At 49.8% G+C, this 141,891-nt stretch overlaps 2 protein-coding genes and 1 long non-coding RNA gene across 16 annotated transcripts in view; 2 read left to right on the top strand and 1 right to left on the bottom strand.

The window, feature by feature from the left end:
• The window catches only part of LPP (LIM domain containing preferred translocation partner in lipoma), a 229,236-nt gene extending 218,421 nt beyond the window's left edge, over positions 1-10,815 (top strand). For all 12 annotated transcript variants that reach the window (XM_088132298.1, XM_088132292.1, XM_088132293.1 and 9 more), the window contains one exon: positions 1,426-10,815. In XM_088132298.1, coding sequence (XP_087988424.1) covers positions 1,426-1,554 — 129 coding nt within the window. In that variant the 3' untranslated portion in view covers positions 1,555-10,815. The remainder of the gene's footprint in view (positions 1-1,425) is intronic.
• A 32,057-nt stretch (positions 10,816-42,872) lies between these two features.
• On the bottom strand, positions 42,873-64,207 carry LOC148213493 (uncharacterized). Its single transcript, XR_015794406.1, has 4 exons — positions 64,150-64,207; positions 54,624-55,483; positions 47,644-47,845; positions 42,873-43,750 (listed from the first exon to the last, which is right to left on the bottom strand). It is a non-coding gene; the product is annotated as an uncharacterized LOC148213493 (long non-coding RNA).
• Positions 60,768-98,861, top strand: TPRG1 (tumor protein p63 regulated 1). 3 transcript variants are annotated; one of them, XM_088132103.1, is made up of 7 exons: positions 60,768-60,839; positions 61,000-61,078; positions 68,751-68,966; positions 72,521-72,612; positions 73,542-73,718; positions 89,669-89,822; positions 97,422-98,861. In XM_088132103.1, exons 3-7 carry the CDS (start codon positions 68,814-68,816, stop codon positions 97,614-97,616), a joined length of 771 nt encoding a protein of 256 aa, XP_087988229.1. In that variant the 5' UTR covers positions 60,768-60,839; positions 61,000-61,078; positions 68,751-68,813; the 3' UTR covers positions 97,617-98,861. The 3 variants fall into 3 exon arrangements, with proteins under 3 accessions (XP_087988229.1, XP_087988230.1, XP_087988228.1); XM_088132104.1 differs by lacking the exon at positions 60,768-60,839 and adding an exon at positions 66,411-66,639 and having other exon boundaries at positions 60,888-61,078; XM_088132102.1 differs by lacking the exon at positions 60,768-60,839 and having other exon boundaries at positions 60,889-61,078.
• Positions 98,862-141,891: the final 43,030 nt, after the last annotated feature.

The following is a 141,891-nucleotide window of genomic DNA, read 5'->3' as shown; positions in this document are numbered from 1 at the left end:
GGAAGGGAAGGGAAGGGAAGGGAAGGGAAGGGAAGGGAAGGGAAGAAACCAAATATTATGGGAGCAGCCCACCCTGCTTTTATTTCTATGAAGAATCATAGAATTCATTAGTTGGAAGGCAACACTGGGGCCATCTAGTCTGTCCCCCTGCTCAAGGCCGGAGCCCCTGTTCAGGCATCCCTGAGGGACGCCTGTGCAGTGACAAGGAGTCCAGCGCCTCTCTGGCCATTGGGTCCACTGTCCAGCTCTTCTTGCATTGTCCCGTTTCTTACTCCTTATGCTGTCCAACTCTTCTTGGCAAGTTTTTCCCAGCATTGGCTCAGAATCTACTTTCCTGTAACTGAAACCCATTATTCCATGCCCTGAGCTGTGAGAGGGAGAGGACAGCTCTTGACCTTCTTCTGTGAGACATGCATTCAGAAATTTGAAGCATCCTTGTATCCCTCCTCAACTGACTTCTTCAGGCTAAAAATACGTTATTACCTTCTTTACTTAGGCTTTTGGATGCCACTTCAGACCCGCGTGGCATCTTCGACTCTTCAAGCTCTGTAGCCCCCTGATCGCCCTCCTTGCCCTTCTCAGGACCAGCTCCAGGTTCTGGGAATCCTCCCCAAAGGGCAGTGCCCAGAGCTGGGCCTGGGGCAAGTTGGGGTCTTAAAAAGCCTCTGCTGGGAGGGATGCTGGGAGGATGGCTGGGCAGTTATTTTAACCATGATTGTAATTGCATATCGAGAGATCTGTGCATGTGAATGGGCTGTGAGGCGGTCCTGCCACCTCTGAGCCCAGATGCTGGATGGTAGGACCAGGGAAGAGTTCGATGCCCAGACCTTCTATAAGGAGGGGAAATCAAACTTTTTTTTTTTTAAGTGGGGTTGTGAAATTCACTAGAAACTGACCAAAGGGTTGCAACCTGGTTCTCCGGGAAAGCTGCCTGTGTTAGGGATGGCTTGCACCCAGAGCTGGGAGTTCTGGTGAAGCAAGAGCAAAAGAAGGTCCACCTTTGCTCCAGTTTCAAATCCACCAGGCAAACTCTGATTTGCCTCTCCAACAAGCCAGCATTAAGAGCACGGGCAGATCCTTGGCCAATCCAGAAGTGAGACAGAGAAGTGGGTGTGGAGGGGTCTTCAAGACTCCCCCCCCCCGCCCCCGTTGGCTTCCAGAGGCCTTTGGTCCATGCACTCCCTTGCCCTTGCCTCTGGAAGGATCTGCTGAGGGTCGGTGGAAGGGGAGCCTGGCTGAGCAACTTAATCTGAAGGATGGTTCCCAGCATGGCCAAGGGCCAGGAAGTGCAGGGGTTTCAGCCCCGAACATCTGGACAGCTGTCCTTGCAAACACAGCTGGCTTTGGCGGAAAAGCAGAAGGGCCTTCGCAACCTGGTCTTTCCCGTTCCGTAAAGCCGTCTTCCCCTCCGTCTCTCCCGTGCAGGACTGCGGTGGGCTCCTGTCCGAAGGTGACAATCAAGGCTGCTACCCGCTGGACGGCCACATCCTGTGCAAGAGCTGCAACTCGGCCCGGATCCAGGCGCTGACCGCCAAGGCCAGCACAGACCTCTGAGCGGGGCGAGGAGGGAGCACGGCGCTGGTCACCCGAGGTCCGAGGGCTGCTCCCAGGGGCTGTCCTGCACGTCGCTTTGCCCTCCCAGCCACACTACTGACCCAAACCGATTGCGCACTCACTCTGCACCCACGGCTGTCTGGGAAAGGTATTTCTGGGTGGGGCACGAAGACGCTTCCATCGGGGCTTCTCGGCACCCCCTGGAACGACCATTCCCAGGATTCTCGGAGAGATGTCACGTCACATTTACTGCACATCTGGTTAGCTTTTGCAGTGCAGATATCTTCCCAAAGCTAAGATAACTTCAGTCCAGGGGTGTCCGGGTGGGGGGAGTCAAAAGACGGGGGTCACGGCTGCACATTTGAAACCCTGCCCCTTTCTACGTGCATTGCTTTGATTGCTCTGCCATCATGGCTTTTCTGACTCCCCTCCGGGCGTCCTTTTTCAGCCGGTCTAGAGAAAACACCAAGGTTTCTCCCTGGCCTCTCTCCCCTTTCCGCTTCATCATATCTTCCGCCAGAAATCCATTTTTCCTGCCAAATGCCTTTTATTACCCAGCCGTGGAACCCCAGCCACAGATTGCGTGAGGCTTTTATCTTTCCCAGGCCGCCAAGTCCTGAGCGTGTTTTGCACATAAATATATATCAAAATTCACTTTATATCCAACCCAGCACTCCCTTATGGTAACCTGCCCTGATATTTTACAAGTGCCTGAAAGGGGAAGGGAAGCGAGCGAGGACTCCCAGCGAGGACAAAGGGGTGGGGAAACGATGGGAATGGGAGGCGCCCGTCTCGCTCACCCCAGGCTCAAAATAATCTTCCTAAGGGCGGAGACGTGGTTACCAGAATAAATGTTCTGGTTTTAGAGATGGAATAATTTACACAATCTGGCTCTTCCCTTTACTGGAAGGAGCTGAACGAAAGGCACCACGTGCTTAATCCTGCTCCCGTATTAATTTATTTCTGGGTTTTGCTCCCAAGACAAACCAAATGGCTGGGTTGGCACAAAGCACATTGCTTGCATTCCCACAACTCATGGATCGGGTCAGCGAAAAGCCGCATTGCGCTCTGCTGGGTGACTCTTAACCGTGGTTGGAGTCTTTGGGGATTAGTGTGAGGTGTGAACCCAGCTTTTATGGTCGTAGTTCATTGTATTGTGCAAACCCAGAAAGGGATTAATTTAGTAATCAGAGGAGCACGTTGTATGAACGCAGCCGTACACCACAGAAGAAAGCTTCCACAACATTGTCATAGTTTTCTATTAGATTTTAGATTTTATATCCTGTCTTTCATCCAAGCAGCCCGCCTGGAGATCCCCCTCCACTTTATCCCCATGAGAGCAAACCTGCATCTGGATCTCCCTAATCCTAGTCCGAGCCTTAAACCCTCTTACTTAAAATATAGAATGCAACAGCCAAAATTGCACTGATCATTTCTCGGCGGCTGTTTAGACCTGAAATCTCACGATTTTGCAATGGGAGGTTGAGAGACACATTTTTAAAAAGATCTAATTGACTCTTGCTGATAAGCTGGTCCGCAGGACTGTTGGGTGGAGGGTCAAAAAAGTCAAGATGGTGGCCGAGCCGTGCCATCGAAGTCCTGCTACCTTTTCACCTGCGTTGTGACTTTCTGTGCACCGCCACGGGCAGCCCCCATCTTGACGTTTTGGATGTGCACACACAAACATCTGCCTACACATCTGCTTGTAAGAAAACAAGCTTGGAGCTTAGGCAATGTAACTTGATCCCTTTTCTTGAGGTTTCTGCACTCAGATGCATCTTAGAAATCAAACTCTGCTCTTTCATAAGAGAGGGGAGTTTGTGAGGGGCACAGAAGCCCATCCCCGCAGCATCGCTGGGCAGAAATCCTTAATGCCCTTCCCCTCTGGTACATTAGGGCAACGCTGGAAGGGTGAGGCAATAAGAAAACGTCACCGCTTTTTTTTAAAAAAAATGCATTTTATTAAAGAAGTTTTTTACATGGTAAAAACTATACGAATTGAAAGAAAAATGAAAGGAGAGTACCAGAAAAGTGATCAGTAAATAGAAAAGCAAAGGAAAAAGACAACGAAGGAAAGAAAAAGAAAAAAGATAGAAAGAAGCGGCTTCCGGTCTTCTTTACAGCAGTTATAACTGCATTTATATTTTATCCGCTCTCTCTAAGGCAGTGTTGCTCAACCTTGGGAACTTTAAGATGTTGTGGACTTCAACTCCCAGAATTCCCCAGCCAGCATGCTGGCTGGGGAATTCTGGGAGTTGAAGTCCACAACATCTTAAAGTTCCCAAGGTTGAGCAACACTGCTCTAAGGTGACAACATAATTTCCTTCTTTCCATATTCTACCCTTTCTAATCATCCAACTCATCAATCACAAGTTCTTTTTTTTTTCATTTTCAGCAAAAAGTCCATAAGTGGTGAGAAAGTCACCACTTTTGACTGAGGTTTTGTGGCTGTGCGTTTAGCCATTGCCAGACGCACGCGCACACCTTCCCCCCACCCCGAGCTTTCCAGGCTGTGCCACAGGGAACCTGGAGTCCCAGCCCTTGCTCCCCCTTCTGCGTGCAGCCAGAGCGCTGGAGCCCTGCCTGTTCTGGGATCTGCTTCCGAGTTTGGTGCTGGGCCTCCTCATTCCCAGAGATGAAAAGAGATTCCTGGAAGGAGAGATTTTCCAGAGCACGGCCCTGCCCTGCCCTTGGCAGACAGAATTTCCACGCCTTTCTCGGTGCAAACGTGCCCCTTCGGATGTGCTAAGGCACCTTCCATTTCCGGCCAAACCAGAGTGTCATCTCGAGGGTCGCCATGCAAAGAGGAGTGGGGAGAGAGCCCAGTGGGGTGGATGCTCTGGAGTGTTAAGGGTCGAATGGTGCTTTGAACGTCGTCAAGGCTTAAGGGATCCTGTTTGCCCCTGCCAGCACCCAACCCGCTTTAAAAAATGCAAAAGGAGGGTGCCACGCCTGGGCCCAGCCACCCTGGGGAACTCTGGTGCCACAAAAGGCTGCCCCCCCCGCCCCTGATGGGGCTGAAGAACAGCTTAGCAAAAAGAGAGAAACAATGATTGCTGCCAATTTCACACTTCTGCTTTTGCTAAAGTCAGCATCGTGCCAAGGGAGGTTGGATCAGAGTTGCCCTGTTTTGAGATACCTTGCTGCAAAGCTGCTTTGTCGCACCCAAAGTCTCCCTTCACCCAGGCGGCCGAAACGGCTCTTCGGTGCACCTCCGTCGCGGCTGCCACGCGCAGCGCCCTCCGTGCGGGATGGGCATCCGTGGCTGTGGCGGGCACCTTTTCTCCACGGATGAGAAATTTCACAGGCTTTTGCTCTTTTCCTCCTCTGCCAAGTTATCTGCCATCGGCAAGCAGGCTGTGCTCCCTGAATTTATACAGCTAGCATATCAGGGAGAAGGCTCGGTGGAGACCTCTCCTGAGAAGCTACTTCTCTTAGGGCAGGGATCTGGAAGAGTGTCAGACTTCAGCGGCATGGGACAAGGTAGCCTGGTGAGAATGAGGGCACGTGAGCCTCCAAATCCTACGTTTCTACTCTCTGTCGTTGCTATCTATTGGGGGGCGTGAGTTCCAATCCTGTTGAAACTGTCATGTGTTAAGTGGAATGTGATTGGATATTACCTTCCCAAATTTTAGTTACAGTAGTGCAGTATATTTATTGTAAACCTTTATTTACTCCAGTGTTTCTCAAGTTTGGCAACTTGAAGATGGGTGGACTTCAACTCCCAGAATTCCCCAGCCAGCAAGGCTGGCTGGGGAATTCTGGGAGTTGAAGTCCACCCATCTTCAAGTCGCCAAGTTTGAGAAACACTGATTTAATCTATTGCCAAAAGGTCCCTTTTGCCAAAGAGATCTTGGGCACGATACACTAAGATGGGCCATGAATGAGGGTTTACTCCACCAACATTGATGGATTGGCTCTTACGTTTAAAAACGAGGCATTCTTTTTATTCCTGTAATTTTCTACATTAAGATTTCCCTGTTAGGTAATCATCAGCTTCTAATGGAAAATGCGCCACTTTCGTTATGCTTCTAAACTTTCACATCTCCAATTTTCATTTTCTGTATATTGAGCAATAGTGACAATGCCAGCTGAATACGGAGGAGGGTACCCCGGAGTTTCTGCAAGAACTGCAACACCAGCTGAATTCATTCCGCTCGGAGTTTTGCACAGATTTTCCCAGCTGAGTGTTTTCAAGAAATATTCATCATAGTCCCCAAAGAGGAAGATTGGAAGGGATCTGAAGAGATCATCTAGTCTAGCCCCCTGCGGCAGCATCCCCAAGGGATGGCTGTCCAGCCTCTGCTTAAACACCTCCAGCAAAGGAGAGTCTTCTCTCTCTCTTCTTTATTTTTATTTTTTTAATTCATTGGTACACCTTTAGAGGACGGCCAATTCCTAATGGCTCTGGGCAGCTTGCAATTTTAAACAATAAGAAAAATCGCCATAGAAAAGAGAGGCCAATCCAGAAAAAGAAATATAAATAATCATAATGAAAAAAATAATCCGAGGGGCACAGCTGTCATCCTGCCCCAAATCGTGGGAGAATAGCCAGGTCCTCAATAGGTAGGAGCCGTCTGGATCTCTGGGGGGAACCTCAGTCCGGAGGGCAGGGGCTGTGGCCGAGAAGAACAGCTGGCACTGATAGGAAATTATTCCTGATCATAGAAACACAGAAGGGAAGGGTTGGAGGGAACCTAAGAGATCATCTGCCACTGCTGCGGCTTCAGCGTCCATCGTTGGACTGTCAACCCATAACCGCTAGCCAGGAGACAGCCCAGCCAGAAACGGCGAAGGCTGAAATCCACCCCTTTGGAGGCCTTAAGGCGGTTAAGACCACTTCTCCACCATGCAGAAAAATCCCAGAGTCCAGATGGAAAAGGCTTGGAGTCCCCACCTTCAAGATTCAGCGTCCAAGGTCATCTGTGCATCTCTTCTTTTGCCGGGCCAACCAATTTTGAGGAAATCTATTATAGTGCAATCATAACCCTACAGATTTTCCCTCTCAGTCACCGGCGTGATAGATGCAGAATTCGGCACTGTGGTCCAGGGATAACTTACCGATCTGTAAAATGGGCGCATGATAGACAGGCCCATGAATGGAGCCTCCAGGGACAGTGGCAGTGTGCTTTCTAAATGAAAGGGGCCAGAGAAAGGGGCTAATGAGCTGCTCAGGAACATCTACCACTTTTGTGAAAAGCAGAATTTGAGGCTAGTTAGTTAAGCCCTCGAACTGGACTAGCAAGACCAGGCTTACGTTCTCATAAGCCATTTTTTTCTGGGTTTTCAATATAAATTGTGGGGCGTTTCGTTTTCTTTTGCTTTTCCAAACGAGCAACCCAAAGCTTGCACAGCAGCGAGTCCTGTTGAGCCCAACGGGGTTGGCTCCTTGCGCCAACGCAGCATCGATCGAGGTTAAGATTGTTGGAACGGCTACCTTAAAGGGAGGGCAAGCGAGAGGAAGAGGAGGAGGATCAGTCATTTAAGCATCGATTCCCTTGGATCTCTGGCTGTCGCTTCATGGGACCATCCTTGGGGATTAGGGGAGGCAGATGAATGATCGAGAGGAGGACGTGGAAAAGACAAGGTCGGGGCTTCCGCTCAGATGGTCCAGGAATGGGAAGCAGTTTTGCAGAAAAATAAACATGGAAACCAGATTAGTAAGGATCATGAAGACAGATTAAAAAACCAGATACCATGGGAAAGCTTCATATTTAAGCATTTTAGAACAGCGTAATCTAGAGCAGTGTTTTTCCAGCTTGGCCACTTTAAGATGGGTGGACTTCAATTCCCAGAATTCCCCAGCCAGCTATGCTGGCTGGGGAATTCTGGGAGTTGAGGTCCACCCATCTTAAAGTGGCCAAGCTGGAAAAACACTGCTCTAGATGGATTGAATTTAGTTTTTTAATTGAGGACGAGTGAAATCATTGTAGATGCTCTACGGTGGCCGAAATCACTCTGCAGGGATTCCATTGCCACAATGGAATTAAGATGAGGGGGGCCCTTCCACAGATAAAGGACTTGCATGCTGAAAACGAACAATGAAGGTGGTTGGAATAGAGCCTTGCAATGCTAGTTTTCTAAGGGCAAGGCTTGCCAGGTGGGCCTAGGATCTTTTCATCCCAATTCCTGTCCTTGGCGGGGCTTGGATTCCATCGTTTCAGGGAACCCTGAATTCCAACGCTGGGTTGTAACTTCGGCGTTACGCTCTTTGGGCCAAGCCAACCGTCTTGGGGCATAACCGGAGTAGATTTAAAAAATAACGCACACAACACCCGTGTGAAATAGCAAAATGTCAGCAGGGCCAAGACAGGTTCTCACATGCACATTTATTGATGCTCCTGACTCACTTCTCGTACAGCAGTGTTTCTCAACCTTGGCCACTTGAAGAGGGGTGGACTTCAACTCCCAGAATTCCCCAGCCAGCATGGCTGGCTGGGGAATTCTGGGAGTTGAAGTCCATCCCTCTTCAAGTGGCCAAGGTTGAGAAACACTGCCTACAGGATCAATTTGGACTCTTATGCATAACCCATCAACTCAGTCCTGAATCCAGAGAAGCCCCGAGGGTCTAACTTCTTCCCCTTTTCTCTCTTCTTCTAAACTCTTGTGCTCAAGGCAAAAAAACCCAGCCTCTAACCATTGTATTTTGCAAAGCACAAAACTTCCCCCTTATTTTTAGATACGTCTTTCCTTGGGCATAAATCATGTACTTTGACCCCATAAAGGTAGAGTTCACAGAGTTAGGTATTTTGAACGCAAGGGATTAAATATTCGGTGCTTAAGAAAAATGCCTTTAGCGATATACAGTAGAGAGATGCGCGTGATGACTTTACCTATTCATACAAGTATAGATGCAAGCATGCACTGATTTAAATCCTTAGTTGTACCTGTGAATCCCCAAAATTGTAGTGATTAGTCTCTGTATTAAAAGATTACACATGCACACACACACACACAGAGATACACCACTCTTTCTCTTCAACTTGCACGCCTGTGCCCAAGCAGTGATGAGAGACGTTCTCTGGCATTACAGGTTGGAACTGCCAATTGGCATATAACTGAAACTCTGCTTTTTTTCTTCTTTTCTCCGTTCAGTCTGGTAAGCGTGTACTTCTGCTGCATGTTCAAAAAGCTGAGAGAGAAAATACCAAGTTGGTTCTTCCTCTTTTCTCCCCCCCGCCCTCCAGCTTAGTTTCGGAAGCGTCTCAATTTAGAATTTTATACTCGGCCCAGTTTCTGCCCTGAGCTCGTCTGGAATAAGAGAAAGCTCCCTGGATTTAGCATAAAGTGTTCTCCCTCTTAACTCTATGCCCAAATTTGGCGTAGGGCGAAGCAAGGCACGCAAAGCTACTCTTGGCATACGTCTGTCCCTCTTCTGCCCTTCCTTCCTTAAATGCAGAGAGAGGAACCTGACCGCATTCTGCAGGGATAATAAATAAAGTGAAGAAATACGGTGCTGGGACAGGCTCGAACATCCTGGGTCACCCTGACCCGGAGAGTGGCTAGCAACGGGGATAGCTGATGGAACGGCTTCCTGAGCTGCTGGCGGCCAGGCACGTGCTGTGTGGGCTTCCTGGAGACGGGAGGTCCTGCTCCTTCGGGGTCTGGGGCGAGTCAAGGGCAGGGCAGGAGGAAGGGGCTGAAGCGTTCGGGGGCTGCAGCAGCCTGGTGGCACGAGTCATCAGGATCTGCAGCAACTCTTGGGCAACCCTGCGCCAGAGGTCTGCACGATTTACCCGGTTCGGCTTGGAGCAGAAGGAGAGGGGCGAACTTTGCTGCTGGGAACGGCACCGCTGAGACTCACCCTTTCATCTACTTTATTTTTATGCTTAATCTCCGCCGGCATCTTCTCATAAACCCGAGGCATGCGAAAAATGCTTTCATGTGGAGCATTCCGCAAACCGAACGTCTTGTCATGCCCATGCAAATGTGGCCCTGCGTTTGCGGCCGCAGCTGGGCGCAACCTTGATGCTATTCCTGCAGGGAAGTCTGCGTTTTTGCTCTTTCGATGGAAAATCCCCGCAGGGCAGCGCAGCGCAGCAAGCTTCTCGCCCGCCCCGCTCAGCGGCATCGCCTGTTTCCAGGTTTCCTGGACGCCGCGTGTTGTAAATCTGGCCTGAATCTCTCTCTTTGTAGCGGAGTCTTTCGAGGATACCATTGCATTGCTGGGAAAGGAGAAGGGGGGTTTCTTCGGCCGCTGTTTTGGGGATGATGTGCAATTGTTAGTTCTGGTTTGAGGGAAAGGTCCACTTCACTCTTCTTACCTCTCTGGGGTTTGAACATTTCATAGAATCAGAGAACTGTGGAGTTGGAGGACCATCAGTGTTTCTCAACCTGGGCCACTTTAAGATGGGTGGACTTCAACTCCCAGAATTCCCCAGCCAGCCTGGCTGGCTGGGGAATTCTGGGAATTGAAGTCCACCCATCTTAAAGTGGCCCGGGTTGAGAAACACTGATCTGGTCCAACCCTCTGCAACGTGCAGGAAAAGCAGTTAAACCATCCTCAAGAGGTGGTTCTCCAGCCTCTTCTTAAATGCCTCCAGAGATGCTGAATCCACAACCTCTGCAGGATGATGATTCCACCGTTGGACAGATCCTACCATCAGGAGACTTTTTCCCCCCGTGTTTCAGTAAAATCTAGTAGCTGCAACTTACCGCCCTTTATTACTGCTGCTAGTTTCTGTGGCTGTGGAACATAACTTCTTGACCATCTTCCCTGTAACTTCCATTTATGTACCTGAACAGGTCATCAGGTTTGTATTGCAATATAATACCCTTTATTTGCATTACTCTGAGAATATAGCCTGTGAAGTTGTTTGATTTTAACGTTGCAATATACTTAAGTCAACTTAAGCTGTCCAATCCAGGCATTTCACCTGTTCCTTGTTACTTCCCAACCTTTAGCCCAGTGTTCCTCAACTTTGGCCGCTTGAAGATGGGTGGACTTCAACTCCCAGAATTCCCCAGCCAGCATGCTGGCTGGGGAATTCTGGGAGTTGAAGTCCCCCAACTTCAAGTGGCCAAGGTTGAGAAACACTGCTTTAGCCCATAATTCTGGGCCTATTTGCAATGCAAGACTGAACTTCTACCTCAACTGGCCACTGCTAGCAATTTCAGAGAAGACCTGATTGGTTTTGAGTCTTGTTTATCACTTTCATCATTCTTAGAAATGCAGAAATTCTGGGCTGAGGCATCCGACTCAGTCTGATGAGGCAGGAAAACTTTTTCATAGCCATTAACGGTCCATGCCCTGCTTGAGAACTTCCCATGCAGACATCTGGCCAACTTGAGAAAGTAGATGTTAGGGTTAATGGATAGTGGTGGATCTCATTTTGTTGTTCATTCTTAGTTTTAAGATGAACTTCCAGTTCAATATTCCATTCGTCATTCTGTTATAGATTTTTTTAAACGCTCTATGATATTTAGGATTGTAGAGCTCCAATACATCAAATGTTTCAGATTTTAGCAAGCTGTACTTCCGCTCAGAATGATTGCTCTTTCTTTTCTTCTTTTTTTACGGATTTATTCAATAGCTGGAACAATGTTCTTTTTTTTCCAGCAATTCAAAATTGTTTTCCTTTACTGGGAATCTGTGAGAACCTGATGTTTTTAAAAGCTGTATTTCTCTTCCTGGATGACTGGGGAAATGCAGCGTGGTTTCATGCAGATCCAAGGGTAGTTTTAATTAGGGCTGCCTGGTTTTAAAAAATTAAAAGCATGGCATTTTCTTTGACGTAGTGATGACTTGAATAAGAAGGTGAAGCAGGAGCAGTTTTCTCCAACTGGACTGCAATTCCCAGAATTCTTTGCCTCCTGACCTGTCTGGGCTGAGGATTCTGGGAACTGTGGTTCCAACCTCTCCTGAAGGCCTGAGATTTGGAAAAGCTATCACAAAGCAAAGTTATTTGGGCAAAATCCTACTAGCTATAATCCAGAAAATAAACAACTGTTAGCTCCTCCCCCACAAAAAACTGATCTTCAGCAATGTTCTGGATGTACCTCAATGTATAGTTTAGTATTATATTCTGCAAATTCTTCCTTTCTTCAAGAAACGATGAGTTTTTTTAGACATTAGCATTGCTGGATGTTGATTCTGCTCTAAACTCTTCCAGGTTGTCCTCCTGCTTATAAAGTGTGGACAGCTTGTTGGTTGCCAATCTGATTTGGTAAGACGTTGAGTTAGCACGGGTTTTGCACCTCAAACTTTTCATTCTTGACCACTGATTGTTGTGGAACAACCGTGGTAGGCAGGCAGGCATTCCACGCCCCTTGGGTGGAGACTTCCAACCCAACAGGCTCAGAGGCCCCAGTGGTATTTTATAGGGCTTTCTCCACCCAAACACTGAACTGAGCTATCTGTTATATGAAGACAGCTGGCATCAGGGCTTGGTTTCTCTCTTTGCAGCCCACCTGAGCAGATAGTGAACCAAGGCAAGCCAACTGAATTTAAGCTACCTCCTTTCTCATCAAGCCCAATCTTCAGGTTCTCCTTTGGCTAAAGGAGAAACTCTACCTCTGGACGGCAGTGAGGATATTTCCTGATATGTAGGACGATCTCGGGACCAGAGAGGCATCTTAAATGGCAAAGCCCCACCTAGAAATTCAACCCCACGAAATCCTTTGAAATGTAAGGATGCTGGGCAGAAGAACAGTCATGGAGCTTTCACGCAACTTTACATTTCAGCTTGAGTTAGTACTCCTGGTTGTGCTTCTTGTTGGGACTACCTTGAAGGGCTAACATGATTTAACAAGCTGTTTCTTAACCTCTCCTCCCACCCACAGTGTTTCTCCTGGCTTTAAGGATTTTCCCTTGATTTTACTGATTGGTGAAACTATTACAGGGCAGTCTTGAAAGTTTCCAGGTCTTCGAGGTATCAGAGAGTGGTCAGAAGTGAGCAAATGAGTCTTGGTGGGAGAGTTTAGCGGAGGTAAGGCGACTGATTGTAATCGATAGCAAAATGGAGGAGACTGGGGGAGGCAAGGGGAGGAATAATAAAATCCTTCATCAAACTATGCAAAAAAAAAAAAATCCTCTAAATCTTTTCCTCTACCTCCAAGAGGTCTTTCGCCTTATGTGGAGATCCTGGGAAAAAAGATGGAGATCAAAGCCAGGGCAAGCTTGATATCTGCCATTCCAACAGGAGTCATGTTTCGCAGCATCTTAGGGTTGGAAGGGGGTTTTTTGGGAATCCAGCCATAGGGCGACTATAGGGCATTGGGGAGGGATGGCTTTTGGGGTGGGGGGCAGTTTGTCTGCAATTTCACAGGCCCAGTGGCAGATTATGTGACATGAGAAGGGATCCCCCTCCCAACCAGGTGGACCACCTTGTTCTAATGCGAGACAAGCAAATAAGAAGAAAAATAATTACCCTCTTAAAACTAAGAGCCATTCCAGCATGGCCATGAATATATAAAAGTAAAATAAAACCAATATATTACGTTTGTCATTCTTGGCTGTGTACTTTTCCTGAACCACAAAGTCCTGAATCACCAGCATATATTATATAGTCAGTAGGTATAAAGTGCCTTATTACTTTTAAGAAAATGCAAAGTGCCTTGATTCTGTATTTTCTGTACATTTTATTCTATGAAATTATACCCAAGTGTATTTTTGTTCTTCTTTGCTCAGCTCTTTGGATTATTATTCTTTAATTGCATCTGAATTTTTATCAAGTTATATGTTGCTAAATTTTCCACTGTAAGGAGAAAAACATGCACTGTTTCAAAGCCCTTCTCTTTACTCTGGCCAAAGAACCACAGATTTTTGGACAACATTTTAACAAACTAATAAACTCTTGATACACTTCAGTTTGCACAGGACTTCTGTGTGGAATTTTTTCTTCCTCTCCCCTCCCTGCATTTCTATCCAAAATGGGCACCAGCACTGGGGGACTTGAGGGAGGGGGGAAAAGGGGGACTCTTCGTCATTTTCTTCCACTGCTGGGGGAAAGGACCAGCTTGTGGCCTCTTCGTTGCTATGCTCGCATGGAATAGGATTGCCCTTCTCACAAAACACTCTTCACCTGGCTATTGGTTGACTGTTTTGTGCATTGGCCGTACACATTGACCCTAAACTAACGAAACAGCCTGGATTTGCACCCTGTACTACAAATGTTTTAAGTACACTGTCCTTCTAGTTGAATTCAACTCCTGGTGACTTCCGGGTCATGTGCATGGAGCTTTCTTGACCACAGTATGGAAGCGGTTTGCCTTCTGGAGTACCTGTTTACGATTTCCCAGTCTAGCCTGACCCTGACCCTGACCCTGACCCTGACCCTGACCCTGACCCTGACCAGGTCCAAGCCTGCTTAGATTTTTTAAAATCAGCCTAGTTTAGTTAGGCTGATTTAGATTGCTATGACCAACCTCAAGCGGACAGCTCCTTTGAACCGAGCTTCACTCCTGTTAGGCACATCTAATACGGTTGTTGGAAACAACACAAAGGTGTGTTGCTTTTGGCTCCTACTGGTGTGCATTTTCCAGCTTCACAGCCTACCTTCTCAGGGTCCCCTGGTGGTTTCCCACCCAACCATTGACCAAAGCCAAGTAGATCTTCAAGGTGAGCAAGCCGCTGGGCCATCAAAAACCATCCAGGGTTAAAATTAACCATGCTGGACAGGTCTCACTTGAGTCTTCAACTTACCTGCTTGACATTATGTGGAATCTTATGTAAACGTAGATTTCATAAAATTGTAAGGCAGTTTCCTATGAGTACCACTACGACCACTTCTAACAAACCTACAACGTACTGCCAGCCATTCACAAGATGCTTCTGCAGGTTCAGTATGCATAATGCCAGTGAAGAGTGTGAGGCAGAACATAGTAACGTGTGAACCATTGGGTGCTCGGAAAGGCCACTGCAGGCAGGTGGGCAGGGTTAGTACAGGCTCAAGGAGGAAAGAAGTGTCAACCCAGATTTGAACAGCCCCCTCCCCATTTATGCAAAGCTACAAGCCCCAGGTGGTAGACAGGTGGGCCAATCTCAGCATTATCAAGGTGATAGATGGGGGAAGCCGTGGGACAGAGCGAGAGACGTTACCGAATTGGAATCGATGTTCATCCTGAAACATCTGCAGAAGCAGAAGAAGTCCTCTGAAGCCATTGTGGGCACCTGCTCTGGGAGGAGAACCGTGGATCCATAATGCTCTTAAGCCTGAAAGCCCCTAAAACGTTCCTTTCCACTCCCCACGGCCCAAGTGGTAGATCCAGTGCACTGACTGCATTCTGGTGCGATGCTCAGCATCAACGTTGGTTAGGCTTCTTCTGGGCCAGCGTGTCTTGGAAACCAACCTGTCAGTAAGTCTACAGTTGAGGGTTTTCTGCAAACGTGGAACGTGGCTTATGAAGCATGCCATGCAGCCACTGACTTTGGTTGGAAAGCTGTGTGCTGTGGGAAGGGGGGTGCTAAAGTGAGAACATATGCTCTCCCATTAGCTGGGTGTTTTGGCTTCGTAAGGCAACGCGTAGACGTTCTCCCTCACACTGGATAAACGCGTCTGTTTCCAGATCTCGTCCCCTTGTTTCAGAGATCATTTTGCACCACGACGCCATCTGGTCTGCTGCTCTTCTGGGTGAATGCTTAATCCTGGCTGACGGGAATACATGTTCACCCGTGCCCCGGTCAGAAAGGGAGCAGACATCTTTGACAGCTTCCCTTTTTAAAAAAAACTTTTCCAAAACTGAACATGTCACTGGGGTCACTGTCATGGCAGACGACACAGGCGAAGGGCTCCCACCCCACTTTCTGTCCCATTTCACCAGCTTATGGGTACATTGTGACACACATAAAAAAAATGGGAGGGGGCTTTGACTGCCTCATCATGGCTACCATCTTGACTTTTTTGACCTCCCCCACAGACACCTCCAGATCACGGCCGCTGTATTATTTTCCTGATTTATCTTATTGATAACATTCCAAATATTATTTCTCATGGATCTCTTTGGATCAAATCCAGTCTGGTCAGGATGTGGTTTAAAATGTCTTTATTGTGTGAAATAATGCTGCTGCGAAAATCATAATCTAGGTTCAGTCAGGAAATAGGTCCGTGTGACTCAGAATGAGCTGAGTCTTTTCCTTCCAAGATGGGGGAAGTTCTTCGTGGTCCATTAATTCCATCTGGACTTGACATGGCTGACCAGGAGCCAATCCCAGGATTGTTGGGGGCTAGAACTAATCTGCTTATGCCCGTCACTGGCTGGTTTAGCTGTTGGCTGGCTACGGTGAGCCAACCTCCCCTGCCAACTGACCCAGTGAAGGGGGCTTTGCAGTGCAGAACACTTGGCTGCGCTGTGGACGACCAACTCCAAAGTTCTTAGGGATTTGCAAGGGTGGATCACTTTCCCATCACCCTGCTTCATCCAGTTCCCAACTTAGAGTCACTCAATGTGGATCAGGGGTGTCTGTCCGGGGTGGGGTGGGGTGGGGGTCAACAAAATCAAGATGGTGGCCACAACTGCACAGTCAATGCATCTAAAAAAGGGTGGGGCTTTGACTGCACGATTGCGGGTGCCATCTTGATTTTTTGATCCCGATGTGGATTATGTTGGGTTATGTCACACCACGTTGTATCCGCAGCAATGCCTTTCTGGAGATCATGATGCTCTCACGGCTATCTCAGTAGTTGATTAATCCATAGCTTTTGCCCAGCCACTAGATCAGTCTATAAAGTGATTTAGAGCTGTGTTTTACAACCTTGGCAACTTTAAGGTGTGTGGACTTCAGCTCCCAGAACTTCTGGGAGTTGAAATCCATGCATCTTAATGTTGTTGAGGTTGAGAAACACTGAGTTAGAGGGTGATTAAATGTCAATGTGGTGGGCTTTAATTACTGAGAAAAAACTGTCTCCAGGCACTCAACAATGGCAGGGTTTATCTCAACAGGAGGCAACGGAGCCTTCCACACCCCACTGTTGGGACCTTCTGGGTGCTGCCATCTGTACAGACCAGGAAGACACTGGGTTAGGGAAGTTTGGTCTACATTAAGACGTTTGGTTTTAGAAGAAGTTTGGTCTACAAGAAGTCTAAGAAGTGTGGTCTACATTAAGACTATTTTAAGACATGTGGACTTCAACTCCCAGAATTCGCCAGACAGCATGGCTGGCTGGGAATTTCTGGGAGTTGAAGTCCACACTTCTTAAAGTTGCCAAGGTTGAGAAACACTGGGCTACATGTTCAAGATGCCCCTCTGAGACTCAGTGCTGAGTTGGTTTTTCAGGTCTTTGTCCTACAAGGGGCTGGGAACCCCAGCTGCAGAAGAAGCCATGAGCTTCCATCAAGATGCCAGCTTGAAAGGGACTTCAGATGCTAACAACCAAAAGATGCTGTGTATAAATTTAATGTCCTCCAGCTTCTGTAATAGCAACATCCACTTTACACACTTTTTTGAAGATCAAGCAAAGGAAACCTCCAAGGAACAATGTGAAGACTCAGGATGATGGCCACCTGGCACAGCATGAAGTTGTCGTGAAAACGTGTCAGCAGCATAACACTGAGAAAGATGTCATCGCTTCTCCTGGGGCAAAACATCAGGGGAATTCTGCAGGAAGCCAAACATGCGCGATTAACAGCTTTTATGGGTTTTTAAGATGATATCTTTATGCCTCTTTCAGACAAAGGAGAGTCTTCCCACCACACGGCATGGAACAAACAGATTACTTGGGGAGTAAGATCTGGCATAAAACAAGTGAAGCGTTGGCTGGAGTCCTGCTGTTCCAAATCTGGGAAACCAAGTCATGCACCAAAAAATAGAGGTCATCTGTCAAGCCATGGGCCAGAAGCTCCTTCTAATCCCGTCCAAAATAAGGCATCCTTGTGGGAATTGAAGGGGGTGAAGGAGCATCCACACAGGAGACAATTTGGCCAGACTTCAACAGCTGCCATCTTTTTCCAGCAGCTAAGTAAATTTGCAAATTTCCAGCCAGGCAAAATACTGGGGCAATTTCAAAGGAAAGCCAATGGGATCGCTTTCCAGATCAGGTGGCTATTTAACATACAAATAAACCAGGAATCTGTGCCCTTTGGAACAAGCTCTCCCAGGGTAAAGAGGCTCTTGAGATTTCTTCCCAACAGACCATTTCTTCTCCATTTCTTCTCCATTTTGCACTTCCAGGACTGTTCAGATTCTGGCTTCACCTTGCTGCTGGTTCCCGATCTCTTGATAGAACGTTCAAGCCCAGCTTTGTCCCACTGCTTCTCGCACAACCCTCTAATCCAAGAACCCAAGGCCAGATTTCCTGAGTCATGATTAACATAAGCAAAGCAGGTAGGATTATAGGACAGAAGGGTGGTGAGAGATCAGCATGCAAATGTTTGGCAAACATTCGCCTTTCCCCAAATGCTGCGATGCCCCCCTCCCCTTCATGTTTCCTTGAGAAATCCGCTTGGCAAGGAAGGGAATGCAGGCAGCCTTGGCGAACTCCCCCATCTCACGCTGGCAGGACTGAGCATCATACGGAAACGCGGATCGGTCTTTGGCTGCCAATTAGCAATGGGAAACACAGACTGTGTGTTCAACCAGGGCTGGAGTTGGCTTCTCAGCTGTCAAACTGTTGGTTCAACTTTCTGCCCACCTTCTTCCTCTAAGGGAGTGGGGGTACCCAGATCACCCATCTGGCTTCTTGGTTGCCACGCCTGGAAAGTCACCGTAGGGGATTGCAAAGGGACCATGTTCAGCTTTGGGGGAGGAAGTTCCTGTACAGCAAGAGGTGCAGGCAATTTGGGAGCAGACCCAGTCTAGCCCCCCCAAGGGAAATTTTCCCCTCCCTGCACATTTCCATTCTCCTAATCCAGTATTTCTCAATGTTGGCAACTTTAAGACGTGTGGGCTTCAACTCCCAGAATGCCCCAGCCAGCAAGGCTGGCTGGGGGATTCTGGGAGTTGAAGTCCACACGTCTTAAAGTTGCCAACGTTGAGAAATACTGGCTAAGCTTTCCAAGAGAGATGACCGCAGGGAATTCCAAGGGAATTGCAAGAAGCCACAACACCAGGGGTGCGTGCAGGATGTGGTCCCCAAAATCAAGATGGTAGCTGCAATGGGGCGATCGAAGCTCCTCCTGGCTTTGATGTGCATCGCAGCACGTACCCTGCGGACAGCAACAATAGATTATTCAGAATCGAGAAGAATTAGTAACTGGTTATGGACTGATCATTTCAACGTAGCCAACTTTTTTACCTTAGCTAAAAATATAGCTGGTTTCCGATTAAGTATTGCCTTCAGTTTGAAACTCGCCTTAGACCTCCAACATGTACCCAGAATTTTCTAACAGCCCCTCCAGGAAGAGGTACCCTCCTACAGATGTCTCTTGGTGACATGATGATGGTCTCCCCCAAGGCCACTGACTCCTTGCCACCAATTGCAATACGTCTGCAATGGTTAAGAATGGTGGGCCTTAGGGTGAGGCTTTGATTGCATTGCTGACATCACCATCTTGACTTTTTTGACCTTCCCAGATTTCAGTGAATACTAATGAGAAACCAGGTCCAGGCAGGGCAGCGTAGGCTTCACATCTGTATAAGTTCTCATAATATTCTCATTTAGGGCTCCTTGGTGAAGACGAAGAGGACTTTTCCCCCACACCATGTGCTTCTGGCCTCCACTTTGGACAGTTAGTAGAAAGAGAAAGGCTTCAGTCATGCTTTCCCCAATGGGTGAGTTTGGACTACAGTGCCCAGGGATTCCACGTGGCACAGCCAGCTGGACAGCGGTGACAGAAACAAGAGTGCCAGAAGCAGTTGGAAAGCACTAGGCTGGGAAAACTTTTGCTCAAGAATTCGAAGGAAAATTGCTAAATCAACGTCTCAGTTGGTTAGGGTAGGCGCTAGTGAATAAATGAATGCATTACATACCTAAAATAGTTGATCAGTCACCAGCTGTTAGCCAGACCGGTTAGATGGGAGTTCAAAATTACGAGGTGTTGGAATCCAGGAGGGTCTGCAGAAACTTCCAGCTTGGGCCAAAAGGATGCAAGTAGCACCCTGCTTTTGCATTGTACTATCTCCTTGCAGCATCACAGCCCACAGGCAGTATTTGGGCGATGGTACTGAAGATGCTGACTTGAAACCAGATTTAGTAGGTAGGAGAACAGCCACACGAAAATGTTCTGGCTGTGACTGGCCACATTCCATCACATGGAGAAGATCCTGGCTTTACCTTCCTGCAGGTCCAGGTGGGCCCCGGGAAAAAATGCCCTCTCTCTTCAGGCAGGTGGGATGACAAATGCCATCATCCCCAACCAGCCTGAGCTAGAGGTCTGACCCATGCCATCTTCCCAGGTTTGCAGGATCCACCCACACCCAACTCTCCAGAGGCTACTCTCATCCACCTGTGACAGCTGTGAACACCGAAGGGGGTTCTGGTCCAAGTGTGATTCTTGGACAGGCCTCCTAAGCAAGACGGTGTGAGCGGACAGCAGTGGGGTTACAGGCACCCCGGCCCCATAGTTATTTCCGCCCAGCCGCCAGAGTCACCCTCTGGGGGAGGTGGGCGGCATATACATTTAATAATAGATAGATAGATAGATAGATAGATAGATAGATAGATAGATAGATAGATAGATAGATATAGATAAAGATTTCCCAGAGGACGGGAACTCCAGCCCCTGTGCCTGGCCTCCCAGTCCAAGGCTAAAGCTTGTAGCACCCCCTGGGCCTCCCCTTTCCTTCCCGAAGGCCCAGCCGTCTGAGCTCCTCTCCATCCGAAGTCACCCCGGGTGTGTGGGAATCTGGGTGTAAGACGGGGCCGCCAGTGGAACGGTTCTTCCCGAAGGAGGCCTTCAAGCAGAGGCGGCAGCCGGCGCTGCCTGAGCGGGGCTGGACCAGATGACCTCCGCGCCCCTCCCACGCTGCGATCCTGACTCGGCCCCTGGAGGGCCCTGCCACGGGGCTGCCTCGGCGCCCCTCCGGCGCCTTCAAGGAGCCCCTCGGCAGCTTTGGGAACGTCGGAGGGCGAGGCCCAGTCGGTCTCCCCAAGGGAGAGGGAGATGGAGGGGCAGCAGGTCGCGGAGCCCAGGTGCCCGCGGGGCACGGGCGGGGGGTGAACCGGGCCATCAGCAGAAGCTACCACAGGGGGCGAGGGAGGGGTCTCCCCTGCTGCTGGCGGCTCTCGGGGCACCCACGGGGAGACTCGGGCTGCGCGGGGCGCAGGGCCCTCCCGACGGGTGCGCTCAAGCCCAGGAGGCGCCCGGTGTCCCTGAGTCCCCGGGAGGAGGGCCGGGCTGAGCCGGAGCCCGTTGCCGCTGCGCGCCTCCGTCCCCGGGCGGCCCGTGCCGCAGGTGTGCGAGGGGCTGCAGGGGGTCGGCCCCCGTTCCCCAGCTGTCGCAGCCCCGCCCCGCCCCTCCCCGCCCGCCGATCGACCGCCTTTCTCCCCCGCCCCTCCCCGGAGCCGCCTGCAGACCCCGGAGCAGCGGGGCGGGGCCCCTCGTCTCCCTCCTCCGCTGCTGCCGCTGCTGCCGGCGGGCGGCGGGCCCGAAGCCGCCCTTCGCCGCGCGCGCGCCCGCCGCGGCTTCCAGGACGGAGCGGTCGTGCCTGCGAGGGGAGCCAAGCGGCCCGCCTGGCCCCGCTCCCGTCCAATCCCGGGGCGCCCCCAAGCGCCGCCTCCTCCTCCTCCTCCTCCTCCTCCCCCCCTCGGGGGCCTGGCACCCCCCCCCCCAGCAGCCTTTGCCAGCCGAGGCACAAGCGCGGCCGGGTTGGCAGCTGAGCGGAGCGGCGGGGCTGCCGGTCCGGCCGAGGCGCGCTCCGGTTCTCGCTCACCTTCCCCGCAGCGCAGCGCAGCGCAGCGCAGCGCCGCCCGTGCAGAAGCCCTCGGAGACGCGTTTCCAGCTCGGAGGTTTAAATTTAGCCCTGGGGCTCCCCCCAACCCCCCCTGCCCCGCCCGCCCTGCGAGCCCGCTCCCCCTTCCCGTCTCGCAGCCATCCGAGCGGGCTTGGCCGCCCTCCAAGGAACAGAATGTACTTGGCAGCGGAGCCGCGCTTAATGTCTGCGAAATGTCGGAACCGCGGCCAAGAGCTGCTAACTGGGTCATTAACCTCTCAAGGAAGCGCGGGCCGGGGCGGGCTCTGCCTCCCTTCAGCCGCCCGAGAGAAACGCCTCCGGCCGCGGCAGAGGCAGGGGACCGGGCCCGGCGGCGGCGGCGGCGGCAGGGGGGCCGCCACCCGTCCGCGGCCGCTCGGGAGACCCTCCCCGCTCGCCAGAGGGCACCGAGCCGGGCACGGCCGGGAAGGGGCCGCGGGGAGGGCGGCGACGCAGCCGGACGCCCGGCTCGCCCAACGACGCCTCTTCTCCGTCGGGCCCCGGACCGAGCTTTCTCCCGGCACAGCCCAGCCGCGCGCGCGCTTCCGCGGCAGCCTCCGCTGCGCTGCTTCGTTCTGGGTGCGCTTGTGCCGAGTTCGCATCCGTTCCCCAGGGTTAGCACCGGCTAAGCCGGGCCAAGACGGCGGCTGTGTGGAGGCATCCGTGCCTCCGTTGACTGCCCTGCGGGGAACTCGCTCCGTCTTCGCGGCCTGTTCCTGGTCTGCACGGATGCTGCTGCGGCCCGCCAGGAAAGCGACGGCACCGGGGGCACAACTGGGACTGCGGGCCTGAACAGATTGAGTCCCCGATTGTGCAACTGCGTGCCACGTGCATGGAAGTTTACAGCGACCCAGCCGTCTTTGCACTGCTCTTGGAAACATCCCTTGTTTTCCAGGGTTTTTTTAAAGAAAACGTTCCAAATAACTCCACCCTGTCAGGGAGGCAAAGGCAACCTAAGGGCAGCTCGTGCTTTACTTAGTAGCCAGGAGCCCCCCCCCTCAAAACACCGTTCCTGCGGAGCAGCCCTCTTCACACAACATGCTTCACGGGATCAGTTGAAGAGCTGGGGGTCACCTGCAGGCCGCCTGCCAGCCTTGATGAGCTTTAACCTTGGTTAGATGTTTTCCCCCCTGTGGTTCAGCATCCTAGGCACTTGGTACAAGCCTGAAAGATATCACACGTGTCATGGCACTGTTTGTGCAAATAATGCAAATGATGTAAGTTGTACCCGTCTTCTGACATAAACGACATCATCTGTATCGCTTGCACAACGGATCATATGCATGATATTCCTCCCTCCCCCCCAAAGCTTGTTAGTCTGTGGTGCAAACCCTTGGCTTCATTTGTGAGTCAGAGTCTTCTAAGAATTCAGACTAATCGGCTAATTGGGTCACCAGGGTTATCCCGCTGCACAAGGGCATCTGTTCCAACTGTCAATTTGTAGGTTAAAGCCAATGATTTTAGTGAGATGGAAATCTCTTTCAGACCAAAAAAGGTTGGAAGATACGCGGGCGTGTGCTCCTTCTAAAAGATTGTGCCAACGTCCTGGAGGGGTTATAAGAAGATGGCAGCATCTTGATCCGTGTGAGCCTCTTCAGGAAAGGCAAGCGATAGCAAGCGATGTCAGAAGCTTCATGACGTCATCGCAGAATGATGCAAATTATCGGCATTGAAGCACCCATGACATCATCGCGGCATCTTACAGGTGCCCATGTTGCCAATCTGGTGCCCATGGGTGTCCTGCCCAGTGCATGGTGAAAGCTGTTTTCAACAACAAGATCCAAAGCAGCAGACCGGTAAAAATGGAGCAAAATAAAGCCGTGCAGTTGTTTGAAACATCTGGGAGGATAAAGGAAATTTGCCCAAAATCACCACCTAAAAGACCTTTTGGCTATTTTTGCGCAGCACACTTATTCTTGATACTGAATTAACCCATTTTATGGACTCACACAGTCTCCTCAGTCTTAAATTCCAGAAAACTGAGGACGATGAACTCAAGAAGTGAACTTTTTCAGTGGAAAAGGGAGATTCTTCCCCCTCCTCTTTTTCCTCCACCTCTTCCCCAAAAGGACTTGTTTGACTTCTGCCCCCTTTTAGGGAGCCCACCCCAGGGAGCAGGTTCCCTTCTCAATCGCATTTGGATAGGATTCAGCTGGCAGTGGCTTCCTTCCCATCCGTGCATTTTACAGCATCTAAAATCAGTGTTTCTCAACCTCGGCAACTTGAAGAGGGGTGGACTTCAACTCCCAGAATTCCCCAGCCAGAATTCTGGGAGTTGAAGTCCACCCCTCTTCAAGTTGCCGAGGTTGAGAAACACTGCTCTAAATTGTCAGCATAGAAATCCTCTTCTTTTCTTTCTGTCCGGACATTTAAGCCTGTCCCAATCCGCCACCTCTCACCACTCCACAACGGTCCAGCTAATTGGAAATGACGGGCACTGCAGGATGATGGGAACTGTAGTCTGGCACACACATATTTATATAGATGGAGTACTGTGGTCTATCTCCCGACAAGCTTGCTTTGCTCCTTCACTTTGGCTGACTCAGGGCTTGGCACAGAACTAATGCCCAGGATGTTTTTGAATTCCTTCCCACTGTTTTGCAGCCATGAAGCTAGCCACGATGGTAGTCCACAGCAGGGTGGAGGGTGGAGGAAAGGGGACCACCACGCTTCCTTTTTCAGGAGGATACTTGGAAGTTCCACATGACAAGGGGGACAAGCAGAGATTCAGGGTTGCCAAGATCAAACCTGGCCTGTGGAGACTCCCTGGCATTTGGTGCCCTGTTGTTCCCTCAGTAAACAGGAATGTCTTTTTCCCCCAGTGGGAAAGACACCCTCAAGTCAAGCTCATAGGATGGTAGAATTGGAGAGCTGGAAGCCACCCCAAAGATCAACCAGTCCATGTGCAGTCCATGCGCGATGTGCAGGAAAATGAATGACTGCATCCACTCGGTTTTCTTGACGTTGACCGCAAAGCTGCTTGCTGCTGTTTTCTGGGAAGTCTTTCCAACTTCCCAGTTTAGCTTACATTTTGAGGATTTCCCAGTGGTCCCCCATCCAAGTACTAATCAAGTCCAACCTTACTTACCTTTTTGGCAATCAGCCAAGGCCATTTAGGGATAAAGATAAGATGGAGCTGGCCCAATCTTGGGCAACAGTATGGAAGCAACTTGCCATGTCTTCTTCTTTTCAACCTCCCATTCCTGCATTTCCGGGTGGCCTCCCGTCCAAATCCTGAACAGAAAAAAAGGCAGTTTTTCAGGATCAACCAAAATTGTCCAGATTTGACCACTAGCTGGAGTAAAGAGTAAAGTTTCCCCAAACCAAGCTCCATTCCCAATGACTTGAGAACCCAGGCATGGTCCTTCGCTCCGCGACACTGCAGGAGCGGGTCGGCTCCGCCCTCTTCCAGGATGTTTCCAGTCTAGCCTCCAAGCTCAGGATTTGCTAGGCCTTCTTGAGCTGGGTGCTGAAGCTCTTTCCTTTAGTCGGCAAGAAAGCGTTGGTTTTGAAAGTTAATATTTGGGAGAAAAATAAACCTACAGTATTTTGGAGAAGATCCAGTGCCAGTCTTCCCAGCCTGCCCCCTGCTGGCCATGGCCTGACATTGCACTTGCCTTAAGAACATCAGAAATGCCCCACTGCAGTGTTTCTCAACCTCAGCAACTTTCAGATGTGTGGGCTCCCACTCCCAGAATTCCCCAGCCAGCCATGCTGGCTGGGGAATTCTGGGAATGGGAGCCCACACATCTGAAAGTTGTTGAGGTTGAGAAACACTGCTCTGCTGGATGGGACCCCTGGCCCGTCTAGCTCAGCAACCCGTGGTCCACCATCTACCCCAGGAAGCCCACTGGTCTCCCAGCAGATGGCCTTCAGAGGCAGACCCAGGCCATCAACACTAAGAGCCACTGATCCCCAGGACTTCCATGAATTTCTCCAACCCTTTTTGGGAACCAGCCAAGCTGGTAGCCAGCACCACATCTCACGGAAGCGAATTCCAAAGTTTGATTGCATGTTAAAAAAAGGAAAAAATCCCTTTGCCTGTCCTGATTCTTGCAGGATTCCACGTCGTTGGGTGATCTCTGGTTCTAGTATGTTGGGAAACCAGCTTCTCCTTGTCCCCTGGCTCTACACCATGTGGAATAGCTAATGGCTTCTCCTTGACCATCTTCATGAGTCCTCCCCTTCCAAGGCCAAGAAGCCAGGTCGATCTGCCCAAGACAAGGAAAAGGACCACCGAAGAGTCAATTCTGAGCTTCCACAGCATAAAGGGAGATGCCACGCAAGCTGCTAGTCCTTAGTGAGTCAAGAATTGAGGAAAAGCCTGCTCTGGAGCAGCGTTACCCTTAAACCCCCAAGGCCAGAAACAGTCATGCAGGCCACGTGCAAAACTTAACAATTCCCCTCAGCGCATTTTCCTCATGGCTTCGCACCTCATCCAAACTGACCCCCCCTTCATAACCTTGTTTAAGCTTCAACGTACTACTATGTAAATCCCACCGTGGGTTAATTCGGGAACTGGGTCAAGCGTGTTGTGTGAACACAGCCCAAAGTGTTCAAGATGGGGTTGCTGGACGGCAACTCACCCAGCCTGCTTAGGGAAGGACCATTCCCCAAATCGTGCGTCCTCCAGGCTTGGGGCTCTGGAGAAACCCTTCAGCCCTGATTCGACAGAGGGGGATGTGGAAGATGGGCATCCCTGCATTTTAGGCTAGAGACCAGAAATGCATTTGTGGAACTCTGTTTCGGGTTGCAACGGGGACGGCAAACAGACCTCTTGCCAACCCAGCCAGAATAAGTGCCGTTCCTGCCCTGTGGAGACTTGCTTGCGCTCTGCTCCTTTGAGCTCCCTGCTCGCCGGAGCAACAGATCCATCATCCCCTGCCCCTCGATTCGCTTGTCAAGTGGGTAATTAAGTCCCCCAGAAACCCATGATGGCCTCAGCGTATAAAGAGGAACGTAATTAAGGGCTGTTTGCTGGGGCGGACAGCAGTTCATTACCTGTGCGCAGATTCATCTCGGAGGCCATTTATTACGGGCTGGCGGCCGCTTCGTTCGGATCAATGCCAGTCAATAAGGCACCTTATTAGAGTCAAGTGAGACCCTTAATTGGGAGGAAAAACAGATGTTTCTCTCTCCACCTCTGGTGCAAATGCCTGTCCGGCTGGCCCGTCTTACGGCCTCGCAGCCGGGCTGAAAAAAGTGATGTCTGACAAAGGGGGACCTGTAGTCTGTCCTGGAACAGCGGATGCAGGGGGAGGAGGGTCAAGAATTCCAGAGGGGCCCTCCCAGCAGACATTTTGACTTTTCTGACCTCTCCTGCAGATGGCTCAGATTACTGAGGGTGATTTGTTCCACCTGGTACCGGCCAGATGATCACAGCTTCCAGAAGTCCAAGATAGCATAGCATTCTGATTGGGAATGCTGGGAGTGGTAGTCCAAACACATCTGGAGCTTGGAAGAAGCTGATTGAGGCCTTTTGAAATCTGATGGTTGAGTTGATCCTGCAGCAAGCCCACACCTGAGTTGTCTAGAGCAGTGTTTCTCAACCTCAGCGACTTTAAGATGTGTGGACTTCAATTCCCAGAATCCCCCAGCCAGCCATGCTGGGTGGGGAATTCTGGGAGTTGAAGTCCACTCATCTTAAAGTCGCTGAGGTTGAGAAACACTACTCTAGGGGAAGAATGATGTGGTACATCTGGAAATTTTGGAGAGGTTGGGATTCCCCTTGTAAGGAAGGGAATGACATGAGAAAAAGCCGGGACGAAGCCAAATCCCAAACAGAAAATGATTGACAGCCAGGCTGAAGTTTGCTCCCATCAACGGGGACTTATTCCCACGACGTGCTCAGTGAGCTCAGCTCAAGAACCAGCCCCTGCATTCATTCCCCAAGTGCACCAAACGTGATTTTTCTTTTGTTCTGTCTGAACGTAGTGTTTTATTGAAAGTTTTATTTATTCTTTTATGCTTTATGTCAGTGTTGTCCAAACTTGGCCACTTTAAGATGAGTGGACTTCAACTCGCAGAATTCCCCAGCCAGCTTAAAGTGGCCAAGTTTGGACAACACTGCTTTATGTTTACGCTTTATTATTATTGCATGCCTTTTTTTAAAGGAATTTCATTTCATTTCATTTCATTCAGCACTCTGGACGAACCCAACCCATCTGGTCCGTTCAGGATGCAGAGGAATCGGTCCATAAGAGCGAATTCCAGGATCAGGCCAAGTGTGAGATGCTGGTAGCCGCTGGGAGAGATTCAGCGACATTTTTCTTTCTCCTCCACAAAGGCTGGAAACGCTTGAAAGGAAGACTTAGAAGACCGCACCGAATCCATTTTCAAGAAACGTTTCAACGATTCTGCTTTAAATCCTTGCTAAGCTAAGAAACCTCTCCCAGGGAACAGTCCCCCCGCCTTCCCTTGACAAACACGAACAGTAATAAAAATCATTCCTTGGAAATGGCTACGGGTGAATCATTTGGCCTGGGCATCGTGGCCTGTTTTTGGGAGAAAAGCGAGCCACCCAAAACGTTGCAGAAGCCTGGGAAAGTTGCACGCGGTCCCGGCTGCCATCAACGTTCACGCCGACCTCCTCCTCTGCTCGCCCGCCCCAGGCTGTGGATCCGAGCCTGGGCCTGCTTCAGAGCAAGGAGAGCAGCGACGTCGCCCCATCGTGACGGCATTGCACGAAGGACGCCAACGATGCCGTTGGCTTGATGACATCATGGCCCAGGTGACGTCCCTGGTCTCTTGCGCTGGGAAGCCCTTTGGGGAGGCTGCAGAAACGCAAACCTGCCGAGCGATGCGCAAAGAAGACAGAGAAAAGGAGAAGAGCGACGCTGCCTGGACTGCCAGGCCGGGCTGTGACGGTCTCAGGGAACTGGCTGACGGTTTTCCTGGTGAATCCGAGCAAATACGAATCTGCAAACTGCAGGAGTGGGATGACTTCGGAACGGGGGTGTGGTGGGGAAGAGTTAGGAGAACGGCCCATCCTCTCGCTCTCTGAGGGCCATTAACATTTTTGGAAAGAACATCAACAGTGTGCAAATCAAATATATATTTTTACGGCTTAAAAAAAAAGCTGTATTTTTCCAAAACATCTCCCCAAATGTTTGCAGCCAGTTGCCAAGGGAACTATTAAGATGCTGCCAGCTCCAGGCTGGCCATGGACAAACTCAGAGAAAGGCAGTCGCCCAGCCGGCTCCCCAGCCCGCAGGTTGGCTGGATGGCGGCAACGCCAGGTGCCCCGAGCAGCCGGGAAGGCCTCCTCCGCCTCCTCCTCCTCCGGGTGGACTCTTTCCCCTGGAGAATCCCCCCCCCCCCGTTTTGTCCTCTCTCCAGCCAGTGGCAACATCCTGCTGGAGGGGAGGGGAGGGGAGGGGAGGGGAGAGGAGGGAGGGAGGGAGGGAGGGAGGGAGGAAGGAAGGAAGGAAGGAAGGAAGGAAGGAAGGAAGGAAGGAAGGAAGGAAGGAAGGAAGGAAGGAAGGAAGGAAGGAAGGAAGGAAGGAAGGAAGGAAGGAAATTGGGTGAGGGAGGGAAATCTTAAATGCATAAAAAATAACATGTCAGGGAGCAGGGGTGTCGGTGTGTGGGGGGTGGAAAAGTCAAGATTGTATGTGCAATTCTGCAATCGAAGCCCCACCCTCAATTGCATGGTGGTCTCAAACCCTTCCCTGCCTGGCTCCCCCTATGTACAAAGGCTATGTCATTCATATGAAAATGGGCCCATCCAGTTCTTGTGCTAAAAAATACCTTTGAGTTTTCAGTTCTTATATCCTTGCTAAAGAATACTCCATGTTTCATTCTTGGGGCTGTGAAGTTAGTGCTGGTTTAGAGTGGTTTTCAACATTTGCCACCATTCTGTACATCACGAGTCAAAAAGATCCTGGAGAAAAGGTGACCGAGAAAAGCCCATCTTGATCCCAGGCTGTGCAGAACGGTCAGGGCTGGGACCAGCACAAAATACTTTGCCACAAATAAATTACCCCCTATTGAAATTTCCAAAGCTTAGCATGCGGACTCACAGTTCTTATGTTTTTAACTGATCTGGTTAAACCTGTTGATCCCAAGCCAGCATCTTTGGAAATAGGATTGATTGACCAGAAGGACAAAAAAGTACCACCTGGTTGAAGAGACTTTCTATATTTTACCAGGAATTGGAAGCTGGCTTCATGCAACCGTTTATCCAGGTTAATTGGTTAGTTTAGGGTTCAAGGGCTTGTGCAGACCTAGAAAGTGGCTTAATTCAGTACTTAGGTTAAGCATGTTGTATGAAGGTAGCTAACAGTTCATGGAGGGATTACGTTTTGCATCTCTACAAAACTTGGCATGGCCAAGAGGAAGGGTCCCACCAGAAAGAGTTTTGCACTTTTCCAGATCCACCTGCCTGGTCAATACATCACAGAGGATTCTGGGGAAAAGAGCATCTTCTAGGAGATCCATGAGAGGTCCTGATGCAACAGCACTTGTGCGTTGCAAAGAAAAGTCAGCAATGATAGGTAAGTGGTCTTCAGGGAAAATTCTCTAGAAGAACCGGGCTTCTTCTCACCATCTGTGGAAATCCAAAATCAACTTCTGAGAAATTTCCAGTGTTCCTCAGAGATTTGTTTGCTCTGTTATGCTCTGGAGAAAGGGTAGGCAGCTCCACTTCTGGAGAAGGTAAGAGACTGGCCAAGTAGCCTCCTTCTTCTTCTCCTCCTCCTCCTTCGTCCTTCTGATTTGGCTTTCGAGAGTTGAATGTTGCAATTGTAACATGTGGCTAGAATAACATCGCCCCTGTGTCCAAGCTGTTCTAAGTTCACAAATCCCATGTGTGGAAAATTTTCAGCTGTGCTGTGTCTCCTGCCAGTCACTTGAGGCCCATTTATCTTCTTGCCCTAGATTTTGCTGTATTCCTCTCTGAAGTCCTGCGATGAGAAGATCCCTCTGCAGGAAGCCAGGCCTTGCAAAACCCACCAATAACACGATTGCTGTGGGTGTCGCCACTCTCCATGCAGTTCCCAGGGAGAATTTCCCACTCAAGTTTTTATCTTCTCAAAACTCACATATCCCAATAAATACAAGAAACTGAACTCTAAAATGCAACACCAAATAAATATTCGTGCCCAGTACTGTAGTATTGCCTATTATGAGGAAATATTGAAGACGGTGGTCCCTAACTGAGCATTTTCCAGATTCATTGGACTTCTGTGCCAGCCATTACAACTTTGAATCAAAGATTGTGAAGACTGAAAGGGACCTGGGAGAGCTGAGCATGGGAATCTCCCGAGAGATGGCCTTCCACTCTTGGTTTAACAGCTCGTACTCTTCAAAAACTTCGCCTGAGGTCCGACAAATATCTACTTCCATGTAATTTAAACCCTTTGTTTCTCGTTCTGTCTTCTGGAATATCTCTGAACAATTCTGTCCCATCTTCTCCATGAAAGTCCTTCAGATATTTGAAGACAACCGTTGCGTTACTCTGCAATCTTCTTTCTCCAAGTTAAACCTACCCAACACCTTCAACTGTTTCTCATGGTTTTTTTTCTTCCCAGCCCCTTACCATCTTGGTTGCTGTCCTCTGAACACATCCCAGTTTGTCAAACCTCTTCCTAAAATACACTGTCCAAAAATGGATGCCATATTAGTGTGGTCTGACCAACACAGACTAGAGAGGAAAGTCTTGATCAACTTGGGAATGCTGATCTAAGATACTGCTCTCTATCTTCATCTAGTAAAGTGTTTCTCAACTTTCACAACTTTAAGATGCGTGGATTTCAACTCCCAGAATTCTCCAGCCAGCAAGACTGGCTGGGGAATGCTGGGAGTTGAAGTCCACATGTCTTAAAGTGGTTGAGGTTGAGCAACACTGATCTAGTCTGAAGACACTTTCTGTTTTTGGTTATGTTGGTAAGAATCCCTGTGAAACAAACCAGTTTGAACGTGTGTCACAGAGAAAGAGGGTCCTGCAGAGAGATAATATCTATTTGCTATCTTCTAATTCTGCAGACATGGAACAATAGCCGTAAGCTACAGGAAGACAGGTTCCAATTGAATCCCACCCAATATGAGCCGTTGGGCAGTGGGGTTGATGACCCAAAGAGGTGGTGGGCTCCCCTTTGCTGTGGGGTCCAGCAGAAACCAGACAGCCATCTCTCTTGAATTTGGATTTCTGCCCTGAGCAGAGGGGGTGGGCTTCATGACCTCAAGGACCCCTTCCAGTTGTAGGATTCATGGACTCCAAGACCTGCTCTGCATTGTCCCAGAGTGCAACACTGGGGATAACGGTCTTAAGTTCCATGAAGAACTTCCTGGCAGAAGAACAGGTTGACAGTGGAATCAATTGCAGAGTGAGGTTGGCTGGTCTGTTGTCCTGCCTGAGAAGGGCTTGGATAAATTCCCATGCTTAAAAAGCAAAGTGGGAAATCATTATTTCATCAGCCTTGGCAAGTTGTTACCTCTTTTATCAATGGCCAAATGAACATCAGGATGTCTGCAAAAGTTAAATTTCAGTGGTCTGGTATAAGCACGTCAAAGCTGTCGTGCCTGATGTAATACAAGATAAAGAAACATTGCCATCATCCTGGAATTATAAAAAATTACCATGGGAGGCAGTTAAGCCTCTTCACTGGCCGACTGTGCATGTGGAGACCCTCTTTCCTTATCAGGTGCCCTCCAGGTGTGGACTACAGCTCCCATCACTCAGCAGCCAACGCTAGATTGTTGAGGGCTGCACGCACCTGGCGGGAAGTCTGCTACCTGGGCCTTCCTCTTACGATGAAGATGTCCAACCTATCTCAGGTAGACCTCCCCATCCAGCTCCATTTCACTAATCAAGCAAATGGAGTCAGGAAACCATCCATTTGTGCTGCGAGGAAATTAGGGACAGAGTAAAGAGGTGCCAAGGTCCATAAATGCAATTCCAGTCAAGATCCAGTCATCCTGCTGGGTGTCCAGACAGCGTTTCAATGGAAAGCTTTTATGAAGCGTGGAAAGCTTCTGAGGGAAATTTTGGAAATCAGCAGAGGGAAATGAAATCCAGCATTGCTGAGTCATCCCACAGTTCCAGGGAACCTGAGTGCGATTCCCCGCAGGGCTTCCAAAATGAGGAAAGGTGGAAGAGATGTGGGGAAAAAACACTGCTCTTTTCACTGCATTTCAGGTCAAAGCAAGTGCTTTCTCCATCCATAGGAAGCTGGGGTTGGAGGTGGCCCTTGGTGGGAGGTAGATCATCCAGCCCCAGGGATGGAATTCAAATCGAAGCAGATGGCTGTCTAGCTTCCAATGAACACACCCGCAAAGGAGATCACGCCCTGTTCTGGTCCCTGTCCCACTGTCCCACTGTCCCACTGCTCTTCCTCTTGGAAGTTTTTCCTAACATTCAATGGAAACTCCTTCCTGGAACCGAAATCCATGATTCCGTGCCCTGGATTCTGAACAGGGTTTGACCTTCCAGATCTTTGGAGAAGGCTATCATCTCTTCATTCAGTCTTCTCATCCCAAGGCTGAACACCCTTCTCCCTTCATACGTCTTAGTATCTTAGTATCTTAGCATCTAATCCATGGATCATTTTTGCACCTTCCAATTCCTCTGAATCTTCCCTTTTGGCCTCCAGAATAAAACTGAATACTCTGGATGGGTCTGACCAAAGCAGGTTAGAGTGGAATGATCATTTTCTTTGGAAATCCAATGTGTATTAATGCAACATAAACCTGCATTTTTGGTAGCCGCTGAAATATATGCTTTTCTTCTGTTTATGCAATGTCTTTATTCTTTATATTCCATCCTCTAGATGTATCCTTGTATGTATACCTCTCCTTCTGTTATAGCCTCTGAGATTGGCAAAGGGAAGGAAAGAAAAAAGGAGCTGAGGAAGGCAGACAAGAACGATCAACCGGCACCACTGGGAGCTGATGAACCAAAGCAAACCAAGGAAGTTATCTATCTATTGGGACTGCATGGCTGCTACTAATAAACAAGGTTTTATTTCCTTGAGAAAGGAATGGAAAACATCAAACAAGGAGGAAACATATGAGGCTGCTACGAAGGGTGAGAACTAACATTCACTGTGACAACCAGTAGCCATGATATAAAGGTATAGAATATGACTGTGTGGAATTGGGGAGATGAGGTTCATCTTCATTTCATCAGGATGAAGAGCTCTTCAGAATCCCAAGTACATAAAGAAGGTCCTCCCGCACTCCCTTGATTGACTGATTGATTATGGGCCATCAAGTCAGTGCTGACTCTTAGTGACCTCATGGATAGATTTTCTCCATGATGACCTGTCATCAGTCTGGTCCTTCAGGTCTTCTGTGGTGCACTCATCGCCACTGTAACTGAGTCCATCCCCCTTGCTGCTGGTCGTCCTCTTCTCTTTCCTTCCACCTTTCCCAGCATTATGGACTTCTGCAAAGAGTCAGATCTTTGCATAACGTGTACAAAATACCATAATTTGAGCCTGGTCAAGTGATAACTCTAAGTCGATTTGTTCTAGGATCCATTTCTTTTCTTGGCTGCCTCCCTCAAAGCAATCCTGGATTTCTCAGTGTTGGCAAGGTCATCCCATTCTGAGGAGACATCTCATCATCAGCTTTGAAAAGCAAGCCAGTTTGCTATCATGTCCTGGAATGCAGGGTTGTTTGCTTTGAAACATAGGGGTGGGCTTGGTCATTAAGAAGTTTCCAAGAAAAAGATCAGAGATTTCAAAGAAAAGATTGGACAGCCATGGGTTTGGGATAGTCTGAGAGGGCCTGAGCAGAACTAGGACTAGGAGACCTCCAAGCCCCCTTTCCACCCTAGGAGTCTATGATTCTATGGTTAATATGCAGCTTTGACAGAGCTGGGAAGAAAGAAGAAAGGTACTGATTACGTACATTCTTGAGAAAGTCATAGCTTTCTAAGAATTACTGAAAGGGAGAAAAGGTTATATGGGAATATTGCAAAGGCTAGAGTCACGTTCTACCGTAAGGGATTAAAAGTTAGGGTCACGTACACTATTTAACCACCATACCTATGTTGATTTTAAAGTCTATGTTGATTTCTTGCCTACAAAGGCAAGAAATCGTCCCATGTTATGGGAGCCCATGGACACCATGTTAGCAATCTCAGGTTTAGGGGAAGGCAGCAGGGTTAGAAAACCAGAAAACCAAAGCCACATATCTTTGAGGGAGCGGGGAATACTGCCCACCCAGTGACAATAAGAGTGTGGAAGATATTTCCATACTTTTTATGTCCAGAGACTCCCACCTGGCGTCCCTGTTCAGACTAAACCAGACCCCTGGAGGAGAAGATGGGTGGTGGAAACCACCGGGAGGCCCTCTGGGTGAGTGGGTGGGTTGGTGGGTGGACCAAGTCATTTGTATCTGGCCTGGTCTGATGCCAGTTGGGTAGAACCCATGGCGGGGAGCAAGCTGATGTCCTGTGTGGAATTCTGGGATTCCTTTGAGACTGGGGAAACCGAGGAAACGGAAAGGGTGCTCTGTAGTTTGAACTCTGCACTGTGGGCTTGGTCCCTCCCCTCCTAGCTCTGTGGGTGGCAGGCAGGAATAGGTGGATTGGAAAGTAATCGACCTATCTTTGAGGGAGGGGGGAATACGACCTGCCTTGAAGGAGGCAGGAAATTGGCTTCTCCTAAAGAGGCTGTCCCTGGGTCCAACACTCTGTATCTGACCCGCCCCACACTCTCTCGGCTTGGCAGAGGCCGATCAGGAGAGTTGCCTTCTTCTAAACCAGTGTTGTCCAAAGTTGGCCACTTTAAGATGAGTGGACTTCAACTCCCAGAACAGTGTTTCTCAACCTTGGCCACTTTAAGATGGGTGGCCAACCTCAACCTTCTTCTAAACCAGTGTCGTCCAGGTCTGTATCTGACCTGGTTGCAACTGTGGGGTGAGTCCAGCTGCCCACTGATTGGAATCTATAAGTCTGCTTTGCACAGGCCAGCGCCTGCTAGAGCTGGCAGAGCTCCCGGGATCTGCAACCAGCAGCAATTCCCTGGGCAAAGGATTCTGGGAGTTGAAGTCCACCCATCTTCAAGTGGCCAAGGATTCTGGGAGTTGAAGTCCACCCATCTTAAAGTGGCCAAGGTTGAGAAATACTGTTCTGGGAGTTGAAGTCCACTCATCTTAAAGTGGCCAAGTTTGGACAACACTGGTTTAGAAGAAGGCAACTCTCCTGATCGGCCTCTGCCAAGCCGAGAGAGTGTGGGGTGGGGAATCTTTCCTCTCTCTGTTGGCATCCCGGGGATCCCAACTCCCTTAATCAAGGGTGCAAACCCTTGCATCTGCATTCACATGACAGGCTCAGCCTGGTTAGAGTTAATGGAGGGAGGGTTGAGTGGGGGTGGCTTAGCTTAAAACTAACGCTACTCAGCACGTGGTGCAAATGTAGGGCTTAGGTCTGTATCTGACCTGGTTGCAACTGTGGGGTGAGTCCAGCTGCTCACTGATTGGAATCTATAGGTCTGCTTTGCACAGGCCAGCGCCTGCTAGAGCTGGCAGAGCTCCCGGGATCTGCAACCAGCAGCAATTCCCTGGGCAAAGGATTCTGGGAGTTGAAGTCCACCCATCTTCAAGTGGCCAAGGTTGAGAAACACTGTCCCAACTGCTCAGAAGCAAAGACGCAAGCTTTCACCACGGAGAAACAGGTTGGTCAAGAGAAGGGGTTGGCTGGTTGGAGGCACGGATCCCACACTGGGGCTGAATGGCGATGGGTGCAGGAAGGCGTGGAATGGTCGAGCGGCAGAAAGGAGGTTGAACGAGGGAGAGGTTTGTGAGCTCCGTGGCAGGTGGGTGCGAAACTCTGCGTTTTGAGAGAGGCCGCCAGATGTTCAGCTGCTGTGGCAGCTCTCCAACTGGAGGTAGAATCTGCAAGCGATGCCTCGGGGATGTTTGCAAGCGGCTTGGATGGTGGTTGCAAAGAGAAAGAAGCTGAACGCCCCGGGGACTTGCAGTCCTGTTAATTGAAGACATGAAGCATATCCCAGGAGTTTCGCTGTGAGGAAGGGGGCTTGGGAACTGGGGACGCTCGCCCTTCCCTGGGCGTTGCACGCTCACCTTCTGGCCTGGCTACGCTTGCTTCCAGTGGGGGCCGTGGCCGTGGCGGAGTGCCACGAGCTGTTGATTTTTTAATTTTTTTTTTAATGAAAATAACATAACATTGAAAAGAAACCACCATCCTTTCAGGGTGTCTCCTCAGAGGACTTATTTGTTTTCTTTCGCTGTGGTTTGGCTGCTCGGGGAAAGTTTGTTTCCAAAGCTCATTCAAGCAGGAAGACGCATGGATTCTTGCCTCAAGTCTGGGTCACAGTGACCTTGTTGGGGAAGGGGATCTAGTCTGTTTACAAGGTGTTTTTTTTTTTTTTTAAATCTCCCTTGTGGCCTTCAGGATGGCGTGAGTAAAGACCAGAAGCTTGGCAATGCCACGGCCCAACCTCTCCAACACATACACACGGACAAGCAGCAAGGCAGGATCCCAAACGCCTCCCGAGCAGATCTCCCAGTGAGCAAGAGCAGCAGGGTGGATCCCTCGGTTTTGCCTCTGGGTTTAGGACAGTGTTGTCCAAACTTGGCCGCTTTAAGATGAGTGGACTTCAACTCCCAGAATTCCCCAGCCAGCCATGCTGGCTGGGGAATTCTGGGAGTTGAAGTCCACTCATCTTAAAGCGGCCAAGTTTGGACAACACTGGTTTACAAGAAGGCAATTCTCCTGATCGGCCTCTGCCAAGCTGAGAGAGCCACTCAGCCCCAGTGTGGGATCTGTGCCTCCAACCAGCCCACCCCTTCTCTTGACCATCCTGTTTCTCCGTGGTGAAAGCTTGCGTCTTTGCTTCTGAGCAGTTGGAACAGTGTTTCTCAACCTTGGCCACTTGAAGATGGGTGGACTTCAACTCCCAGAATTCCCCAGCCAGCATGGCTGGCTGGGGAATTCTGGGAGTTGAAGTCCACCCATCTTAAAGTGGCCAAGATTAAGAAACACTGAGAATATTTTAGAACATTCGGTGACATCACTACTATTCAAGCCACGTTAGGGAGAGGCATACAGGTACTAAGTGGTTGGGTTACGTTAGGGTAGGGTAGGTAATTGTATCTTTGTGTGTCCATTGATCATGCTGTTTAATGGAAACTAAGCCGGCTTCATCTTCCAGTTGTGCCCCACTCTTGATTTGCAAACCGGGATCCTGATCCAGTCTCAACCTGCTTAAGTCTATTGTATTTCAAGACCTGTTCTAAAGTCCTAAGCCCTGGTCCTGGATGTCAGATCAGAATAGCGTGTGTGTGTGTGTGTTTAAATAAACAAGCAGCAATGCAATCTTTGCAGCTTGCCTGCAATCACACGCAAACCACCCTGCCTTTTGCAATCAGGGTGTCTCTCTGATTGCTTTCTAGCAACCCTATTTCCAGTGGCAAACTGTGTTTTTTCCAAGATGCTGACAGTGATCTCCTCCGACTGGGTTGTCTCGCTATAGCTTGGCTGCTTGCCTGTTTGCCTCTCCCTACTGTGGCTTAAATAGTAGTGATGTCACAGAATGTTATAAAACATCCCAACTGCTCAGGAGCAAAGACTGAAGCTTTCAACATGGAGAAACAGGTTGGGGAAGAGAAGGATTGGGGGGGTTGCTTGTGCTGGGAGATACGGAGCTTTGCAAATGCCCTCCATCTGATTTGTTCCTACTTCCACCAAGAGCAGAGCAAGTGACTGCAGGAAGTAACCCTTTGCAAACTTCTCAATCCTACTTTAGAAGTTAGGGCCTGGCTTCAGTATAATACATTCCACCTAGAGAATATACAGGACACACATTTTAAATGCTCAATGTTGCTATCTCGGATTCGTCAACCCAAGCGTAGCCTTTGCTAGGATCCAAACGCATCGATCTCCTGCAAAGGAAAAGTTGCCATTTGTCCAACTGTCCACTTTGGAAGAGGAGCAAATTAGCTTGGGACCCAACCACCGTGGGAGGAAGGTGGGGGGCAGTTTCCCTAGCTGGAAATTCAAATTCAAAGACCAGGATGCAAATGGAAAAGGAAGGAATGATGTAATGAGACCAGCCAAGTAGGGGGCTGGAGCAGAGGAAACTGTCCCTGATCTGAGCAAAGAATAGATGGTTTTGCACCCTTGCAGTCAAGGGGAGAGAAAAAGCTATATCCTGGGGGTGGGGGTGGGGGGGCAGGGGGAATGTCTTTCTCCTCCCCAAGCAACCTGGCGCAATCTGCGGTGAAAAAACCCTGGGACTCAAGCAGCACTAGAATACACGTGGCCGTGACTTCTTGACTTTTTCCAGGACAACCAGAAATTCTTCAGCGAGAAGGCCCCACCTTGAAAGCTAAGGGAAAATGAGGGGAGCCAGGGGGGCTGTGGATGGCTGGAGAAAAATCATGCAGAAACGAAAAGATATTCACCTGCACTTCTCAGCCACCTCGTCACTAAATAGCTGCGTTCACACCACAGGTTTCTCCTAGTTATTATCCCATTCTGTAGGTTTGCGATGAACTGCTTCAGCTATATTTGCACAGGACGTTTAGCCTCCAAAAACAAACCAAGATTAACACTAGCCGAGATAAGCAGGTTGCCCACGGCCAAGGAAGGCAAGGTCCCCACATTTCCACCCAGGAGAATTTATCCAAAATTCTCTTCTCCTTCCAAAGAAATTTTCAAAGCAGATTGTCTTTCCAGCAACTGCTGTCCCAGGAGATGACCAGATTCTAAGCTGGTTGAGGCCTCCTTTGATGTTCCTGCGAAGTGAGTCCTCACCTTGGGAGTTGAGGAATGTACCACTTTTTGGGACTGGCTGGATCCCGACATGGTGCCTGGCAGGTCCTTGAAAGAGCACCTCAGAAGAAGACACCGAACCCTTCTCGAAAAGTCTCTCTCCCCATTGTTCCTTCAAGAATGAAAAGGACTCCAACATGGGCATGGTCCCACCTATTCCAACTCGCGAATTTTATTACGAGGCAGAAGTTTTCAGGATCTGCAACTTACGTCGTCAGATCCGTAGTATGACTAGACGGAGGTAGGATTTAAATTGAGATGTGGCCCCGTCGTCCGAGTCACTCCATGCGTCTGGTGACGTGAGCTGCAGAGCACAAAAACGTATGCCATGCTTTTCATGGCAAAATTGGCAGTGTTTATCCATAATAAACGTCTACCCCAAGTTAAGCGAGAATGGCTCCCGAGCATGCCACACATTACACAGCAGGGCGAATTTAGACGTTTGGAATGTGGGTTTTGGGAAGGAAGTTAGGAGACTAATCAAAAATAATAGATGAAAGGATTCAGATAGATACTAACAATAATCTTCCATGTTTAGTATAATGCATATATACATCTAGGTTGTGGTCAGCAGTTGGGGAAATAAAGGGAAGGGGATGTGACTCGAATATTTCCCCACAATGCTTTTATTTATGTTTTATTTATGCTTAGTACTTGATTCTTTCTGTGTTATTCAATGGTTAGTATCCAACGTGAACCTTTTTTTTCTTGCATTTCATTATTCCAATATAAATATCTTTTAAAAAAAGAAAACACGCCTTTTAAGACAATATATAAGTCAGAAAAGGTGCTGCTGGACTCCAGATTTTTTTGCCACCATAGACCAGCACAGCTCTTCTCCAACAACATCCATAATGGTGTGTGTGTGTGTGTGTGTGTGTGTGTGTTCTTCCTCAATCAACAAATCTGGGGTATGCAACATGGTACCTGGACCACTCAATGCCCCCAAATGTCTCTTTTGCTGCCCGCCAAGTTTCTTGCACCACAGAACTTTTGGTATTTTTCATAGAGTTGCTGGGAGCCGGGTGGCCTAAACATTTAATCAATCGTGATTATTATTATTTCAAAAGATCGATAATTTAAAAAACGCAGTGCAAAGCAAAGCCCTGAACTCTGGCATCTGATTTATTTGTACCAGGTGCCCAAAGGGCCGCTGCAGCCTCCCTTAGAAAAGAGATTGAGGAGCAGATGCACCAGCCCAGAAAAAGGGGATCAGGTGGAGTTGGGGGGGGGGGAGAGGGGAGAAGGGTGGCAAGGAGCGTTTTTGAAACGGGTCCTTTGGACCGTGCTCCGTCCCCAAGGCGACCCTCCCTGGCAGCACGGCGCGAGGGTCTCGCAACTGCCAATGTGCCCATCTGACTCCCAGGGCTGGGGAAATCTCTAAAATACATAGAGTAAATACTGCACGCTGGAGAAACGACAAATAAGCCCCCCCCCCGTTTTTTTTCGCTCCGTCAGTCTGGCTTCCTTGGGTGGAATCCAGCTGCTGGCCTCTTTGAGCCTCACTTTGGATGCTTGGCAAGCAAACTGCTGTTTACACCCTTCGCGAAGGACTTTGCTTTAAAAGCACACACACACACACACACACACACACTTTTTTCCCGTCCCTCGCTGCTTCCCCTCTCTTCCTTCTCTCCTTGCTGGCACAACTTTGCAGCTCATTTCAACTTACCTTAAGTAACCTTCCTGGCAAAGCATTCGGCTGTTCTTCAAAGGACCCCCTTAAGACAGCCAGATCGCTCCACAGCAGCGTTTCTTAAAGGGTGGTCTGCGGACCCCTGGGGGTCCCCCGAGACCCTCTCAGGGGTCCACGAAACCAAAAGGATTTGCCCGCTGTTGAAGGTATTTGCAAAAGTTTTAAGCCATGTCGCTCTTCTCGTTATTATTTTGTATTGGTTAAAAAACAAACAGTTTTTTTCATGAAAAATATTTTATTTATGTTCACGTCGAACGGGTTTCATACTGCTATTTTTGCATGACTCGGTAAATAAATATTCTGTGAATGCGTCGATTTTTATTTTTTAAAATGTATTTTTATATTTAAAGACATATTTTAAAATATATTTAAGAATATATTTTTAAATACAGCCCATATAAACAAAAGCTCTTTTGCGGTCCTCCATAATTTTTAAAAGCGGGAAGAGCTCCTGAGACCAAAAAGCTTAAGAAACACTGCTCTAGAGCAGTATTTCTCAACCTTAGCCCTTTAAGATGAGTGGATTTCAACTCCCAGAATTCCCCAGCCAGCACAGCTGGCTGGGGAATTCTGGGAGTTGAAGTCCACTCATCTTAAAGTTCCTAAGGTTGAGAAATACTGCTCTAAGTAACCAAAAATCAGGAGTCTGGTAGCATCTTTCCAGACTAGCACATTTTATTCAAAAGAAAAAGCTTTCAGGAACTACAGCTGACTTCTTCAGATGGTGCTACCAGAGTCCCTTTATATCTTCCCCGGGGTGTCCAAGGTGGTCAAAAAAGTCAAAATGGCAGCTACGCCCATGCAATCAAAACCCTGCCCTTTTTTATGGCCGTTGTGATGCACATTAAAAAGTGTTGTGGCTTTGATCATACATTACAGCAGTGTTTCTCAACCTGGGCAACTTGTGGACATGTGGACTTCAACTCCCAGAATAGCCCAGCCGGCATGTTGAAGTCCACACGTCTTAAAGTTGCCCAGGTTGAGAAACACTCTTTTATAGCCAGCATCTTGACTTTTCTGAGCCCCCCATAGATGCCCCTGATCTTTCATTGTCATTCTTTTCTAAATAAAACATAATTTTGCCAGAGAATTGCGCCGGGGCCGCACAATTTCCCTGCAGTGTTCTAGGAGAGGGGAAATTAGGTCGTGGTGGCCGTTTGCAAGCGAAGCAAAACCACCCCAGGGTTTAAGGATCGATACCTCCTCTGCAGGATTAACAGGATAGAGGGACATTTGAGGAAGCCACATGAGAAACGGTGTGGCCAAATGCACCACCTCCAGCTGAGCTCTGGCCCCGGAAAACTTTTCATCCTCATCCTCCACCCTGGTATCTTTCCTTTTTACGTATCGCGTTTTTCTAATCCTTGAGCCCTGGGACTTTGGTGCCCTCTGCTGCTCCGTCTTTTCATCATTTGCATCGAAAGCAAAACTTTGGGAAACAAAACTGCGGGGGGGTTACGGAAGGCGAAATCCTCGCCTTTGATGCTCACGTATCTAGGGTTACCCCAGACGGTTGGACTGAAGTCCGATTCGATGGATGTGCTCGCCCAGGATGCTTAAACTGCTTAGAGAATTACCCCGTGTTGAGTTCCTACAAGTCATTGAGAGCTCAAGTAATCTCCCAAACTGGATGTGCCCGACAGCCTAAGCCAGGGCAACGAACAAGCCAGCTATATTAAGGCCAGCCTTGGAGGTTGTGGAAATGCAACTGCTAGACTTTGCAGTAGGAGTCAGACCACATAGATGTTCAGCAGCTGTGCTCCTCTGTCTACAAGGATGGATATTTTCAAGGTCAAGCATGGAGGGTTAGGGTTAGGGTTAGGGTTAGGGTAGGGTTAAGGCAGTCCCCCCTTCACACACTACAAATGGAAGGAGACCCAGTGACCTTTGCCGCAAGAAAAATCCATGCTGGACTGGAGAACAGATGGGAGTCCCCCCATTTAAGTTCTCTAAGGCAGGGTTCCTCAACCTCAGCAACTTGAAGATGGGTGGACTTCAACTCTCAGAATTCCCCAGCTAGCAATGCTGGCTGGGGAATTCTGGGAGTTGAAGTCCACCCATCTTCAAGTTGCTGAGGTTGAGGAACCCTGCTCTAAGGGATAACTAAGACCTATCCACGATTCAAGGGGCTCTGCCACTCAGTTCTCCAGCTGGACTTGCTAACAGGGAGTGCCCTCATCTGGGTTTGGTGGGATTCTGGGCCAAGCATTCCCCAGGATCAGCTTCCGGATCTGTTTGGGGCCCTTTGGTCAAGGGCATCCATCCACACCAATAATGCCCGGGTGGCAGATTCAGAAGAGCCCACGGCGCTCAGATCCTTGAGCTCTTGGCAGATGAAGGTTCTTCATCAGCATTCTGGCAGACCAGAAACCAGAGAGAAGGGAGTTAGTCAAACCAACGGTCTGACTTTCTGTAAAGCAGGTTCACACGTCCAGGGTCATCTTTTGCACAGGTCAGAAGGACTGGCCCCTGCAGTTCCCTTTGTTGCATGCAGGCTTGTTTCCTTCCTGCAACTTGCACATCGTATCCTTAGGCCTGGCTGGTGGGACAGATGTGCCATTTTTTCTACATTTCTACATTGATTGATTTACTAAATAAACGGATGTATTACATAAACTTATATTGTTATGTTAAATAAATAAATAAAATTAAATATTCAATTTCTAAAGAGAAATTCCCATTTCTAAACAACATCAACAAATCATGCTTTTTTGCCATCAAATGTTTACTGCAGACTTTTCAGATTTTTGGCTTGCAGTACTTTGCTGGTAAATTTTATTTAGTTTTATTTTCACTCATAAAAGGGAAGGATCAGACAGAGGCCTGAGCAAACTGTTCCAAACTGAGACGCTGCGTGACGATAACAGGCTAAGTTGAGTCAGTCTTAATCTTGGTGAAGTTTCGGAGGAGTTAGCAGCGTGGGAGAAGCCAATGTGATGGATTCGTTTAGAGTTCAAGGCCTTGTGCAAATCTGAAAAAATAAGTTAATTTGTTCACTGGGTTCATGTTGCAGGAATGCAGCCCGTGGATCCAGCCCCAGCTCTGTTGCCAGATGAGAGAAGATCAATCTAGCCCAGTGGTTCTCAATCTCAGCCCCTTTAAGCTGGGTGGACTACAACTCCCAGAATTCCCCAGCCAGCATGGCTGGCTGGGGAATTCTGGGAGTTGGTCCACCCAGCTTAAAGGGGCTGAGACTGAGAAACATCGCTCTAGCCTAAACACAGCCTCCACCATTGCATTAGTCCTGCAGCTGGTCTGCTGGCCAGCCTGTCCAAAGACCTCCTCCAGAAGCAGTGGATGAAATGTCCACCATCACTTTAGGGATGGGAGGCATAAGATTTTCAACAGGCTACCGGAGAAAGCAGGCAAGGAGGAGGCAGGGGTGGGGGCAAGCTTGCAAGCAAAGGAAAGTGGATCTAATTTCCTGGCAAGGTGTCAAAACCTGTGGGCTGTCAGCCTTCCTCTTCTCAGAACAGCACAGTTTGTCCTTCTCTTCTTAATGAAAACCAGGGTGGGTGCCAACCTTATGCTCATCTGCAAACTGCAGGTGCGTTATGTTTCCTTCATCTGGTGGGGTGGGGGGGCTTGTAAAACATGGGTGGTGTGTTCTTGCAACACGCTTCCACATGTGGGTTAAAGCCCAGGAAGATCCATTCGTTCTACCTACTAAGCTTATGATAACCTTGATTTGTTTCTCTCTGGCTTAGGGTGGCAGGCAGTTCTGGCCCGTTTCATGAGCTGTGTATTGTGGCTAGATCCATTGTCCGAACCCAGAAACTGGGTTAATGCAATAACCAAGGCTAAGGGGGTTGTCTGAAAGCAGCCAGGGCTCAAAATGACGAGATCGATTTCACTTAAGTATCTATTTCTTTTTCTTTCCATTGACAGAACGTGTTTAACCAGGAGACGTCAATGAACTGCGTTTGCACAATACGCTAGGATTAGTTAGCCTTAGTCTTGACTATTTTTTCTGGCTTTAGTGTGATGCACAAAACCAGAACGTGGGATTCAGCCTGTGTGTGAACCCAGAAAAGGGGTTAATATTGTAATTCGGTTAAGCATTGTTGGAAGTTGAAACATTCTCTCTGTGTGGGTGGGTGTGTGAATGTTCCTGAGAGCAGAATCTGACCTGAGAAAGGATTAGTGAAGCAGGCTTGATAACTATAACGAAAAGAAGATTTGTTTACAGGAAATATGGGATAAGGATGGGCGAAGACGAGCACCCAGCTAATTGGATGTTGCTGCAAGGATGGTGAGAGGATCAGCTCTTTGGCCCTGTGAGGTATCTCAGCTACGTTTGGTGTCCTGACCGTGCTACCTTAGAGGGCTTAAGAGGCATCTCGTGACAATGGCTTAGGCCCTTAGGTGGTGTTCTGAGATGGTTATCTTTGGATGGCTGTAGATGGGCCCTGTTTCAACCCTTGACTGTGAAACCTGGCTTCCCTCCAGGATCCATCATGGATGTTGAATCTTTCTGAGTCTCTATGTGTGTTCTGGAAAGGAGATGTAAATACAGCTAGCTAACTCAATCTTATCAAGAGCATGTATTTGATAGGCAAACAGCAAGGTAGAGGGATGGACCAAGAAGGGGCAAAGAGTCAGTTCTTATCTCTCTATCTACACCCTATTACCTCTTTGTGATCAGAAAGCCACGAGGTGCTGAAGAGTCCATGCCATTGAATTCACATCTCCAATGCCCCCCTCCTCCAGTTTTTCTTCAAAGACAGAATTGAGTCCCTTCAACATCCTGATGGCAACCCAACCCTGTCCAAATCTTTAGTTACCTTTTCCCAGTGGCTTTGCAAAGTTAACTAAAGATTTGGGTCAGGTTGCCATCAGAATGTTGATGGGGCTCAACCCTCTCTCTCTTGGACACCTTCAAATCCCAGGAAGGCTATCCCGTGCCTGAATACGTGTCTGTATGTCATTTTGGGACGCATTAGAAGGAGCAGACTGAAACTTAATCCAGGGAAGACAGAGGGTCTTCCTTTCTGCCTGTTTGGTAGAATGCCTTCTTGATGGGACATGCATTGTAGGATTAGGCAAAGCCAAACACCTAGCTAGCTACTTCCTACTGGGAGGAGATCCCAAGAACAGGTGCTCCATGCATGTGCCTGGGAAGGGAGGCAGAAGGAAGTGGCTCAGATTAGTAGTCTCTTAGGTAAAGAGATGGATAGGGATAAATCAAGAGATGACATGGAGACCATTCTTAACTATCTAACTTTATGGTCAGTAGGTCATGAGGTGATGAAGAAGCAGCACCTTGATTCTTCTATGATTCCTTTCATTTTATTTGAAATTCTGGGTGAGGGACTATTTCCTTCCTTCCTTCCTTCCTTCCTTCCTTCCTTCCTTCCTTCCTTCCTTCCTTCCTTCCTTCCTTCCTTCCTTCCTTCCTTCCTTCCTTCCTTCCTTCCTTTTCTCAATGCACTCAATTTCATAACTAGAGATTTGGCTTTAGAAAGACATTTCTCATGAAAACCTCGCACAGCTAATCCTTGTGCTTCAGGATTGGCACTAGGTTTGTTAAGCTGTGATTTCTGGGCTTTGGGTGGGAAAATGCAAAGCTTCTTCCTTTCTCGTTTTCCTGAAGCTGGGCTGAAAGGTTGAAGGGTGCGAACACCCCTGCTGGATCAATGTAACGGTGTAGAGAGATTCATCCTGACTGGTAAAAACCTACCATAACTCTCTTCTCCTGGGGAAACCTTGGAAGAAGGGATCTGCTGGGGAGGTTTTAAAATATCCACCCTCCCAGTCTGTAACATCTGGGTTTGCACAATACATGGAGACTCCATGCAAGTGGAGAGATAAGAATTGAGGGAAGAAGGCAAAAAGAAAGATCTGGTGTCAGGTGGGGAGAAGATGCTTCATCTCTGGATGTGCATCTATTCTAGGACATCTGCAATGCGAATCACGGCCTGTTTAGCTCTTCCCCATAGCAGAAGTGCCCTGCTTCAACCCTCCAAGGACTCTGTGGCTTGCAACAGCCACAGCTGTGTGGCCTCCTGGAAAGAAGCATGAATGGACTCAGATTTTCCAAGCTGAATGAAGGGATCCGCCTCCAGTGAGCCTACTAAATTAGCCACCTGCCCCGAGAGGCCAATTTACGACTTGGCCCCTGAGGCCATTGCTCGGAACACATGCAAAGTAACGGATTCTCCAGAGAAATCTCTCTCTGCTCCTTCTTCCTGTGCAACGGGGCGTCTCCGGTGCTTTGATGACTGAGTAAGGCTGGCATCAGATTTTCAACCTGCGGGGCCAAAGATGTGCAACTTCCCCCATTCTCTCCTTGGCCTGCTGGGGGGAGAAAGCACTCCACAGCTTCTACTCCTTTTGAACAAAGGGGGTCCTTCAACACGTCCCATCTCCTCTTATTTTCCAGGCACGGGAGTCGTCCCCCGAGGTCTCTGTAATATCTATCAAACCACGTTTGCTGGGTAGTGCCATGTGCTCCAGATTCTCTTGTTCCTTTTCCATCCTCTGCGCATGAGGACATCAACCGTGAAGACCATGGACTTTAGGAGCCAATCCAATTGAAGCTTTGACTTTGTTGACCACAGCCTGTAGGCATACCTCTTAACAGTTGAAAGAATTAGTAAATTCAGTGAAAGAGGGCCTATTAGATTAGTCCAGTGTTTCTCAACCTCGGCCACTTGAAGATGTGTGGACTTCAACCCCCAGAATTCCCCAGCCAGCAAGGCTGGCTGGGGAATTCTGGGAGTTGAAGTCCACACATCTTCAAGTGGCCGAGGTTGAGAAACACTGAATTAGTCCAAGACTTCCTTTAAAATCCTGCTCATAAATCTGTGCAGGGAAAATGGGGCAGAAAAACAACAGTGCATATTGCAAAATTGTGATACTTACCACCTCTCTCCAACCTCACAATGGAAGTACGAAAAGCCAGACTTTGCATCGTGAGCTCACCACGCACCTTCCATCCTTTGCACCACCGTGTTGAGCGCTGGCCATCTGAGATCTCGCCGGGTCGTGCCAAGTCTGGCAACGAGGCCAAAACGAATTCCATGGCATCAATAAACCCAAATGTGTGGACGGTATGGGGAGAAACCTAGGAGAAATAAAAGCCTCACAGTCGTTTCAGTATATTTCAAAGGAAGCAAGGACACCACATTTCATTCATATGGTGTAAGGAAGAGAAACGGGCGTGAAGAATAGCAGAAGGCTGCCGTGTATAAATATATCATTAAAGGAATAAATAAGCTGGGCAACAAACACCAGCCAAGGTGCGTGTGTGCGTCCGTGTGCGTGCGTGTGTTTCTGAGTCAAAGAGATGGAGAAAAGAAGTAAAAGCAGAACATGAAAAGAAAACAGGAATGCACGTTGAAAGCAGGGGAGCAGAAAAACAGGGGGTGAAAAATGGGCCAAGGAAACCAAGGGTGTTTCTAAGACAAACGGTAGGAAAAATGGAAAACGGGGGTACAATAAGCAGCACTTACGGTTATACATACGTAGTGAACCCTTTTCTAACTTAAATTTGTAATGCTTATTATCCCCCAAAGACTTGAATAGCAAAGCGCAGATATAATCAAAAGGTTTGGCGTAAGGTGGACCGATAAAATAAGTTGACGGGCGCTACGTAAAATATTTTAAAAGTCCAACTTTTCAGAGGGAAATGAATGTCTCCTTGTTGCTCGTAGAAACTATAACACAAGATCAGAGAGGGCCAAACAGTGTCCAGTTGTGTGCATTTGCATCGCTCACGTGTCGGCAGAGTGAAACTGAAAAACGCACGCTATAAAAGACACCGGACGGAGCACAAACAAAGAGAAGCGGGCTGAAGAGCCTGCAGCCATTCACACAATCCGCTTAGCTTGGGTTGGGTCCTTTGTGGCTCAGTGTGTTTTGTGAACTACCCAGCTCTTGTTTTAGCCTGTGTTATTCCGTTGTTTGAGGACTGCTTGTTGCGTGAACACAGCTACTGGGTTTGTTAACCCAGGTTTAGGGCTCAGTTACTGAATGAACCTAGCCACGCAATAGCAGTGTTCACACAACACGCTTAACCTGGGTACTTTATTATCCCATTTTTCGGGGCTCGTGCACTGTTGCACCACTACTGCTGCTGCTTGATCGGGGTCACTCTGCAGCCCATGCACCGTAAGTGCCTTGCGTGCTATCCTTGCTGTTTCAAAGGCTGAACTACTGAATTTTAGGGGTAAATGGCAGTATTTTTGTGACACTTTGGCTTTTCCCTCAAAATTAAACTTAAAGACACAAACGGAGACGTCTTGCCCTTATTGCTCTCCTTCACCTCCTTGGACTGCCAGTAAGATACAAAATGCAGATTTGGGGGTTTTGGGGAGGGCTTTTTTCTAGGTTTTTGGGTGGGAAGGAGAGCAGGTCCCCACAGCCCAAAACAGCCCCCAAGATTTAGCCACATCTCTTCAGTGGCCTCCAAACCCTCCAACATGTTTAACATATTTGCACGAATGCCAGTTCATGAAGCTTCCTCGTCCACATGCCAGTCTCTTTTTCCAGCCACCCTCCGCCAAGCGGCGGGGAAACAACATCACCATGACACCGTTACATTAAAAAATAAATTCAAAGAAGGGAGCTCGAGAAATAAAAGCGCAGAGTGGCACAAATCTGCGGAAAGCTTTTGCTTCTCAGGCAGAGAGAATTCGCTTGCCTGGCGCTCCACCCAAGAGGAGACGGGTTGGCACTGCCAGAAATAGATCTGTTTTCTGTGGAAGTGAAGGGAGCATCTTGACGCTCAACCCATTTTGGGGGAGAATTCAGAAAAAGAATTCTTCTCCTCCTTCTCCAAACCCTTGGGAGGTTTTCCAGAATCGCAGCCTCTCTGCTCAGGCGCCTTTCTTCTCGGTTGACTTGACGGCGCCCTACGCCGAAGATCCAAATGTCGGTCCAAAGGAAATTTCCATTCTCCCAGGCCGTTGAGACCAGGGGGAGGGGATCTATGGCAGGGTCCCACTTCTCCCTTGAGATGGTCAAAACACTCTCTTTCCAGGGTGTGGAGTGGCCCCTGTCTTGGCCAACAGTCTTTGAGGAAACTTCACTCAATCCAGCAGCAGCAACATTGCGAAGACCATTTTGGAGGAAGAGGAAAGCTATTCTGCCTGGTTTCTTCAGTCCTTCTACTCAGGGCAGGAGTGTCTGCAATAAAATGATGCCGCTGGGCAGGCCCCTCCCTGGTTCTGATACCTTGCAGGGCAGGGCTCGCCTAGTGATGTCAACACATATCTTGTTCCTTGCTTGCAGGCAAAGAACAGACCGGCCGAGCCGGCTCGTTTTCTGCCGGGAAGTGCAAATGACCGACGGACATCAGGCCAGCTGCAGCCAGATGCTGCCTTGTCCTTTGCCATCAGAGAATAAAATGTCATGTTTATGACAGATGCCCTTTGCTTCCATTTTTTAAAAAAATTTTCTGGGAATCAAGTTACATCAATTGACGTCATGGGCTATACGGGTAGATGCTGTGATGGGATATCTGTACAAAGCTTGCCCAGTCTTGCTCAGATCCCTTCCCAGATGGGATTTAAAGATTTTCAGAGCCTGACAGGGTTGCTTTGTTCTGCTCAGGGCAGGGTTTCACACATCTTGACTTTTTTGACCCCCCTACCCTCAGACCTCCCCCCGCCTGGTTCAACTCTTTAAGCAGTGTTTTTCCAACTTGGCCCCTTTAAGATGGGTGGACTTCAACTCCCAGAATTCCCCAGCCAGCATGGCTGGCTGGGGAATTCTGGGAGTTGAAGCCCACCCATCTTAAAGGGGCCGAATTGGAAAAACACTGTCTTAAAGCAAAAGTCTACATCATTCCAGCTTTCACAAGGAAACACAGTGATGCAATTTTGTCCTAGGAAGCATCTGAAATTCAGGAAATTCAGCTTTTCCAAATGATTTTTGGAGCTGGGAGGACACAGGGACCCCTTTCTAAAATAATGGGGGAGACCACTGGGGTTAGGGTCACCTTGCCAGCCTTCTAGGAAGACCCAAGCTGAACAGAAGGAAGCAAAGCCATTGATCTAAACACCCCGATTCACACGTGTGTGCACAGCCACTCCCCAAGGGAACAGAAACAAGGCCCCCAAAAGTTTACACTGAACATTTAAGGGATGGGGGCCTAAAAGGATCATCCGCTGGATTGGAGCCAGCATGGTCATGCAGCTGCTAAAACAGCAGAGGCGATCGGGGGGTCTGCCTGCTAAGCCACACACCCCAAGAGCTTCCTAATTTGTGTAAATCCTAACCAAGTTGGACAGAAGCAGCTGCCAAGTTTTCAGTTGGCTTGGTTAAGGGTATTGTACTCCCAGGAACAGCGTTTCATTAATACTGATGCCAAATCTGCCTTGAAAGTTCGTAGAATCGCAACCTGTGAGCATTAGAAGGACCTTAGAGATCATCTAATCTAACCTCTGCCCAGGGCAGGAATCCGGCACCACGCATCTTCGAGAGATGGTCGTCCGGCCTCTGCTCCAACATCTCCACTGAAAGGGATGCTCCACTGCCCACGGCGTCTGTCTCCTGCCCAAACAGCTCTCAGCATGAGGAATTTTTTTCTGGCGTCCATTCGGATCTCCTCTGCGGGACGCTCATATCCTGGTGACTTCACGGACACATCCATGCCGTTTTCTTGGCAACAGTATAGAGGTGAATCACCGCAGCCTTCTTTCTGGATGTCTTTCCATCTCCCCAGGATTTCCTGGTGGTCTCCCATCCAAGGGATAGTCTGAGGTAAGCCAGAGTTGTCCAGGAAAGGCCATTTCTGTGGGGAAGACTTAGCCTGCCTAAAAACTCAAAGAAAGTCTCCAGCTTGCCTCTCAGCGTTGCCCCACAGTCCTGCCCACTGGCACAACTTCAGGATGTCATTGCCCAATGTATAATGTAGGTTGTTTTGGGACGTGCCATTTAATGCAGTAAATACTTTTATATTGATGATGTAGGAGGCAGGAGCACTGGGTATGCTCACCGCCTTGAGAAATATATAAAAAAGGTGGGATAAAATATAATAACAATAATAACCTAATATCCCGCTTATTACCATTAACCTTGACGTTGTTTGCCCTCTTCCTAAAACAGATGGAAAACGGGCTAAAGTTTTCCATTTGGGGGATAAAAGGAAAATAAGATTGTTTTTCCCACAGTGGCTCTGAGATGCAAAACTTCCAGCTTCTTCGCCTGGTTTCTGGGGGGGTCTGTGGAAGGAAGAGTCACGGTGGCAAGCGACGCCTTGGGCATCACGGTGTCCTGTGCCAATGATGCCAGTCCCATCATTCGTGCCAGGAGGGCGATGATGTCATGATGCGCGTGGCCATTATTGCAGCTTCTGCTGGACTCCCGTCCTGGTTTTCCAGGGGAAAAAGTTGGTTCTCAACTTTCTCGTCATTCTAATTTTTCAGAATTGTTCTGATTCTTCAGGAGTAGAACAAAGAAAAGGGCAGTTATTCTTCTGGAAACGGCCCACGCAGCAGTGAGACGCTTTTTTTCTCAGCTGTCTGGAAACCTGGAAGTCGATCAGGATCAGAGTTTTGGTTCTCGCTTCCCACCAGGGCAGAAACGTGCTCTTAGCGTGACATTGGATCTTTGAGGAAGTCTCTCTTGCCTCCCTCTGCCGCTGCAGCGTGGGCTGCATTCCAGCATCCTAGCTGTGTTTTCACAGTCGCAATCATAAAAGCAGCCGTGCTCCAGAGCGAGGTGCTCAAACAAATAGCTTGCGACCTGGCACACCGGGCTGGACACGGTCCCGTCCTTCTGGGTCCTTGATGTCCGCACCGGCTGCAGCAAAAGGAGGTCCCCTGCGGGAGACCATCGTCCGGATTTTTCTTGCAACCTCCACTGGACCGAAATCCACCCTGCAATTTCCCAGCGCTTCCCTTCTCCTGGAAAAGAGGCTTCTGTTTTTCGACCTCATTCTCCAGGAGCTTGGACACGTCCCCCCAGTTTCTCTGGCTGGGGCTTCTAAGCTGCCTTTCCAACTGGAAGCGACTGAGGGTGCTTCTACCGAGGCTACCGGTTTCTGTGGCCCCCCATCGATCGCTTTGAGGCTGTAGATTTTGCCCAGGATCCCCAATATTGAAAAAGACCCACAGCGGGGATCCCTTAGGATTTCCCGCACCGCATTCCTGCAAGGGGTCAGTCCGCTCCCTCTTTTCATCCAGGAAGGGCTGGGTTCACAATGCATACTTAACCAACTCAGATGCAGGGGTAGACCTTTTGGGATTGATAGACCAGCCCAGCTACAAGGCCAAGGGATCGATCTGAGAACAAGATGGCTCAAAAATGACCCCGTAAGGGCATCAGGTGTTGCCCACAATGCCTACAAGCTTATTAAAACCAAAGTTTTCGGGGTTGTTTGGAAGTCTTGCGGAGGAGCCTCTAGGGTGCAGTCATAAAGTCAAGACGAGGGCTGCAACGTGGCCATTGAAGCTCTGCCTGTTTGTTATGTGGGTCCCATGCGAGAGGGAGGGAGGGGAGAACTCAGTGAGGCTTACAATATTGATGTCAGCTCTGCGAGGTAGGCCAGGCCAGGAAGCAGACTGCACAAATCTGTCTGGAGCTCTCCTTGATTGATGTAGGCTAGGGTAACCAAACATTGAAAAACTCACCCAGTCCTCCCCTCCCTCCCTCTTACACTCTGGAGCAGTGTTTCTCAACTTCAGCGACTTTCAGATGCGTGGACTTCAACTCCCAGAATTCCCCAGCCAGCACGCATGGACATCAACTCCATGGGGAATTCTGGGAGTTGAAGTCCCTACATGCTTGGCTGGGGAATTTCCAACCCTGGCAAGTGGTCCAGGGAGATACTCTGGTCAACAGCATCAACTGCCTCCAAGAGGTCTAAAAGGATCAGAAATGGCACCTCCTACACAATCCAGGTCCTGATGAAGGTCATCTCCCAGAACAACCAATGCTGTTTCTGCCCCTTGACCGGTCCTGAAAAGGGGTGGGATGTTCCACCCACCTTAAAGTTGCTGAGGTTGAGAAACACTGGCTGTGCAAAATAGCATTGTGCTCATTTCCTTGAGATGTTCTATAATTGACTCTCCAACATGGATAGCTGGAGACCAGGCAAATGTTGTCACATATGGCCAGATCAAGAGATGGCTTGTTCAAGAGAAGGTGTCCCACCACAACTTCAAGGTGGTTGGCATAACATCTTCCCTCAACAAAGCATTGTCCATCTCCTGAATGCAGCTGGACACCCAAGGTTGCCCAGAAGGACCTGGACCTGCCCACTTCTGGCAGAGTCTGTCTGATAAAGACCCCTCTCTGTTTGATAAAGACCCCTCTTTGCTTGATAAAGACCCCTCTTTGCTTCCTTGGCTTCCACAAGCTCAAAATAACATTTGCACAACACGCTGAGCAGGGTGACTTTGAACCACAATTCCTTTGTTGTGGCTTACGTTGTTGGGCAAACCAACCCTTTAGAGTTAGTTTATGGCGTTACGGTCTTCTGCCAACCCAGAACATCCGTTCATCCAGCAACGTAAAGGTGAGAACTTTTATCCATCTATGACCACCTCATTTCAGGCTCCTGAGAGCAGCCTGTATTTTTGCAGCCGAGATACGGCGGCCGTAGCTTACGGGAATTTCTCAGAAATGATTCTTCTAAAGAAATTTTAAAAGCTCTTTCTCCTTCGTCAAAAGAAAAATCTGGCTGATACACTTCTTTTTTTTTTCATTTGCACAATGCTACTTTGCACAGCCAGTGTTTCCCAACCTCAGCAACTTGAAGATGGGTGGACTTCAACTCCCAGCAACACTGGCTGGGGAATTCTGGGAGTTGAAGTCCACCCATCTTCAAGTTGCTGAGGTTGAGAAATACTGGCACAGACTGTACCAATGGTGGCTTCAGGCCTCACGTTGCTCACCAAGGGATGCAGCAGGACAAAAACACCGAAAGGGAACATGTTGTCTCTTGTTCAGCAATAAGGCTGACTATCCAGGATATTCCTGGCTCGCTCCTGATGTACATTACGGCCTGGAAGCGGTCCTGCGTGTTCACTTGACGACGATGCTGGGAAGAAGCCTCATATCGTGGCAGATGCGACTTTTCTTTCCGCTGCCCCTCGCCTGGCCTGGCCTTCTCTCCTCCGAAATTCTTTCCAAAGGTGTCACTCGGCTATTTGGGGAAACATCCTTGTTCTTTAAGGGTAGTGTCCTCTGCCAAGCAATCAGCTAAAAAACCCAGGAGCCCCGCCAACAGAAATGCATGAGCAAAGGGGCTGGCTGGGATCCAGAGTCCTCCTGGGTGCCATCTTGCCTAAAGGGTAGAGTCAGGAGGCGCTGAACGTTTTTGCACCGTCGGGCTCAAGACCAGCCTGGGACAAGCTTCTCCCCTTCCATTTTCGGGCTTGGCTGATCCTGCAGAGGTGGGATTCGCCAGATGGACCCCTTTCCTTTGCAATTCCTTAGGTGGCCTGTCTAGCGTTCCATTCAGACAATGGGGCTTCTTTAAACGGAGAGATATTTGGGGGTGCATTTTGCCCCCCACTTAAAACCCCCACTGGAACACCGAGCCCTCTCTTTGATGGATGGATGGATGGATCGATCTAGCAAATTTATACAGCCGCCCATCTCACAAAAAGTGACAGTTTATGAGCAATGAAACCATATCACAGTATAAAAACAGATGTAAATAACAACAAAAATAAATGTCATTTCTTCCTTTCTTGTCTTTCTCGGCCTCTTTAGCCAATCGTGCCAGTTGCACAGGTGCGTGTGCACAACCCTAAAAGGCAACAGAAAAAAAGGAAAAGAGCAAGATTGGTATGCAAATTTTTTTCCCATGCTTGTGAAGCTGCTAGTGCAATACTGTTGTACAAAGAGATGTGTGTTGATCTACGGCAGTGTTTCTCAACCTTGGCCACTTTAAGATGTGTGGACTTCAACTCCCCAGCCACTTCAACATGCTGGCTGGGGAATTCTGGGAGTTGCAGTCCACACATCTTAAAGTGGCCAAGGTTGAGAAACACTGATCTACAGTAACCAAAAATCAGGACTCTGGTAGCATTTTTTCCAGCAAAACGCTTCTGCCTTTGAATAACATTTATCCGTTGATGAAAATGCTACCAGATTCCCCCGATTTTCAGCAGACCTAGGGCAACTCTAAGATTTGCAGATGCACACCACACACACACAGACATGGAGGAAAAACTTTTAAGAGGACGGCCCCGCTGAAAGAGCTCGGTGGAACAAAACGTTGCATGCCTGAGGTCATGGAACAAGACCGAGACGCATAAATCTGAAGAAAGGCAAGAAGAAATCTTTGCATCATCTCAGAAGATCATTTTCTGTTTTCTTCCAAGAAACTATTTTTAAATGTCCCCATCTCGAAGGGCTGCCAATGGATGTCAAGGGGGGTAATAATGAATTTAAAATGGGAGGGCGGCCTGAGCATATCCACCGTAGCCAAGCCCCAAAGTGCAAAATGAATAAATGGCAAATCGCTGGTCAGTGAAGAATCTGCATTTGAAACTTCGCAGGTTAGGCAAACCCGCCTGTTGGGTGAGGATCCTGCATGGTGCGAGCTCAGAAAACTGCTAATTCAGGGTAACTAAGAGCCGTGTGCTCTTGGGAATGAAGTGCTCTGTAAAAAATATCGATAAATATACGTAACCATACAAACAGAAGCTCTTTTGGGGCCCTCCATAATTTTTAAAAGTGGGAAGGGGTCCTGTCTTAAAAGTGAATCAGAGATTAAACCAACAAAGCCTTCAGAGAGAGAGAGAGAGAGAGAGAGAGAAAGTTGCAAGAGCGGGAATATAGACCCCTCGACAGGCTTCATGAGCACGTAGCCCCTAGACCCAGATTAACAAAGGACAACTGCAATGTTTGCGTTCCTTTCCAGCCATTTCCCCATGATGGCTTCCGGGGATGACCTGCTTCACGCTGCAAACCTCGGCTCCGAGTTGGGCTGTTTATGGTTAAGGATGTTGCCACCAACAGCCCAACACCATTTGAGCTGGGTCTTGCATGTTGGAGAATCCAGGTGGGCATTAGCAGGAGAAAGAAGACGTGTAATGAGTAGCTGAGCCCTGAGAGGAAACCACAGAGAAGCAGCAAGATGATGATAAACTGACAACATGGACAACAGCCCTCTCCCCACCTGATGAGTTGGACTACACCTCCCATCTTCCAGCATCAGGCCTCTCTTTGCAGATTCATCAGGCCCTGACAGGATCAAGGTTCCATCAATGGCTTTGAAATCCTCATCTCTGGCCTTCACTCTTGGAGACGGATCTACAGTTATCGCTGCTGAGTGCTGGATATTTCTGGAGGAAATCCTTTTGATCTCATCGGGGGGTTTGCAAACAGCATCCTTTTTTACAATGAGGGGGTGACCTGATGGGAGGGAGGGAAGAAGGGAGGAATATTCCTCACATAATTAAAGAAAACGCCTCTTTAGAGGAATGGGGCAACCCCTCTGCTTTCTATATCCCAGAGCAGCTCAATAAAAATTGAATATGCTGGGAGGGGCAGGCGGGTGGTGGAGAACTGCAGGGGGAATGGAGGAAAGGAGGATGGAATGGAGTGTCCAGATGACCTTGACTTGACTCACAAAACTGAGCAGAATCAGCTCAGCTGGTTAGTCCTTAGCTAGGAGACTACCAGGAAATCTCAGGACAGAAGGTTTGGTTGGAAAGTTGAAAAACATCCCCACCAAAGGCCAACAGCTTCCATATTGTTGCTGGGATGTGTCCATGAAGCCACCAGATGTTCTGCTCATCCTGAAGGCATCTTTACTTGAAGGGAATCTATGATGGAGATGTTTTGTGCCCGATCCCTTGTATTTGTTATCTTCTTTCCTTCTTTCTTAGGCACACACTCACTCCCCCCCTCCACACTCTATAGACCCAGAGATTTCACCCCATTTAACCTACACTTATCTCTCCAACCTTTACATCAATGCTGGCTCCCTGCCTCTGTCCTGGGAACAGGATCTCCTGGCAAACGAAGCAGAATAAGCAAAGAGGATGGAGTGAGATCAGCTTACATCGTTCGCTACTTCATCATAATGAACTGGCTCGGATCCCGCCCTCCTCGTCTCCTTCGTAAGGCTTGGACCGTCTTCTGCTGCATTGTTGGGGTCCTGTGCTCCAAAGTAAGCCCTCCTGGGTTAAGGGCTGGATGCTCCCAGGCCAGTCCGTTGGTTGCAACGGATCAGAGCCTCCAACACTAATTGGGACATGGAAGAGCATCAGTCCAAAGCTCTTCCACCCCAAAGAGACAGCATCTCCAAGAGATCTACCCCGGAGCTCAGGGTAGCTCATGTAGGGCTTCAGGAAGCTCCTCCACTGTCATTTGTGGGAGCAAACAAGACCCAAATATCTGGTCGGATGTCATCCATCAAAGCCAGCTAATGCAGAGGACAGTATTTCTGGGCTCCGACAGGAACAGGCCAGCCTTGGGAAATGCGGTCTGCTGGGTGGAGAAAGAATATCTCAACCGGAGAGATTTGGAGTACAAAGCTGCTGCGCGTCTGCTGTTGTTTTATCTTTCGCTGGGTTCCCCGGCAAGTTAACCTGCTTTTTGAATTAAATTATTTTCAGGGTTCATGCAAACCACCCATTCACTATGTGGGCACCATACACTAAACCAGTGTTTCTCAACCTTGGCAGCTTGAAGATGCGTGGACTTCAACTCCCAGAATTCCCCAGCCAGCAAGGGAGTTGAAGTCCACGCATCTTCAAGCTGCCAAGGTTGAGAACCGTAACACTAAACCATGCAAACGCCCCAAACCTAACCTTGTTTGGCAGGTCTGGGTGAGTGCAGCCGGTGGGTCTTTGGTTAAGCATGTGGGATGGGAGCCCAGAAATGAAATCTGCTGATTTGAGTCATCGTGCAACATTCCTGCCCGGCTTCAAAATCCCTGCTGCAGGTGCCAGGACTCCAGTGAGAAACTTCCTTCATCCACAAATCCCAGAGTGCCAATTCCGACCAAGAAAGTTGCGATGTGCGCCTTTCATGGACCAGCCCAGCCCAGTTTGCAGCTGGACCTCTTCACCGTCCCCACCCCTGTCTTGAACCCCTCTTGACTGACAGCCATCAGGCATCCTTGCGCAAGGCTTCCCTTTTTCCAGCGATGGGTCTCGACTTAGATGCATGGAACAGTTCTCGAAGGCTTTTAGGAGAAAATGGCGTGCAACGTGAAGGAACAAGGGAGTGGGGACAATGGTCACCTGATTTACAGCAGGCAAACAGGAAACAGGTTAAAACAGCTTCCCCAAACTGGCATCTTTCAGAAAGTAGGAATTGTTAAGATCGAGGCATGTTTGGCCTAAAGAAACGAGAACTAAGGGGAGATATGAGAGCAGGTGTCAACTGTCTGAAAGAAGAAAGGGTGGACGTAGACTTGGTTGCCCCAGAAGGCAGGACCAGAACCAAGGGGTTGAAGCTACAAAGAAGGAGGTTTAGGCCGGGCCTCAGAAGGAACCTCCTGGCAGTGCCAGCTGTTGGCCAGTGGAACAAGCTGCCTCATGAAATTGTGATTTCTCCTTTGCTGGAGGCCTTCCAACAGAGGCCTCTGTCCACGAAGGTCTAGGACACTGTTTTTCAACCTTAGCAGCTTTAAGACTTCTGGGAGTTGAAGTCCACGCATCTTAAAGTTGCCAAAGTTGAGGAACACCGGGTTAGTGTATGGTGCCCACTTGGTGAATGGGGGACTTCTGGGAGTGGAAGTCCCCATATCTTAAAGATGCCAAGGTTGAGAAACACTGGTCTAGTGGATCCTGTCCTGAGCAGGGGTTGGACTACAGGACCACTACGGTCCCTTTCAGCTCTAGGCTTCTGCAATGCCTTTCATTCTCAGTCTGTGCAGTGGATGGGTGGACTGGCTGGGGATGATGGGGACTGTAATGCAGCCCATCCAGAGACCACTGGGTTGGGGAAAAGCCCTTTAATGAAGGGCTAAGATAACTTTGCCACATTCCCATTATCTGAAGAATGAGGATTGAACCCCTGCAGTGTTTCTCAACCTTGGCCGCTTTCAGACCGGCGGACTTCAACTCCCAGAATTCCCCAGCCAGCAAGGCTGGCTGGGGAATTCTGGGACTTGAAGTCCACCCGTCTGAAAGCGGCCAAGGTTGGGGAACCGGTCTTTAATGCCTACCAGAAGACTGGCAGCTCTTTCCTGCCATCTAGTGGATGAAGGGAAGCCTGGCACCTCTAGAAGGAGCAGATTTTTGTTTGGCTTGACCACTTCCACTCCAGGGCATGTTGGAGGTCACGTGCGCCATGAAGTCATTGGTCAACATTTGCATCGTTGACGCAATGACATCGTGACACAGGTGTCGTCTCCGTGGCTTTTATCCGACACCCGTGTCTCCTTTCTCCAACCCCTCGATGGAGGCTTCACGCTAAGCCAGGGAGAGACCTAACAGCTGCATTTCACAGCAGCTCTACCTGATTAGAGTATTTCTTTTTCAGTATTTCACCAATATTGTTGCAGAGAAATTCACGCAAGCAGTTCTTCCTGCTCACGGCCCCTCGGCTGCGGTCTAGGTTTGCTGAACATTGATGTTCTCAGCAAGGCCAACATAAATAAGCCATATATATAGCTCACCTGTATTCACTCTATGCTGATCCACAGTGGGGAAAACACAGATTATATCCTTGTTATTTCTTTTATATCTTATAAGAGGTGGGTCTTGGGCTCTGTGCAGGACGAGGCGTTCCTTCATCACCAGCTGCTCCAGGCAAAAGACATATCGAGAAGTGCATTGAAGGCTCTTCAGTCGGGGTCCCTAGGTGACCCCAAATGGAGCATCCCTGATACGATAGTTTGTCCAAACTAAGGACATCTTGGAGGCCTGTTCTCCTGGGAACTTTTGCACACAGAGATGGGCAGGAGGAAAGGGGTTGTACTCTGTGCATGCTCAAAGGCCCTTGCTCATTCTTAAGTTCTTCCTTCCCAGCTGGAGGAGTGGCAGTCAGTTTTAGCCGGCTGCCAGCCTGGAGAAATCAAGCAACGCTGTCTTACCCTGGAGGCCGGTAGATGTGCCTTGTCTGTTCCCACCCACCTCCCTTTTATTTGCAAACAGCCATCTCTCTCTCTCGGCCCAGAGCTCCACCTGGAAGCCAAACAGGTAGACACGGAGGCGGTGGGTCCACCCTCTCCGCGTGCCCATCCCCAGTGTGGACTTTCACATCTGGCGGGGCCAGAAGAATTGCCCGAGCAGAGCAGGGCAAACATTGCTCCCCAGCTGCGAGATAACAGCCAATTTTCTCTCTGCATTTCCTCGTCAGCCTCGTTCAACCGGCCAGAGAAGTTTAGACAGGCGGAGGTAGGAAGCTCGCAAGGAGCTGGGGCTGCACACCTGGGCAGGTGAGTGCTGCTGGACCTTTTCTCTGGGAGTCTGCTCTGCAGGGCTTCTTCTAAAGGGGGGAATTGGGGGAAGAGGGGCTTACAAGGTCCGCCCCGGATCCTTCCTGCTGTTTCTACCGACTGATAATGGGGTTGCCGGAGGGGTGGGACCGGGCTTGGCCTGACCCAGCATGTTTGTCCAAGTCCCAGCACCAGCATGAGCTAACCTGGCCCGTGCCCATGTGGGCGAAGTGGAATTGTTTTGTCTTCAGCTGAGCATGCTGAGTGCAACCAGCTGTTTGGTGGCTCGGTGGCTCAACTGATTATGCAAACACAGGAAGAGGTTAATTCGGGGCCCGAGTGAGGTGAGAAGGCAGTTGTTGACTAACACGCCAGCCACCCTATTTTAGCCCAGCGTCTTGGGAACCCAGGCTGTGTGGCTGGTTTATGGTTTGGCGGCTCTGTACACCGGACATCCTTAACCAGGTCTGTGGTTGCAGAGGGTCCAAGGGGCTGAGCATCTAGCAGAGCAAATCTGTTAGAAGGAAATGTTGGCCGGGGGTCTCCAGCCCCTGCGTGTTCAAAAATAATCCGTTTAGAGAACTGCCGAGGAAGTAAACGAAATAATAACCAAGCCAAACAACTTGAACAGGCAGAGAAAAATTCTCTCCCGGAGCTTCCTGGTCAAGGTGTCGCCATCTTAGTGCCTCTCAGGCACCTGGTCAATAAAGACCCAGCAGATGCATTCACAGTAGGCTAAGTCTGGCTGATACTAACCTTGGTTGTGATCACCACAGACAATAGCAGCCAAGCAGGCAGGAGGCTCATACAACGTGCAACTTTCACACATACATTCGTACAACCTGTTGAGCTAGCTAGCTTCAAATTAGCCTTGGTTAGCTTCTTCGGGGCTTTCAGCGCTGCACGAACGCTGCGGCATGCCCATAAAACGGGTTAATTAAGCCCAGGTCCAGGAGCTCATGTGAAGACAGTCTGTGAAATGCTGGCCACCACCAGGGTCTGAATGTGATAACCCCGAATCCTGGGGCACATGGTCAGGGCTTGGAAGCAAAAATGCCCAGAGGAAGCCCCCGTGATGTCATGCGCAATGGACGTGGTGACCCATGAGGTGTCATTGCCCCTTGCGGACAGCCGCACTGGCATCTGTAATCGCTCTCAAAAGGGCAGCTTCCATCTTGCCACCCCCTAAATGCGTCTCCCCCTTTCCTGTGAAACCCGACATTGCCTCCCACGTTCAGTTCATCTGCTTCCCTGCCTTTGCTCAGAAGCTCAAACCGTTGTACACTTGCCTGCCACCATCAAGGGAATCCTCACAAGAACCCTGCGAGGTAGCCTAGATGGAGCTGATTCCCCCAGCCCCAATTTGCAACCCAGAGCCAGCAACTGGGTTACCTGAGACCGGTGTTTGTGTGTGTGTGCGTGTGAATTGTCCCCAAGAGGGCTCTGGCTGGAAACCAAAGACAGCCCTGGTTCTCCAGCCACAAAGGCTGGGAGATCGGCGAAAGGGCTAGGAAGAGGCTGCAGAGGAGGAGGAAGAGGAGGAGGAGACCTCGTGAGGGCACCAGACTTGCCCAGCACCCTTAGCCTGGACTTCGGACCCATTTTCTGACTTTGCAGAACTCGGCAGCCTCAGAGGCCCCCCATTCGCCCTTAGGCGGGCAGTGTGTGCGCGCCCTGAGTGGTAGGAAGGAACCTACGCTGGGTTCAGAACTCCACACGATGCCCTGCTGGTGATCTTGAGCTGGTTGCCACTTCTCCTAGAGCCAGCCTACCTCACAGGGTTATTGCAAAGATGCCCACTGTCTCCTGTCTGCTTAACCATCCGCCGGGAACACATCTCCACAAGCTCAGCTCTGAGTCATCGTCAGCCCAAAGATGCAAGTGGCATTTTCCACATTACGGTGGTACAGGACACCCTGCATGGACAGTCCACGCTGCCGGGGTCCCGAAGCCCCTTCCACACACCCTTGCTTTGTGGTCTCCTTTTTTCTTTCTGTTTTTGACCAGCTGAGCTACAAATGATCACGGTTTCCACCAAGAGGCCGTGCAACAAAATCACCCGACAGACAGACCCCAAACGCCTTCTCCTCCCGCTCTGGAAAACCACGTGCTTCCGTGCTGGGCAGCGGAGGGGGCGCGTGTCTGGGTGGCTTTCTGTATTTTGGAGGAGGGGGTGGGCAGAGGGTCTCCCTTGCCTTTATCCCGCAGCCCCAGCTTCTGCACCGGCTGTATTCGCTGTCTTTTGAAGGGGGTCCACTGATTCATTGGCAGGCTGACCTATCGGATTATTTCTTTACTAGAGCTATGGCGTGCCTTTCGCCAAGGGTTCAAACTGTTGTTCTAGAGTCTCGCCTCCTATTCCCCCAAAACAACAACCTTGCAAGGTAGAACAGGTCAGAAGAGAGCGACCATCCCAAAGTCAGCCCCTGAGCTTCTGTGGCCGAAGGTGGCTTTGACCCTGGGTCTCCCCAAAGCGACACCCTCAACCCTCCACCACCCTGGTTCGCTGGTTAGATTTATACCCCATCCTTTCATCCAGAGTGACATACATTGGCTTCTCCCCTGATTTTCTCCAGCACAACAACCCTGTGAGGTATCTTGGGCTGACCAGCATAGGTCCAGAGTCCCCAGCAAGCTTCTTGAACTGCCCAGCACCTTCCCCTCTACCTCATCCTGGATCCCTCTCAGCACACATAGGCAGCAATGCTCTAGTCCAGGGTTTCTCAACCGTGGCAACTTGAAGAGGTGTGGACTTCAATTCCCAGAATTCCCCAGCCAGCTGGCTGGCTGGGGAATTCTGGGAGTTGAAGTCCAAGCATGCTGGCTGGGGAATTCTGGGAAAATGTCCACACCTCTTCAGGTTGCTAAGGTTGCGAAACAGTTCTTCTGCAAGGAGACCTATTCAACAGCTGCATCACAGCTGCACCAATCCTCTAACTCCTCGCTGACCCCTTGCGGTTAACAGGCTGATCCTTATTTTGGTAAAATGAGGCGCACGTCCCCAAAGCCTGCCTGGTCTCTCACGCCCCCACAAATCCCAAGCATCCTTTCTAACTTAAGAACTTACTGACCGGGTTTATAGGCCGTGCCATCGCTCCTGTTTCTGAGCGGCGGACATCATGACACTCGTAAATCAGGACACAAACCTACAAGTACAACATAGAAATCCAAGCATATCATTCTGCGGGGTTGCGTCAGAGCCGCGCACATCCAGGCGACCGCAGCATGGCACTCCAGGGAGGGAGTCTGTTCCCTGCCGTTAAGTCAACAGCTTGATAGTTGTTTGTCCTTTGGAAGGAAAAAAACCAGAAAAAAACTATTGTCCGCAGGGCATCCGGGCTGTACGAGCCTTTCCTGGCCGGTGGCCGTTTTTCCCACGATTGAGGACGGCCCAATTTCAGCCAGGGGAAACCACCAACCACTCTCCTTACCGTGTTGCGCAGTCCAGCTCAGCACCGTCCCATTCCAGATGTGCAAGAAGGACCAGTTGTGAGGCAACAAAAGCTGGATTTCTCAGGTTCCACCCTTGGAGCGGGTCCTTGTTTCTCACGGGACGGTTGTGAGGATGAAGCGGACAGAATGCAGGGGAGGCCCTGCAATCACAGAGACGGGAGCTTGTCTAATTGCTGCATTCACCCAGCATGTTTAAACCAGGCCAGAGAGTCCCCCAGCAAACCCATTCATGCCACATGGCAGCTAATCTTCTGCTTTCATTTCGTGTTTCGGTGTCTCGTGGTTGGTTGGCTGGCTAGGACTCCATGGAGTTGTGTGAACCTAGGAAAGGGGTTAATGGAGGAACTAGGTTTAAATGTGCTGCGTGAACCCAACCCGGCTGTCTTCAGCACCCACTCAACTGGGGGACGTGGGGAAAGTATCAGTAAGGAGGACAAGAGTGCCCCTGAGCAGCTGCAGAACACACTGGCCACGTGGTTAAGGGAACAGGGAAGACAGGGAGGGCTTCCAGTTTTCAGGCAAGCAAGAATTCAGCGGCTGTGACTGCATCGCAAGCCGAAAGGCGTGACTTCAGCAAAGAGGTAGCCCAGGATGATTTCCTCCTTTTGCCCAGGATGCGGCCAGATTGAGAGCAGAACTAAAAAAAAGAAAAAAGACCACCAATTATTGACTAAGAGACCCGACCTTGCCACTGCTGTCCTGCATCAACAGGATGCCTCCTTTCCACGGGATAAGCAGCTCGTTTCTTGGTGCACATCTTTGCCTGGTGTTCGGATGCCGCTCCGTCCAAAGGATCTTCACCTCATCAAGGAAGGCCCATCCCAGGAGGAGCGAAGAGGCCACTTGACTCCTGCCAATTCCCCATCTGGAGGCAGCCGGCTCTCAGGGTCGGCGTAATTGGTGTCCTGAACATGGCAGAGGGTTGGGCTAGATGATCCTCGGGGTCCCTTCCCACCCTATAAATCAGCTGGAGCTTCTATTTTCCTCTGGCAGCAGAGGCGAGGCTCTTCCCATCTCCTGCCCCCTGTGATCCTTTCTGAACAGAGGCGTTGCGTTCTCACACTCGCCGTCCCAGCTCTGAGTCTTGGAAGAAGAAGAACGATCCCATTTCTGTAGCGTTTATTATCCCCAGCGAGCTGGCTGCAAGGTTGGCTAAACACTGTGTGCAGCAGAAGGCCTTTTCCACCACTCTCATCACAGGTTTTTGCAAGAAATCCCCTCGTCTTGCCAAGTGGTCCATGAGGACTAGAAGCTGAATGGAGCATAGCGAAACAAAGTAAAATCAATGGGAGACGAATTATCCGTTGATATGAGTCTTTGGTAGCCTCTCAACCCGCCATCCCCAAATGGGCACCTTTCTAAAATTCTCATCAATGGCGGAGAGGTTAACTCTGTCTGGAGGGCACCAGCTTGGAGAAGCCTCTTCTAAGCAAACCGGGCTGCGCAATCAGGGAAGTAGCTGATTACATCAATGCCAAATGAAATAAAACACCAGGCTATTTTGCTGCAGGAACATTGGGGTGGGGGGGAGTTGCAATCTGATCTTGAGGCTCTTAAACAGAGGAATTTAAATTAAGAGAAGGATGCCTTTGCGTAAATAAATTAAAAATAAAAACTGGCTCTGAATCACTGACTTAAGAGGCAGCCGATTAAGTGCACCTATTCATCTGATAAATTATGTTCTTTTTCCCACCAAGGGAAACTGGACCTTTTCCAGGCAAGGGCCACTTTAAAATTGCTGGCCATCAGTTCATTTTTCATGTCTGTGTGTGTGTGCTTTAAAAGTCGCCTTGAAGGGAAGAGGCTGAGGTCGATCTGGAGCAGAAGGAAGGGGATGGTGGAGGACACCTAAGAGCATCCATTCCCTCTGTCCTCTCAGGGGCCAAGCCCAGCTGGACCATGGCCAGAGAGAATTTGCCGGACAAGAGTGTAGCGAGCTGACGGCGATAACGGCTAATTTGCTGCAGAGCTAAGCTTTCCGAGAAATGCACCAGAATTGAACAAATGATCTCATCCAGTGGTAGGAAAAGCCGCCTTACCTCTCCAGCCTTAAGTTAATCCGAGCCACCGTTTGCATCCACAAACCTGCATCTCCCTACTTCTCCAAGGTAAACCCCTTGCCCGAAACCCATTACTGGATGGATCAGGGCAGATGCCACCTCTGAGCTGGAAGAAAAGGGTGCTGCCCTCGTGGTCTCAGTCATGGGGCCAGCAAGCCGGTTTAAGGAAGGTCCGGTTAAGGAACGTGACTGGGGGCTTCGTTTCCCCTCCCACTGAGCGTCACCAAGCACCAGCCCACTTCTTAATGTGCGGTGGGGCGGGGCTGGTTGACCGTAGGCGGGTGCTTGGAATGGTGGCATCAGCCTGACTCGCACGTCGCTGGCATGGGGCACGCTTGTGCTCTGTCGATCCGGCTGTTTCTCAGCACGGGTCTAGCGTCCTTTTGAAAGAGCGCTAAACTGTATCCAGAAAGAGCCAGGTCACAGGCCCCCTGGCAGAGGGCTGCTGGGCGAAGCAGGAGGGAGTCACCCTACGCAGAAGGTGAGCGGGCACTGTTCTCCTGTAACAAAAACAGTAAGAAATATGGGTGCGCAAAGCCCCTGGTTGGGCAAAGCAGCAGGACATCTGTCAGGGGTGCAGCGGGACGAATGGGCAACTCAGATCTGGAAGCATCTGGGTCTCTTTCCCAGTTTAAATAGATTGCGCAGCACAGAGCTACCTCTCAAGCAAACACGTGCCTTGCTGCTTCAGCGCCAGTCTAGCGCTCTTTCAGAAGAACACGGGAGACGCAGCTCTTTCGGAAACGCCAGCCCGGCCCAGGTGTCTGGTCTGCCCTGCGGCCTGAGCCGCCGTGGCCACAGAGGACAGTGTCCAACGTGGGGGACATGCACAGCAGCCTCAAGCCACCCATCCGAGGTCACAGAGCCAAATCCCAGACTGCATCAGCCGCCCCCTCCCCAAGGAAGCCTCACGCACGGTGTTTGTGGCAAAAACGGTGCCAGGAGGAGAGGAAAATGCGGCTTTAAAACTGGAGCCGCTAAAGAGGACCTTGAACCGGCTGAGAGGAGTTGAAGGCGACGTCTTCAGGGGAGGGCAGAAAATGACACCTCCCATGGCCTGATTTAGTTTAAGGCACTTTCCTAAGTTCCGTTAGGACTGCAAAAATGTAGATGACTCCACACCAGTGTTTCTCAGCCTTGCACCTTTCAGAGGTCTGGACTTCAACTCCCAGAATTCCCCAGCCAGCCGGGCTGAGAGGAGTTGAAGTCCAGACCTCTGAAAGGTGCCAAGGTCGAGAAACTCGGCTCTACGCAGGAGCAGAGAACGATGCCCTGCCCTCTATCAGCCTTTTGGAGGGCCTAGATCTGATGTTCTACTTTCCTAAGTCCTGGAAGGAAAAAAACATCCTTTTTTCCCACCCATGTTTGAATTTGGCACCATCTTCCTTGGCATCTGGGATCTTTTCATCCTCCTTCTCCAGTGCTGCTTTTGCTAGAATTATTGCTGTTGACAAAGGGCAGGTACCTGAGGGATCTTCCGCTTTAGATTTCGATCCAGGATGGAGAAAGAGCACGCTATGAAAGGTGTTCTCCACCTTGTAATGGTGTGTGGGAATGACCTTGGGAGACGGAGGACGGGGGCGGGGGGGGGGGGAGATGCTGCCTAGGGAACGGTCAGATAAGAGAGGGCATTGCCCGCAGCTGCATAACGGGCAGAGAAAGACACTCAGAAAGGATCCTCCTTAACTTATCAGGTTGTAAAAGAGACGGGGGGAGAACTGTATTTTCAGGCTGGCAAGATTCAGTTAATGTAGCCTCTCGATAAAGTAGAATTAGCCCATCTGGTCGTGGTTCCTGTCTGGTCTACCTGGGAAGGCTGGCACCTTGACCCACGATGGAGTAGATTAGAATACGGGGCGTGGTGCACTGAGCAAGAAAGATAAGAGACGGCCTTTCAAGCTGGACAAGCTCTCAGGCAGAAAAATTTGGGAGAGGAGGCAACAGGAGCGTAGGAACCGGAGGCGTTGGACCAGGGACATGTCAAAGAAGTCAAGATGGCAGGCACAACCAGGTGACTGAAGCCCCGCCCCTTTAAGAAGGGGGTCTGGCCACCTGGTTGCAGCTGCCATCTCGAAGGCACGCCGGTGCATCGGATCTCGTTCCCGGCACAGTGGATAAAGGGAAGGGCGGCTCTAACCCTGGGTTGATTTGGCTTTAAGGCTATCGCAACGCTGGCCGGAGAAACTGACCAAGAGTTCCAGGCCGTGGACGTACAGAAAGGGATGGAAGAGAAGGACGAAGGACACCCCAGGGCTGAAGTTGCTCCACAACCCAAATCAAGCATCGCCCCACAACCACCCCTGAACCCCAGGAGCCTGCTGTACCCACAACGCTACACTGACCCATATGATTCGAGGAGGTATTTTGTGACAAGGGTGAGTCAACCCAGCCGCCGTGGGGGTCTGCACGAGGGGGCAAGGGTTGCCATGGCACACCTGGCGCCTTCGCGGCTTCTTCCAGGGGCCTGTGCTTGGCGCAGGAAGGGGCGGGGAGCGCGTCCGAAGGCAGGAGGCGTGTGGCTGGGGGCCCTCCTCCTCTGTGCGGGGCCCGTCTTCCCTGTCCCACGGCCCAGATGCAGACCTGGGCTTGCCGTGCGGTTGCGACGGGCACCGCTGGGGGCTAAGGGGCACCCAATCGGCACTCCTGCCCGAGAGGCGATTAGGGGAGGCCGCCTCTCCCGCCAGGTCAAGTGAAGGAGCTGCCTCAGAGAACTGGTCTCAGAGGTCTGAAAAAGTGCTGTTATGTTTCATTTATTATCCTATCGTTCCCGGGGGGGGGGGGCATGGGAAGGAAAGACGCTGACGTGGGGAGGGGCCTTGTGGACTTCTGTCTGAGGCAGTGAAGGGGTGCAAGGTGCCTTCTATGGCTCCATCCCCAGATGCGGAGATGGTGTGGGGACTTCAGGGCGGTGACCCAGATGTGACTTCAGTCCCCTTGGGCTGAACCCTGAAGCGTCTCCTCTCTGGGCCAGGCACGTTCCCAGACTGATTCACCCACCCCGGCAATGGGGAAACGCCTTGGAGAGACCCCGCGGGTTCACACAACTCCCTGAACCTGCTTCCCAGATGGACCCGTTTCCAGGTCCACCACGCAAGACACTCAACCCTAAGCTGGGTTCGCACCACCCACTTAGCTACAGCAGGCTGAACCAAGGGTGATGCAGCACAAGCTTTGGGCACGAAGCCACCAGCTCTTGGCTGTACCTGGTTCGGCGGGTTGTGTGAAGGCAGCCGTCAGAAACGCTTGAAAAAACAGAAGCGTGCTGGTTAATGACCGCTTAACCAGTTATTTCCATTTCGCAAAAGCAGAAGCGCCATATTGTTAGGCACACACGTCTCCTCCTCCGAAGCTTCCTGTGGAGGAAGCCCACTCACATCCAGGGGTGGGGCCACTAGGGCCCACGTCCAACATCTGCGCCCAGAGCTTCATCTTCTGCTGGTAGAGGGAGGGTAACCCTTAGCAATACTAGAATTTCCCAAACAAACAAAATCAACTCTTTATTAAGGTCGGAGACCAGCATAATCTACAGTAAATGTAGCCTAACATTTACTATTCATTTGTACTGATTCGTAAGTATTATTAATTTCTAATTTAGGTTAAGATCAATATTAACGTAAGTTAATATTAAATTATATCAACCTATTACGCCTTGATACTAACAAGGATTAGATATCGTTATTTAATTTTAAGTATTACCAGATACTATAAACTAGTGTTTTATGTCGCATCTGCGGCTGGGCGAGCAACAAGGGAACTCCTCCCCGTCTGCTAGTTCTCTTGTCCCGGGACGGGAAACCTGTTTGTGGGAGATTACGGCCAGTTAGGAGTGCGATGGGCCTCATTGCAAGGACCCGGCAGGTTTCTGACTGCCAGGGAGTGGGCAGCGCCGTCGTTTCTGGTGGCAAGATCTGAAACTTATTTTAGGCATCTCCTTGCTTCCCATTATGATAAACCTCGGGCTGTATCCGAGCCTTTCAGCGGCAAGCCACGGATCCAAGCGGGTTCAAACCCTATCCAAAAGGCATACTGGGTTGTCAAAAGTGGGGAGGAGGAGAAAAACAAACCCAAGTCCATTTGTGCAGATTTGTACAAGAGAAGGCCCGGAAGAGCTTCAAGCGGTCCCTAAAAGTTGTAATTGGAGGCGCTGTCCGGGCAGCCCGGTCCCCGCGGGGAGCCGAAACCCCTTTGACCGTCTGGAGTAGGGCTTCTGAGAAGGGTCTGGGTGTCCTGGAAGGCCGCAGGTTAAGCGGGAGCCAGCCGTGTGCTGCAGCGGCCAAAGGAGCCAATGCAACCTTGGGCTGCAGCAACAGAGGGACAATGTGGAGATCAGGGGAAGCGAAAGTTCCTCTCCGTGCTGAGCATCTCGGTCTCCCGTTCTGGTGGCCACAGCGCAAGGAGCACGTTGGGGAAATGGAGGAGAGCAACAAAGGTGGCGAAGGTCTTGGAGGCCAGGCCCTACAAGGGCAGTTGAAGAAACTTGGTGTGTTTAGCCTGAGCAAGAGAAGCTGGAGGGCAGGCAGGATCGCAGCCCCCGAAGGGTCACTGGACCGCTCCCTTCAAGCCTCTGCGGATAAACCTCTCAGCAGGACGGAGAGCCACTGACCAACTCACCCACCCCTTCCGCCATCCAACTCAGGAGGTCAGATGATCTGAATTAATCCCGTCCCCTTGAGACTTAGAAGGGAGCAGGGCAAGGGTGCCTGCAGGGTGTGGTCAAAAAAGTCAAGATGGTGGCCACAGTTGCCATCGAAGCCCTGTTTTCCATGTGTGTCAGGTGTGTGTCGCACATAAAAAACAGGCAGAGCTTCCATCACACTGTTACGGACACCATCTTGGCTGCAGACCCCGCTGGAGCTGGAGGATCTTGGAGGGCCACCAACGGAGGAGATCCCTTGCCTCTACCTACAGTCTTCCCCCATTGACTATGCCATCCTGCTTTCCTTGTGGTAAGAATACACCTTAGCCTACCTAGCTGAGCTTGGCTGATCTACAAACCTGAACAAAGTTGGATGGGAGACCACCAGAAAGTCCCAGAGTGGTAGCCTGGATGAAGAAAAAGGCAGAAACAGCCCGTTTCCAGATTATTGCCGAGAAAACTGCATGAGGTGCAGGAATCAAACTCAGAGGAGAACTTACACTAACCCAGCAGGTGGCAGGACCCCGATGACTTTGGCTGATCATGAACATGTTAGCAAGGCTGGACCTGATTAACACAGGATGGGAGACCCCCAGGACGTGTTGGAGCCATAGGCCAGAGCGGGAAGTTGAAAGATCACGCTAGAAAGGTGAAGGCAACCCACGTCCATGTTCCTTCCACGTTGTTGACCCATCCGTGGAGCCACCAGAGTCAAGCCTGACTTGAAGGAGACTCAGTAGTAAAACTGTCATTTTGGAGCAAAGTCAATCTAAAACGAGCAGGGTTGAGCCTGTTGGGCAAACTCAAGGGGGAGCAGTTCCTTTGTGGTAGACGGTATTCTGCAAGCCAAGGACAGAGATGACTTTTTCAAGGGGGCCCAGCATGTTGTGCGAACGCTACCACCATCCCAATGTCACAGATCTACACAGACGCCTTGTTTAGCCTGTGAATGAATTGGATCTGGAGTAATATCCAACCCGCACCACGATTAATTTGCTGCTTGCTTTACCTCTTCTCACAATCGGTCTGAAAGGAGCAGGGCTGCCACAAAGGGCACCGGGCCTTGCTCCTAATCAGTGGGAGACACGCCGGCTTCACCCAGCCACGGAAACCTGGAGACTCAGGTTTGCTTCTCGGTGGTGTTTGCTCCTCCATGGCAGGTGAGAGAGGTGGGTTGGAACCAGAGGAGCCTGGAGGGAGAGATGAGGGAGCACAGGGGGAATCCAAAACCAGCTTGTTGCTTTGGCCATCTTCCTCTTCCTCCTTTTCATGTTCCTCTCCTCTTCCTTTTAGCCAGGAGCCTTCGATCAAGCCATGGAGGACCTCAAGGCCCACCTGGTGGCAAACAAGGGCGAGACGGCTCACAGCTTCTGGCTGCTCACTGAGTAAGCACCACGGAAGTCTGTGGTTGTTTGGGCTTCCCTGCAGCCGGGGGGTTGTTCACGCTAAACCTATCCCAGTAATGCCAAAATAACAAAACTTGCATGACAACAAGTAATTACAAATGCATAGCATTACAGTCTATTCTGCAAACCAAGGAAATAGGTTAATTTGGCAAGCGGGTTAAGCGTATTGTGGGAATGCTACCCCATCTGGATCGCACAGACAGACACACACACATGTTTTGTTTAGCACGTAAATCACTTGGGTTTGGAAGAAATGGATGATTAATTTAATGCCTGCTTTACAGTACAGTACTTCTTCCTGCATTCCTTTTAATGGGTATCTTCCCTGATTCTCTCCTACCCTAAAATTGGATTCTGTGTTCTTTGGGGATTTTTTTTTTCCTGCTTTGATGAATAGAACCGTGGGTTGTATCACAATCAGAATCCCTCTTGGCCCTAAAACCTTCGTACGCTCAGAAGGTTACTGCTTCGAATTTAATTTGAACATTTGCCTTTTATAGGGGCTGTATCTGAAGGGCCGAAAACAGTGCTTTGTCAATTCTGCTTACTCTGCAAATTATTTAATTGTAAATGCCCCCAAGCTCAAACACTCTTATATATAACAAGATAGAATTTCCTTAATAAAGTTTCGGGGAATCTGTAGAGGGGAGAGCTGAGATTTCCTTTCCTGTACTGCCACCTGGAGGACACAGAGAGGACTGCTGGCTCATTTTCAATTGCGCTCCCTGTCTCCAAAATAATGAAGAATGTGGATTCCCAGCGTTTTGCGGGGGAAAAAATCCAGGCATCGTTGTTCACGGCCCTTGGCATGGAGTGTACTAAACTGGGATCTCCCTGGGCAGAGACTTGGGGGCTGGAAGTGCACCTGGTCATCGGTGTTATTTTGCCCTTTCTGTACTTTATCCCAGGATAGATCACTGGAACATCGAGAAGGAGCGGATTGTGGTGATCACAGACACTGCCCTCCTGGTCTGCAAATATGACTTCATCATGCTCAAGTGCCTGGAGATCCAGAGGATCCCTCTGAGCTACATCGAGCAGATCTGCACAGGCCCCTTCACTTTTCCAGAGAGGTCCTTGGACAGGTGAGGCGCCGTGACTCATCAGAGGGGAGGGAAGGGAAGGGAAGGGATCCAGCAGATTTCCAACGGAGGGTGGCTTTCAACCACCAACAGGAACAACATGGAACCCCCATGTTGACTTTCAGCTTGGTATGACGTAGCGGCCAAAAAGTCAAAGAGGGTAAAGAGTTGAATTCCCAGAAGCAGGAAGCCTCTTCTTGTAGACCAGCATTTCTCAACTTGGCCACTTTAAGATGTGTGGACTTCAACTCCCAGAAGTCCCCAGCCAGCCATGAAGGTTGAGAAACACCGTCTTAAGGGCTCCTTCCAACTCTGTGGCTGGTTTTGCACAATGTGCCGAAACAGATGACTTCCTGTGCCCCTTTTCTGCACAATATTTGCACAATACACTGAATTATAAACTAACAAAGAGAGCTGCCTGGTAAAATATGCGAAGCTGCAGAAAAGTAACCATGGTTACAGTAACCCGGCTTTGTGTCTTGGGAAAATGCAGCCGCAAGGTCTTCAATAACACGGTGAAATATGTTGTGTGAAAAGAGACTAGGACAAGGGTGTCTGCAGGGTACGGTGAAAATACAGTGCAAGTGGGATCAAAGCTCTGCGTGGTCTACGATTGTTTGTTTAAGAGCCTTAGACCGCTCAGTACTACAGTTTTAGATCAATAGCTAGCTAGCTAGATAGGCAGAACGCTATACAGGTTGGTCGCGGTGAGTGCACATTCGAATACTGTGATATTCAGTTTAGGGCGCGTGGTAAATTGATACCAGGGCACGTTCAAGGTGACCCCAAATTCAGCTAATGCGAGGCTGGCGCGTGCATGGTTGCCATTATGGTTTTAGACGCTGCTCATCTCCGTGGGTGCAAAATGGAGAAAAGGAAGATCCCATCAGAGGAAAACAGTACCAGTTTCAAAAAGAAGAGGCTCCTTATTACATTAGAGCAAAAATTTGATGTAATAGAATGACATGAACGTGGTCATAGCAGCGCTGAAACAGGACGAGGTGTTGGAATACCTGAATCTATGGTAGATTTTTTTTGGGGGGGTCTTTATTTTGCTTTCTATAACTACTCTGTGGCTTTGTTAACTGTACATTTAAATTATAAGTATATTCTTTTTATATTCGGTGTTGTTGGGGAATCCAGAATCCTGCTGGGTCGTAGGTGCTCTCTGAGCTTAGTTGACTGCTTGCAGACATTTCATTCCCAACCAGGTAACATCATCGTCAGTGCTGCGGGGGAGTGGGGTTTTCTCCCTGTTTATATACAGTAGCTTGCCCTGCCAGAGTTGGTGGGGGTGTGGGTTTCTCCTTGGCAGTTCCTCGATTAGGGTATTGTTTTCTGCCTGATTGTTTGTCTGGGGTTAATCCCTGCTTATCTGGCTGTTGGCTGCTGGCAAGGAGGTGTTCTGGTCTTTTTGTTTCCTTTTCTTTGTCTCCTTTGAATGGTGTGTAGATGTTGTTTATCTCTACGTGTCTATTGATGGCTGATTTGTCTGAATGCCAGGCTTCCAGGAATTCCCCAGCATTTTTGGACTTAGCTTGGTCTAGGACACTTGCAGTTTCCCAGCTGAAACTATGCTTGAGACGCTCCCACCAAAACTGGCAGGGCAAGCGACTGTATATAAACAGGGAGCAAACCCCACCCTCCCTCGCACTGATAATGTTCCAATAGAAGAGAATCTCTGAGGCTCAGCGTCGAACTGTGGAGTCCTTGGTGCTCTCTGAGCTTGGTTGTTTTCTTGCAGATGTTTCGTTACCTTGCTAGGTAACATCATCAGCGTTAGGGAGGGTGGGGTTTGCTCCGAGTTTATATATAGTAGCCGAGTTACCTAGTTGGGTAACGAGATGTCTGCAAAGCAAACCACCAAGCTCAGAGAGCACCAAGGACCCTGAGCTACAGAGAGTCTCTTCTACTGGAGACGTTTTGTCCCCAGGCTAGGTGACTTCATCAGTGCAGTGGGGAGTGGAGTTTGCTGGCTGCTTCTGTCTGGTGGCTTGCCCTGCCAGTCCTGATGGGTGTCTGATTTCCTCCTTGAGGGTTCCCTGATTAGGGCATGGTTTCTCCCTGATTCTCCATTATTGGAACCCAGAGGGACTGATAATGCGCTTGACCAGCAGTGCGAGAAAAACAGATTATTCCCATCGGATGCAGCGCAGGACAGCTCTCGTCCATTCTGCTATGAAACGTTGCTCTGCAGCAGCTCCGTTTCCCAGCTCTGGGATTACATTTCTAGTTTTCAAAATTGGGAGGTGGGGGTTAATGCCAAGACTGCCTGAAGTTCTTTTAAGGGCACCTCTTCCCCCCAGTTCTGAGTTGTGCCCTCTGGAGGTCAGCAACTGCGTTCCCAGGGCAAAATCTGCCCTCCCGTGGGATGTCATTGGCCCCCACTCTGCCACTCTCAAAGGGGAAGGAAGGGTGGGGAGAAACAGCCTCCCGGACAAGGGAGAAATTAACCGCCGTGGCTGGCTTTGAGAAGAGGTGGCTGTGAAAGCGTTGAGTTGAGGAAGGTTTCCAGCATTTGAAGCCTCCGTCTGTCTGGATTCAACACCTGACGTTTTTCTGGGTTTAGGTTAATATCCTCTACAATAATTATATCCTGTTAGCAATATCCCAGAGCTTGCTTTTGGAAGATCATATAAAAGACTCTTCCTCATCAGCCATGCTCCTTAAGGAAATAATTACTAAGGACCTCTTTAATGGCTGCATCCTAACGGGGCCAGCAAGTCTGAACACATCCTCCTTCTGATGACTAAAAAGCGATCCTTAATATTTTTTTTCCAGCACCCAAGATCTCGTGCACCGGCACTGCCATTTCCCCCATCTCCCCTCTTCCTGTAAATTTTGATTTTCCCCCTTGTTAAGGTCCTGCCTTGACGGAAATGTCCCCATCTTGACCCTGCTGATCCTCTTTTCCATGGGCTCTGTTATGGAGAGGCCCCAGTTGACGAACGGGGGCTGCATTCACACAACGTTCTTAAACTGGTCCTTGTAGGAGTATGGTCAAAAAAGTCAAGATGGAGGCCTTGACAGTGCAATTGAAGCTCCACCTGTTTTTTATGTGTATCACGTGTGCAATGCACATAAAATCAGGGGGAGCTTAATCATACCGTTGCAGTCGCCATGTTGACTTTTTTTGGACTCCCTGGGTGACTGCATTAATTTCTGGATTTAGTTCTCATAATACAGTGAGGCCTCAATTGAACAGGTCTCCACTTTATCAGACCTAAATGCATCGGATCATGTTTCCATCCACGAACCCCCCAAAATAATGAACGTGTTTCTTGCATCCAGAGGAGTCTGGCTGAGGCAGTTGAGTTTATCTTAATTTTACCATCGTTTTATGACATCTGCGGTGGTTTATGGCCTTTGCATAACCACTTCATTGTGTAAATGATGTCAAGTCCATCGTTTGTGTCAAATTATGGCATTTTACACCAAGGATGTCCATTGATGCAAATGATGCATTTTGTTTTTAACAGACGGTTGAAAATAACAGGCGCTCTTCTTGCCAATTAGTCCGTTAAATGAAGGCTTTAATCTTTGTGGAATTATAAATTAAGACAGTGTTGCTCAACCTTGGCGACTTTAAGATGTGTGGACTTCAAGTCCCAGAATTCCCTAGCCAGCAAGGCTGGCTGGGGAATTCTGGGATTTGAAGTCCACACATCTTAAAGTCGCCAAGGTTGAGAAACACTGAGTTAAAAAAAAAGTCAGTTGGATTCACACAACACACCAAGTCCCAGAAACCTAAGCAAGAGCAAGTTGATCAGGTTGTCCAAATGCATTTTCCAGGCCTTTATTTGACCTGGTTGAACGTGTTGTGTGAACATAGCCAGTGAAGAACCAAGGGTAGCCAAAATGAAGGTGATCCAGAAGCTACATCTAATTCAATTTACATTTCATTAAAATCCAAGGACAGCTGAGGTGAACTCTGAAATCTTACCTGGCTTCCCACTAACCCGTTGCAGCTAGTGTTCGGTGATATACTGCCCCTGTGACTGGAGGATCCATTATTCCATATTCTCCCTTTCTCCCCAAATAGGCGTGCAAAGTTGGAGTGGAGAAAGGTGCCAGTGGAGAAAGTTCAAGGGTCCAGTCCATATTGACCGGAGGTCCCGTTTCTCCAGGGGTGGCTCTGCCCCTTTTCTTATGTACCCCTTGGGACATGCCCCAGCTTGCAGGCCAAGCGGGCAGAAATTCTTCCACCCCTGTTGTGTGGGGCTCAAGTGAGAGGGAAGGACGTTTCTCTTGGTCACGACTGCCTAGCCTGAGCCCCTGAGAAGTTTGCGTTTTTGGACCCTCCTCTGTCTGTGCAGAAGTCCTTCCCTCACCCGTTCAGCCTAGAAATGGGTTCGAAACGGAGGGGTTTGAGAAAGTTTGGTCGCTGGGCTTTTAGCCCCGGGGCCTCCTTGGTGCAGCAAAGCTGGGTTCAGGTGTGAATACGGGCGGGGAGGTCCGGGGCAGCCTTTGCAGGAAGCCAGGGCCTTCTCTGTGTCAGATGAGCTCAGAAGTGGGGAGATTTGCCAGGGTATATAATTAATATCAATACGGTGTGTCTCGTTTTGCTGGAGACTGCTGGTGCCGTGAATTAATTCAGAATGCATAGCTGCAGGGGGGTGGTTTGGTAAGAAGCAGCTGGGCACAAACTTCTCCAAACTTCACAATTCTCCAAAGGCAAAGGAGCTGGGATAACAATGGCAGGGGTTGCCCCCCAAAAGGGCCCGATAAGGGGTCCCTGACCAAGAGAATTTGGGAAGTTGTAAATACAGGGACGGTGCAAATTAGCAGCTAGCGACTAGGAACAAGATCAAGGATTACGGTTTTGTTCAGTCAGCTAACCAGGAGATCAAGTTGGTGAAATGCTCCATCGGGCTGAAACTAGTCAACAGGTCTCCCCTGTGCTGCAAAGGAAAAGCGCAGAGATTGCAGATCAACCCAGAGGTAGGCCAGTTGTGTTGTGTGAATGTTGGGAGAAGGCTTTGAGCATGCAGGGAACTTGTGAGGATGTAGAACAGTGTTTCTCAAGGTTGGCAACTTGAAGTCCACCCATCTTCAAGTTGCCAAGCTTGAGAAACACTGATGTAGAAGGTGGTACAACCTTAAGGGTCCTTCCCCAGAGATATGTAAATTGGGTGGACAGAAGGAGTAATTAGTAGCTCTGTCCACTGCAGGTGCCTGGTAGAAGCTACAGTGAGCTCAGGTGCAAAGGGTGCTACTGTGCAAATGATTCATAGTCTAATTCCAATCTGCGTCATTTGCCCTGGGACACCACGATGTGCGTGACATCGCTTGCCTCCCCTTCCCACCCAAGAAAAAGCTGGGTCAAAGCATGAACAAGCGGGCATTCTTGGGACTCCTTTCTTACTTACGTTGATGTTATGTTTATCCTGCCAACTTCATACGGATTTCCAGCAGTCCACCTTCCTAAATCCATAACCATTCAAACCAATCTCTCTCCAGAATGAAGCCGAACTTAGATTGAGAGGTCCGTAAGCCAACATTCTCCGCAAGAGCTCAGCCTTAAGGGCCCTTCAGCAAGATTGGGGAGTAGCTTGAAAAGTGATGTCCTCCTTGGGAAAGGAGGGCTGAGCTGAGAATGCATCTTTATTCTTTGTTTCTAAAAGAACAGAAGGAAAGAGACAGCAAATTTTAGGGAAGGGGCGCCATCCGTCCTCATCCAAGGCAAGGGAAGGTCTCCATGGGGTTCTGGCTGCTTTCTCCAGCCATTGCAAAGAAGTCTTTGCTGCTGGTGGTTCACACAGGGAAGAAATGCTGGGATCCTCCAGGATTGCAAAGATTTGGAAGTCCCAAAGGTTGGGGTTCCTGGGCCACCCGTTGTTCTAGTGGTGCCCCAGGGTGCTCCAAGGCCCTTTGACTGGCAGCTCACCCACAAAGGCTGTTCTCTGCTGAGTTTGAGGAAGGAGGGTGGCAAGGAAACTCCCTGCTGAGTTTCTCTCCATCCTTCAGCAGATGGCACTCTTCCCTCTGGATATGGCTGGGTTGACCTTCCCAGCAGGAGCTCCCAGGGTGCCCAAGAGCAACGTACCCCTGCCAAATTCTCCTTCACTTGTCCTTGAGGATTTTTCACCCCAGAGAGAGAGAAAGAGAGAGACCGAGAAAGCATATGAATTCTAAACCCGGCTGGCATTTGTGGGCTAGGAACTTCTCCAAGTTGGAAGAGATGTGGCATTCTTGGCCTTAGGCAGCCTAACCCCGGTCAAGCTTCCATTCATTCCTTCTTCCGTAGCGACCATCCCTGGTCTTCTCCTCTGTGACATTGCAAGAGATCCAGGACAGGCAGATGGACTTGACTAAAGGCGGGTGATGGGAGCTCTCTGGCAGTACAACTTTTGACCTGATCCAGCCCCACTTCCTGAATTGGGGGATGCTGACTTTATGAGCACTGCTTAAAGCTCTGAAACGGTGTCCATACTACATGTTTAACCAGGGTTGCTAAGGAACCAGGGATTATATCCACACAGCATGTCAAGCGTGCTGCAGTTTAACCTTCAGTGCTTCACGATGGCTTCGGATGCAATGCTAACTCAGCCTCTCTGGTTGCTTTATCACAGAGTGTGTGAGAAGGGAGGGATCTTCAAGGTCGCCCAGTTCAACCCTCTGGTTAGTGCAGAATCCGACCCAAATAAAAGCATTCAGGGAGGGGGGTGCTGACGATCAGGCAGTTCCTCCTGATATTCATCCAGAGCTTCTTGATTCCAGTCCGTTGGTTCTTCTCTTGCTCTCAGTTTCAGTAGTGGGGGGGTCTTCACCGCCCACCCCCTGGCCCCTCTTGCAAAGGGCAGCCTTGGGGGATGTTTTTGCAGGCCAGTCTTTTCTCTTTTGTAAGCTCAGCCGCTTCCCTCTCAAACTGGGCTTGGTTTCCGGGGTCCTTACAATCCTGGAATCTCATCCCTCAACCCATTCCACGCTCTTCTACGTCCCGCTTGAAGCCCATTGCAAAGAGCTGGACACAAACGTCTAAGCCGGATTTAACTAGCACGGAGTAGAGTGCAGTGATCAGCCCCTTTGGTCTGGATGCAGTGGTTCTATTAGTGGGGCCCAGGATCTTGCTGGCCTTTTCAGCCGCCTTATCACAGTGCTGGCTCATGTTCAGCTGGTGCTCCACTAGGGCCCTGACCCTTCTCCTCCTCTGCATTGCCACCAAGCCAGGCCTCCGCCGTCCTCAACTCTGCCATGCGTTGTGCAAATTCAGAAAATGGAGTCAATCCAGGACAAGCGTATTGGGACGTGTCTCCACCTACGCAGGCCGAGGTCGTGCAGGCCACAGTAGTCCCTGCGACACTCTGTGAAAGCCAGAGTCGGACTCTGAAAAGCAGGAGGGGAAGAGCATTGGTGCCCTTGAACCATCCTCCCTCAGACACATTATATGGAGGCCTAACTTTCTGGAGAAGGTTGTGATGCTGGGAAAGGTGGAAGGAAGGAGCAATGGGCGGAAGCTCTTCCGAGGGAGATCCAGCCTGGACGCGAGGAGGAATTTCCTGACCGTGAGAGCTATCCAGCCGTGGGACAGCTTGTCTCCCGGAGGCGTGGGAGCTCCAGCGCTGGCGGTCTTCAAGAAAAGACTGGACCACCCTTTGTCCGAGATGGTCTGAGGACTCCTGCCTTGGGCAGGGGCTGGACGAGAAGACCTCCAAGGTCCCTTCCAACCCCATCATTCGATGATTCTACGATTCTATGAAAGAGAAGAAGAGGACGACCAGCAACAAGGAGGAGGGACTCAGTGACAGTGGCGATGGGGGCCCTGTTGGAGGACCTGAAGGACCAGGTTGGGGACAGGTCATGCTGGAGAACATCTATCTCTGTGGTTGCTAAGAGTCAACAATGACTTGATGGCCCATAATCCACCAGTCAAAAGGCATCTTTCTGAATGTAGGCACTGGCTTGTTCTCCCCAGCTGAGCCGGCAAATGCTCTGGGCTGGGGCTGAGCTGTGGTGCCCTGTGGCCATTGCCCCCTGCAAGGGGCAGGAAGAAGGAGAGCGGCAGTTGCACCCGCACACGCACGCGCACACACACACACACACCCCGGGGGCAGATTTGGCACCATTCCTCTGCTGGGCTGGGCTGGTAGGAACACACCAATCCCCTGGAGGGGCAGAAGACACTGCCCAAATTACCCCATGACTCAGTGGGCACGAAGCAGATCTTGGTGTGGCTCCCCCCCCCGCCTTTGCCTTCGCCTTGCCCCCACCCCCAGCTCCCCCAACTCTTCTGTTTAACTTGCAACCGAGGGGAAATAAACCTCCAGCCCCAGCCCACGGATTTGGCTTCCAGATGCCCCCCCACGACAACATCTGCTTTCTTCCACTTGGCTGCTGCTGGGAGATTTGCGTTCAGTCAAGACGAAACCTGCTCCCAGGCGCCTCCCCCACCCGACCAGAACTTCTGGATCCCCCCAGCCTGCTCAGACGCCCCAACAGCTGCTCCCCACCCGGGCCCCTCCCCCAGCAAGACCCCCCTTCCCTGGACGGCCTCATCCCGCCAGGGGTGAGTCCACAGGCTCTTCTGGGCTGCAGGAGGGGAGCAGTTTTCCTTTGCCTTCTTCCGGGAAGTTTTTCTGACACCCCGTGGGATCTCCGAGTGGTCTCCCATCCAAGGAGCAACCCAAGCCTGGGGGGAGGGGAAATGAGTAAGATAAAAGATCCAGGGTTTGTCATCTGTACTGTATGTGTGAAGGTATCTGGTTTGGCTACTGGGCACTGAGATTCCTGGCACATCCAGACACCGTTCCCGGACGTGTTTCCTGATGGGACCCATTTTCTGAGGTTACCCAGTGTATGGGAACTGGAAACTCCCTGCCAGGGGTGGGTTTACACACATACACGGCGGAAGACAGAGAGAGGAAATTAGACCTGATCTCTCAGGGTTTCGTTCATTCTGGCTCGCTTTCCCTGACAGGAATGGGAGGGGGAGAGGGCACCAATCTTCGAAAGGAGGAAAAGCACCTTGCTAAATGGCTCGCGATCTCCCCCCACCCTTCAGTTCCCACCTGGAGTTTGCAACCCTCACCCTAACCCTCACCCTAACCTTAGCCACCATGCAAAGTGGCCTTCTCACCTGTAATTATGGCTGCGTTGCTTGGCTGGCGTAACCTCCAGAGCATCTCCGAGCAGGACTGTCCCAGGAGGAGGTCCAGCATCCCAAAAGTGGGGTGGGGGTGGGGAGGGAGAGGGAGCATAAATTTCAACACTGACCACTTTGAAAGCCAAAAGACACTACAGGTAATTCCATGAGGGCTGCAGCCTTGACCTTCAGAGCTGATTCCAGATCTTTGGCGGCTGTGATTCCTGGATTGGTGATGATGACGATGATGACGATGATGACATGGCATGCCATCAAACTGTTGCTGACTCCTAGTGACCAGAGAGACAGATGTTCTCCATGAGGATCTGTCCCCAACCTGGTCCTTCAGGTCTTCCAGCGAGGCACCCGTTGCCCCTGTAACTGAGGATTCAGCATAGCTATTTAAAAATGGGTTCATGCTTGCTTACCTAACATACCCAAAGAGGGGTGTGTGTGTGTGTGTGTGTGTGATGCCTCATTGCAAGGACGCGGAAGGCCTGATTCCAGAATCGCAGAGTGTCTGGTTTGGGAATGTGGTGCCTTCGCCTGCATCCCACCCAGCAAGAGTGGCTGATTCCCACGGTGAGCGCGTTGCCCCTTCCATGCTTGGCAAGGGCTCTGAGAAGGCACCGGCCCACCTTGCCCCCACGGCTCCCAGGATCCAGATGGGACCAGCAGGATATCATCCTGAGGTCTGCATAGACGGGATCGCAGCAGTCGGCCAGCCTTGGCGCACATCAGAGGGCTACGCAGCGCAGGATCCAGACCTCACGGCGGTCACCTTGCCCAGCACGTCCAAAACCCACCCGGGCCAAAAACGATGGCCGCCACGTTCTCATGGTGGCCAAGAAAACCACATGGGTATGTGCATGGGCTCATCAGGATGCACCCTCCCATTGAAGGAGACTTATCTTCTTCTATTTTTTCTTTCTTAGATTCATATGCTGACTCAGTTCAGGTGATCTACAAGGGGTGCCCCCTGCAACGTCTCCCCTCAACCACACTCTGTGAAGGTCCGTGGTTGAGGTGGACTCCAACTGGGTCTTTCCAGCCTTAAGCTGACACCTCCACCCCACGTCCCTCTGCCTGTTTTCTAAGTGGGGGGGGGCTTTCCTTAATGCCCTGGGTTGGCCCCCTTGGAGCCCCCCCTCGGATCAAGGCCGGCCCTCCCGCTGGGGAAAAGGAGCCGGATCCCCCGGGGCTGCGGCAACGGCCAAGCCTTGAGGAAGAGCAGTGTATCTTAAACGGCTGCCGTGCTCTCAGCCTGCTGCCTGCAGCTGCTAGGGCAGGCCACCCCGTTGCCAGCTGTAAGCAAAAGACACACTTCAAATGTTAGCTTTAAAAAGTGTTTTTGTTCGTTTCTTTGCTTGATGGCTTGTTTTTTGCACCCAGCCAGAGGGCCAGGGGAACCACTGGGTTCTTCGCAGGATGTCTCCGGCCGGCCCTGGGCAAGGATTTGGAGCTTTCCTTCTTGTTCTCCTGAAGTGGAAAAGGGACAGATTAGCTGGTGGAGCCCAAAGCTTTTTGGTTGGCAGCCAGGTGACTCCAGAGCCCAGAAAGATGCCACCTGCTTGGGGGTGGGGAGTGGAAGAGGGTTGGGACTGGAAGCGTGCCTGCTCCACACCCAGCCTCTCCTGGTCTGTCTCAGTGGCAGCGTCTCCACGGCTGGCTTGGCAGGGTGGGGGTGGGGGTGGGGGACCCCCTTTGCTTGACAGCATTCCCCGCCCTCCAAGGTGCCAACTTCCCTCCTCCTTTGGGTCCCCTGCAGATGAGGCCAAGAGCAGCATTGCAGTGTGCCAGGGATGGATGGCTTGGGCTTCTGCAAAAAACGAAAGGGAAGAAACAGCTTTGGGCTTCCCTTGCTTTGCCCTTTAAAAGGCTCTCCTCCTGGGGTGGTTTCACCAGCCTCTGCATTTACTCTCCCGTGGTCCCCTTTGGATCTCTACGCCTTGCCCTATGAGCTGTGCTTCCTCAGAAATCTCCGCATGCCGCTTCCGGCTATATTTTTAACGTGAGTTCTGTAGCTTGAGAGGAGGAAGGAGAAGGAGAAGGAGAAGGAGAAGGAGAAGGAGAAGGAATTTGTGGTGGTGGTTGTGGTGGTGGAGGAGGAGGAGGAAGAGGAAGAGGAAGAGGACAATGAAAAGAAAGATGAGGAGAAGCAGGAGGAGGAGGAAGGGAAAGGAAAGAAACATACAAAGTGGGGTGGAAGCCACTGGTGCCTTTTGATGAACCAAATCTATTTGCACAGATGATGTGCAGGACTTGAAGCCTACTAGAGAAAAATACAGCAATGGAAGAAATCTGTTCTTTCCATCCTTATTCCCCATCTTGACTGGTTTCCACGTCTGGTTGAATAACTTCCTTTCAAGACTTTACATTTTTTTCTAGTATAATTAGGAGGCTGGCACGATTGGCCTTCCAAAGTTCCCTACCCCATTTGTGGACAGAGATATGGGTCTGGCCGTTTCTCTGAAGTTTTGACCCACCTGGTCACTAACCGGGTACAGGGGCACCCAACTCCAATCCTGGATAACTTCTCTGTAATTTTCTTCTTCTTTGAATGAATTTCTAAACCACATTTATTGTTCTCAAACTGGATGGTAACTGCTAGAAAAAAGGCAGGAGAAATTTTCCACCCAGGAGGTCCCTGGGGCTTAACAGTAAATACATTCTTGGCTCAGCTTTGTTCTGGTGTTGACCACATTCAGTAAGTCTAATGTTGCCCACATCAACTGGCAGTGGTTTTTCAAGGAGTGAACCAACAGGCTGGTCCAGTCCTCCTTCCCCAAATCCTTTATCCCAGTTGTACTGAACTGCAGCCAAGCTGGCTCTCGCTGCTTCTTTCTTCTCACATGTCCTCATGATGTTCCTTCATCTCATCCCCAGCCATGAATCAAAGGGGTAAAAATCCTGCTTGGCTGCGCTGAGGTTCCTCTCCCCTTCCCTTTATTTGAACACCACTCTAGCTGTGTAAAATCTGTTAGGCTTTGCTGTTCATAACTATGGAAGGAAATTGGTATTGGCAGGGAATGGGAAGAGAAGCAACTTGAAGCAAGAGAGGGGTCATCTAAGGGGGAATGCCCATTTCATGCCAGCCTAGTCTTCTCCTGATTCCAGAATGTAGGTAGAACATTTCAGCTGAAGGAGGCAATGGCTGTTAGGTGGACATGTGAACTTGGAGATCTTCTATTAGCCCCCCAAGTGAACAAATGCTGGAGTGCCTGCTCCATAGGAAGACTCACAACCAGCCTTCAGGATTATGGGTGATCTATCAATGTTCTTGAGGTGAGGCACAACACAGCAGTACTATTCAGGGGCTGAGATTCCTGCCTTGCTCTTCCAAGGCTTAGGAGAGTCTCCTCTTTCATCTGATCAACCTTCTTTTCTTCCCTAAGGGTTGGAACCTGGACCAAGCGGTTCCCCCTTGACTGGAGCTGGAAGCTGCCCGAGTCCCATTGCCTGTCGCTTTTATACAACTGATTTGGACACCAGTTAGTATCTCATCAGTCTGGCTAGGTATGGGGAAGTCAGGATGGGTGGCCACCAAGAAGCCAGTGCAGAAGTAAAATAATTTCGAAGAAAACAGCAAAAATGTTTGCAAAGATGGCGATAGAGTAAAAGAAGAGAGAGGTAGCAAATTGCATAGTGTGTCAGACAAAATTTACACTTCCAGTGAGATGCAGTGAGATCCAGTGAGGGCCTTAACCACTTAATCAAAGGCTATCATCTAGAGCAGTGTTTCTCAACCTCAGGAACCTTCAGATGTGTGGACTTCAACTCCCAGAATTCCCCAGCCAGCATGGCTGGCTGGGGAATTCTGGGAAGTGTAGTCCACACATCTGAAGGTTCCTGAGGTTGAGAAACACTGCTCTAGAGGGAGCTGATCTGACTCTTGAAGCAGGGTGTTCAACAGCCTAAGTGTGGCCATTAAAAAGCAAACATTTTTGCTGTTTTCTTCGAAATTATTTTACTTCTGCACTGGCTTCTTGGTGGCCACCCATCCTGACTTCCCCATACCTAGCCAGACTGATGAGATACTAATTGGTGTCCAAATCAGTTGCTTCAAAGCGACAGGCAATGGGACTCGGGCAGCTTCCAACTCCAGTCAAGGGGGAACCGCTTGGTCCATCCTTTTGTTGATCCCATCAAATGTACCTGTGCCAGAGTTGGGACATAGCAAAGGACTTCTTCACTGGGTCATAGGCACAGGCAGTCTGGTATGAAAGAAGGTGGGGGGGGGGGTCCCTAAAGCTTAAGCAAGTCATCATCAGCACAAGGGCAGCATTCATGCGCTTGTTCCGGGGCTATTGTGGTTGGTGGCGCAGTCAGCCAGATGTTTAGACCAGATTTGGCATTTTTGTCCACCTGTCGATTCCTTCCCAAGGACCTGGGATAGGCAGATGTTCTTGTCTGATGGCGTGAAATGTATCATCGCAGGACGTGAGCTGTTCCAAGCAAAGCTGCCTTTTGCAATGGACTGATGGTGATTTTGTCAGTGCTGATGGTCTTCAAGGTCCAGATGATGATGGTGATGATGATTTCATCTGGGGGTTGCACAACTCACCGAACTATTCTATAGCAACGGGCTAAATCACATAGAAACGAAGCAAGCTGAATCCTACCCAAAGGTACCTGATCTGCGAATGCAGCTACTGACTCCCACAGCTGCTGGACCCGTGCCCAGCGTTGACTTGTGCCCAGGGATAAAGCAGTGGGACCTTTGCAGGATTGATGCCACAGGAGCCTCCTCCAAGCACCACCAGCATTTCTGCCGCTGCATCGTTTTTCATTCGCCCTTATCCCAACTTTCTTAGACTGCCTTCTCCATCCAGGTGTGATGGACTACAGTCCCAATCATTCTCCACCCACCCTGCTGGATGGGGATATTGGAGTTGCAATGGCAGTTTCAGGCACCAGACTGAAGAAGGTGGGACAATACGTGGACATTTGAACTCTGTTCACCTGGCATCTGTCTTTAATTACTGTTAGTGATTGCATGGCTAATAAGGAACGGTTGTGCATCTCTCTAAGACAGTGTTTCTCAACCTTGGCCACTTTAAGACGGGTGGACTTCAACTTCCAGAATCCCCCAGCCAACCATGGCTGGCTGGGGAATTCTGGGAGTTGAAGTCCACCTGTCTTAAAGTGGCCAAGGTTGAGAACACTGCTCTAAGACCTGATTTGATGGTAGTTGACAGAAGGATTTGACCTAAAAATAATTTTAAAAAAAGTTTGCAGGTTACTTATGTTTGTATTCCTTTGTAATGCAAGCAAGGAAGGGATTGCAACTGGTAGTTACGCACTGGGATGATCAGCCCCCATCCCAGCGTTGAGTGATCCCTAGGGTGTGGAATTGGGAGGGAAGGCATTTTATCCTCCACTGTTCTGCGTGTATCTAATTTGTACAGCATTTAATCTCTCCAAGGAAGCACCAACATCCATAGGTATTTGCAAACAATACCCCCCCCCAAATCTAATCCCCTCCAGGTATGGGGGGGGGGTTAGACTTCCCATCATCTGCTATTTGCACAGCCATAGCTGCCCTTTCACATAACTGGAGGGCCACAGGTTGGAGATCTATCTCCGCGGGAGAAAATGCGCACGTTCTGTTTTGTTTTCTCTCTCGAAAGAGAGCCAGGTGCTTCGTGAATAGGAAAAAAACAGTGCTTAAATCTGTTTATTTTCTTCTTTCTTCTACTCTGCTTTCTCTACCCCAGAGTTAGGAGCCCATGAACAGAGCTGTGTTTATGCATTCAGGAAGGAGCAGAAAGAAGAAAGGGGGGGGGTATTTGACAATACAAAAGCTGAGCCTGAATTTTGGCATCCTCTGGAGAGGTGTTTGTGTGGTTTTTAATAATTACATTTGAAATGGGAAACCTGATCATTTCAGAAAGGAGGGAAGGGACATCTAATCTGTCTCTCCTTAAAGATTAAAATGTTCTAAAGAAGAATTCCAACAGGCAGCAGTAATTGTTTTCAACATCTATCTACAAAACCTATTATCTAGGCAATGCCCTCTTATCTGCTCTTGTATTGACCCCACAGCTACCTCTGGTTCCTAAAAGGTGGTCTGCCACAGATCCACACAGGTTCTCCGAATCTGTCCCGATACTGCCCCAAAGCACTCCTTGATTCACCTAGTCTGGAAGACCCAACTGGCGGCGGTTGAGGTCTGTTTTGGTCCCATTGGGCACCCTTGGGATACGCCCCACAAATGGGGCCTCCAGGCCTCCAATCCTGTGTCCCAAGGACGCTTAGAGAAGGAGAGAAGCAAGGATTGGGGCGGGGCATTGCCCGATGCTTCTGCGATGCCTCCAAAGAACAGAGCACCCATCTTGGACACAGGGCTCCTGCAGGGAATTAGAGATGCCCCGTCTTCCCTGAAGTGGGTGTGGTTGAGAGCCAGAAGGACGTACAAGGCGGTTTGTGGTGTAACAGGCTTGCATGGCCTTGGGGCAGTGAAGGAGGCTTTCTTTGCACCTCCCTGCACAGAGTAGGGAGGGAGAACCTAGAAGTTCCTCTCCTTTCATTTTTCAATGGAATTGTCTTTCCCCTGCCCAGGGGGTGTATCTTAGGGAACGTCCAGACAAGTTGTGCTTTTCATCTTGACTCATCCACAGTTTGCTTTTTCCAGGAGCTCAGGGGTCACCCTCTGGAACTTTTAACTTTCCCATGTTCTCCAACCATTTTCTAGGCCTACAAGTCCATGCCTAGGTACCGTTAGCTCCAAGACCTTCTTGCATCTAGGAGCTACTTCCCTGTGTTGATCAGTCTCCTGTGTCTGAACCTGGTTGCCTGGCCCATCTAAGACATCCTCCTCCTCTGGGGCTGGCCAGAGACACCCCATCACCCAAAATGTTTTGTTTTCTAGGAGGGATGGAGAAGGCCTGAGGATCTTCTGGGACAGACATCAAGAGCCAAACTTCCTTTCCCGCTGGAACCCCTGGTCCAGCGATATGCCATATGCCACCTTCACGGAGCACCCGGTCAAAAAGGGCTGCCAGAGGCTTAGCCCCATCTGTCAGGTGGGTCAGCGAGGGACCAACTGGCAAAATGCGGGGGGGGGGGGCAGGGAGGTGGGTGAGTTTGATATGTTGGATTTCATGAGCTGAATATTTTCATACAAACTGAGGCACAGCGTTCTCCCAGAGTGGCTACATTCACATGAGATGCTGAAACTGGTCAAGGATTAACCCATTTTCCTTAGTTTGCAAAATAGATTGAAGGTTATAGGTTTGGGCTTACATGGCCCCCAAGCCATGAAAAACCCAACTGTGGTTAATATCAACCAAACTTAGTCTATTATGGGAACGCATCTGCTATGTCTCTACTTGACCTGATGAAGGCTGATGTGGGACCACAGCCACTTAACCATTAACTAGGCAAGTATGGTTAGCTAGTATGGAACTCAGTGGCTATGTTCATACATCATGCTTAATCTAGTACCCATAATGACCTGAGTTCACACCATCATTGAACCATGAACTAACCCATCAGGTTGGGGTCAGACATTAGAAACTAATCTAATACTACCCTAAATTAGCAAGCTGTTTGAATGCTAGAGCTTTACCTGACCTAGTTAAGTGAGTTGTGAGAAGAGAAACCGTATTTTGTGGGAACAGAGCCAACGACCTTTTCAGCTTGGAATCATAGAGTGGTTATTTATGGGGTACAGAACACTTTAACGACAAGGACTGGTGGACTCCTCCATCTTTGCTTTCTTCTCCTCCTTTCAGACATCATCACCTGGCAGGAAAACATCCGCCCTGGGCTGGGGAGTTTTGACAGAGGGGTGGACTAGTGGGTTCAGCCACCTGCTTTTGTGCAAGGATTTTGTTGGGGAGAGGCATTTGAAGGGAACCTGATGATCAGCTGACACACGCAACAGGCCAGAATTCATTGTGGGTCTCCTGCTGGAGGTGGCTTTAGCACCATTCCAGAAGAGCACTAAAGCCCTTCAGAAGCAATCTGAACGACAGCTGAGAGATGCAGGGGGAGACGTAGCTGCAGAGAGATAGGTAGAGATAGATGGTTGGAGAACACGGGAAAGTTAAAAGTTCCAGAGGGTGACCCCTGAGCTCCTGGAAAAAGCAACCTGTGGATGAGTCAAGATGAAAAGCACAACAAAACCCTTGTCTGGACGTTCCCTAAGATACACCCCCTGGGCAGGGGAAAGACAATTCCATTGAAAAATGAAAGGAGAGGAACTTCTAGGTTCCCCCTCCCTACTCTGTGCAGGGAGGTGCAAAGAAATCTGGTACCCATAATGACCTGAGGGGGGTGTCCCAGCTGATCATCAGGTTCCCTTTGAATGCCCCTCCCCAACAAAATCCTTGCACAAGGGAGATGCAGGGGGAGACGTAGCTGCAGAGAGATAGGTGGCTCCCCCCCCCCACTTGAGAGCCTTGGGCCGAAAGGCCACGGCCTAGGCGAGTAGGATTCCCCCCCCCCCACGTCCCCCTTGCGGCTGCCCTCAAACCTTATCAACAGAAGGGAGAAAGCACTTTTTGATCCAGCACAGCTAAAGATGGCTTGGCTTGAAGGCGGCAAGAAAGTGACATTGGTGGAGCAGGACGGTGCCGGGGTGGACATGCAGCCATCCTTGGGGAGGCCAAGTGAGGTCATCCAGACAGTGATTCTGGGGATTCAGTGATGTAAAGGAAAGGGATTTTCCTCTTCCAGCAGAGTGAAATACAAACTCCACTGTAGTGTGTGCCTGTGTGTGTGTGTGTGAGAGAGAGAGTGAAAAAGCACACTTGTTTGGGATACAAACAACACGTCTCCTGTCCAGCCTATCTTCCCATCTGCAGGTTTGCTTAGAAGAAAATTAGTAACTGGATCCCCCTTTTTGGAACAGAGAAACAGCAAGCAGGAAGTGGTTTGTTCATCTGAAAGTCCTTTTATTTTGCTCGAGGGAACATATGGGCTTGTCCCTTTGGGACTTTTCTTTCTCCTGCTCTAACGGGGGTATCAGGTGAGAGGGGGAGGGAAGAGATGTTTTTTGGGGGGTAGAATTCTGGCACAAGGAATTTGCAAAAAACACGCAGACATGCACACCAAGAATGCAGATGGTCATGCTTCAAGTGACCAGCAATTGGTAGAGATTGTTTAAAAGCTAACCCCTAGAGCAGTGTTTCTCAACCTTGGCCACTTGAAGACGTGTGGACTTCAACTCCCAGAATTCCCCAGCCAGCTAGGCTGGCTGGGGAATTCTGGGAGTTGAAGTCCAGACGTCTTCGCGTTGCTAAAGTTGAGAAACACTGCTCTGATGTATGTGAATTTAGCAAGTTTGCACTTGATGGTACTGCTAAACTCCCACTTCTCCGAAACGGTCACTTTGAGGTCTGCTACGGAGCGTCCTGGGAGGCTGAAATATTCTGTTGTCCTTGTTTTGAGCCCAGATGTCAAGCCTGTCTCTGTGCATTCTTTTGCGCAAAGTTGCTCCCGTTTGTCCCACGTGGAATCCCAAGAGGCATTGTGGGCAGATGATGACCTATACAGTATCGCATCTGAGGATGTGATATGGGGAAGAGGCACATTTCTGCCAATGGGCCCCTTCTATGCCGAAAGCTGGACATGAGGTCCAGAGACGGGGCTGTTTCTCACGCCACATTCATGCGCACCGCAGCATAATTTGTGCGGCTCTGACAGCTTGCAAATGGTCACGTCCAGAGAGCTTTACTGCGGGAGAATTTAGGGCTACGATGGGTAGGTTCTTCCTGTCCAGCATCTCTAGCCACTGAGAAAGCCCTAACCCAACCCTCTCTTTAATGCGGCAGGTGGGGGGTGGGCAGGGGGAGGCTGTTGGACACATAGGAGGGAGGTTTAGCCACTGCTGAAGTTGCCCAAGAGACAGATCACCAGTGCAGAGATGTTCTGCTTTGGTAACCTGTTACTCCAGTTATTTCTGAACATGGGTGTATGGACATTTGTGCCCCAAAATAGCCAAAATTACAGGTTGATGTGGTGGAGGAGTAGGAGTCCATGGGGATGAGGAAGGGAGTTCAAAACTCCCTTCGACTTCATGCAGGCCCTCCTCCCACCCCTTGATCTGACCCTGGGATATTTGTGTGCTTTACCAGTCTTGCTGACCCTCAAGCTAGAAAAGCAAACTGGATTGCTGTGGTGACTGCGAAGTACGCGTGAACCAGCAGAGTGACGCTGCTGTCAAAAAGGCCAATGCTATCTTCAGGTGCATTAGCAGGAACACAGGGTCCGAATCCTGGAAAACCATGGTCTGCTCTACCGTGCCCCTTTCGGACCCACTGGGAGTCCTGGGTCCAGGGCTGGGCCCCAGAATTCAGGAGAGGCGGTAAGAAATTGGAGCAAATCCAGAGGAAGGCTGCCAACGACAGGGGAGGTCTGGAAACAAGGGACAGATAAAGGATCCGGAATGTTTAGCCTGCAGAAGAGAAGACTAAGATGTGGCAGAAGAGGAAGCGGAAAGACTGATCAGCTAACAGTTGTAATGTATTGCTCGAGATCTTCTGAGATCCTGAACCAGTCTGGTGCAGTGCTTCTCAGCCTCAGCAACTTTAAGATGGGTGGACTCCAACTCCCAGAATCCCTATCAATCGAATAAAATAAATCAAATGCATTTAGCCACAGAGTCTCTGCTCCTTAGGTTTCAAAAACCTCTACTTGAAACAAGGAGGGGAGAACGCGCAACCGCCCCGTGGGGTTCCTGCAGCTCCCAGATGCCCGGCCAATGTAGCCTCTGTTTAAGGAGCTGGGAAGTGCCGCTTAGCCCTCTCTGGAGGCCCCACGTTCATTTCTGCCTTAAAGCATCTCTTGAAAAACGAGAGGGACAGTTTCCTGAAACTGCCGATGGGAAGGCAAAGAACAAGATTTTGAAGCGATGCAGTTGAGGGCAGGGTCACTGAGAGTGGAAACTGCAATTGAGGCCCTGCGCCTTTTCTGCAGGCATTGCCATCTTGACTTTTTTGACCCCCTTGCTCGCTCTGATGAGGGAGGCCAGCTGCTTCAGAGCATTAAAAACAGGTTCGCTGCCAGAGCCGTGAACGTGCGCCAGGTCCAGAAAGAGCTCTGTGCGTCAGAGTCATCCTGCAATCGGAGATGGAAAGGAACGGAGAACGGCACCCTGCTTAGGAGAACATCTCCAGCACATAACCCTGGAAACTGGATCCCCTCCGTAGGGGAGTCGAGGAATCTTCTCGCGTCCTTCGGCCACCTCTCCGCCGTACGCAGCTGGGAGCCCAGCCCGGGGGGTCCATGCCAAGCTCTTGAGACCTGGCCTCATGCGTGCAAAGGATATTTTTCATGCCCAGGATTAAAGGCAGCTCGGAGAGAGACTTCTAACGCTTTAAGTCATCCTCCCCGTGGCAGGAGCACAAAGGGGTTGAGTTACACGCTGGGCAGACGGACAGACCCCGTGGAAAGCGGCCAAGATCTTGAGGATAAACAGAGAGAGACGCAGATGGGGGGAAAGGGGTCGGGTGTCTCTAGGGGGAAATGGAGCAAAACAGTTGACGGCTGGCCTACGGTGACCTCTCCCTGCTCACTCGCTCTTGCACACGTGCATCAATAAACAGCATCCTTCCTCAGGTTAGGGAAAGATCTAGCACAGGGTTTCTCAACCTCGGCAACTTTAAGACGGGTGGACTCCAACTCCCAGAATTCCCCAGCCAGCCCTGCTGGCTGGGGAATTCTGGGAGTTGGAGTCCACCCGTCTTAAAGTTGCCGAGGTTGAGAAACCCTGTTCTAAGGCCTCTGTGCTTCAATCTCAGGCACTTTTCCTTTGCTCCCCAGTGGTGGGGCTGCAAATATGCCAACGGTTTCTTGGAACGGCTTAAAGTCACGAATATTCTGTCCCGCGAGGTTTGCCTCCCACCCACCTCCCCATCTGCTACTGGTACCGTAAACGGCGCAGAAGATTTTCATGACAGGAGGGGTAGATTGCCCTCCCGCTGGCCACAGACAGGCCAAGACTGTCTGTGAAAGCCGGCAAGGCTCGGTGGAAAGGTGTGATCCTGTTAGCCAATATCCCTCATGTGAGGTCACCCTCTCAGGGGTGCTGTCGTGAGAGAAAAGTCATGGTTTGTCATACTGCAGATGCAAATCTTCGGAGACAGGCGTGTGGAGGAACTCTGCCCAGGGTTTAGCTCTCCATCGCCAACCCTGGACGGGGTTGCAGCAAACACTCTTGAGAAAAGATCAAGGGGTGTTGGCTGGAGTCTAGATTCCTGCAAGCCTGAATTCCTGACTGCCCCAACCTTCTTTCTGCAGGCTTTGTCTTCTTCCTTTAACTCCGTTTGTCGTCTTCCCTTATGGCCTCTTCCTACCCCCAACAAGAGCACCAGCCCTGGAGTCAACAGGAAAATAGGTTGGCGTGAAATGCCGCATCCCCACAGCTGATCCCACGCCTGCCCTGGTTGCTTCTCTTCTGCCTCGCTAGCCAGTGGGGCTGTCTTGATTATCTGTGTGCAACATGTGATGAGCAAAGCGATCGGTCACTTCTCTGGGCTTTGCTTCCCACTTCTCCACCCCACCAAAAATGTTCCCAGCCATCAGAGTAACATCCCCCAATCCTGACAGTGATGTGGGAATGGGGAAGGGTTGGGCAACTGTGTGCTCTTTCTCTTGATAAATAAAGACTAAACTCTGGGACTGAGCTGACTCACATGCCATAGTTGCACAAATGTGCAAGAAATGTGTGTGCCAGCTTTTCCTAGTTCCAGAGAGGATGGTACAGCAGGAGAGGGTGGCTCTAGTGTTCCAGCAGCCTGCTGCCGTGCTGCAAGCGTGCAAATCTGGTGTACTCAGTGGTAGCCTTGCACTAGTTGTTCGCCAGTGGCAGTAGCTTATACAAAATGGAAACTCCTGCCAGGGATTGCCACTGACAAGTACAGGTAGTCCTCACTTAACAACCATTCGTTTAGTGACTGTTTGAAGTTACAACGGTGCTGAACAAAGGGACTTACAACCAGTCCTCGCACTTACAACTGTTGCAGCACCCCCGCAGTCACTTGATTGTGATCAGGGCAGTTGGCAACCAGCTCCCAATTATGACAGTTGCAGTGTCCCAGGGTCACATGATCGCCATTTGCGACCTTCCAAGCTGGCTTCCGGGGAACTGGAAATTCAATGGGGAACTGCGTGATTCGCTTAACGACCATGTGATTGGCTTAATGGCCATGGTGATTTGCTTAATGACTGCTGCAAAAAAGGTTGTAAAATCGGGCATGACTCACTTAACAATCGCTCCACTTAACAATAAATTTTCCGGTTCTTATTGTGGTCGTTAAGTGAGGACTACCTGTACAGGGAAATGGGCACATCAGCACAAATGCGCTCCTCTTCTTCCCCTTTGCCCCCTTGGAAGAGATGCTGGCGTCAAAAACAGAGAAAGTGGAAGTGAGGGGTCTAAAAGAGGAGAAGTACCAATGGAGAGGCCAAAAGCAGGGAGGAATATGGCGGGCATGGAGGCTGCCAAGACCCCCCCCCCTCTGTTCACATGCACAACTGGCCCCCGCCTGCACAAGGTAATAGGTGGAGAAGTGGAATTACTTTGACACACTTTTAGCCTGAAAAAAGGGGAAATGCCCTAATGTTTGCCCAGCTAAGGATGTCTTAAGCCCATCTTGCTCAGAGGCTGGCACGGAAGAATCGACAAGGCCCTGGGAAAAAGGAGGCACGGACGAGTCGCGGTTTAGCGTGAGTGAGGAGAACGGCAAAAAACTCGAAGCCCCATTAACACTCTTGCAGCTTTGCAAGGCGTGCAAACGCAGCCCCTCTGGTGGAGCACGCTGCGTGAAGACCGTCCCGCTCCCGACATCCCACTGAATGTGGCAGAAACACACCCCACGGATGGCTTTCAGAGGTCTTGTCCTCCTGAGACTGCCTTCTTCCCATCCCCAGCCACAGCGGAGGCCGCCTCAACTGGGGCTTAGCTCTTTCACAGAATTGTAGAGAGGGAAGGGACCTTAAAGGACATCTAGTCTCAACCCTGGCCAGGGCAGGACCCACTAGAGCAGTGTTGTCCAAACTTGGCCACTTTAAGATGAGTGGACTTCAACTCCCAGAATTCCCCAGCCAGCATGGCTGGCTGGGGAATTCTGGGAGTTGAAGTCCACTCATCCTAAAGTGGCCAAGTTTGGACAACACTGCACTAGAGCAACGTTTCTCAACCTCGGCAACTTTAAGATGGGTGGGCTTCAACTCCCAGAATCTTGCTCAAGGGACTCTGGGTGGCAAACACAGCAAAAAACGCCAACATAACAATAGAAAAAACTGAAAATAAATCCACAACAAAAATAAAGCCAAGAGAACTTGCAAAGCCACTCAGCAGGTTGATTCAGAGTTCGGGGAGTGGTAAACTTGGAGTCGGAGGACCTTCTGTTGCGGATGCGCTAGTTACGTTCCTGCATCAAATGGGGGTTGAACTGGATGACCTCTGAAGCTCCCTTCCAGCTTATACATTCCACTATTTTGAAAGGCACCTGCTAAGGAAAGAGTATTTCCCGCATGCAATGCCATTGCCCTGCAGAGAGCCCCTGCAATGTCGCTTTGCAAGAAAATGATAATTAATCCTGCCCAAGAAATATTGTCGAGGACGAGAAACGAAAGTTACCTATTGGCTCACGGCCTCTCCTGTTGGTCCGCAGGTCTCCACCTTCAAGGCCCAGCTGGTACAAGCCGTGCAGAATGCCCGGAAGATGGACCTTGTGCCGGGCAGCAGTGGCACCGTGGCCGTGGTGAACGAGCCCATCGCCATCCAGACCTACACCGGGATGATGGCCTTTCTTGGAAACCAAAATAAGCTGGGGTATTGCCTCGCTCGGGGCAGCGTCGGCTTCTGAACTGGGCCTTCTTCCTCCCGCGGGGTTTTTTTTTTATTTCTGGCTCACAGAATCTGGTGGAACGAGATATTGTAGGAGGAGAACTATGTCAGTGGCTGGTACCCAAACATCAGGAGGAGTCTGGGTGCACCGTTTCAGACTCTCAAACTTTTTTGTGAGTCTGAAACGATCTTCCCAGACTCCTCCCGATTTTTAAATGAGACTGCGACTCCCTTACTGGCGCGCCCGTTTTGCCTGGCAAAATTTCCTTCTTGGACAGGCCTGGGGGATGTGGCCTTTCCAGATGTTACAGGACTCTAATACCCCCCAAACCTAGCCAACTTGGCTAATGGTCAGCATGCTTGGAATCGGAATCTGAGTCCACCTGATTGCTTCTTTAACCCAGGCCTCAGTCTACGCAACGTGCTTCTTCGCTACAATGCTGCTCACACCCGACACTTAACCAGCGGGTGAAAACCCCAGTGGGTACATTCGCACAGCAGAGCCTCTTTTGTTTGTATCAGCCTGGGTTGCTTCTTTAGGGTTTAGCGTTTGTGGAACGCTCCCCAAGTCTGGCTAGCTTACGGTTCAGGGCGTTGTGTCAGCCCAGAAATGGGTTCCTTAATCAAGTTACCCACGTGGGTTGTGTGAGCGCAGCTTTTCTGGGCATTTTGCTGGCTAAATCTCTTGGGCTAATTCACTTTCCCCAGCCAGGAGCCCTCTAGATAGGCTGGGTTTCAACCCCCCTCAACCTTGCCAACTTGGCCATTGCTCAGGATGATGGAATTGCTCAATTGGCTACCAACTGAGGATAAGCTGAAGAGAACCCATTTACTGTATTGAGAAAAAGCTGGTTAAAGCATCCCTTCTCCTTTTGTTGTGTTCTTCATTAAAATAATAATAACTGTGGTGATGGTGATGGTGATGGTGATGTAAGTTCTTCAGTCCAGCTTTGGTTGGAATTTGAATTGCTCCTGTCTTTGAAATGGCTATTTTCTTGACTTGCAAAATCAAGAAACAGATGAAACATTTCCACAAACCGGGAGGAAAGGGTTTGCTTTTTTAGCGAGAGAACTATCTTTACTTTTGCTCATTACAATAAAATAGCTAATTTTCCAGGGAAGTCTGAGTCTCTGTTATTTCATTTTCTTGAACCAAAAAAATGTATTTCCTGCAGCTTTAACTCTGGAAGTTTGATGGTTTGTCTTGTTTTGTATTTCCATAGCATCAATGTGCATGTTATGTTAAATAAATGGCAATAATGAACTCGCAATGGCGTGCGTGCTTTTTTTTTTAGAGCGCATTGAAAAGGGACTGGAGGGGTTAGAATCTAAGATTTAGAATGCAAGAGATGAGCGGGTCCAGCCAGCCCTCAATCCAAGCAGACCAAATCCAAGCTAGATTTGATCCCCATCAACTCCCACCAGCCCAAAGTGGGTAGAAAGATCCTGGGCTGAAATGCCAAAACGTAGGTTTGCTTTGGGGAGGAAGAGTGAGTGGGCCAAGGCTGGGAAGAGTTCGGAAGGAAGATGGAGAGGTTGTGGCCCCAGGAAGCAACGGCAAGGGATGGAACTGCCAAGGAAAAGGGCCCTGTGCGTTGGGGAGCCGGGGGCCTGGGCCATGCTGCAGGGCACCGAGTGGGGTGTGCCAAGCTCTTGGGCAAGATAGGGGCAAAGGCAGGGATTGAAGTTTAGCTCAAGTGGCCTCACCCCTTCCCGGCAAGCTGTTGCAAAGAGAACAAGCGTTATGATTCACATGCACTGTTTCTGGGGTCCTTAATTTGGGGCTCGACAGCCCAATCCACCCCTCGGCTCCCGGCCCTTCTGGATATTTTAAATATTGATTTAAAACCCCTGAAAGTTGCACTTCAAAGGGGGAAGCTGGTTCTTTCTACCCAAGAACAGAGCTGGGCGTCCCTTGTGAAGACCGCAGAGGCTGTCGAGAGTGGCCTGGAGAGGAAGAGGGAGGCTCTGGGACGCGGAAGGGAGTCTTCGGGGGGGGGGTGTCGAAAGGCAAGAAGAACGTTCTCCTTCCTGTTCACTGCAATCTCTGGTTTTAAATTGTGTTTGTATAGTTTTGCCATTTTGCATGGCAATTTTGGGTGGGGGTGGGCACGTGGATATTGTACTTGCTTTGTCTGCTTATGTGTGTGGCAGGGGTACCCGCGGGGATCAAAAAGTCAAGATGGCAGCTGCGATCACATGATTGAAACCCCGGCCCGTAGGTCACGGCCACCATCTTGCTTTTTTTCAACCCCCCCCCCCATACATGCGCACCCTTTTTGCCCCTCAACCATTTAATGCCATGTTAACCTAGTAGCTACATTCACCCAGCACACTAATGTGAAGGAAAAAGGTAAAACGAATACAAACTAATATAGAGTAAAGAAGGAAAAAGAAAAAGAAAGAAATCAAAGAGGGAGCTATAAGTGCGAGAAAAAAAGAAAAAGAAAAATAGAACAGAAAGGAAAAAGATACAAAGAAGTGGCTTCTGATCTTCTTCACAGCAGTTATAATTAATAAATTTACCTCTTACTCTATGGTTACAACTTAACTCTATTCTTTCTATAGTCTATCCTGTCTAATCATCAAAGCCACAAATCATAAGTTGATTTTTTTCGGTTTTCCGCAAAAAGTCCATAAGGGGTTTCCAGTCGGCAGCAAACGCAGATGTTGTCTTTCTCTGATCAAAGCCGTCAATGTGGCCATCATCTTCACCCACCGTTCCTCCACGGTGGGAGACGTCCCGAATCTTTCCATCTTTGGGCCTGCAATAATCTCGCTGCAGTTATCGTATGCCGAAACCAAGTCCCACGACTTCTCTTCCAAATGTTAGTCCATCGAGCCCAAAAGAAAAGCCTCTGCCCCAGTCGGGCTGGTGGGAGCCCCCCACCCAGCCGCGGGCAAAGGCCCCGGGTTCCCTTCCAGCAGCCGAGCCTCTGCCCGGCCCCCTGCTCCTCCCCTCCTCTGGCTTGGGGCACCTACAAAGGGGCCGGTTCCGGTCCCCGAACAGCTTTCGTGGCCCGGATGCGCTCCCTCCCTTTGCATGTTCCGTTATTCCTTCATTTTTTTCCGCCCTGGAGTTGGGATTTCAGCATCTTCTTCTTTAGGAGCCTCCAGCAGTGCTGAGCGTTTGCACCTTTCCTGCTTTGGGCTCAAAGACTGCACAAATGTCCTTTTTACGTGATGCACGCCTTCTGCTTTATTCGGACTAATGATGCTGGTGTTGGGACCAAGTGGAATTCCATGTACTTTGGAACAGCACATCAGTCTAAGTTGTTGTTGGTGGTGTTTTTGTTATTTTCTTATTGCCCTTGGGAGCTCCAGACAAGATGCATTTTGAGTTCTTTTGTCCTGTTAATCAAAACTGCTCTTGCTGTTTCCTTCCGACAGAGAGAGGGCTGGGTACAACTTTTCCCCCTTTTCTTCCATTTTTCTCTGGTCCAGTTTTGCTAGGGTGGGGGATCTGCTCCACAAAAGTGGGAACGTGGGGCGGAAGTTGCCTTCTTCCTCCAAGGAACCCGCTGCACCTGCCCCGAAGTCTTGGACATCTGGGCAGCAGGCACCCCTCGAGGCACTCCGCCTTCCCCTCCCATCCTCTGAGACCACAAGGTGGGAGCTCTGTGCATGTTAGGAGTGATACGTACAGGACAAAGAAAACGTCAGAGGCGACACCTGGGGCTCAAGGAAGGTTCCCCCTCCCTGAGAAAGTTTGGGGAAGGGGTCTCAGGCCCCGTGGTTGTTCTGCCCAAGGGTCAGAGCTCAGCAGAAGCCTGAGGCAGCTGCAGTGCCTGGTGGTGCCCCCTCCACCATGGCCCGGTTTCCAAGGCAAGACCCCCCCTGCGAGGATGATTCAGGCCGAGGCAATTCCCGTCAGCCAAGAGGCAAAGGAGTGGCCCCCTCTGTTCCCCAGGGAGGGGCCGGCTGGCTGTCTTCATGTGGAGGCGGCTGAGCAGGTGTGGCGTGAGGGTTGGGCCGGGTTGGAGCGAGATTGCACCACGGCTGCCAAGCCGAAGGTGGGATTAGCCCACTGGGCCCAGACTCTTCCACTGCGCGCCGCTATGGCGCTGATGCAACCCTGCCCCCAGATTGTATGCACGGGCGTGTGTGCATGCGAGGAGTGTGCGCCTCGGTGATGCAAATATTCATGCTGAGCACCAACACACCGAGGGGGGCACCGGCAGAACTCTCGAAGCAGGAAATGCAAAAGTCAGAATTGAGGGCAGACGCTCACGTCGCAGCGGGCTGCGCTTTGCCCTCCGGACACCAGGCCCAGACACAGGGGGGCAGTGGCCCCTCGTCTCCTGGGGCAGGTCTTCACTGGGGAAAGGCTGCAGCCTTCGCTGGTTCACAGCCCGCCCCCTGCCATTGCAGCTTGCCTGCCAGGGCGACTGCTGTCCCTAAAGCCAGCTGGGAGGGGAGGCTGGCCACGTATGCCTGTGTTCAGGAAGCTAAGTAGGATCAGGCCTGGTTAGTCCTTGGAAGGGAGACCACAAGGAACCCCAGGGCTGATGGTGAGACAGGTGAATTTTAAAAAGCTTCCTGGGAAAAGGCAGCGCTAACCCCTTCTGCATTGTGGTCAAGTCAACAGCAATCAATTTCTATTTGAGAGACACTTCGCTTTACAGCAATGCTGAGATCACAGAGAATGGCTTCACTAACACATCATGCGCTGCGTTCACACGTAGCATGTTTAACCAGATCAGGGAGAGGCCAAGCAGCTGCATTTACCCACCCTGCTATTCTCTGGAGGCGCAGGTGCCTTCGCAGGAAAACCAGCCTCTTTCGTTCAATGTAATGTGTGGAAGGAAAAAGAACCCATGTCCGTATCCTTCGCTGCAAAATCTCTATCTGTTGAGACCAGCGTTTTGCAATGAATTATATGCAAACGGATTTCCTTTCCCCCCCTTTTCCCTTATAGGTCTGGTGCCCTTCTTCCTGCCTGTCTGCAGCACAGGGTGCCAAACGAGGAAATGTAGTTACTCAGCAGCCAGTTTCAACATTTTGTCTGGACCCAGCTGGTGAGTTTGTAGCAAAGGCGAGACGGGGGAATGTTTGATTCTTGGCACAGTCTCTCGGACACGGTGCCTTGGCGGTTCCTAACAGCGTGTCCAGAAGTGTCATCCCGCACTCTTGCATCTGGCACCGTGTCAAGGGAACAGGATGTTACTCCCCAAATGGCACACCAGTGCTTTACTTTCAGTGATCACAGGCTCGCGCAAGAAATGCTTCCAAGCCGTGATTATCATCGGCGTGAGTCATTCGCCTGGAGTCCTCGTGGGTTCCAGGAACCTGGAGGTCCTGCTTGCTTTGCATTTGTGCACGGGATGCTCTGGAGCCAGGAAGACCTGTTGCAGGGAAGAAGATGGGGGGAAACAAGGTGTGGGGTGGCTGGTAGCTGGATTTCCCGAAAGGCAGAGCAGCTCTGAGTATCCCAAGGTGGAAAGACGAAGCTTCTTTCAAAAGACAATGGTTTGGGGCATCTTTGCACCCTCTGCTCCTCACCCTTGGCAAGATGGAGTGCAAAGGAGGATCAAAATGAAAGCTCCATTTTCTCCAATCTCCAGCATTTCAGCCAGTGCAATGATAGGATCCCAGGGACAGAACCAGAAGTTTTGGTTTAAGCCTCTGAAAGTGCAGCACCGGGCTGCCATTTAGGAGAAGCAACATCATTCTCACACTCCAGTTGCACTGCCTGAATTGCACAGTCCCTCTCGGCTGGCAGCCTTTGCAGCCAACGGCGGATGATTTAGTAAGGAGAATCTCAAGAAAAACGTTGGCTTTTTTCATGTGTAGGCGAAGGGGCCGGAGCTGCAAAGATTTCAGTTCTAGCTCCCGTTTTTAAAGGAACTTTTCAGCCGGTTCCTTTGCATGAAAACTTAGTTTTCCCAGAGCTTGCTATTGTTGACCCCCAGACCCACCACCGCTTTGAAAAAGGATCTTAGAAGATTAGCAGAATATGTGGACTCAGCAGTATACTTCCAGATTATGAACATTTTTGCTCCACTCTCAACCTTGGTGAGTCTCCAATATGAAACCTGTGTCTAGTTCCAAGGTGCTGAGAAACTGGAAGAGGTTCGAAGAGCAACAAGGAGGATCAGAGGACTGGAATCTGTCCTGTGAAGATCAAAAATCAGGAGTCCAACAACCCCTTTCCCGGCTGATAAATTTTACGTCTTTTTTTTTTTAAATATAATTTTATGGGGAGTTTAAAAAACGAGTAAAAATGAATGCAAACGAAAATAGAGTAAGCAGGAAAAAAGAAAAAGGAAGGAATAAAAGAGAAAGCTAAGGTGCAAAAAAAATAGAAAAAGAAAAAAGGTAGAAGAATAGAAAAGGAAGAAAAAAGACACGAAGAAGTGGCTTTGGATCTTCTTTACAGCAGTTATAAATACAATTATACATTTACCTCTTTCTTTAAAGTCACATCGTGACTCTCTTCTTTCTATAGTCTATCCCAGTGTTTCTCAACCTTGGCAACTTTAAGATGCGTGGACTTCAACTCCCAGAATTCCCCAGCCAGCCTTGCTGGCTGGGGAATTCTGGGAGTTGTAGTCCACACATCTTAAAGTTGCCAAGGTTGAGAAACACTGCAAGTTTAGATGTGTTGGCACCTTACAACCAGTCCTGCTTGCAGCTAATCCCAGCCACGGAAGGGAGGAAACACAAAGTCCCAGGTCTGGATCCAGCGAAGAACAAAGAACCGAGCTTGGTGCAACTGATGTGCCAGAAGAAGGAGGCAATTTAGAGAATTCTTCCTCTTCCGAGGTCCTTTCTACTCCTAACCTCAAGCCTGAGTGGAAGTGAGCAGCATTATCGAAAAGCCGACGGAGGGACACGATGCGTCCTTCTGTCACAAGGGCCTGAGCGACAGCCGGACCGTTTCACCGGCACGGATACGGTGGGGGAGACGCGATGAACAGAGGAAGACGTAAGAAGGGACAGGTTGGTTCAGCAGGAAAGTTGGATCTGTCTTGCAGAGGAGATACCGGGCCCTGGGTTGGGGACAGTGCTGTACTCAGAGACAATTTCCATTTCTCACTGCTTTTGCCTTATGTGGTCCACATTCCAATTCTTTGCAGATAGAAAGGCATTCGCTCCTTATACAGCCTTCTAAAGGGCTGCAGGCCTGGTCAATGCCCCCTCGAAGAACCTCCTGACGGGCGTGCTAAACTATTGCCTGGGTTTAGAGCAGGGTTTCTCAACCTCAGCCACTTGAAGACGTGTGGACTTCAACTCCCAGAATTCCCCAGCCAGCAAGACTGGCTGGGGAATTCTGGGAGTTGAAGTCCACACAGCTTAAAGTGGCCAAGGTTGAGAAACGCTCTCCTAAAGCATTCTCTTTTGCAGAATACAAGCAAACCGAGCGAAGGGGCTTGTGAACTAACATTCAGCAGAAGGAAAACAGCAGAGGAAGAGGAAGGAGGCGGGGAAAAGACAAACGGAAGAAAAAGGCAGGGTCGCCGCAATCGAAAGGCTGCTCTCTGCCCCAAGGAACGTACAATTGGACACGGCCTGGGAGGAAACTGCCAAGGGACGTGGCGGGAGTTAAGCAAAGACAGCTGAAGGGTAGCCACAGCAGGGTCCCTTGGGTGCTCATGCACCGCGAGAGCAGAGCAGACGGAAGGGATTCTGCCCGAGCGGCACAGGCCAGCTCCCTGGGCTCTGTGGGCGTTGGGTGGCAAAGGATCGCTTTGAAAAGACAGCCCTGTTTGTCTGGCATCCGAAAAGGGATGGGCCACCTCGGGACGCATCAGCCCAGGAGATAAAGACCTAAATGACAGGTTTTGCTCGCGGGAGAAAGAGGAAGCTGTCAGCAGCCGACTCGGCGGCCACCGGCAATGGGGAGGGAGGCTGAAAACGCCTGGATTGCTCGGGGGAGTCTCTCCCCCACCTGCAAGCAGACGTTTGGCAGCCTTTCGGTCCTGAACCCCGGTCGGAAGCTTTGCGGCAAGAACGCTCGGCCGCTGGGCTGTTCTGTGGCTGTGTGCGGGCCAGTTCCAAGGAGCGAAGCCCCCACGCTGGAGGAGAGTCCGCGGGGCCACCGCTCACGCCCCAGCCTTAACCAGGTTGCGAAGAAGCATTTGCAAAACCTGGGAAGCTGGTGTTGTGGGAAGCCAGCCCTTCTGTTGGGTTTATGATTCACGTTTGGGGCAAAGTCCCCAAATGGGTTGACTTAGGAACAGGGTAAAAGTGGGGTTTTGTCAAAGCAGCCCAAAGAGCTCCTTTATATCCTGTTGGCACCCGGAGAGCTGCGTTTTCCACCCTTTGGGACACCCAGACTGTCATCGAAGCCAGCCTAGCTTGATGTAGGCATGTGGGGTTACTGCAGGTCCATATCTGGGGTGTCAACCCAATGTGAGAAAAGGTGCGTAGATTGTGCTGAGCCCAGAGCCCCAAAGATGAGAATGTGGTCCTTGAAGGCATCCCTCCCCCACTTCAGAACAGGTAGAACACCTCCATCCATCTTGATTTAAGTCATGGTTCAGGCTTGTTGGCATTATGTTCCACCTCGCTGGTCCTTATCCAGCCCAAATGTCCCAGAAGCCCCAGAGTCACCCTGGGGTCAGAAGAGAGCCAAGAGACATAGAGCTATGTACCAGCAACACCCTGGCCATGTTCACACAGCACTCTTAAACTGGTTGACAAATTGACTCAGGTTCTGGGTTTGTCCAATACACTGAGCCAGGCATAAATTAACCGGATGGCCAGGCTTCCTTTCACGCAACCCACAAAGGCTGCAAAGAAACAGGAGCTTAAAGCCCCACCAAGTTTACCATGCCCTGCCATGCGTCACCAAGCACATTTTAGGCTAGGTAACTTCTCCAGCTTTCAGAGGTGCCCAGTGGGTGTGTCAAAAAAGTCAAGATGATGGCCGCGATGGTGGCTTTTTTGACCTGCATAAAAAAGAAGCACTGTGGCAGCGCCCATTTTTTGGCCACACCCTATGGATACCCCTGCTGGTTTTTGAAGATGGCAGCAGCTAGCCAATCAGAGCCGGTCTTTTTATTTATTTATTTATTTATTTAAATTTTTGATTGAAGCTGGTCTTGATAATAGCTAATCAAGATTAGCCCTACTTAGACTTGGATGGGAGGCCACCAGGAAATCTTGGGGCTATAGAATAGAGTGTAACATTGAAAAAGCCCAGGAAGAAGGGAAGGATAAACCACGTCCTCGCTGTTCCCAGGAAGACGCATCTCACAAGGAACTGAGCTCCGCAAATGGGGGTGTGTGCGTGTGTCTTGCTTTTAACTCCTCCGGCGGCTCGAAGTGGGTTTGCAAAACGTGCAATCCGGCTAGCAAAGTTGGGCTGACAGAATCGCAGCAGCTGGTCTTTCAAGGGACGTTTGTTTCTAAGTCATGTTCCCGGCAGGATCGCCGTGTTCGGAGTCCGGGCCGTGCGGCTGAGAACTTGTTTTATGGCATTGGGGTCCCGGGCAAAGCTGACAAACGTTTTTGAATGGACTTCATTTTATGGGTACCTCATTTTACAGGCCAGTCAGCTTGACCTCAATACCTGGGGAAACCCTGGGAAAGGTAATCAAGCAGAGGGGTGGTGAGCCCCTAGGAATGAACCAGGTGATTACTAGAAGCCAGCATGGGTTTGTGAAGAACTGGTCGTGCCAAACAAACCCTGTTGCCTTCTTTGATAAAGTGACTAAATTAGTGGACCAGAGAAAGGCTGTAGATATAGTGCATTTAGATTTTAGTAATGGATTTGATAAAGTAGACCACTGCCTACTTCTTGGCAAGATGGAACAATGTGGGGTGGACAGTACCGCTGCCAGATGGATTTGCAGTTGGCTGACCAACTGAACTCAGCGTATGGTCCGTATGCAGTGGCTACCTCAAGGGTCTGTCTGGGGCCGAGTGCCCCTCAACACCTTCATCAATGACCTTGGATTGAAGGGGCGCTCATCCAATTTGCAGATGACACAAAGACGAGGGGCATTGCTAACAAGATGAAAGTGCCTGAGATTGAAGCACAAAGGCCTTGGAACGGTCTTTCTCAACCTCAAGAACTTTAAGACGTGTGGACTCCAACTCCCAGAATTCTGAATTTTGAGTCTATCTTCCCAGATCAAAAGGATCTTGACCGACTTGACCGTTGGGCCCTACCCAACAAGATGGAACAAATCAATGGGCTGGGGAATTCTGGGAGTTGAAGTCCACACACCTTCAAGCTGCCAAGGGTGAGAAACACTGCCCTAGAAAGAGTGCAGAGAAGAGCAGCAGAGATGATAAAGGGTCTGGAGGCGGACGCCTATCAAGAACAGCTAAAGGAACTAGGTCTGTTGAGCTTAACCAAGAGAGGACTGAGGGGAGACACGGTAGCCATCTTCCAATCCTTGAAGGGCTCCCCCAAGGAAGAGGGCATCAGTTGATTCTCCTTGGCACCGGAGGGTAGGACAAGAAGCAACGGGCGGAAGCTTATCCAAGGGAGATCCCACCTGGACATGAGGAGGAATTTCCTGACCGTGAGAGCTATCCAGCCGTGGGACAGCTTGTCTCCCGGATTTGTGGGAGCTCCATCACTGGAGGTCTTCAAGAAAAGACTGGACCACCCTTTGTCCGAGATGGTCTAAGGACTCCTGCCTTGGGCAGCGGGTTGGACGAGAAGACCTCCAACCCTATCGTTCTATGATTCTCTGCTTTGGATATTTCCATTTATTTTACATTTTTGTCTGCTGGTGTTTGGATAAGGTCAGTCAACTCATTGGTAAAAGTGAATGAATGAATGAATGAATGAATGAATGAATGAATGAATGAATGAATGAATGAATGAACGAATGAATGTTGTGCTACCACAGTGACTGGGACCTCCGCACCCCAAATCTCAAAAGGGAAATAAAATTCTGGCATCCGCCTTCAGTTTCTCCTTCAGGAATCTTGGCAGTGAGGGTTAAGGTTCGAGCCATGCCAAGGAGGAAAAGATCACCACGGCCTGACCGGTCGCTGTGACCGGCCGTGGCATTATTTGAGGAGTGGATCCTCCAGAGAGACAGGAGGGACGTGTGTTTAATAGGTGAACCTGGGCAGAGTCCCTTCTGTAACAGGCTGAGTCAGTTCGTAACATTTTTGTCATTCATTGATTTAGCAGGAACTGGGAACCCAAGAAAGAACAGAGTCTTCAAGGGACTCACTGGCTGCATTCAGACAACACACAACCTGGGTTAAGCTGAAGGAACCCATCTTCTGAGTTTGCCCAATACAGGGGTGTCTGCAGTGACGGGGGGGTCAGAAAAGTCAAAATGGCAGCCACAATCACGGGACCAAAGCCCCACCCCCTTTTAAATGTGCTACATAAAAAGGGGCGGGGCTTTGATCAGCAGCCACCATCTTGACTTTTTTGAACAACTTCAAACGAATGAAACTGGTTGGATTAATCTAACATCCTAAAACACACACGCACACTCAAACCTGAACCAAGTTTAACAGTAGCCAGGTTTTGCATTTCTTTAACGGACTGGGTTAAATATGTTGTGTGAATGCAACAAATGGGAAACAGGATTTGAACCCCCCTCTTCATTGTCCTACCCAAATGCTTGGTTTCTTATCCTGAACCTGGGTTGCAACGGGCGGGGAGGGATTTTGCCTAGCTAAAATATAACTCTCTCCACTCCCCATCCAGAAAAGCTCTCTGCACGTGCTTCAGGGCACTCTCATCACTGCCTGGCCTAAGGTTAATCCATGGCACTGAAGACCCCAAGGGAGGCTCGACTAGTCCATGGAAGGCCTAACCTGGGCCAGGTTCTCATCCTGCCTAAACTCAAGGCTATCCTTTCTCTCCCTCTGGCTGAGGAATGGCCCGCGCAGAGCCAGCTATGGCTGTGGCACATTGCGCTTCCTGTGGTCAGAGAGGTTTACCAGGCGTTTTCAAAGGCGTTTTCTTTGGGGGGATCATTGCAACCGCCTTGCAAGGAAGGCGAGCCCTGGGGCCATTCTGCAGGTGGAAAACTGAGGCTCAGAAAGGCTGAGGACCGGGGCGCTTCATTCACTGGGTGTGCCTTTGGCTTCTCAGAGCCGCTGGCTGCTGCAAGCCTCAGCTGGGCCCCAGACGGGCAACCAGGCGCCCGCTGCTCCGGGACGGGGTCCCCCACCTGGGCCGGGCTCTGCCACTGCCCTCCAAAGCTGCCCTGCTGGCCCTGCCTTTCCCTGGTAAGGTGAGGCTGGGCTGGGCTGGGCTGGGCTGGGCTGGGCTGGGCTGGGCTGGGCTGGGCTTCCTCACCAGCTGCTCTTTGCTCTCCCCTGGCTTGTGTTCCTGGCTCTCGCAGGCCACAGCGATGCCAAGCTCTGCCTCCCAAGGGACATTGTGTACCCGTGCAGGCTGGTACATGCCAGGGCAAAGGGCCATGGGCGGGTGGCAAGCCCAGATGGCAAAGAGGAGGAGGAGGAGGAGGAGGAAGAAGAAGGAGAGCGGGGTGTCTCTTTTGGGGTCTGTCTGCCAGGCTCAGCAAAGGATGTCTCCCCTGCCCTCTGGGCAACCGCAACCGATGCCAAATGCCCGGGCAGTTGCCCCCTCGCGTGGCCAGCAGCCACGGGCTCAGGGCTGTGGATTGGCCCATCTGCACGGAAAAGAGACAGTGGGGTATAGTGAGTGAAGGGCTGGGGAGACCCGGGTTGAAATCCTCCCTCAACCACAGCAGTTCACCGGATGAATTTGCACCGCCCTCCCTCTTGGCCCAGCCTACCTCACAGGGTTGTGGGGGCAGGAGAAAAATGGGAGGCGGGAGGGCTATGGGGCCTTGAGCTCCTGAAGGAAAGCGGGATGTAAATCTAACAAATTAAAATAAAGTAGCTGTCACCGGGAGTTGGGCGGCCTATAAATTGTATAAATAAATTAATACGCCCAACCTCAGAGGTACCAGCAGAAAGCCAGGGTGTTCTGGGCACCCCCGGACTCTCTCCCCATCCAATTTCATAATCTTAAGATTCTTTTTATGGAGGGCAACGAAATGGGAATTTGCCGAACGAGGGGTTTGCCTCTGCAAATTCCCATTTCATTGCCTTCAGTGAAAAAAAGGCAATTGCCTCGATTTGGCTTCTTCCTTGCTGGGGACCCCCCTACCAGGGGGCATAAGAGGGCATGGTTGCTTCTTCCTCTGGCCACCCCTCGGGTTGGAGGGGGAAGAGACCCCCTTCCATGCAGCTGCCAGCAGCAATTGCCCGCTTGGCATCTTCCCAGCACCTTTGCAGGATGAGGACCCCAAACGCAGACCCTCCCCTCCTTTCTCTCCCCTGCCGCCCATTTCACGTCTGCCCAGCTGCTGCCTGCTCTGCCCCCCATAGCCCCCTTCCCACCTCCCAAGCACCCCCAGGTGGGAATCCAAATGTCTCAGTCCCTCTCTGTGTGTTGATATGTCCGTCTCTCTGTGCCATTGGACGGAGCGCCAGAAGGCTGTGCAAAGCCAGAGAACGCATGCCCGTGGCAGAGTTTTCCACGCCTAAGTTAAACTCATCATAGTGCCTGTCCCTCTCCCCGGGTGGCTCATGCACGTTGGCCACGCTCCAACTCTTCTGCCAAAATCGAGCATCACTGCAAAAGAGTCGGGGGGGGGTTGGAGACGCAGCATTCCGGTGGGTGCTGGGGGGGGGACGGTTAGGCCACAGCAGACCCACCAGCCCTCCTTCCATCAGCCCAAGCTTGGAAGATGAACCAAGCCCGTCTCCGGTGCCTCCTACCCTCCCACGAATGGAAAGCTTTGCCACCATCTCCAACGCAACGGAAATCTTTAGTTGGCTGGGTTCACACACAACACGCTGAACCAGGGGCAGGAAAGACCAGGAGGCTGCCAGAACAAAGTCAGCTAAGCTTGCTTAACGTTAATCTTGGTTCAGTTTTTTTTAAGGTCGAGCCTGTTATGCAACCTTAGCCTGTAGTTTTTGATTCCAGATAGATATTGAAGGAACCCAGCAAACGGGTGAATTCAGGAACCAGGTTAAGAAGGTAAATAGGAAGCTTGCCAGAAGGAGAGAAGAAACACGCGGACCTCTTTTGCCCACCACGATCTCTTTAACCACAGTTCATTAAATACACCACAACTGCCTGGGTTCAGACACATTACGGCTGAGCGGGATGTGTGAATTGACTCTGCCGTTGAAAAGGTCCAGGGATCCCTGCGGTCGAGGGGGCATCTGTCATCCTTGCTCAGCCCCCGAGCCCAGGGGGAGACCTGTGTAGTCCCCCTACCTGTCTCAGCAACACAGATAAGAAACAAGTGGTGCTTTGATGACATCATCAGAGCCACCTTGATGTCTTTGACCATATCCTGTGGACCCCCTGCGTGACCCACTGGGTCTTTGGCACGTGGTTCTTGCTCCCGGAGAGGGAGCACCCAGGCCCGCCCTGCAGAAGACCGGCCTTTGGTCTGGTCCCAGAGGGCTCTTATGCCAGTCTGAGCCCTGGCACCCTAGGTGGCATTTCTGGAGTAAGTCCTCCATTCAAAACCCAGGCGGGTGCAACAGCTGCACCGGGGGAATGTTCACAACAGCCCCATGGCTGGATCGGAGCCTCGAGGTGGAGGCCGGCTCGGACGGAGCATAAATCGTGAAACATCTTGGTCATCTTGACCATGCCGGGCACTCCAAAAATGAGAGAGAGGGCTGGCATTCCAGAGACACTTCTGTGGCATCTTAATCTGCCCTCCTAGAACTGGAATAGTCGCAGCAACCCGAGAAAGGAGCTGGCGGGCGGGCAGCTTGGCAGGCCGCGCAAAGCTCTGAGGACAACAAGGCTGCGCCTCGATACGGTCTTGCTCCGGGACTGGAAAAAAAACTGGGGGGCGGAGGGGGGGCTCCTGACTTCTAGCAGCCCCAGCGTCCAACAGCAGCTGCTTTGAAAATGGCGGGCAGACGGGGGAACCTGGGTTCAAACTTGAGCCGGTTGAAGGATAGGTCAGTCCAGCTCAGCCTCAGTTCCCCCTATGTAAAATTGGTAGGTAAGTGACCCTCAGATCAAAACGCTGCCCTTTCTTCACACACACACCCAGACTGCCCTAGACAGTTGCTCACCCACACAAGATTCTTAGCATGCTTAACATTTCATAGTGGAATATTCAGTGGTCCTAGTCCTCATTAGGCTGCTGACTGGTGTCTGTGTTTGGGGAGAGGGTATGTGTTTCTCCTGGGCGCTTATTTTTAAACTTTTATGGGGGGGGTCTGCAAACCAGAGCTCCCTTGAGAAGGTGGAGGCCTTCCTCTGCGCCCTTCAGGACCCCCACTTGCAGCTGGGGCTCTGGGGAAACCGTGGGATCAGCCATGAGGCGCCCAGATCCTTCTCGTGCTTGGCGGGCGCCAAGGAGCTGCAGAGAATCTCTGAATCTCCATGAACTCCATCATGGTCCCAGAATGGCAGATGGGGAGGGGGTTGCAGTGGTCCCAATCCCTTTGCCCCCCACCCTTGAAAGGTTGTAAAAGATGCAGGTTTAACAGTTTTAAAAATTTAAGGAAAGTGACTCCTTCTGCACTTGGAAAGAAGAGGACCCCCCCGCAATGTTTCCAAGACCTCCATATTGGGTTTCTTTCCATTGTTTATGTCTGCATTCACACAAACATTTAACTGGGTTACCGTTAAACGTTAGCCCATTTTCTGCCTGTGCAGAATATCCTGAACCTTGAACTGACCCAGTGGGCTGGATTTCCCCAACACACTAAATCGTAAAAGCACAGACAGGAAACCCACCAAGGTTAACGTGAACCAAACTTAGAAAGGCGTGCATTTTAACAGCTGGGATTGTAACCAACCTGGTTGAGCGTGTTGTGTGAATGCAGCTGTTGTTTCACGCCTGCTGGGGGCAACTGTAGGAAATTTCCTTTACTCTGGAAGTTGTTCTGTGAAGCTGATCAGTCATACATCCAATGATAGGTAGATGGTAGAGATAGATAGATAGATAGATAGATAGATAGATAGATAGATAGATAGATAGATAGATAGATAGACGGTATTTAATTATACATATATTTATAAATTTGCAAAAGAAATAGTTTTTAAATAATTAAATTATTACATAAATTTATAAAGGATACGCTTCTTCACGCAACCAGAGGTCACAAACCTGTGGAATGAGTTGCTCCAAAAGTAACTTGACTTTAGAGGACCATAAAAGGGGGCCCAGAGAGGAAGAGACATCAGTGTGACCAGTGCTAGTTGTACTAGATAAAGGGAGCCTCCCTAAGCAGAGACAGTCTACCTTTGATACTGGATTTGGGTGGCAATGCAGGGACATTTCAGCTCTAGTTTGTGAACTTTTGGAGACCTCAGGACCACGCGGGAGCCCTGGGAAAGTTTAGGTAACCCACGGGAGCTAACCCAGGTCCTTTTGTCCTCATTCTTCAGGGGCCCAGAAGCAGATCTAGAGATCCATCTGCTCTGGTGCCCACTTGTGACCTTAAGTGGTGCTGGAAGATCCCTTTTGAAGATGCCCCCGGAGGCTTCCTCTTGCCCCTCCAGCAGAAGCAGACGTTTCCACCCCAAATGTGCAGACAAGCCATCTTGATCCGAGGCTTGCAGGCAGCGTCCAGGATACCGTCTCTCAGAAGCCACAGCCTCCCTGGAGGTCGGCCTCCTGGGTCTCCCCACTCCCGACTGCTCTCTGCACGCGGGCTGGTTGACTCTGGCCTCCTCGTGGCTCTTGTGACCTTCTCCCTCGGCCCCTCTGGCTGGGCTGCCCCAGTTGTATCCCAGCCAGCCGCACGGCCGAGGTCCAGCCTCCGCTTCCACTTCCAGGTTCTCTTGGGATCACGGCACTGCTCCCTCTGGACTAAGAGGAGCATCGGACGGGAAGTATGGAGCAGAAGGGGCCCAGGCCAAGGGCCGTCTGGTCCAGCCTGCCGCAAGAAGCATGGGAACTCATCACGCCATCTCATTGCACTCATCAGTAGCATCTTCTGCATTTGCCTCGCTTGCCCACTTTTGTGTCCTGGGTTCAGTTCTCGACCTGTCTTCAGCTGAGGCTTCTAAGTCTGAAGCTACCCCAGTGGTGAGCATCCAGGACCCAGGCTAAAGGAAGCCTTGAGACCTGCCCCAGCCCCCCTACCCCATGCCACCCACCAGAGATTCTCTCTGGATCAGGCTGTCTCTTCCAAGAAAGCATCCTTTGGGGCAGGAAGCAGGAGGAGAGCAAATACAGGTAGTCCTCGCCTTACGACCATTGGGACTGGAACTTCTGTCGCTAAGCCATGCGGCTGTTAAGTGAATTGCGCCCAATTTTATGACCTTTTTTGCTGCCGTCATTAAGTGAATCTGGCTTCCCCCATTGACTTTGCTTGTCAGAAGTCCCCTGGGAAGGTCACAAATGGCAATCTCGTGACCCCGGGATGCTGCAACCGTCATAAATACAGGGCAGTTGCAAGTGCCCAAATTTTGATCATGTGACCATGGGGACACTGCGATGATCGTAAGTGTGAGGACCGGTCATAAGTCACTTTTTTCAGCACTGTTGTAATTTCAAATGGTCATTAAATAAATGGTCATAAGTCGAGGACTACCTATATTATGGAAGGATCTGTGAGACCTACCAAGGAAAGAAACTTCGTTCAAGGCAATTGCTTTGGAGACTTGATGTTTCCTGCAAAAGGTGCATGAAATCTGGCAGGGTTGCATCAAAGTAATATTCCACTCATCCCTCCCAAGGAAAGAAAAAAAATGAGAGAAATCACAGGGGTCTAACTGCAAGTCTTCCATGATTTGACTGTTATTTCTATATCCTAAAGGAGCCCATCCTGGTGCATTTAGAAACTGAGCCCAGCCTCGTTTCCAGGCTGGTAATGCAGCCACGCTCCCCCCCGCCCCCCCCCCACCCGTGTTTGCCAGGCTGCCTGATATTTCCAGGCACACTCGCCCATCTCATGTCAATACATGAGAGAAACAAGAAAACTTTTAGCAAAGTAATTAGTTGTTTCTCTTTCAGTCTCTGACCCAAGATAATTGCGCGCTTTTAAGTACGGCTTGGAACTGAGATGTACCAATCATGGGTGTAATTATCTGGCTATACCTTGACTGGGAAGTATTTTTATTGCTTGGGGAGCAGCGTTCCCTGGAAAGGGCTCCACCTGGCCATTTCTAAAGGTCACCTCTAGACCTGCTGTCCGGACAGAGGTCAGGGGCCTTTTTCTGGAGCCACTGACTTGTGGGAAGCCGCCTTGAGCTGTTTGAGTAGGGGGTCTACAGATCGCTGCAATGCATAAGTGAAGGAGGCGCTTCATTTTTGCAGGATGTTTCCAAGGTGCTTTCATTGACATCTTTCAGCTCTGGGACTGGGGTAGGCTACCAGCTCTTTGAACCTGTGGGGAGCCTTTCAAAACAAAAACGAGTTCACACAATGTCCTAAACCCAAGTTAGCAAAATGCATTTGCTTTGTTTGGAGAACATGCCAGGAACAAACCAATAAACCACGTGATGGCATAATGCAATGGCCTGGTTAATGCAACGTGCTATAACGAAGAATGCATTGGTAAAGCACTTGCTTTGCCGGAGAAGCGTCCATCAGTCTCTCCTTAATTTCCAGGAAACACTTAAAGAGACTCATGGCTTGAAGAACAGCCCAAGAGTGCGCACACACACATACACACCCAGGCATATAACTATGTACCATACATATTAAGTTTTTGGCTGCGGTTAGCAACCCAAAAATCTGAGTGGTTGCTATGACAGGGAGCTTCCTTCCTGCAAAGCCACCATTCCTGTTGTATGCAGTGAATGGAGAGCATGCCAACAATTTCGCAGCCGGGACCTTCTTCCACAGCTGAACCCAGGGCTGCCTGTTTTTACAGCAGCGAGAAAGAGGGAGAGAGGAACTTCATAGATAGGTACTCAGAACCGGACATTAAAGTTTGCTGGGTGGAGGGAGGCTCAAAAGTTTGAAAATAGTGTGTGGCACAATTCCCCTGCCCATGGCAAAACAGATGGCCCACCACTTTGGTGGAGCTTCCAGTTTTGCAAAGAAATAAAAACGCACAATGGACTTTGGTTTCAAATAAACCAGTGTGGAGCCAGGGATCTTAAACCAGTTTTTCTCAAGCTTGGCCACTTTAAGATGGGTGGACTTCAACTCCCAGAATTCCCCAGCCAACCCTGCAGGGCTGGCTGGGGAATTCTGGGAGTTGAAGTCCACCCGTCTTAAAGTGGCCAAGCTTGAGAAAAACTGTCTTAGACTGAAATGCCATAAAGGTCTCAGTAATAAATGAAATCAGTTCCGAAATGAGTGGAAGTTGCGCCATTCAGTTCTCTGCTGGTGTGACGCTCCCATGCTAGCTATGATTGTGCAAAGCAGCCTCTCACGTTCATGAGGACACAGGATTTTCCTGCAAAGGTCCTGGGACAAGATTCCCGCATGACCCCCTCAGTCCCTGCCCAGCGCCGGGTTCACATGATTTACTAACCAAGGCTGAAAGGGGCTTGGGTGACCTATGCTGCTTAGCACGTTGTGTAAATCAGGGCCATGGGTCAAATAATGATCTGGTTTGTTTGCTGGGGCACCACGCATTATGTCAATACAGCCCCCGAGTTTGATTAGGCTGCGTTTCACGTTGAGTGCTTGGTGCGAGTCCAACCACAGAATCTGAATGAGGTTGACGATTGGCCTGGTCTGATCTAAAAGGCTTTTCTGGGGTTTCCTGTACAGGGTGCAGGCACGCTTCCCACTCATGCACTCTCGCCCCTCTGAATCACTCATGAGCAAATACGCAGTCATAAAACGCTGCATATATCCATCTGGGTGACTGTACACAACATTGAGGCAACAATCGGGAGGCCTGCCAAGATTTCACACGGAGGGGTGGAGGCATCTTCCCCATCCCTCAGCCCAGCTTTGTGCAGGATCAAACCTCAACAGAAAACCAGCTGAAACGATAAGATTTACAGCAAGAGCCCTCTGGAGAAGGAAGGAAGGAAGGAAGGAAGGAAGGAAGGAAGGAAGGAAGGAAGGAAGGAAGGAAGGAAGGAAGGAAGGAAGGAAGGAAGGAAGGAAGGAGGGAAGGAAGAAAAAGAGAGGGAAGGAAGGGAAGGAAGGGAGGCAGGCAGGCAGGCAGGCAGGCAGGAAGGAAGGAAGGAAGGAAGGAAGGAAGGAAGGAAGGGAGAGGGAAGGAAAAGAGAGGGAAGGAAGAAAAAGAGAGGGAAGGAAGGGAAGGAAGGGAAGGAAGGGGAAGGGAGGCAGGCAGGCAGGCAGGCAGGCAGGCAGGCAGGCAGGCAGGAAGGAAGGAAGGAAGGAAGGAAGGAAGGAAGGAAGGAAGGAAGGAAGGAAGGAAGATGTTCTTTTTTTCAAATAATTTTTCATAACACACCAAGAAAACTACATGGATGTTTTCATGAAATGTCCCAAAGCTGAGCTTGACTTGAAGGAAACGTTGCCCTGTTTTATACAGGAATGTATAAAAGAAAAGATAAGACACACTTATTCTACACCTTTTTCTACATAAGAATATAGGTTTTCCCAAGCTGGCATCTTACAGGTATGTTGGATGACAGTGCCCATAATCCTTCTCCAGCATGGCCAATGGCTGTGGAGGACAGAGTTGGAATCCAGGATGTTGGAGGTAGAGACACCACCTTGGGTAAGGCTGTCTTGTTATTTTGAGCCAATAAGCAGGGGCTGTTTTCAGGCAGCCTTTTTCACCTGGGTACGGAATTAACCATTTTCTGGGTTTGCACAATAAATATTCCCCTGGACTAATCAAACGGGGTGCATTCATACAACACACACACAAATTCAGCTGCTAGGAGTTTACTACATCTGGTTAAGAGTTTTGTGCAAATCAAGCCAGCAAGTACCCAAGTCCAGGGTCTAGGTGGGCTACCACCTCTTCATCATTTGTCATACTCCCTTCCCTTCCCTGTGCTCTTCATAGGCTGCCATTCCACAGGTATAGAGTGCCTCTCCCCGAGAAGACAGGCCCAGCTTGGGATCCACAGCCATGCCTGGATCCCCTTGGAACTTCCACCATGATCCATTCCTGGAGGGTTCCCACCAGATCCTGGCAAGAATTCAAGCCTGGTTGTTGGCCAAGGATTCATCTTCTCCTTCTGGTCTCCTCCAGCCTGGTTGCTTGGGCCAGATCCAGACCTTCTTGACAGCTGCATAATGCAGCTTCTCCATGAGGTTCAAGCTCATCCTTCAGTTGAACAGATGAGGCCTCTCCCCTCAGGGCAGCCCTGTATCTTGCAGGGGTGGAGTGGGGTAACTGCATTCAAGATCTGGAAGGGGGCCTCCTTGCAGCTCCCTCTGCTATCTGCTAAACCAGTGTTTCTCAACCTTGGCCACTTTAAGATGGGTGGACTTCAACTCCCAGAATTCCCCAGGCTGGCTGGGGAATTCCGGGAGTTGAAGTCCACCCATCTCCAAGCTGCTAAGGCTGAGAAACAGTGACCTGACCCCTTTTCTTTCGCAGACTTAATAGACATTTTCAGCATCAGGACGGGAAAGTCATCGCATGGGCTCAGCCACTAGAGGGCAGGATGGTTAAAACCAGCCCCCACCAGAACTTCATTTCTTTTCTCAGAAAAAAAGGGCATTTGTGCTAAACGGCAGGAGCCCCTTAATCCTCCTAAAATTAGGAGGCTTCAGAGGGCCCCCAAAGTCATCACGGCCCACGCCAGGCCTTTCCAGGCAGATGCCCACCAGCACAGATGTGGCCCTCCTGGGGACCTCCCCCCAGCCAAGCCATCCAGAAGTCGAGTAAGGCTGTGACATCCAGCCACTTTTTCGGGCAAATCCTTTCTTCACCATTCCTGAAACTGATGAGGGTTAAATCTCAGCTGTTGATACAGGAAAGCTGGTGCTGGGTATCAGAGGCCCCACTGATGGTACCTGCGTCGTGACTTCCTGGCCCAGGTGATGCAACTGACGTGTTTTGCATCCTTTGTGCAAAGACGTCACGCACTGTGCGGTGATTGAAGTGTTGGAGGGGGAGACCCGGGTTTGAACCCACCTGTAGCTGCAGCAGCTCCAGGGGGTGTGGGGGGCGGTCCTCTGTCAGCCCAGCCGACTCCGCAGAGTTGTTGTTGGGGGGAAAAACTGGAGGAGGGACACACCATAAGCGCTGCCTTGAGTTCTAGGATGTACATCGAACCTAATAACAATTTTACAGAATCACTTGCCCCCTGGCAACCCCCCCCCCCAAGCTAGGTAGTACAACCCAGTCTTCCTCATCCATTTCCTTCCACCTGTGAGCAAAATTGAGGGAGCTTCCTCTCCCAGTCTGCACACACTGGGCAATCTGGCCCATGAAGCAGGAATTCCTGTGTTAAATAAGCCAAGGGACCCGTGTTCAAATGTCCCACGAGATGTTTTCGCCTACTGGGATGAATAATGGAAGGTCTGAAGCCCCGCAAAGCCACAGGAGTCCTTGGGGTCCAGCGAGCAGCTGAAGGCGCCAGCCGTGGAACGTGACCTCCCTTGGAGATCTCATGGCCAAGATTAGGGGAGCCGTCTATGGGCTTCTGCGGGAGAGCAAACGATGCCACGTGCATCGTGCCATGGTCATGCAAGTGACATTACAATGCACCTGTTGGCTTGCAAGGGACATGCATTGGCCCCAAAAGGGCCTGAAGTCTACTGGTGTTGGGTGTAGGCACAGGATGGGAACTGCTACTGTCCAACTGTCTACAGAGGGAATCATTTGGTGTTTACGGTATGCGTTGCACATAAAACCCAGCTGGAACGGTATTGCACCATTGCAGCTGCCATCTTGACTTCCTTGACCACACCCTGAGGACATTCCTGATCTCAGGTGGCATCTGATGACCGTGGAGGTGAGAACAGAGGAGACGTGAAAAGCCAGGAAAAAAGAGTTTAGCCCCGTTCTGCCACTCAGGCCCTTCATCTTGAAGACTATCAAAAAAGGGGAGAGGTGGGTTCAGATGGCCTTTGAAAAATTGCCCCCTAATTTGCAGGCAGGGAATGCGGTGTGTGTGTGTGTGTGTGTGTGTGTGTGTGGACAGTTTCTCTGAATTTCTCCAGAAGAAGCATGAATTCTTCAACAGTTTCTCCAGCGCAGAACGTCCCCCTTCTGCTGTGGCAATAGGACCTCTTTCTTCCCAACGTCTTGAATGAATGGGAATGTGGGAGGACAGGAAGATTGCAGAGCACTGGAGGAGGATAGGGCCGTGACAGGTGGACTTTGCACACATTCCCTTGCCTAAGGATCTGGTAGAACCCACGATGACATCACGTGCCTCATAACATTATTGCGCGCACGATGCAAATTAAGTATTTTCCATCACAGTTGCACATAGTACATAACTCGCATTAGTACATTGCATACTCAGTTTGCATGATTACATACAGCACTTAATTCACATCATTTGCATGATGATGTCATGACACATGTGTCATTGCTTGTCCCCCCTGGGCCGGCTCCGCCCTAAATAATCCACACTCTACCCAGGAAAAGGTATTTGAAATTCCCTTCCCCTCTGAAAGAGGTGCTGAAAGCAAATTCTTTCATCAGATGAAAGCTGGTAAAAAAAATGTGGGAGAATGTAGAAATAGGCAGACAATATGCAGAAGCTTGGCAAACTTCCTTTCTGCCTGAATATTCACACCATTTAAGGAATAAAATAATCTTCTGGAGGTTTTCCGTCAGCTGGCATGAGACACAGAGCGACGTCGCATTTTCACCTGGGTATTTGTTCAGAAACGTTTCTGTGGTCTTTCTAAACCAGGCTTCTCCAGCCAGGGGCTCTCCAGATGGGTGGGACTTCAACTCCCAGAATTCCTAGTGATGAGGGATGATGGGAACTGAAGTCCAAGTCTCTTGCAGGGCAGCTGATCCGAATTATGGTGGTGCAGACACGGATAATGCATCTTAGCCTGGGCACGGAGAAGAACAGATTCTAAAATGAAAACTTTGCAGAACTCAGTGGTAGACAACTGATGCACAAATGCTGTCTTAAAAATCAGGAGTCTGGTAGCACCTTTTCCAACTCACCCATTTCATTCAAAAGCAGAAGCTTTTACAAAAGCTTCTGCTTTTGAATAAAATGGGTGAGTTGGAAAAGGTGCTACCAGACTCCTGATTTTTGCAAAACCATTAGGAACTCTTGTTCCAGCAGGACCATAAAGGGAACAAAATATAATTTAGCTCCTCAGGCTAGCCTGATCTGAGGAAGGGAGCTGCAGCTCATGAAAGCTTTGGAATAAAATTGGTGAATCAGAAAAAAGTGCTCCCCGGTTATGGATTTCTGGCCACAGCAATCCTCCTACAAATTCCGTTGGAAAGGAGGGGGGCAAGGCCTTTCTTTTGGGGGACGCAAAACGTGAATCCTCCCCGAGTGAGTCCTTTTAAGTTGCTTCCCTTCTGTCTTGGCAGGAAACTCAACAGCTTCTGCCCCCTGGTCTCTGGCTGGCTTGGAATGCAGCTGGAGGGCCAGAGGCAGTTGCCCCCGCCCCCCCCCAAGTGAACCTGGCCTGGAGACCCTTCAAGACACGCCAAGGGGGACCAGAGAGAGGGAAGAAAAGCAGGAGATCCACCTCTCTTTCACAGGAAATGACACTGGGGAGGCCTCGAAGAAGGCAGATCCTTTCTTTCCCTTCCCCAAAATGCTGATGAGCAGGAGAAGACTTTCACCCCCAAGGGGGTCCTTCAAGGAACAGCTCAACATCAGCGAGATTATTGTATGTATAAAGATGGAAAGATTCAGCAATAACGTCAATGGAGGAACGCTTGGTGAAGATGATGGAACTTGCTGAGATGGACAAATTGAGTTCTTTGATCAGAGAAAAGACAATATGTTTATTGCCGACTGGAAACCCCTTATGGACTTTTTGCACAAAACAGAAAAAAATGAACTTATGATTTATGGTTTTGGTGATTAGACAAAATAGATTATAGAAAGAGGAGAGTCATGTTGTAACCATAGAGCAAGAGGTAAATTTATAATTGTACTTAAAATTGCTGTAAAGATCAGAAGCCACTTCTTTGTATCTTTTTCCTTTCTTTTCTATTTTTCTATTACTTTTTCTTTCTTTCTTGCACTTTCAGCTTTCTTTTCGATTTCTTTTTCTTTTCTTTTTCTCACTTTATATTACTTTGCATTAGTTGTTATCTTCTTTTTAAAAAACCTTTAATATAAAATTACACACACACAAACACACAAAAGGAACAGCTCAAACATGGGCCCCCTGGTTACTTACTCCAAATGCCTCGGTCTGTGGGATTTCTGGGTGGTGCTGAAAAGTGCGTATCTATCTTTATTAAGAATTTTACATCCAGTAAAAGCCAAATCTAAAGAAAAAGATGGAGGAGGAGGAGGAGGAGAGAAAGAAAGAAAGAAAGAAAGAAAGAAAGAAAGAAAGAAAGAAAGAAAGAAAGAAAGAAAGAAAGAAAAAGCAAACAAGCAAGCAGGAGCTCTGCCAGCGGATGTTGGGTTATCAAAAATTGGGATTGACCTTGGGCATGTATTATTTGGATCCTTTTCATGATCATTTTAACCTTGCCCGCTGCCCAGAGCCCCTGCTGCGAGATGGGTGGCCAGGTTGAAAGAAATTTTTTATTTTATTTTTATTTATTTAATTAATTTGTCCCTGCCCATCTCCCCACAATGGGGGACTCTGGGCGGCTTACAACATACTAAAAAACATAAATACAGTTAAAAGTTATAAAACCAGACATTAAAAAATAAATGAACAGACAATTCCAGCTGGTGCAAAAGAGCCAGAGAGGGATCTCTGCCAGCATCAGCAAAGGGGAGCCAGCGAGAGTTCAAGCAGGTGAGGCAGCCGGGGTGCTAAGTGTTGGGGATCCCGACAGCTGGCGCTCCCCAAATCACCTGGACCACATCAGCATCTCTCCCCACTTTGGGCTTCGGCTCCTTCTTTGCCCGCCAAGGTTAGGAATCCTGGCCTGCGGACTCCCCTCGTTGGCACCCTCCAGAGAGGCTGGCCAAAAACTCCCAGAATTCCCAGTCAACCGATCAGAGAAAGAAAGAAATTGGATTGGATTGGATTGAACTTGGATTGAAGGACTGAAGAAGTGAAGCTCATCTCCAGAAGCCCTCGGGGTACCCCATCCCCTGGTCCTGCCAGTGGTGGCTGATGGAAGGGGTGGGATTTCTGGTAGCCCAGAAGCCCCCCAGGACTGATCCCCAGCAGAAGACTGACTCCTTCTGCCTTGACAGCCACACTCTGTTTCCAATACAACCCGTTTTTAACCTGGCAGATAAATTAATCCATTTTCCTGCTTTCCACAGTCCACTGAGCCTCCAGTTCATCCAATGGGCTGAGTTCACACAACATGCTGAACCAAAAGCAAAGCAAATCCTTTACCCCAGTGTTTCTCAACCTTGGCGACTTTAAGATGGGTGGACTTCAACTCCTAAGATTCCCCAGCCAGCATGGCTAGCTGGGGAATTCTGGGAGTTGAAGTCCTCCCATTTTAAAGTCACCAAGGTTGAGAAACACTGACCTACGGGGTGTATTCCCACAAGATGGAGGGAAAGCCACTAACTGGGATGGCTTTCAAAAGGGATCAGATAAATTCAGGGAGGATGTGACTAATGAGATTTTTGTGTATGTATGTATGAGACTTCAGCACAACTCTGGGCAGCTTACACTAAAACAAGAAAACAATGAAAAAAAATCCTATGTGCCCAGCTTACATGCTTCCTATAACATAAAACAGGGTTCCTCAACCTTAGTAACTTTAAGATGGGTGGACTTCAACTCCCAGAATTCCCCAGCCAGCCATACTGGCTGAGGAATTCTGGGAGTTGAAGTCCACCCATCTTAAAGTTACTAAGGTTGAGGAACCCTGACATAAAACACAACTGACACCCTCCAACAAGGCCTGGGGGAACCGCCAATGTTTAAAGACTCCCGAGACATCATCAGGGTGGGAGCCCTATGGATCTCCGGGGGGGTCCCATTCCAGAGGGCAGGCGCCACGACAGAGAAGCCACACTTCCGGGGTCCCACAAGAGAGCATTGTCTGATGGAGGTGACCCGAAGCTCACCAACTCTGCCAGAACGTTTCAGATGGGCAGAAACTCTGGGAGTTGATGTGGTCCCTCAAATAATTGGGCCCCATGTAATTTATGGGTGATAACCAACCCCTTGAATTGCACCCAGAAGCTCACCAGCCACCGGTGCAGCTTGGAGCAACGGTGTCACCTTGGTGCACCCATGACGGCTTACACTGCTGGATTCTGGACCAGCTGAAGCTCCTGAATGATCTTCAAGGGCAGCCCCATGTTGGGGCCAGGATGGTTCCAAGACCCAGTTGCAGGGGAAAAAGAATGGGAGAGGGGAAGGTCTCCCTCTCCTGCTTGCAAGGATCCCAGAGGGACCTGGCTGGCCACCAGGAGAAACAAAACCATGAGTTAAGTCGGCCTTGGCCTGATCCGGCCCAGCTCTTCTCCTTCTGAGCTTCCGTTGCTTGTCCCGTCATCGGTGAGTGCGTGCAGTCCCTCCTGAAAGGTGTTCTGTTGCGTGCACGTTTTTCCAAGTTTGCTAAAGGTCAAGAGAAGGATGTGAATCAGACAAGGAAGGAAAGATGAGTAGGTGGGGAGACCTGGAGGTCTGTTCAAGTTGTCTTTCTCCTGGGTGAGTTAAGACAGCTGTAGCAGGCCATAAATCTTTGCCTGTTTCCTGAAGGGATGTCATGGGGTGGGGGTGGGGGGAAGGAAGCAGAGCACAGGTCCACCGCCCTCTTTTAAAACTCAGCCCCCCCCCCAAATTAGGGCAAGGTGAGGCTGCAGAATAGGCTACCGCATTGCAAGGGGCCGCACTCCCGCGCTTCCTTCTAGACTTCCAGAATTTAACGCCAGGAGCACCTCCATCTTCCATCTTCGCTACCTTCTCCAACTTTCTCCAACTCTTCCTCCCAAGAGCATCTCCCAGGCTGGCTGGGAATTGTGGGGACGTTGCAAATCCTCCTTCGGGGATTGCTGGAGGCAAAAGCGAGATGAGAAAGTCGGGCTTTGGAATCCGGATGATCCAGAAAGTCCTTTATTCTCCTCTAATCCTGCAAATCTTCGGGGGGGGGCGGCAGGGAAGGGGGGCTGAAGATGCCACTGGCTTCATTCCTAATGAGCTCAACCAGGTTTGCCTTGATATTTACTGCGCGGTTCACACGCCACATTTAGCCGAATCAGTTAAAGGCCTGGCCTCTGTCTTCGCACAACCTGCAACGCTTGCTCGGTTCATCAGTGTATTGATGCGTCAATCGATCATATCACGACACAACCCTGAGTCAAGGACGCTTGCTTAGTAGTCACCTCAGTTAAGCTTGAGGTGGCTTTGCGTGTTTGTTTGTTTTGTTATTTGTCCCCATCTCACAAAAAGTCTCTCTGACTCTGGGTGGCGTACAAAGAAAACTCCAAAAAAGCTAATACATAAGAGACAATTATTATTTTAAAAGTTTTAAAAAAAACCACAAGGCTGAGAGAGAGCAGCAAAGCGAATAGCAATGGAGCCACCTCAACATCTCCCCGGTCCCCTGGGGCCCCCAGGTCTGATGGCATGACCAGGTTTTGAGGGACAGTCCATTTGGAAGCAGAGGAGTGATATGTGCTCATCTAGGAGCACACGGCACTGCCCGCGCGGCTGCATTCCGCACCAGTTCAAGCTTCCGGGTACTCTTCAAGGGCAGCCCCACGTAGAGTGCATTACAGTAGTCCAATCTGGAGGTGACCAGGGCATGAGTGACCATGAACAGAGCCCCCGATCCAGGAAGGGGCGCAACTGGCACATAGCATGAAGCTGCGCAAAGGTCTTCCTGGCCATGGCTGCCACCTGCTCCGCGAGCAGGAGTCGAGAGTCCAGGAGGACCCCCAGATTGTGCACAGGGTCTGTCTGGGGCAGTGTCACCTCATCCAGCACCAAAGATGGCACAGTCCCAGAACTGGCAGGACCCGGAACCCCAAGCCTTGCTGGTCGGGGAATTCTGGGAGTTGAAGTCCACCCATCTTCAAGCGGCCAAGGTTGAGGAACACTGTACTAAAGCATTCAGGCCAATTAAAGGATGGGGAGGGAGGTTCACACCACCAAGAACAAGCCGATAATCATGGCTGGCCAAGCTGCTTGGAAGAGACAACCTGCGATCTTGGTCTGAGCAAGTGCTTTGCCTGGCCCTCTCTGCCCTGACTTCCAATCATATCCATCCATCATCTATCTATATCTATCTATCTATCTATCTATCTATCTATCTATCTATCTATCTATCTATCTATCTATCATCCATCCATCCATCCATCTTCCATCCATCCATCCATCCATCCATCCATCCATCCATCTTCTATCTATCCCTCAATCACATTTATACAGCCACCCATCTCACACAAAGTGACTCTGGGAGGCGTACAACAATTGAATAAAGTAACAAATAGGTAAGAACAATCATTATAAAAGATAAAAAAGTGATGATTAAAATGCCACCTTACCAAAAAGTTTAAAACTTTTACATTTTAAAATATGCAAGTGCTGTGCCTGACCCTCTTTTGTCTTGACCCTGGCGAGGCTTCCTCTGGCTTACTGTGCTGCGTGAGCCTGGCTCCTGGGGGAGTCTGGAAAAGGAGTCAATTCGGGAGCCAGGTTCAGGGTGTTGTGTGAATGCAGACTGTGTTTTCCTCACTGGTTGCCCCCAGCAAATAGAAAGACTTGGGATGGGTTTAACCGAAAGGGAAAAGCCTTTGGACCCGTATCCTGAACCTGGGCGTTTTTCCTAGAGAGAAATCCACCCCGGTCTGTTGCGTTTCTTTGAATCAAGCGAAGAGGCTTCGGTAGGATAACTAGAGCCCCACAGAGGGGACCCAGACGAGGCTTCCAACAAGCGAAGATGGAACTCCAGTTTGCCAAAAGAATCAAAAACAACATCAGGGTCTTTTTTCCAGGGTGGGAAAAGTATAGTGCATCTCCTGCCCCCCCGCCCCCCACCACAATTCCTCCGGCCTTTTGCAAGCCGCCTCCTCCCTTCAGCCAGACCAAAAGCCTGCTTGAAAGGGAGAAGATGGCAACGCGCTTTGGATTTTGCATTTCCTCGCATTTTCCTCCGCTGCTCAAAGGAGGCACCCAAACACATTACAAAATAAATACGGTAGAAGAAAATGAGGTTAGGATTTGGAAGCCGTACCTCGGGGAACGCGAGGGGGTCTGTTCAGAACTGGCTCTTTGCAGAACGGACGCAGAAGCCTCTTTGCGAGGGGAGCGTCCCAGGCGCTCCGGCCTCGCCGGTGAGGTTCAAACCTGGCTCTGCGGGAGCATCTTCCCCGCGGCCACGCCGGGGACGAGGGCCTCAGAGCGGCGGCTGCTTGCCCCCGTGCCCGGCCGCCCTCTGGGCACACCTGCAGGCCTCAATCCATCTGTCAGGAGCACCAGCTGGTGACAGCATCGCCCTGGCCCGGCGGCTGCAAGGGGACACAGACAAATAAGGCCAGATTCCTGGGTCCAAGGTCACGCAGGCATTCTTACATTAATACCCTTCACGCCTCCTCGCAAGCATCCCGCTGACTTCAGGGGCGATGCTCCGGGGGGACTTTCCGCCGGACGAGGCCAGGCGTCCCTGAAGAAAGAGGCATCGGATCCATGGGCTGGTGGTGCAGCTCGTCTCGGGTGGGGCACCTGTGGAGATGTGAGGCGCGCGGCGTCCTCACAGCCGGTGGGAACAGGGCAGGAACACAACCCAGCTGGGGTCTTCCAGAACGCGCTGAACACGGTCAGGGTGCAAACCCAGCCTGTTTGGTGAAGTTATGATCCACGGGGGATCGGGTGAACCCCGGAAGTGAGTTAACCCAGTAACCGGGTTGCGCATCTTGTACAGACTGAGACACCATCTTCTGGGGGCGCCCACAGGATGTGGTCAAGGAAGTCAAGATGGCGACGGTGACGTCCAAGGAAGGCACAGCTTTGATTGCACCGTCATGGCCCCCCAGTTGAGTTTGTGACCACACCTTGCAGACCCCCCTGCCATCTTGGTCAGTGAAGAGTTTATTTTGGCTCAAGCGGCTCCTCGGTGTCCTGTGGAACCACAAAGACATCAGAATGATGTCACATGGCTCGTGATGTCATAGTTGTGTCATTTGCATGATGGAGTCCTCCCATACATGATGTCACTTCCCTTCCTTGCCCATCTCTGTGCCCATGGGTAGGGGCAGAACGGGGGCGGGGGGGAAGGGGGCGCCTGCAGTACTTTCTTGTGCTGGTGCCAGAGCAATGAAGGCTTTTCATTGCTTTTTTTTCAACGACAAGTGAAAAAGTGGCAGAAAGGGATGGACATGAAGCTGCCTGAAGGACAGCTGAGATGTGGTCAACACTGGGGGCTCTTCTTTGACCAGGGCACCCCTGCTCATCTCTGTTGGGGTGTCGGGGGCAGCTGCCCTGGGGGAACCCTGGGCCAGCTCAACCGTCTCATCCAAGAGAGCCAGAGCGATTTTGGAAAAGGAATTGGGTTGGTTCTTTGCAAGACCCACCAGAGTGAGAAGGAAACCCAGCTGAGACTGGCGAAGCCTTGTGGGAACTCATAAAAGTGGCTGATGGGACCTGTGGTCCTGCTCCCAGACTCCAACAACCATTTCTAATTTGCTCAGCCGCACCAGAGCGATAAATTGCCATGAGTCTCCTTCCCTCTTCGCTTCCCATGTTGCGGACGGCGTTTGTGTGCATTGCACTCATGTCCCCAAGAGGTCTACTTAGGAGAAACTGCATTGAGCTGCATGAATTAATGAAGAAAACTAGATTTGCACTGCTCGGCTGCAGAGGTGTGTGCTGCAAAAGTCTTTGGAGCGGGGCACATGCGTGAGAGTCACGCTTTGCAAAGTCAGGAGAAAGATGGGGGCTTCAGCGGCTTCAGCCTGGCATTCCCCATGGAAAAAATCCATGCCACCAACCCCCATCCTAGATATACGCATATTATTTTTATTTTGCTTTTTTATTTGGCCTAATAATACCTGTGTGATGTGAACGTTTTTCCAGATATGCATCGTGGGCTGTGAAGTGGTGCAATTGCAGACAGTACAGATAAAGGTGAAAACAGAAAACACGAAACAAACTCCAAAGCTGTTGGTGTTGCTGCTGCTTCTTATGGCCCAAATTTTGAGAAATGAAAATGAAATTCAGCTGATATCACATTAGAAACAAAATTCGCTCTTAGGAGTTTCTGAATGCCTCTTAAAAGGGCTCTTGAAAGGATATCCTGAAGTTGCTGATCAAGCATTGAAATATCTTATATGTTTGCAATCACATCCCCTTGGGAGCGAAACTTTTCTTCAAATGCAGCAACAAAAAATCAGTGTGGAAATAGGGCTAAATACAGAAGATAGCCCAACCTACCTCACAGGGCGGTTGTTGTGGGGAAAATAGGCAGGAGTATTAGGAATTTTTGCCACCTTGGGGTGTGTGTGTGTGTGTGTGTGTAAAAAGTGGGATAAAATGATGATGATCTCTGCTTATAAGTGAGATTCATCGCTCCAAACACTGAACTTTATTTAAGGAAGAGCAATCACTTCCCACTTGCGGAACATGGATTTGTTGGGTGAAGACATCAATCTCCTAAATAACTGCAAAATTCAGGTTTGATTTTTGGTGCAATGGAAATGTTAATTTTGCATTTACAATCAACTGTTTGCTATCTATCTATCTATCTATCTATCTATCTATCTATCTATCTATCTATCTAATCAATGGGCAAAGCTGCCCATGTCAACAAGTGACTCTGGGCGGCGAACAACAACGAACAGAATAAAAAGAAGCCTATCACGGATGCAAAAATTAAATACAAAAATTAAAATCCACAGCAGCCGAGAAAACCAACCACCATCCACCTAGCCAGGGGACGGGTCCCTTCACGCACTTGAGCCAGGTCTTCAGGGCCTTATGAAGGGCCAGCAGGGTCAGGGCCGTCCTGATCTCCGGAGGGAGGAAGTTCCACAGGGCGGGCGCTGCAGCAGAAGAGGCGTGTCACCCGGGACCCGGAGCATGCCCCTCCCGACAGACTGGATCAGATGGGTAGAATCAACCGGGAAGAGGCAGTCTCTTAAGTCACCCAGTCCCAAACCTAGTAGGGCTTAAAAGATGACAACCACCACCTTGAATTGCACCCAGAAGCCCCCTGGGAGCCATTGAGGCTCACAGAGTAGTGGCGTTACATGCGCTGAGTAACCGGCGCCATTGACTACCTGTGCCGCCACATGCTCTTCAAGGCCAGCCCCATGTAGAGCGCGTTGCAGTAGTCCAGCCACTTGCTCTGTTGCCAGTTTCCTGTCGGTGGTGCTTCGCCTTTCGATCCGAGATTCCGGGACGTTTTCCTCTTTATTTCTTTTAACCAACAGGTTCCGTGGCCTGAAAACAGTTTGGAAGCTCCTGCTCTAAGTCTGCCGGAGGGGAGCGATGCCCCTGCGTCAAACGTTTCCAGACAAGGAGGCGAGCCTGAACGCCATCGCCCCAAAGACGCTTGATGGGCTGGCTGAGAGTGCCACGCGGGCAGGGCAAACAGATTATTTTTTGTCCCCTCTGCCCACCAAGTGGTAGGCAGCTGGCCGAGGAGGCCCCGTCGTTGTCCATCTCGCCTTCGTGGCCTGCTTGCCTTCCCCGGATGACCCTCGCAAGGGGAGAGAAGAAGAGGAAGGTCTTGCCTGGCACGGCCTTGATGGAGCGAATGGAGAGGTGTTTAGGGAGCCCAGCTGCCCTCCAGATTCATGTTTCCTAGCAGGGCCCTTTCCTGCCAACTCATTCAAGTGCAAATGTCCCTGCAATTAGCCACGAGCATCTTGGATGAGGGGGCTTTGCTTTCCAACTTCTGCACCAGCTGTTCACATCTGCCCAGCGAAGGTCAGCCCAGCATGGGTTGGTTTACCCACAACGTCAGCATCCAGGAGCGAATCTTAGAAGGCATGATATGGAAATGAACATATGTGAATTCTACCTACCTACCTATCATCTATTTGTCCATCCATCCATCCATCCATCCATCCATCCATCCATCCATCCATCTATCCACCCACCCATCCATCCATCCATCCATCCATCCATCCATCCATCCATCCATCCATCCATCCATCCATCCATCCATCCATTGTTCATGGACTTGTTCACATGGACAGCAGTCATCTGTTTAGATACTTGTATATTTTAAAGCTCCACAAAACATGAATTTCTAGACATTCCTGAGACATTTTATCTCAAGCATATTTAGGATTAAAAGCATTTTCAAAGCATTGCAAAATTCAGAACTGTGGTGGAAGCTACTGGTGCATAGAGAGAATCTTAAAAGAAGAGTGTGTTTTTCTTACACATTAGCAGTAACTGGAAGCCACCTCCCCAAAGCTGGGAGGAGGCAGGGCAACGCAAGCAAAGCTGAAGGAAGATTGATTAAATTAAATGAAAGATGGATCAACCACTCTCAACAAGCCCCTGACCAGATGAGCAGATTCTGGCCTAGGAATGAAATGGAGTCAGTCAATGCTGGCCTGAGATTTGCTGCCCAATAGTCTGATTGAGGCACCCAACCCACGTGAGTGGCGCCACTGGCGAGTTGCACATCAGAAAGGGGAGAGGCACCATAGTTCTTGTTCACAAGGGAGAGGTCCTTAAGGGAGAGCAGATGTGTAGGGGAGGAGATAAGGAGGAGGTGACACCGGTCTGGAAGGATGGCAAGAGTCTCAGGTCTGGTCAGACAAGTGGACTGGAAAGGGACATACTGATGGTCCCACCCTACACGTCATCTTTCTTTGGAAAAACCAAGGGATTCTGGGAGTTGAAAGCCAGCACCTCTGCAGAATAACAGATTGGAGAAGCAAGATGGGGAGGATTGTTTGGTGGAAGGGCCACTGTTGTGTATGAGCAGGTCTTGGTGATGGGTGGGCCGTTCCCCTGATTCTTCTCCAGCCTGGATTTGAATTTGAGCTGGAGAAGAATCTGGGGATTATCCATGAACCCTGTTGTTTTGAGACCGAACCCTGGCAAACTTTGCCAGTCTCCCTGGCTCCTCAGGTGTTCTGAATGCCAAATGGCATCACTGGGTGTGCAAAGGGGTCAAAGGTTTCAGGAAGCAGAGAGACCCCTTGGCCCATTCTGGGAACCGTTTCCAGCCATTAGGTGATTTAACACTGACCTTGAGTACAGCTGAACTGGGGATGATCTCAACCCCTTTCAGGTACCCAAACTCGGGAATTGGAGCCATTAGTACAACCCCTGCTTTGAAGCTGATGTCATAGAAGAAAGAATAGCCCACTTCAGTTCCACCTTCCTTGTGCCCCTTGTGATGGGGTCACAGCTCCACGTTTACCATCTGGAATATGTTCATGAAGTACCCAGTGACCCAAGATGGGCTTCTTGGGGTCAGTCAAGGCAGGACAGCCTTCCAAGATGCCCTCTCACAGCATCCTTGCTTCCTACTGGAGCCTGCTGGGCCACTGGGACCTCCTCCTTGCCCAATCAGATGCAGGCCCTTGAGGTGAAGGGAGAGGGCATTTAGCAAGACCTCAGGACTCAAGCATGAGACATGGAGGAGTTTAGGTCATCGATGTATTTCAGAAGTGACCAAATCGGAAAACTGCCATTACCTCAACAGCTCATAACTGAAGCAGCTGCTTTTTAGAGTTCTGTGTAATAGGAACCTAAAATAGGCTCAGCTACACGGCCCATGTTTCATCCATCCGTTGGGAAGGTCAGAAAACATTATTTTAAATGGGCCCTCTAGATAGAAACCATGGCCTCGTGGACTCCCAAGATCCAGACCTACGATCGGCTCTGCTCCTCTTCCATTTTACACGGTTAAAGGACAAGAATAGAGATTGAAGAAACTCAGATTTTTGCAGATTCTGTCTTAAGTGGTTTTTACAAGGTTTAGATCAACTGTTGTTTGAATTCTACCGTGTGACGTTATTGTTAACAGCCCAGAGTCATATGAGAGGGTGGTGTAAAATTAACTAATTAAATGCAAACTCTGGCCTTCCTATTCTTCATGTTTCTGTGGTTGTTTTTGTTTTTTGGCAATCTCCAGAGAGGAACAGCCTGCTCCCTGCAAAGAGGATGCAAAGACAATGCATCTTCCAAACTTGGGGGTTTCATCCATACATGGGAATTGTCATCCCACAACTTGGGTGACTGAATAGCAGCTTCTAAACTACATAGAGTCTACTGGAGTTGGGTGGCCAATAAATTTAAGATGGTGATGATGATGATGATGATGGACAAAAATGCCAGATCCAGTCTGGTTGACTGTGCAACCAACCATAATAATACACAGATGCCACTGTCCTTCCATCACAAGGTTTGCTGATATCGTACCTGAAGATACCAAGACGGTCCTGTAAGTAAAGCTTCACTGTTCACAGGGCCCTTCCCCATTGGCCAGGCAGTCGAAAGGAGGCGTGGCTCAACTTTGCAGTCAGCCAATGTTTGTCCTGGCCAGTGAGTTCGTAATAGAAAGGTCCGTGGCTTTTTCTTTTTCAGCCCTTCTTTCTGCCCAGATCTTTTTCTTGGAGGACCAAGTAGGCAAAATAGGACAATTCACTTTGATTTTCCCACAATTTGGGTGACTGAGTAGAATTAGATTAACCCTTGGCAAGACTATTGGGAGCTAAATCTAACCCCCCTCAGGGTCAGCTGAGTCAACTGACCCCTTTATGGTGTTCTGACAACACACTGTCTCCTCTACCCCATTGACCAAAGACCACAGTTTTGCCCTCTTCTCCTTTAGGTCAAGCCTTCCTAAGGGACTGGGTGCTCTGCATTGCTTCCAAGCGTGCCTAACCCAGCACTTATGGTAACTGGTCCAATCGAAAACCGAGTTGTTTGGCTGTTGCCTTTCAGACCAACCCATCCAGTCCAGTTTGCTAAACAAGCCCTTCCAGACTCTTCTGCTCCTCCATCTCCCCCGATTTTGCAACTTTTGTTTAGCTTCTTCAGCTCAAGGAGAATGCACCAGGGTGAACTTTCTCCCACTTTTCCTCCCCACCTTATTTTTTCCCTTACAACATCCTCGCATATTTGCATCCCATGAAATATCTTTGATGGCTTCGGTGAGTTGGAAGGAAACAAACGCTGCAAAGGGACTTGCCAGCTGCTGGAAACGTAATTGTTGGTTTCCCAATGCGAGATGCCTATCAACTCCTTGGCTCCAGGCACCTGAACGGGCTGGGAGGAGAAGGCTTCCCTTGATGGAGTTTGGCTTCGGGGAGAGAGGAGCCTTCCAAGTTTGCAGAAGAAGGTGAGAGCTTCTCACCCCGGCCTGGAATTAACCGCCCACACCCATTGGTGGAGCCGTGATGAAAGCGAAGCACGGCAGGAGAAACCAAGGTATATATATTTTCCTCTGCTTATCAAATGAAGGCTGGGTCTTCTTTCAGGGCATCCACCACGTTGCCTCACTGCCATGTTTGAAACTCCACCCCTCCCCCTCAACGGTCTGCTGGACCGTCTCTATATATTGCAAGGGTTTCGAGACACATTATCACAGCCCTGGTGACTTTCAAGGACAGATATGTGGAGGCCTATGGGAACAGTGGAGGTATAATCCAGATTAATTTTTTCCAGGGCGTTTTTTCAATTTCCCAGTCTAGACGATGGTCATGGGATTTCCGGGTGCTAATCCGGTTAAGACCTGCTTAGGGTTTTTTGTGAAATCAGCCAAGGTTGTCTAGGCACTGCCAACTGTTGTGAGAATGATAAAGTATCGTTCTTGTTGAGTGCGGCTCTAAGGGATGACACAATCACATCCATGGTGCTTTTTTGTGGTGTTTCAGAAGTGGCTCTTCATTGTCTTCTTCTCCGGATTACCTGGGATGACAGCCTGGGACTACTAGGTCATCTCCCATCTTAGTTTACGTTGGAAGGGAAGGTTAAGATGTATCTGGAGTTCTTTTCCAGATGTTGCTCATCATTCACAAACATCTTCATGATGAGCTGCTGAATGAGTTGACAGCTGACTCCAGAATGCCTAAGAACATAGCCTGAAATCTTCTTGTCTGCCCAGTGACGATTACACACGGAATGTCTCTTGACAGCTCTCCCCAAAGTACGAATAGGAACCGTAAGTTGGGTCAACCCCATCCTTTGAAGAAAGCCCATGTGTCAATCCCATATCTGTGAGGTCATTTTGATACGGAGAGGGGATGTAACCTATATTTTACTCAATGGTCTCCAGCTCCAAGATCCTGAATAGGAGAATCAGAAAAGACACCTTCCCTATTCCAGAATAATTGTCACAGCTTACAGTAGGTGGTGTGTTGGCCAATCAACTAGGCTAAAGTTTCACCTTTCTTTAATTCAGACCAGCGTTTGAAAGCGAAGACACGTAAGTAAGAAGAGCTTGCAAGCAAGGTCACTAGATCCTCACAGACCTGGCCTCAGATTTCTGTTGGTTCCACAAGTTCGCTTCCCCTTCCTCGCTCACATATGTTCCCCATGCTCTGGGAATGTTTGTTTAACGTAACATATATTTTGCACCATGGATATATTGGGGTGGGGGGGGGTGGGGGGAGATCTTTGTGCATAGCTTTACAAGCCACCAGGGACAACCTTTGTGTGTGTGTTTAAAAGTACACTTTCTTTTCACTTGGCCATCCCAGTTCTAGTCAGCCCTTTGGCTTAATTAAATCTCAAAGCAGGCGCATGACATGTGATCACACCCGCACCACGCAGAGAGATAATTACTCCATTGCATAACCATTAACGGATTTGTAGCGTCTTCCTCCTCTTGTTTTCTTGGGAAATGGGCATCTTTTATATTTTCTCTTTGAAGGGAAGGAAAACCCTTTGGGTTTCCAGCTGGCTGGAGGCACCAGTTCATGCACATCTGCTTTCAGATCCCTGGCTCTGAAATGTTCATGCGCGGTTCCCTTCCCCTTAAAGCTCTATCAACTAAGAAGGACCATTTGTGGGTACTTTTCTCCCTGGACATTCCAGCTGCAGCCACTTCTCTGTGGCCCGAGTGGCTCTCACCCGTGGGTGGATGACTGTAGCCCTTTTTTTTCCCCCAAAATCAGCCAATTCCTTAAAAGTTCCAGGTTTTTGAATGAGGTCTTACGGGATCTCCAGACTGAGTTTGCCTAAATCTTGTGAGAATTGTTGATTCTGAAAGATTTCCACTATTTCTTTCTTGCCCACATCATCTCCAAAGATCACACCATGGTTTTAAAAATGGCTGAACTTTGTTGTAGCCAGGATAAACTGGGCTACTTCTTTGTTGGGGTAACCGTTTCTACAAAACTTGGATTTGGCTGGGATTGCACCTTGCACTAATTAATAATACGAGTTGTTTCATTTTGCCTTAGCCATCACGGTTTGTACACCATTGCTTGGTGTTTAAAATGTCTGAACCTAGCCAATTATGGTTTATTCAATAAACTCCAGTTAACACAAGCCATGGCTTAGTGGGAAATGTAAAGCCCGATTTCGAATTAAATTTAACAAGGCAGATTTTAGTCTGGCACATAATGTGATGTCCTATTGCTGCTCCTTGGGGTGTTGGCAGGGAGGGGGTCAAAAAAGTCAAGATGGCCACAATCAGGCAATTGAAGCCCCAACTCTTTTTTACATGTGTTGCAAAGTACATACACGCTTGTAAATCCATCCTGCAATTCTCTTTCGAGATCAGCAATCTGATGCAGAGCACAGAGAAAAAGAGAGAAGTAGTCAGCAAAAGAAATTAAGTGTGGGAAATAAGAGGAAATGAAATAGAACTCAGTCTAGTTTACACCAACACGATGCATTTCAAACTCTCCACCTTTTTCTGTCCTTGCAAACCATCCTTGTTTCTGCTCCACTGAACTCCTTAGCCCAGTTTTCTTGAGGATGAGTCCCAGGAGAAACATCTGAAGGAAATGGGGATGTTTGGTCTGGAGAAAAGAACATACAGCTCTGTTCGGGTATGTAAAGAGAAGCTCCAGGAAGATGGTCAGGAACAATCTTCCATGGCCACAGAAACTGGGGATAGAATTAACAGTATAAGTCACGGCCACCAGATTTGGTTCAGATATAAGGAAGAACTTCCTGACGGTAGGATCTACCCAACAGTAGAACAGTTAACCTATGAAACTGGTAGGTTCTCCATCTCTGGAGGCTTGGAAGAAGAGGCTGGAAAGCCACCTTTATAGATGGTTTCACGGGTTTTCTGCAGGGGTTGGGCTAGATGACCTTGGCCTCCCTTCTATCTCCACAGCTCTCTAATGATTCTGATTCCTGAATTAATCCCTTTTCCGGGTTTGTAGAATGCGCTAACCGAAGAGGCTGAATTTGGATACCGTGCTGAGTCACGAAACAATAGCAAGGAAAGTGAACAATCCCCCGGTTTAGCAGGTCATGTGCACACAACTGCTGGGTCTTCTACCCTTGGAGAGGCGCGTGGTGTGAACCTAGCCTGCTGTAAGCGAACGGGAGTGCTGGCTCTGAAAGAGTGCGCTGTGAAATCAAGAGCCGTCCGTAAATACGCCGTTTGCGGTTTATCTATGCAATTTATCTACCGCGTCAGCCCTCATAGACTCTGGGCCCTGGACAGATATGGAGGTAGCAATGAATCGCACAAATTGTGGGGCAACCTGATCTGAGCCGCAGGAACCCAGGTGGGCGCTTGGTGGCGGCCAAGAGATTCAGAACCGGCCAGCCCTTTGCTGCCCCCTCATGGTCCCCTGGAGATTTGCGGCCCAGCCCTGAAACAGCAGAAGGCTGGGCGTGTCCCAGAGCCCAGAGACCTTCTGAACGCTTTGCATTGGAGCGAGGTCCACAAAGCACTTGAGCAAAGGGCAGGAGCAGCAGCATCTCCCTCCATCCGCATCATGCAACCGCCTGAAGCAACTCGCACTGCTGACTCTGCGGGATCTGCACCTTCCTCCAGGCCCTCATCCCCAGCCGTGCCTTTGGGTGAGGAATCGGTGCCCCTCCCATGGGTAACGCGGTCTCCCTCTCTCTCTGACACAGACAAATGCGTAAGACGCATCTTCTAGTTCCCACTGATTCGCGCCACACCTATTCAACGTTGCCACATTTGGCAAAGTACACTTTGCAAAACGGTTTGCTTGGTGCTGTGTGGCACTTGGCGGCGGCCTCGTCACTTGCCAACAAGGCCTTAAACGGCAGCTGGGTTCAGACTTCCTGCTTTGCCAGGGTGCAAAAGCCCGACACGTGAATCTTGTTTTGCATTAACATTCATCAGGGATTTTTAAGGGCTATGCAAAACATTCCTTTGGAGTGTACAAACCGGCGTGTACCTATTCGGTGTGTGCGGGGGGGGGGTTGTTCAGTGCACAAAACTCAGCGGGGCAGCCCTGGCCACGTGTGCAGATTTTTGTGTCATCTGCAACCCAGAACAGCTGAAACTGTTTGGCAGAAGCTCCCGAAAGCCCAAGAAACAAACCATTTTCCCCACCTTGTGCCCAGCCCTAGTGTTAGTTTGCTGTTACAGTGTGACCCAGAAAGTGGGTAACCAAGTTAAACATGTGAATACCACTAATCTTTCATCAGCAGAAATACATGGCTCTAGCAGGCACAGATCATCTGGGAAGAGGCACCCCTGTGTGTAGATGGCTCCAAAAGTCGTTCTGGAGAACACCAACCTTGGGGAGTTACTCAAAGCACCCCACTGGGGGTCTGGCTGCCTCGGTTGGACTGTGTGAGCCCAGCACGCCAGGTGAGTTCAGAAGTCTACCCAGGGGACCAAGCCAGAAAATGGATCAATTCCGGAACTGTGTTGTGTGAATGAAGCCCTAAAAGAAAATGCATAGGTGTTCCGGCCAGGAGTGGAAATGATGGTAAATCAATGAACAATTTCCAAAAGCAGAATTCTGAAAATATGGACACCTCTCCAAATATGCAAGGGTAACTAAACCCGTCAAGATTTCTTCTGTTTTAAGGATTAAAATATACAGCAACTGGAAGTATGGGTTGGTCTTCCGGTCAACTGTCTCTTCTTTTCTTTGATATATATTATTTTTAAACTTGACTTCATTGTAAGCCGCCGGGAGTTGTTGGGAAGTCAGGCGGTCTTGAAATTGAAATATTAAATTAATTTAATCACTTTGTTTTCATTTTTATTGATTGGTATGGTATATCTACATGAACAGAGATACACAATTATATATCCAATACCGTCTTGAGAAAAGAATATATAAATATACATACAACATAAGAGCTATCCATGTATGACACTAAAGCCGGTTTGGAAACCTGATTCTTTGGAGGAACTGAAGCTGCACTGAGCTGGACTTGTCAGAGTTCTGAGCCGTGGTCTAACTTTTCGAAAAGGAAATCTTAGTTGGCTGGTCCTGCTTCAGAAGCAAGAGACTTGGGAAAAACCGTTGCTCAAACGTTCGTCACCACAGGCAAGGTCTCCTGGATATGCAGTATAACTTCCAGCGGAAATTCAAGATATTAAATAAAAAAGAGTTTGCTCAGTTCAAGGAAAGATCCGCTAATAGGCAATGTATGTCTGTGTGTGTGTGAGAGAGAGAGAGCAAGGGGAATTATTGCATTTAACAGCCCATGAAGTTCTGCAACTTCAAGTTCTGGTCTGCAAGATGTATGCGAGAAGATCAGGAGATCTTTGCGAGGTCCCCAACTCCAGGTGTCCTGCTAGGAAATGGAGTTCAGCAACCTCTGGGGCCACCACAAAATACCAGTTAAATTCCAGAATCTGGAGCATTACGCTGCTTTCGTTGCAGCACGCTCTGCAGTCAAGCTCCCAGCCCCCCTGGAGTCGGACCCCCCCCCAGCCCCCAGCCTTCAAAGATGGGCTGCGTGGGCTGGAAAACCTTTGCTTTCTCTTGGAGGGTGGAGGTGTCTGCTAGAGGCTATGATGAGAAGAGAAATACTTTTGCAAGGTGAGGCTGGGTGTATTTGGGTGGGGCAAAGAGGAAGTCAGTGCGCGGGGACTCCGGCGTGTGTGTGTAGATGCGCAGGGCAGAGAAGGCTCTCCTCGCTTTAATTATACCTCGGTTGGTTACTCGCTTTGTTTTCTTGCGATGATTACTCACCGCTTAGCATCTTCTGCCTTAGCTAAGTAAGGGAAGGTTCCATCTGCAATTTTGCAGGCTTGAAGATGCACCAGCCGTTCCAAGCCGAGGGATGTGTGCCAGGAAGGGGTGTTGATGGGACTGTAAAAGGCAAGATGCAGAAGCTGAAAGCTGGGGGCAAGGCTGGCACAGAGAGGAGGCTTAAGGGAACCTTGATCTCCAAGGAATCTTTTATCTCGTGAAAATCAAGAGCCGTGTTGTTTTTTAAGAAAGAAACAGTTGGGGCTGCGCAAGAGATTTGGAGAGATTTGGAGATCGAGACAGATCAGTTGGAGAGAAATTAAATTTGTTCCTCTTGGGCAGGAACACTTAGCGAAAATGATCCCCCCCCTCCAGCATTAGGGGAATATTAGATTAATTACCAGTCAGGGAGGCCCATAGGGGAGGGTTCAAAACAGTCAAGATGGCACATGTGGAAAAGGAAGTGGGAGTTCAGTTGCGTGGGAACGGCTGCCATCTTGACTTTTTCGACAGCCCAGCGGATCCCCTGCTACGTATGTTCTCTTTGCACATGCTCCAGAGGCGATGGTGCCTGTTAATGTTACATTAAGGGAGGGGTTAGTTGTGCAAAAATGATCACACCAATCTTCCTACCTTAACAGGGTTGGAAACATGCAAAATTATTCTAATTTTGACATTTGTGGGACATGTAGGAGGAATGGATTTCAAAATACAGAATGGGGAAATACTGATTTTAGCTGAACGTAGTTGAGATGCAGAATTGTTCTTCCCCTCTTTCCATCCATTACGTGAAACCTGAATTTAGTTGGGTAATGTTTATCCAAACTGAACGCGATGCTCATTTCAACTCATCAGACGTGCAGCATTAGCTAGTCAGGTTCAGCTTTCGGATTACATTTTCAAACTTGAAAACTTGATTTTTCAGGGCTGGGCTTTGAAAATTTCACCAAAGTTCACATTTGGTTAAACTTTCATTTTCTTTGGGGTGTGAACCAAAGTTAGGGTTTGTCAGAGCTGAATCAGCTTAACTCCTCTTTTTTTCTTTTTTCACTTTATATCTTGCAGCGTAAAGAATCCTTTGCCTCCTAGTCTTTTACCTTTTGCAAACAATGCTTAAGATAACATAGACAGTGCTGACAGGTAATGTAAACCACAGAAAGACACTAAAATGGTTAACCTAACCCCTGCTTTAAACTAACTTTACTCAAGGGAATGACTCATAAGATGCACATTATTAATGATTGACAAGATGCCCTTTGTGCGTGTCTTTCCTTCCTTCCTTCCTTCCTTCCTTCCTTCCTTCCTTCCTTCCTTCCTTCCTTCCTTCCTTCCTTCCTGGTTCCAGGACAACTGACCAGCTCGGATTAATCAGATGCAAATCACGGCTCCATCTTACCGC

This window comes from Python bivittatus, unplaced genomic scaffold (assembly GCF_059951505.1).
Source record: "Python bivittatus isolate LINGU-HERP-01145 unplaced genomic scaffold, Pbiv_v1 ctg000980_np1212, whole genome shotgun sequence".
Classification (NCBI taxonomy): Eukaryota; Metazoa; Chordata; class Lepidosauria; order Squamata; family Pythonidae; genus Python; species Python bivittatus.
This window is presented reverse-complemented; position numbering and strand designations above follow the sequence as displayed.

What these genes read in the sequence shown, in the direction of transcription:
- TPRG1 (XM_088132103.1), top strand. Translation starts at nt 68,814, where the DNA reads ATGGAAGAGAAGGACGAAGGACACCCCAGGGCTGAAGTTGCTCCACAA. An exon ending in GGAGGTATTTTGTGACAAGG is followed by an intron (nt 68,967 to 72,520) that starts GTGAGTCAACCC and finishes TCTTCCTTTTAG; the next exon opens with CCAGGAGCCTTCGATCAAGC. An exon ending in AGCTTCTGGCTGCTCACTGA is followed by an intron (nt 72,613 to 73,541) that starts GTAAGCACCACG and finishes ACTTTATCCCAG; the next exon opens with GATAGATCACTGGAACATCG.